Here is a 144179-nt window from a genome sequence, read left to right on the forward strand (position 1 = left end):
TCTTGATTTCTCCATTTCTGTCACCACCACCCCAGTCCAATCCATCAGCAAGTCCCGTCAACTCTCTCCAAAACATATCTTGGATCCATCCACTCCTCTCCGTGTCCACTACGTCCACTCAGTCCAAGCCATCATCATCTTTCACCTGGACTCCTGCAATAATCTCTTACTTGGTGTCCTTGCTTCCACTCCTGCCCTTCTACAATCACTGACAACACCCAACATGATCCTTTTAAAAACAAAAATCAGAATGTCACTTCCTACTTAATGTCCTCTCATGGCTTCTTAGAAAAATAAATCCAGGGAATTCCCTGGTGGTCCAGTGATTAAGACTCTGCACTTCCACTGCAGGAGGTGCATGTTTGATCCCTGGTCAGGGAACTAAGATCCTGCATGCTGCATGGTGTGGCCAAAAAAAAAGGAAAAATAAATCCATACACCCAAACTCAACCCAAACTCATTAAGTTTCCACAGTGATAATTGTTAACAGAGAAATAATAAAAATCAGCTTGGAAAATTGCATGAACCTATTTAAAATGAAAAAAAATATCAGAGAAGAGGAGCAAGCTTGCTAAAGAATAGAAACCCTTGCCAAAGGCAGCTGTCAAGGAAGTACAAGCCCACAAACAGTCTGAGTTCAAGAGGAAGGACTGTGATATGAATACGAGAATTCTGGAGCTATCAGTCTCAGGGACAGCCTTAAGAGAGACAAGGTTCCCATCATTACATCCCCAGATTTAACCACAGCTGCTCAGCTTTGATCAATTTATCTGTTGATGTTCTTAGGAAATGTCAATACCAAAACAAATCCAAATGACAACTACGTTAGATTGCTATTCAAGAGGATGAGTCTCCATTGAATTTGTGCAAAATGGGATGCCCAGTAGAACCGGAAAATCTTAGACCATTGGAGATGTAAAGACCAGAATCAAGGAAATATGGGTAATATTTGTTATTTACTGTGAGGGAGAAACTTCCACTTAAATCCCAGTTGCCTCCAGCTGCATTGTGCTCAGCTGTGTGCTCTGGACTCATTAATTAATACAGAGGTATTTTCTAGCCCTTCCAACATCTTTCTTCCAAATTCTCTTTGCTTTCCTCAAACCCTGTTGGTTGTTATAATTTAGCCTCCAACCCAGATGTTGCAAACTGAAGGCTGAATTGCCCTTTCATACGTGTGCTATTTGTCCTTGACAATGTTTTGGTGTATTGTTCTGTTTGTTTTGTTTTTAAACATATTCGTTGCAACATTTAAAAATGAGATTTAAAATTAAAATCTGCATTTCCAGCTTCTCTTTTAAAGTTGGCCCTTTCAAGAACCTTGAGTCCATATCCTTGAGTGGCAGCATGTGGAGGAAGCCGAGTGACACTCCACCTTTTGGGCGGCTCTACCCTTAGGGCAGGTACTCTCTGGTTTGCTCTCTGCTCCACCACCCCTAAGTGTCTCCCTGACGGAGACACAGCTAAGGGTCAGTTGTCGGTTATAAATATGCTCTCATGGTTGTTTTTTTGCTTATTTTGACCCATTTTACTCACTTACCCGCCTGGTCCTATAATTATTTGAGATTGGGACTCCAATTCTCACCTTTGTCTCTCAGCTTATTAAATGGAATCTAATTTCTTTCCTATCACTCATTACTCTGCTGCTGACTATGTGAAGTCTCTGGGTGAACTGTTGGATAGAATCCAGAATCATCATCTGGCAGAGGATATAGTATAGTGACTTAACTTCCAACAGCCTCCAGAAAACTTGGCTGGGAGCTTCCAGCTAAAACATAGGCTACATGTTTTAGACATCTTAATTCATACTGCACCTAAAGGCATGGAAGTCCTTTTAAAAAATCACATTTGATTTCTCCCTTGCTCCCCATATCCAGTTGTAGCCAACTCTTCTTGGTTCTATAGCATCTTCAGGCTTTGTTACTGCCTATCTGGATTCGCAGTAGCTTCTCAGCTGGTGTAAATTTAGTTACTGCCCCAATCAACACACTCTAACACAGCTTCTTTCTAAATTAGACTTAATTATATCATGCATCACAACTACCCAAATAGAAAATATCAATAGATATGCTTAGAATGAACATGCATGGAATCAAATTCAGATTTAGCCTAACATTCAAAAGCTACCCAAACCCTTCTTCAGCCTACTTCTCATCTTTTTTTCTCACTCCACCATCCATACACCGTAACTCCAGTCGCTGTACCTGGGCTTTCTCCCCTCCAAGCCATTGCTCATGTTTTTAAAAACATGTCCATTGTTTAAGTCTCTTCAAATCCCAGCTCTTTATGATACCTTTCCAGATCTTCCCAGATGAAATTAACCTTTCCTTCCTCTGTTTTCTTGGGATGTTTTCCCCAGCTCTTATCAGAGTCTGCCTTTTTCCCCAGCTCTTATCAGAGTTATAGTTCCTTGTATTTTTCTCATGCCCTACATTTGAGCCTATGGAGGGCAGGGACCATAATTTACACATCTTTTTATTTCCTGCACCCAGCAGAGAGTTTAGCACAAGTTGAACTGAAACAAATAGAAAATCTATTTCTTGAAGCAACTTAATGACTTGTCCTTAAAGATCTGGGGTCCAATATAACTTTCAAAATAGGATTCTAAGCCTCTTTTTTTCCCCAGGATAAAATTAATTTTTTTGTTTAAACAGTTTATATGTGTGAAGTTTTAAAATACTTATTGGGAAGTATACCACATCACCCATACCAATTCTAACAAAAATGAAATAATCTGACAAATGCAGAATGTGGGACATTATATAAGACAGTGCTCCAGGACTGTTAAACAAGTGTCAATGTTATAAAAACCAACCAACCAAAAATGACAAGGATATATATATATGGGGGGGGGGGACACAAAAAGCAAAAGTGAGAAAATATTAGCAATTAGTAAATCTAGATGAAGAGTATAGGGTATTTCATGGTACTATTCTTTGAGTTCTTCTATAAGTTAAAAACTTTCAAAATAAAAAGTTGGGGAAAAAGGAAACAGGAAGGAGCTGAAAGGACTAGTTTGATTTCCTAACTGTATTCCTTTTAGTATATTATTAGATAAGTTAATAGCTAAATAGTGAAAACAAAACATTTATTTGGGTATACCTTTCTATTTAGGAGTAAAACCAGCTAGGAGTGAACCGCATAGTTGGTTGTAAGAATTACTAAATCAGAAACGCAGTTTTATTGCTCCTTAGAGGGACTTCTCATACTTTATGCTTTCTACTTTCAAAGAAAATAAACTGGAGGAAATGGACGAGGTGCGTATCAAGGAATTTTTTTCACTGCGAGTAGATTTGGAAATATTTAACAAATCCTAACTTTTCATTATCACAAGCCTCGGTATCTATGAAAGTGATTATATTGATTTGCCCTCTTTCTCTAGGTGAAAAAAAACCCCCTATATCTTTGCTAGGCTGTAGCTAAATCGATCTGGTTGATGGAGGCAGAGAAATAAATATATTGGTGTAAAAGGACAAATAGGAGATAAGGCTATGTATTTATTGCCCATTTATGTAATTACATGTGTCACTAAGGACAAAGGTCCTTGAAACAAAGACGAAAGGCAGAGTAGAAACAGTTCCCTATAGAAAGAGAGATGGATTTTCTACCACTTCCCTCTTCATGAATTTTTCTTTTGCGTGGTTACATATCCTTCTGGTTTTGTGATCACATTTGAAAACTTAACCATCTTTTTGGGCACAGTTTGATGGCTGAAGATATGCTTCACTCCAGTAAAAAGAAAATGAACATTTTTCAAGAGCATTCGTAGGCTTCGAGCTGAGAGGACAGCACTTAGTTCCTGAGGTCTGATAATCATTCTGTGCGGAAGTAACTACCAGGACCACGGCACCATGGATGTGGTAGGCGAAAACGAGGCCCTACAGCAGTTCTTCGAAGGTAAGAAGCCCGTTTCCAACATCTGAGAAATGGTACTGCTTACTATCACTGTCTTTACCTTTTGGGAATTCACTTGGGCTTTGAAAGAAATACTATTGTACTAACTGTCGTGAAGTCAGAAGTGCATGTTTATTTGCTGTGTTTGTAGCAAAAAATCAATGGTATAGGGCTTCCCTGGTGACGCAGTGGTTGAGAGTCCGCCTGCCGATGCAGGGGACGCGGGTTCGTGCCCCGGTCCGGGAGGTATCCCGCATGCCACGGAGTGGCTAGGCCTGTGAGCCATGGCAGCTGAGCCTGCGCGTCCGGAGCCTGTGCTCCACAACGGGAGAGGCCACAGCAGTGAGAGGCCCACGTATCGCAAAAAAAAAAAAAAAAAAAAAAAAATCAATGGTATAGGCAGTGATTTTTAAAAATTCAGGATTTCCATCTTACAGCTTAGTTGTTAAAAGAATCAAGAGGTCAGCATACCTATGTTATTAGAATTTGTCCCTGTCCTGTGCTAGATTTTTTTTCTAATCCCTATGTTTCATAAGACTAGATTTTTCTTATCTCTCAAATTATTGAATACAACACAGGAGAAATGTAAGAGTTTACTTAAGATGGTTTTTCTGTTAATATAATTAAATACAAAACAGCCTAACAGTAAAGGAACACCTCTTCCCCCATTCCATTCTTTGTTTTTCACAACACTTTAAAAATGTGTAACTATTGAATGATGATTTTTTTTTTGAGGTTAAATATATTTTTCCCCAAGCGAAGGCTTACTATAGGACATGGTTACAAAGATTTTTTTCCTAAAAACCTGAAATAGTGGTACCCCTTCTCATATTCAGTTGGGTTGAGATTCTCATGGTGGGTCTGCTGAAAACGTCAGGAAAGGCTTGCCTTCTTGTGACACCTTTCAGGGAGCCATTGGGAGACTGCGTGTTAGTGCAGCTGCAGTTCCTTACCAGTTAGTCATGCTCAGACTTCCACGGGAAGGGAAATGTTGCCAGAGCTTTTTGCACATTTCCAGGTATTTCCCAGGAGGGAGTATGAGAATAATTGAGCGCAGACCAGCTCACTCACAGAATCCAGAGGGCAGTTAGCAGCATATGGAGAAAGTGCTTTTGGCATTTCTTGTGATTAGCAGAGTGTCTGACAAATACTAGACGTTTAAAGAGTGAATGGAATTGACCCAACACCATATTGTATCGAACACTAAAGAGTGTTTATGTCAAAGAAACAGTGACGTCACTATCAGAAGAAATTAGTACAATACAGTAGGTTCTGTGGCTCGGATTTTGCCACATGGGATAAGAAGGAATATGAGACCTAGAGAATTATGATGTTATTTCAGCCCTATGATCCATCCCATCATGTTCTGTCTCTGACAGTGCTCAAGTCAGTGTGTCCACTTGGGTCACACAGTAGGCACACTAATGTTGCTTAATTGTTGTTGCCTGATTTTATATCCTATGTAACTTTCATTTGAGCAGTAGGTAGCAAGCTCCAAGCTACAGTTATATCTGCTTTATTTTCGGGAAACCACCAATTGATTTTATAAATACACAAAGTCTAGTTGATTTCTTTACAGAGCTAGAGAAGACCTGAAAAGTTCATCTGGTCTACCTTCCGTTTTTTGGAAGTGCTGTTATACCTATAGGGTCACTATACTGTCCTTGTTTATGCTATTTTCAGAAGTCTTTGGGGATATAGTTTCCACAAGTCCTCTGTACAGCTGATTACAAAATCTGATTTATTTTATTATTATCATTATTATTATAGTATCTTTCTTAGCCCAAACTAAACTCTGGCTCTTTTGGAAGCCTTTTTAACTAGGGAGGAGTAATTTCTCCATGGAAAGAGAATAAAATAGTCAGTGTACATTATCTTTGAATGAATAAATGGAAAAGGTGGTAAGTTTTGGAAATAAAAAATGGAAGCACTAACTTAAGTTATTCCCCTTCCCCCGAAAGTCACACAGCTGGTTGTCTATTTTTTATTATCTGTTTAGCAAATATCGATCACTGACGGTGTGCCAAGTCCAACAACCACATCTTTTAAATGATAGCCTGGAGGGCTTTGAGACATTTCCTTTAGATCATGGTTTCCTTTCTGAAATATTCCTTAGAATGAGGACAGCAAGACTGGATCTGATATTCTCATGAGGAGGGCCAGTTGTTCTATGTTGTGCTCCTGTCGATACGTCAGCTTCTAATTAAATGCAAATTCATATAAATAATCAAGGTCTGAAAAGCAAGAAAAGTTTTTGTAATTTATTACCCACCTGAAAACTATTTTTGCTTTGCTTTCTCAGACTCTTCATTCTAAGAATCTGGATCCTAAATAATATATGTTTTTCATATGAACACTTTCGTATTAAAAACTATCTGTACTGACAGTATCATCACAAATTAAATGGCCTTGAACATCAGATCTCATGCTGATCATGCTGAATCTTTATGGTGTGTCTCAGGAAGATGATGAGAACAAAGCGTGGTTCCAGGTAGCTGGCAAACCTCATTCTATTGCCTGCCACTGATGCAATAGGTAGGCCCATTAGCTAAAGCAGAAGAGGTGGATCAAGTTCTCTAGGGATCCCAACATCCACTGGAAACTCAGATACCACGTGAAATGTTTGGCTTTTTCAGCAAAGCTGATACCACTGCAAGAGAAAGGTTGTCAGAGGAGAGGCACATTATTTTATTTCTAATAACTAAAAATGGGTTACAACTTAAAATTCTAATAGTGGTAGATTAGTTAAATAGATTATGGTTCTTTCATATAATGGAATATTTTGTAGCTATTAAAAATGACAATGATGGGCTTCCCTGGTGGTGCAGTGGTTGAGAGTCTGCCTGCCGATGCAGGGGACACGGGTTCGTGCCCCGGTTGGGAAAGATCCCACATGCCACGGAGCGGCTGGGCCTGTGAGCCATGGACGCTGAGCCTGCGCGTCTGGAGCCTGTGCTCCGCAATGGGAGAGGCCACAACAGTGAGAGGCCCAAGTACAGCAAAAAAAAAAAAAAAAAAAAAATGACGATAATAAGGAAAAGTGTTTATGATATAAAGGGGAAAAGCAGATTACAAATTGGTATATATAATAGAATTGAATATATATGTATTTTTCTAGAACAAAGTTCATTAAAACTGATGTGAAAACAGTTGCTATGTATACATACATGCATACCTATATAGGTAGAAACAATTGGATGAATACACTACAAGTATTAACAGTAGTTATTTCTTAGTGGTAGGAATATGGGGATTTTTATTTTCTTCTTTATACTTTATTATCTCAGTGCTTCAAAGTTGGAATGCATGATGTCATAGTCAGTTTTTCTTACATAAAGGAGACGGTTTAATTACACAAAACTCCTCTGTTTAAGAGTTTCTTTTCTGTGTAAAGAAAAATTGTATGAAACAGATGAAAAAGAAGATTATTAGGTGTCTTCCATAGAAAACTGTACCTGGATCATGTCCTTTGGGCTGTCAGATTCTATGGGATTTTCACCCTTTATTGTCTTAGAGCTATTTTGAAACTCTGTAAATTGTAGATAATTGATATCAATGCAATGAATTTTGTCTATAGATATGTAAATGAATTATCTCCTTTTGGGCATCAATAGTTTCAGTAAAACCCAGTTTTCCATTTATTTGTAAATTCATTCCATGGCATAGCCAGATTTAGATTATCTATCTGCTTACCTATCTCTATATACATCTGTCGATCTATCTCTATTTATCTATCTAGATACCTAGATCTAGCTCTGCTGTTTGAATTCTCCTTGAACCACTTGTAACATCTTCCTGCTTCCTTCATGAAGTAAATAAAAATCTTTGACATGTGTTCATCTTACATTTATATGAGTCATGATTTTTTTTAATGTGCTAGGATTTACATTTATTGAGCTAACATTTATTTTATTTTATTTTTTTAAAGGGAACGCTATTTATTTATTTATTTATTTTGGCTGTGTTGGGTCTTCGTTTCTGTGCAAGGGCTTTCTCTAGTTGCAGCGAGCGGGGGGCACTCTTCATCGCCGTGCACGGGCCTTTCACTGTCGCGGCCTCTCCTGTTGCAGAGCACAGGCTCCAGACGTGCAGGCTCAGTAGTTGTGGCTCACGGGCCTAGTTGCTCCGCGGCATGTGGGATCTTCCCAGACCAGGGCTCGAACCCGTGTCCCCTGCATTGGCAGGCAGATTCTCAACCACTGCGCCACCAGGGAAGCCCATGAGTCATGATTTTATCTTTAAAAATATATATCCTTTAACACTAGCCAAGTTTTAAGTTAGTTAACTTCGACTTTGTTTTATCTTAAGTTTGCACCAGATTAATAACGTTTCCTGTGCATTTACCATGCATGAAGCACTGTTCCATTCACTTTACATTCATTACCTCATTTACTTAGACTTTGTTTTATCTTAAGTTTGTGCCAGATTAATAATGTTTGCTGAGCATTTACCATGCATGAAGTACTGTTCCATTCACTTTACATTCATTACCTCATTTACTTCTTACAGCAACCCCTCAGGTAAAAAAGGAATAGAAAATGAAGTATGGAAAATCCCATTCCTCAGTTTACCTCACTTGTTTTCCATAGCTGTGACCTTACATTCTTAATTTGGTTCCTTATGGGTATTTCTTTTGGGCTACTGTGATAGCAAGATTCATCTTTTATTTCCCAGCTTTTTAGAACAGTTTATAAAAACTAATTTGAGAATATTTTATTGTTCATTATATTTAATCTTTAAAAAGGAACTTTCTAAATTGGTGAGAAGCTGTTTAGCTCATCCTCTTCATAAAGTCCTGAAGTAGGTTCTCAAATGCTTTTTGGCTTATCACGAAAGCAAAAGAGGAGATGCCTGCCCTGACTGAGCAGAGTGGGAAAAACTACATACAGTTGTGCCTTGGAAGCCGGGAGGAGATTGGTTCTAGGATCCCCTCTGATACCAAAACCCCCAAATGCTCAAGTCCCTTACGTAAAATGGCAGTAGTATCTGCATATTAACCTGTGTACATCCTCTAGTACATGTTAAATAATCTCTAGATTATTTCTAGTACCCAATACAATGTAAATGCTATGTGAGTAGTTGCTAGCATGTGACAAAATCAAGTCTTGCCTTTTGGAACTTTCTGGGATCTTTTTTCCCAAATATTTTCCATCCTCGGTTGGTTGAAATCTGCAAATGTGGAACCTGCAGACACAGAGGGCTGACTCTCCTGAAGAGATCACATGAAAGCAGAAGAGAGAAACTAGCTGAAGAAACTCCCACTCACCCATTGAAGTTTGGGAGGTGAGGGGTAGCTCCTAAAACCAGAAGCTGTGGATGGGCAGGAACCACTGGACAGCTCCTGAGATCTAAGAGAAAGAACAGTCCCTTTAGGAAGCTGCTGTCAAACAAGCTTCAAGGTATTTTCTGCCCTCCTCTCTCTGCCTGAGATTTAAATTTCTAGTTAGCTATTTTTAAAGTAGGATGGTAGGGATGCAGGGTAGGCAAAAACATCTGCTACCCATGAGCTGTACAGGAATATGATGGAGGTGTCAAGTTTTTGGGAAAATGAAGAAAATGCTGAAGATTCTGGAGCAGAAAAGCAGAGACTCAAGGGACTGACCCAGATGGAATGAATCTAGAGAGGCTTCAAGGGAGGGTTGGTAGAATTGTTGAGCACAAGAGGGATGTAGCTTGGAAAAGTGCCCAAATGGTGCCGGCACATAGTAGACAGTAATCTTTATAGAATAAAAATGAATGAAGAACAGTGCACAGACTATTCTGTTCAACAGTTTGAACTCTAGGTTCGGAGCACCCAGCAAGTTCAAATATGGGAAGAAGAAAAACTTGCCCAGTAAGCAGAGCAGAAAGCAGCAGAAAGGTTCAGTGAATAAAACAAACAGAGGCCACTGAGACAAGTGCTGCCAGTTTGTGGGAAGCCCCAGATTCCATTATTACCAGAGGTAAAGTCGTAAATGTCTTATGTGGTTCCTGTGTATTACTTCTCCAAAAGTGAAACCAACTCTGATTGGTTGATGTTTCTGAATTCCTGTGATTGGAATCAGAAGCTCTGAGCAGCTGAATGCAGTGTAGAGGGCTGGCCCTGGGCAAGACTGTATTGCAGGTAAAGGGTATCTTTGGCCTCCGGCCAGTCTCTCAGTCTTTGTCTTTCTTTCACTTTAAGACCACCAATTTTTCACCCTCTCACATAACCAGCATTTTTATGCCCTCTTCTTCTGTCCCAATAAAACCTGAGTTTGCACAGAAGGTACAAATGGCAAAGGATCTGATGACACCTTACATCTCTAAAGAGTTTTGTATTCAATGTGCTTTCACAGAATACAAAGTCGTTTTGATCATACAAGTCAAAAAGATTACCTTCTCGAAGAGTAGGTTTGGTTGATCTCTAATGGTGGAATTTTAGACATCATGTTGCATCCTAGAAACGCTGAAATTATCCCACAGAGGCAGGTTCTCCTTGTTCATTGATGAGGCCACCTCTGTTTCTGTTTTTGGAGACACTATGGACTTTCTAGGGGACTGGGAATGAGAATACGTCAGGGACAAGAAGAACAACCCAAATCATGCAAGCTGCTTATAATTATTTGAACACGTCTGTCTGATGTTGGCAGGTGATTAGAAATTGTGTTGATTGTCATGAAGCATCCAGAACAAAGAGGCGTGGGCTTGGTGCCATTGAGGAAAAAAATCCCTTTTCTTCTTTCACGCTGGGATCCCCAAGGTGAAGCCGATTTCATTAGAATTTAAAATGTGCTGTAACTAGGTCAGAGCTAACTTCTGTCACCTGCACACACCCTACATTTGAGAACTGCCAACGTCATCAGCAACTGGAGGGAATCCGGGAGCAAAATCACTCAGACAGACGCTTCTAAGAGGAGACTACACCACCTTCTTTGGTGTTATTGATGTTGTCATCTTTTCAGCTTGGGAGTTAGAAGTCAGCTTCTGGAAGACTCCACAATATCTTGGAAGCTAAACATTGAATACATGGACAATTGTGGAAAAAATAGATAACATAAAACAAGAAATAGTTATCACCTGTAATGTCACCACTTAGTGATAACAGCTGTTCACATTTTGGTGTTGATCTTGTGTGTATTTTTTTTTAATGGGATCATACTCTTTATATTCTTTAATAATGGAGTTTTTCATGGAGTATAGAGGGAAACATCTCTTCTTGTCATTACTTATTCATTTATAGCAGGAGTCTGAAAGTAATGGCCCACAGGCTAAATCCGGCCTGCAGCCTGATTTTGTAAATTAAGTTTTATTCACTCATTCATTTAAATATTATCTGTGGGACTTCCCTGGTGGCACAGTGGTTAAGAATCGGCCTGCCAATGCAGGGGACATGGGTTTGACCCTTGGTCTGGGAAGATCCCACATGCCACGGAGCAACTAAGCCCGTGCGCCGCAACTACTGAACCTGCACTCTAGAGCCCGCGAGCCACAACTACTGAAGCCCACACGTCCTAGAGCCCATCCTCCGCAACAAGAGAAGCCACCGCAATGAGAAACCCACGCACTGCAACGAAGAGTAGCCCCTGCTCGCTGCAACTAGAGAAAGCCCGTGTGCAGCAACGAAGACCCAACACAGCCAAAAATAAATAATAAATAAGTAAATTTAAAAAAAAATATTATCTGTGGCTGCTTGGATGCTGTGATGGCAGAGTTGAATGGTGGCAACAGAGACCTTATGGCCCTCAAAATCTAAAATAGTATCTGGCTCTTTATAGAAAATGTTTGCTAACCCTTGATCTAAACCTAATTAATAATAACTATTATTTATTGAGCACCTACTATGTACTGGGTATAGAATCATAATCCTCCATAGGAAGAACATTCCAGGAAAAGGGAATACCAGTGTGAAGTCCCTAAGCTTGGAGTGGTTAGGGGCAGGGCTGGAGTGGGAAGGGGCAGGGGACAGTGTTGAATGACAATGGGGTGGGCGGTCGAAGATGACGTCAGAGTTTGGATTTTTATTCTCAGTGTGATAGGAAACCAGTGGAGGGTTTTAAGCAGGAGAACAGGCAGAACTTGCAGATGGATGGGATGTGGGGGTGAGGAAGGCAGAGGATCAAGGGTGATTCCTAGGTGTTGGTGTCAATAATCGGTGGATTTAGTACAATGTATTCAGCTGTGGAATAATGGGTGCAAGTGCACTTGTGTGTGTGTGTGTGTGTGTGTGTGTGTGTGCATGTGCATATGTGTGAAATCAAGAATTCATTTGGGACACTTTACGTTTTAGCTGCCTTTTAGAGAACCAGGCAGAAGTGATGACGAGGCAGTTGGATGTTTGAATCTGGAACCCAAGGGAGGGGTCTGGGCTATAGATATCAATTTGGGAGTTATCTGCGTATGGTTGGTGTTTAAAGCCCTGAGACTAGATGAGGTCACTAAGAAGGGAGTCGGACAAGAGGACCCCACGATAACATTTAGGGACCCAAGTGAGAGCAACCAGCTAAGGATGTTAAATGAGGTGGGAGGAAAGCCAGGAGAGTGTGGTGTTAAGCTAGGAAAGATTAGTGTTTCAAAGAGGGTGTGGTCAAATGTTTTAAATGTTTCTGAAATGCCAGTTAATTGAGCATAGAATTTGGGAAGGAAGGTTGTGGGTGACCGTGACAAGTGGTTTCCATGCAGTAGGGGAAGAAGAGAGAATGGAAGGTGAGTGGCTAATATGGATAATGCTTTTGAGAAGTCCTGTTGTGCCAGGAGCAGAGAAATGCGGCAATAGCCAGAGGAAGTGCAGAGGCAAGAGGGTTTTTACTTGATAATTTTGTTTTTAAGACGGGAGATACGAAAGCTTGATGTGCAGATGGAATGATTCATTGTGGAGGAATAAGCGTTTGATGCGGAAGAGGGAGGGGGATAATTGTGGGAGGGGAACCTTGAGAAGGTGGGTGAGGATGGGGTGGAGAGAGCTTGCCCTTAGGTACCAGGAACACTTACTGTCTTGCAAGGGAGGAAAAGAGGAGTATCTGGAACACATGCAGGTAGTGTGGTAGGTTTCAGGGTGGGAAGCTGAGACAGGTTACTTCTGCTTTACCTGTGAAGCCAGGTGGTGGGAGTGTGGTGGGGGACTGTTGGGGGCTTTAGGAGGGAGGATAAATTATGAAATGATCTTCTTAGTTAGTGTATTAATTTCCTAGGGCGGACATAAAAAAATTACCACAAACAGGTGGCTTAAAGCAACAGAAATTTATTCTCACAATTCTGGAGATAAGAAGTCTGAAATCAAGGAGTTGGCAAGGCCACAAACGCTGAAGGCTTGAGGGAAGAATCCACTCCATGACTCTCTCTAGCTTCAGGTGGTGCTGATGATATCCTTGGTATTCCTTGACTTGTAGACTAATCACTCTCATCTCTGCCTCCATCTTTACATCACCTTCTCCATAGGTCTCTTGTATCTGTCACTTCTCTTACAAGGACACTCATCATTGCCCTTAGGGCCCACCCTAATCCAGGATGATCTCATCTTGAAACACTTAACTTTATTATACCTGCCAACACCCCTTTTCCAGTTAAGTTCTCACAGGTTCTGAGTGGTCATACATTTTGGGGTCCATTTTTCAACTCACTACACAGAGTAAAAAGCAAATCGGCCAGGAAATAGTAAGAATGCTAGACAGTGCCATGTTCATTTGAGATTTGTGGTTAATTACTTTAAGTGAGGTTAGTCACTACATTTGTATGATTTTCTCAGCAACATTCAGCTACTCGGTGCAGTCTTGGAGTGGGTGAAGAATTGGGTTTAACCAAAGTCAGGATTTTCTCATGTGAGTTCCACAGGTGGAAAGAAGAAAAGGGACTTACAAGTCTTTGCAAGGGAGTAATTAGAGTGATGGACCCTGGAATTTAAGCTGGGTAACAAAGGAGTGGAAGGGGGTGAAGAGGTTTGGAAAAGTGGGGATAAGGTTCATGAGCAGAGGATCTCAATAGGTGAAGGTATTAGAGTAGGGGTATAAATGTCGGGAAGGTCAAGCTGGTCAAAGAACATGACACTTGAAACTGAGATTTCAGAGAATGGTGCGATTATTGGTGATCGCACGATTATTGGTGATGCCGAGGTTTAGGAGAGGGTCATGGGAAGTGGTGGCTGAGGTAGGAGAGAGGTGAGGAGTTTAAGAACCTGAGAGGCTGTGATATTATTGGGTGGATGTTGAAGCAACCAGCAGCGATGGCAGGAGTAGTGTTAGAGAGAGGGAGGGAGGTACCAGATGCTGAATGTTCAATGAGAAAGGAATAGTGACCGAGAGGTTGGTAGATGCTATTATTAGCAGGAGGTGGCCTGGTCATTGGCATATACCAAAGCTCGTGAAGGAGGGAGGAAGAAAATTGATCTGGAAGCAGCAATGCAGAGCAAGGAGAACACCTCTCCCGTTTTCAGGCCCCAGGTACATGTGGGAAAACCTTTATTTGAGATGTTCCATAATTTAACCATTTCTTATCATTGGACATGTAGGCTTGTGCTAGGTTTTTCCCTGTTAAATACATACCATTATAACAATTTCCCCCCAAACCCTTAGTTATTAACTTTGTATGAATCTCCCCAAAATATAATTGTTGGAACATAGTATTTTTTTTTTTAATTTTGGTCTTTGGTATTGCCAAATTATCTGCTAGGAAGTTTTAAAAAAAAAATCCATCTGCAGACTGTCCCTATCACCACTACCTGATATTAATTTACATTTTTTGACATAAAAAAAGTTACTCTCTATTCAGAGTCCTTAATTTGGGATGAGATTCTGGAGGGGACTTGAACCCTCTGAAATTGGGAGGAAATGTGTATATGTGTAGGCACATACTTATAGGGAAAGTCTCTGTAGTTTTCATCAGATGATCAGTGAGGTCTGTGGCCCACAAGAGCTTAGAAACTCTGCTCTAGCCCCAGGGCAGGTGAGGCTGCTTCTCTCACCTGCCCTGCCTGGAGCAGCCCACAGTTGAGGAGGGTGTGCTCTGAACCAGGCGGGAGATTCTGGACTGGAGCATGCTTTAACAATCAAAGAATCTAGGAACAGATTCTACTCAAAATGTTGTTAAGGGATGGGAAAGGGAGATTTGATAACGTGATTAAAAGCAATGATGAGGGACTTCCCTGGTGGAGCAGTGGTTGGGACTCTGCACTCCCAATGCAGGGGGCCCGGGTTTGATCCTTGGTCAGTAACTAGATCCCACATACGTGCCTCAACTAAGAGTTTGTATGCCACAGCTAAGGAGCCCACGACCTGCAACTAAGGAGCCCGCCTGCTGCAACTAAGACCTGGCACAACCAAATAAATAAATATTTTTTTAAAAAAAAAAGCAATGATGAAAAAAATCCCTGTTTCATCATCTTCTGAGCTGTAACAGTAGCAGTAATCATTTACACCATAAAAGTATACTGCAACCAGAAAGGGAGCAAATTCTTAAAAGTCTGTTCTCAGTTTTAATGGTGGATATAGAAAATCAGATGCCGTCTCCCTGAGCAGTTGACCTGGCCAGGAAAAGTGGTTATTTCCTCTACTTTGGGCTTCCTTCTATCCCTGGGGCCACATCAGTGGCATTTGAAGAGATGCTTCCAGGGGTCCAGGTGGTGCCCAGTTTGATAGGAGGAAGCCCCTGGCAGTGGGTCAACATCTGTTGGTTATCTGCTTCTAAAAAGATTCTGGAATTAGGTTAAATTAAAAGATACCTTAAAAAATTGATGTATATAAGGGAAGGGAGAGAGTAACAGAACTTCCTCAGGGGAACAATAGTGAAATTAAGTTATCTGTGGGTCAGCAAGGGATTCAGATCTCTTTCCTTGACTCTACCTCTCCTTCCAAATATTCATCAATCTTTCTCCTCCCTTTCATCACCAAACTCTGAAAAATACCCACTCTCTTCATTCTTCACATCCCATTCACTTTTCAACCCAATCTTCTCTGGCTTCTGCTCCAACTTACCCTTCTGAAATTTCTCCTAATTGCTAGATCGTATTAAAGATCGTCGGCCCTCATCCTCCTGGTGTCCTCTCTTCATCGACGTTTGCTCACAGAAACTTTCCTGTTTGATCCCATGGCATCTTCGCCTCTGATTCTCATCCAGTGTCTCTGTTACCTCTCAGGGGCGCTCGCTAGTACACCCTCCTCCTTCTCTGCCCCAGGGTCCTGTTTTGGAAACAGGATACATTTTTTAAATATTTTTGAGCACCAAAAACTCACCCTGAATGGTTTCATTTACTCCCATGGATCAGCATTTCCCCAGCCCTATTGCCACATTCCAGACCTATAGTTACAGGTGTTTAATGTACACTCGTATGTGCCGAGTGTGCCTTAGTTTCACCAAAGCAGTACGTTCAAAGTGGAACCCATTATCCTTCCCCTCCCTGATTCCAGTCTTCGCTGCTTCCTATACACCCTTCGGTGTTCACCAAACCTCCCAAACTAGAAACCAGGGTGTCACCCTTACGGGCTCCTCCCATGCTCTACAGCTAATTGTTTACCAAACTGTTGCTAAATGTTTTCAACTGCAGCCTCCCCTTTGGATCGTCACCTCTTGCAAGAGCCTCCTAATTTGTTTCCCTGAGCTGACCACCTTCCACTTCACTATTGGCTCACGTGAACGCCATTACTTAAACATTTCTGTTGACTCTCCATTGCCTGAGCTTAGCATATGGTCCCAAGGTAACATTTCAGTGTCCTTATCTCTGAGACTCCCCCATCCTCACAGTTGTGAGAGGCAGTTTGATGTAGTGGATAGGAGCTTGTTCCAAGGCCAGAGTTCTAATCCTGACTCTGCCCCTTGCTAGCTATGTGATCTTAGGCAAGTTACTTAATCTCTCTGTGCCTCAGTTCTGTATCTATAAAATTAGATACTACTACTACCTATCTAATAAGGTTATTGTGAAGGTTCAGTGATTCAATATGCATGAGGTTCAGAACAGTATCTCAGTTACTATGTTTATCACCATCATCATCATCAGTATTGTTATTAATGTTTCTATACCCCAGCTATGCTGAGCTTTTCATGGTTTCTTAAAAACACCTTTTTATAACACTGGGTGTTTGTGCTGTTTGCCCCAAATGCACTTTCCTACTTCTTCATCCTGTGAAGCAAAATTCTCCATGCTTCTCCAGCACTTTTTCCGTACCTTTGGATGTGCACCTTTCGCGCTGAGGTTTAGTTTATAGGTCTACTTGTCTATCTCCCCAGAAGATGGCGAGTACCTCCAGGTGAGGACCTGACTTTGTCTCATTATCTATGCAGGCTTATTGTCTTGAATGTAGCTGTTACAAAAAAAAAAGAAATATTTGTTAAATATGTGTTAAGTCAAAGAGATTCTTGACCAAAACTTCTGATAGAAAGGCAGGCACCTTTATTGCATCATACAAAGGTTGTGCTCCTTTTCTTATGTGTATATATATATATATATTTTTTTTTTGCTGTACACGGGCCTCTCACTGTTGTGGCCTGTCCCGCTGCGGAGCACAGGCTCTGGACGCACAGGCTCAGAGGCCATGGCTCACGGGCCCAGCCGCTCCGCGGCATGCGGGATCCTCCCGGACGGGGGCACGAACCCGTGTCCCCTGCATCGGCAGGCAAACTCTCAACCACTGTGCCACCAGGGAAGCCCCTTATGTATATTTTAATATCAGAATCAACTCTGGTGGGGGGGAAATCGCAGCTCCTCATAAACATTTTTTTATGTAGATTACTCTTAGATCTGTGACCCATGGCAGATATCTTCCCCTAGGTGTGATAACTCTGTTTCCCCTAAAAAGAACTCTTTATTAGCAGGAAGGGAGTGGAGGTGGTGTAGTGTTCAGTAGGAAACATGGCAGAGATGCTATCTGGGGATGGAGAGAATTCAAAAACCCAGTCCCTCCGTGAGAGGTTCAGGCTATAACTCAAAATGGGTTATAGCTGAGATTCATAATCATTACCTGGGAGTCACTGGGAGATACTAGGAGAAAAACAGAAGAGTAGACTCTCTAGTTTTGACAAAAGTAGAGATCTAGGCACCAGGAAACCAGTCAAGGTAATGGACCCTGGGTTGCAGGAATGATCTTGGAGTTTATCTGATCACAGCATCTTTCCCATTTCTGAGGTTGCATTTCACAGGCCACCCATATCAGCTCTGGAAACCGGGCACCAGTGCACATCATGCACACTGTCTCTGAGCTCCCGACACCAGCCTGCATGTGTGGTGATGAGCGACACAGTAGTCAGAGCATAGGCTTTGTATCCAGATTTCCCTGGGCTCAAATCCCTCCTCTACCATGCACTCGAGATGCTGCTTTAGCAAATGACTGGGTCTCTCTGAGACTGTTTCCTCATCTATTAAATGAAGCAGGTATTACTTCATAGGAGAAAAATGAGAATTAAGTAAAATGATATACGTGAAGTACTTTGAATAGTGCCTGACCTACAGTTGTTGCCCAATGAAACAGTATTATCAGTCTTTTGTAATTAAGAAAAATGTTTATTCTTTTAATGGAGCTCCCGGAAGCCGTCTGTGATCAGTAAGGAAACCTCTACCATTTAATGAATGCTTGACTTTATGCTAGACCTTATACAAAGGCCTTTAGCTGTATGTATTCTTAATTTGTACAACAAAATGAACAGGCAAATAATGTTATCATCATTTTAGTGATGAAGAAACAGAGATTCAGAAAAGGTTTGTACCTTGCCCAAGGTGACACAGCTATTATGTATCAGAGCTTAGAGTTGGACAGATGTCTGTCTTTCTCCAAAGGCCTGTGCTCCTTGCCACTCTGCAGTGTCCTCCAAACAGGTTGCAAGGGGGCATCTGCAAAGTTAGCTGGAACTTAATGGCTCCTCTTAAAATAACCAGAGCTCTTGTGTGTGTGTGTGTGACAATGTGCGTGTAATTCCATTGTATAGATGAAATTATTCTGGGATGTGAGCTGTTGGAACTTAAGTGCCATGTGGCATTTTTTGGCAAAGCCCAGCTCTGGCACCATAAGATGAAGTGCTAGCAGTAAAAAGGCAGTGGTTTATGTTCATGGAGCAGGCAGCTACAGAAACTCAAAAGATAAGGCTACTAATAAGCATGCAAAGATATAAGAACACCAACACTGACCTGTAGTACTGCTTGATGCAAAACAAGAATCCACAGAGGGAATTTAGGAAGTTGGGTTTGCTCAGAAGTGTAGTAGAAAATATTAACTCTCAATATTGTCCTTTTTGGTACCCAGGCTCAAGACATAAAGTCCAGTAAGATGGTACCCCAATATTTGACACCTTGGTATTAGCAATATAAGAAACCATTGTCACGTAAAGCAACGGGGAGTAATGTGTTCTAAGGCTAACATCATATGACTTGGTAATTGGAAATAGTATCGCTCTCATGGGATTAAAATGATCAATATCCTCAAGTATTAGAAGCCAAGAAAAATGCTTCCTAGAAATCTCTATGATATGCACTTGATGGCAGAAGCCTTAGTTCAGGCAGACCTGGGTTCAAATCCTGATTCCTCTGCTTCTGAATTTTGCGACCTTGGGCCAATAACATAACATTGTAAGTTTCAGTTTTCTCCACCTGTAAAATGGAGATAATAACACCTTCCTCTTGGCGTTGTGAGCATTAATGATAAAATATTAAAATGATGAAATAAATGATGGTTATTGATTTTTATTATAACATTTGCAAGTGTGGAGAAACAAAATTGCTTGCTCTATTTATTTTGAAACAAGAATGAGTAAAAGCTACATATATATTCATACTTTTTTTTCAAAGAAACACTCCTGTCCCCAGGGAGTTATTACAACTTTTCGTGTTCACATTAATTCCAGAGCCTTTATAATCATAAAACCCATTTATAGCCTTTAGTTGCCAAGCAACAAAGGACAAAGTACTGAGTATTTCTTTTTATTGCAAAAGGTTCAGCTTTTCCATGTTGGTCTTGAAATCAACATTTTTCAGAAAAAAACAGAACAGTGAAACTTAATACCATATCTTTAAGGGTTAGTGGGCATTCCTTGTTTGGAGGTTGAATCAAAGCTGAAAGGAATAAGTTGTTATCATTGTTCTTGACTAGTCTACAGCACTTGTCCTAATTTTATAGTAAATCTGTAAGAGGTTCTGAAGTTGGGACACTGCAAACTCAGTTTAAAGAGAGAACTTGTTTCATTTTACCTCTATTCTGTGATGCTCTACCTGTAAGAAAACTAGTTCTTTGATCTGTCAGTTGTCTTTCGGAAAAGGCTAGGGTGGTGTAAAATACATATGAAAAATGTTATCTGCTGACCTCAAACAGGTTATTCAACCATGCATTGGCAGGGTTTGAGAAGTTGGCTTTGAAGCACATAACTAAATTCCCTAATTCTTTGAAAGGTATCAAAGCTTTTAATTACTTCTATTATTTTTGTCTGTGGATAATCAGTAAGTAAAGGTTGGGAACCCCAAAAGAATCGAAAGACTATATTACTGTTTAACATCCTATAAAATATCCTAGTTGAACTAATATTTTTAAAAGCTTATAAAAGCATGTATGGAAACAGTTTTTAAAATTTGCATAGCTATTTCTCTATTCGTGCATACTAAAACAATACAAAAGCAGATCGGAGTATCTTGATGGGAATTTTACTCTCTTGGCCCATGTGCATTCTGTGTGTGCAGTGGGATTCTGTGGATGGAAAGCGTGGAGACAAGGATCCTCGTTTTTTTCTTCCCATGTGGGTTAGAGAAGCTTGCTGCTTTGAAACAAATCTGTAAAGTCACATAAGATGTTTATATGCAGGAAGAGGCAGAAATGACACCTACAAACTATTTCTTATAAATTCTACAAGGTAACAACTAGTCAAGTTCTTCTGCTGAGAGTAATGTCCTTTGGGACGATTTTTGTGCCCGAATATAAAAGTGTAAGAGCTAGCTATTAGCGTGACTAGGCTAATTCCGATGGACCAGAAGAGGGACACTATTATCCACACATCTCAAGAAGTGCTGTGCCTTAAGAAGCATTTGGAGTACTACTGTTTCTTCTTTTTATTTACATGGGCATAAGACAGACACACACATATCTCTCCCTTCCCCTGGGAGAAGCAGGCTTCTGTGTGAAGATCTGAATGGACCTTTCATGGTGGTGAGGGCGACAGGGCTGTAAACCGTGCTCAGGACCTGGCTCTCCTTTTACTGGCTATTTATGGAAATGTTGGGAAAAAACCCCAAAATCCATACCCAGCCACCAATTTTTACAGTTCCTTATTTTGCCAGTTCTTTCCTAACCCATCTTCGAAGTTTCCTTCTCACTCTTCCATTTGTATTATGCTTGTTTATAGAGTTTGAAATTTTACAAACTCTTTCACTTCCTTCAACTCATTGGTCCCTCATGCAACCCTGAGAGGAAGACTTTTTATGGTGAAAGAAACGGATCCTTAAAGAAGTTGACAGATGTGTCTAAAATCACAGGGCTGGTGGCCAAAGCTTTGTCTTTTCCTTCCAAGCCCAAAGCTCTTCCCATCTGCATACCACTTTGCCTTCCCAAAGGAAAAAGTGGGTGAGGACATGTATTGGCTTATTGGCTTCCATATTCTAGGGCTCGATGTCAGAAAAATACTTAAGTCAACATGGTAGATCTTTGGAGAAAACTCCTCTTTTTTGTCCTCTCCCTCACTTAACTCTAGTTACTACATACTCTACTGGCCACTGGCTACCCGACTCCTTTCCAGAGCAGAGCCAGCAAGTGCCTATATTTTAGGCTTTCCCCTAACCTCCTACTTTGATGAAACTGATCTTCCCTGAGCTTAGCAGTTGTTTTACTCTTCTGACTCCTGTGTTTGGGGTAGGGGTGAGGAACAGAGAAGGAATAGGAAGGAATGAACACTTATTATGTACCAAGCACTAGTAGTATTAAAGGAAAAAATTCAATGACTCTTGTTAAAGCATGATAAGGAGGACTTTATTCAAGGGAGGGACTGTCGTAGTAGGCAGTAACCACTGGGATGGAATTTTGCAGTGGGGGAGAGAGATTGGGCTCAACTCCAAATACAGCAAGTGGGAAATTATAGCCAAGGAGCAGGGTAAGGGGGAGATTCTTCATAAACTGGCCTAACAAGATTCTTCCTGAAAGTAGGCTCGGTGATCTGACACCACCTGGGGGCTGGTGGAGGATGAGGAACTCAATGGATCTCAGGCGTGATCAGATATGAAGGACGAGGGATTCTGGTTAAACTGATTTATCATGATTCTTGCTAAAACTGGAAAATGAAGAGAGAAACATGGAAATAGACCTCACTGAAAAGTTCAAGGGAGCCTGAGTACAGTCCGGTCAGGGAGAGAATCTGTTAGTAGTGGGATTATAGATAGATGTTATCACTTTTAGTCTGCAAGCAATGCTTTAAGGCGATAAAACCCACCTCCTTTTTTTGTTAAGGAAACAGTCCCAGAGAGTTTCAAGACCTGGAATTTAACCCAAGTCTGCCTGACTTGCGATTTCCCAAAGCTCCTGCTTTCCTTGCCTCCAGGTTACACGGGGCTCCCTCCTTCCAGAACACCCTCGCCCCCCGCCTTGTCCACCTGGCTAACTGCCTTTCACTCTCGGGGTCTCTGCTTTGGCACCCTCCCTTCAGGGCTAGCACATATTCCATAGACCTTTGCATTTCACCCTTCGAAGCATGTATTGCCTTTTTCTGTGTCCGTCTCCTGTGGACAGCTAGAAGGAAGGAACTATGTCTGATTCATTCCTGTAGCCTCAGCAGCTAGGGACTGGCACATAGTGGGCACTCAACCATATTTGCCGAGTCAATAAATAAATTCCAAGCCTGGTCTCTTTTCAGGATCCCAAGTCTTCTGGATTTCCCTCCTTTATTTCTTGCATCGGAGAGGACATGAGCCTGTCCTACACTGGCTGAAGACTCAGCCCTCAGCCAGTGCTCTGCTGGGCTGTCCCCTCCCTATGAGCGTTGGTAGGAAGGAGGGCATTGCCGAGGCAGGCAGGAACCCTGAAAGCCACACGGTGAGAAGCTTCCTTGTCATATTTTCCTGAATTTGTGCAGGGTCTGCCCATGAGGCATTGATTTAATATTCAGCACTGCCTGTTGCAGATAAGCCAACTCCTCTGTAAAGCCTGTGTGTGGTGTCTCCTCTTTGGCTTCCCTTCCTTTGGGATGTCTTCCTCTTCATCCTTCTCTTTCTCCTTCTTCCTTCTTCCTCTTCCTCCTCCATTTTGGTCTTTGGCAAAATTAGACTTTCTAATAGAACAAATCACAACAATAATTCTTCAAACCCTGGGCATAAAATAAATGAGAGTCCTTGATGAATTCCTATACCATTTAAAAGAAATGTGCTCGGTTTCAGTTTCCCAAATTTGTCTTCCATGGTTAAAAATTAATATTGGTTAACATGCAGTTGGTTATGTTTTATTTCTCTTCTTTTGTTTTATTATTCCTGTATGTATTAACATTAGTATGTGCTTTTGAAGAGAAAATGGACAAAGCTTAACCTTCATGTTGAAGGGCTGGGAGGAGGCTTAGTTGTAAGGTTCCAAAACTCCTGGAAAAATGAATCCCCAGGCTCCCAGAAAGGCCAGAGGATCTTGCTTAGTTTATATTTCAAATAATTAATTTAAAAGGAGAATAAGTATGAACTTGATAATCAGCTAGTGAAGACACTGAAATCCTTTCATGAAAATTGAGATACCTAATGCAGTAGACAGACCGTTTCCCTCTCCTACCTTAAATCCTACCAATTGTTAGATTATTCACCCAGAAGCTGTGCCACAAGGGCAGATCTTAAAAGGTACCGAGCCAACCAGCCGTCATTTATTATTTACACTGAGCAACCCTGGGTTTGTGAAAAAGCAATACAGGACACAGTCACATGGAACTGTAATAATGTTAATGCTGAAAGATCTTAGATCTATATTTCTAAGTTATAAATGGCAGGCACCATCAGCCGTTCCACCTTCTTTCCTCCTAACAGAAGCTTAATCTGTTCAGACAGAGGAGAGTCCTTGAGCCCAGGAAGGATAGGTTCTAATGTAATTGATCTAAACCAGTTATCCTAATCTCAGTGGCCTCCTCCCTCTTCCCTTGCCCTCATAATTCAGCAACCATAACTCTTCCAACAACCTTTTTATAAAGGGTAAATTCCTATATTTTCTGAAGTACTTAACAATATTAATTATAGTTTGATGTGTCCTTTAAATTTCTATTAGGAATGTTATTGTTTTTATTAGTTTTTGACTGGTTTGCTCCAACCCAACTTTCTTTCATTATTTTGCATGATTTTGCAGAAGGCAGGGTGGTTCAGGAATATGTATGTTATGTTACAGTAGAAAACACTGCAGTAAGAACCCCTGCAATAACAACTGTGTTATTGCGACTTGAGCAAGTTACTTAAGCTTGCTGAGGCTGTTTGCTCCTCTGAAAAATGGGAGTAGTACTAGACCTATCTGACAATAAAATTATTGTTCGGATTAAGTGAGAAAGTAAATGTAAAATTCTTAGCAAGGTATTGGTACGTAAAATGTGCTCAACAAATTTACCAAGTATTATTATTATTATTCTCCATTGACCGTCTCTCGTGTGGCTTGACTTATGATTCTTTCCTGCTTTGTTGGATCTCCGCCAGACACCCTACTATTTGTCCACATTCCTCTTAAGGTATGGGGCCCAGGTCATCAAGATTGGACCTGTGCCTAGAGGAACAGGGACCTTACCCTCCCAGTTCTGTCCTCAGTGCTTTCATTATTATAAGCCTACATTAGTTTCTTTGTCTCCCCAATACTTCTTCATGATGACAAAATTAAACTGATGTCTTTATCACTTATTTACGCAAAGGCAAGTTTCCCCATCTCATATTTACATAATGGAAAAAAATCAATGGAAAGCTGAATGCTTAATCTACTAAATTCCATCGTGTCAGAGTCAGCCATCAATCCAGTTGCCAAGATTTGACCTGACTTTTTTTTTATTGGCGTATAGTTGATTTACAACGTTGTGTTAGTTTCTGCTGTACAGCAAAATGAGTCAGTTATACATATAAATATATCCATTCTTTTTTTTAATTCTATTCCCATATGGGTCATCACAGAGTAGTGAATAGAGTTCCCTGTGCTATAGGTTCTTACTAGTTAACTATTTTATGTATGGTACTATGTCTATGTCAATCCCAATCTCCCAATTTATCTCTCTCCCCTGCTTCCCCCTTGGTAACAAATAAGTTTGTTTTCTACACCTGTGACTCAATTTCTGTTTTGTAAATAGGTTCATTTGTACCGTTTTTTTAGATTCCACACATAAGCGATATCATATGATATTCGTCTTTCTCTGTCTGACTTACTTCATTCAGTGTGACAATCTCTAGTGACCTGAGTCTTTTATACTGTATTTTTACCTTGTTCATCTCCTTCAGGCCATTTGCATACATGGCAGGTTTGCCTTTTCTATACTTGTCCAAATCACAAATAGCATTATTGAGAAGGATGAGAGCAGAGTCATTTTATAGTACATTTTAGGATTTTCTCCGGCTTAGCATGTTAGGGTTCAGTTCTCCCAGATACAAATTCACCTAATTCGAATGTAATTTCTTTTACCTTTCTCTGTCTTAGCTACAAGTATAGCCATCCTTGACTGCCCTCCCCGCAGCTGGATTGGAAGGCCCTCTTATGTGTCTCCTGGGCCTGACATACCACATTGTGTTAGTCCTGCCTTTTTACTGTCTGTGCTCCCGTCCCCTGGCTTGAGGGTAAGATTGCGTGTTGCTCACTGTTGTATCCCAGTGCCTAGTACATGCACTTCATTAAATATTTATTATTGGATGGGTGAGTTAACAATTTTGTTAAGTGTCTAGTTGAAATCAAGGTATACATTTTCATGCACAGGCTCTTAATCTGCTGATCAGGAAAGCAGATGAAATCCATCCACAGCACTTGTTCTTGGTGGGCACTTGCAGGCTCCTGGATGTCTTCTGCTGTTCTCAGAGGCCAGCAGCCAAGTGTTCAGCAATCCTTTCTAGAATTTTGTGTCTGTGACAGTTATTGAAAAGCCATGTGGGTGTTGCCATCCTGTTACACAACGTGCTTGAACCATTTATTTACTCAAGTTGAATAAAGGTTAATTTTCATTTTATCTTGTGAGTATCAGGCATGTAAGTTTCAGGTGATTCATATCATGTTAAAGTCCAGAGACAGTCTTTTAATTTGGTCACTGTTTCCAACAATGGGTCATGTTAACTCTGCTTGAAAGAACTGATTAGCTTCTTCCTGGATCAGTGCAGGACTACGTGTACAAGGAAGACTGGGGAGACTTCTGGGATTCCAGGTCATTAGGTGGAGGTTTTCTTGGGGGCAGTGCCCTGCAGTTCACTTCTCTCTCCAAGAGTGCAAAAACAGGATTGACATGACATGACCTGGAGCAGATGAACCCCTCCAGCTCCTTCCAGTCTCCTCAGCCAGTTCTCTCCTGTTGCCTATCTCAAGGCACCAACACCACCTCCTACCCAGCCACCAAAACAGAGATGGGAGAATCCAGTCAGTAACAAAGTCCAGTAGGATTCTCCTCTCAAATACTGCTCACAGCCAGGGGTATGCTGGTAAATGTTTAACAACCAAATCTTTGGAAAGAAATTCTCAATTTGTAATATTTCCATGGTGTAAATCTTCCCACTATTGCCGATTTCAAGTTACTAACATGAAGACTCTAAATATGGAGTTGGGAAGAGATGTGCCCAAGCTTGTACGAGCTGGCTCCAGCACACCACTGCACACTCTTCCACCTTCCTGACCCCACTTCCACTGCACCAGATCAGAATTTCATGGCATTCAAGGCTCCAGGATCTGCCCCTGAGGACAGTTCAAGCCTCATGGACCCCGTTCCTGGAAGCTTTACCTGGCACCCTTTTGCTCCTGTTGAATCATTTAGGTGACCTGTAATGCTCTGTGTACACTCAGTTGTCACATCGAGCACTATGGTATGCCTTTATGTCAGTCTTTCTCATTGGTTTATGAACCTCTTGAGCACAGCAACTGATGGTTATGACAAAGGGTAGTATTTATTGAGCTGGGAACTGTGCTAAGCACCTTATATGCATTATCTCATTTAATCCTCACAACTCCGTGAAGGAAATGCTCTTATTATCCCTATTCTATAGATAAGGAAACTGAAGCACAGAGAGGGTAGGTAATTTGCCCAAGGTTGCACAGCTGGGAAATGTTTCAGCCAGAATTGACCTAAGGCCTGATTGTAGAACCAGGACCCTTAACTACTAAGGCACCCTTGTCTTTGTGTCTCTAGCACTTGGCACTGTGCCTGCTCCACAGCAGGTGCCCGTTGATTGTGTGTTGGGTGATTTAGTGAGGGAAGGCTAATGCTGGCAGTGTCCTTGACTAGTCTCTTTGCTCTGGTCTCACCCAGCTTCACTCCCAAGAGCAGGCAGAAAGGCCTTTCAGAAATATAAACCTGATCATGTCTGATGAAAAATTGCAATGTCTTCATAACCCGTAAGGCAAATTCGTTACCTTGATACCTATGAACCTTCATGATCAGGTTTCTGAGATACGCCAGTTTCTCCAGATACACCTTCCACCATTCATAATCACATTTATTCATTCAAATGTTATTACTCATCTGAGAAATTCAATATTTATTGAATAACTACCACATTCCAGGCCTTGTTCTGGGTGTGTAGGATCTGTATAGAAAGAGGCAGTTTCTACCCTGGAGGGGCTTAAAGTTGAGTGGAGAAACAGACACGCAACATGTAATTTCTACAGTGGCTGAAATAAAAGTACACAGAGCTTGCAGCGGGGTCCGTGAAGGGTGCTGTTCTGTCTGTGCCGCGTTCTTCGCCTGCCTTCCAGCTCTGGCCAGACCGCACACTCAGTTCCACGGGAGTCCTGCTGCTGACTCCATGAATTCATTGGCACATACTCTTTTCAGTTCCTGGAATGTTTTTTTAAATCACCTTCTGCTTATCCTTAAAAATTCCTCTCAAGTGTCACCTGCAGGAAGCCCTTGCCCCAGCCCGGCCAGCCTAACAAAAAGGCTCCTGCAGTAGGATGCCCACTGCCATCCCGGCACTTATCACCCTCTGCTGCTGCGGCCAATCTTCCTGTCCCTTTTGCTGGACTGTGAACTTGTCCCCAATTTTATTCCTGGACACATGGTGAACACTAAGTCAATGTTGAATAAATGAGTGAAACAATTAGTCTTTTAATGATTGGAAGTGTCTCTGGGAAAATGTTACCTCCACTAGCTAACTGAACGGGCTGTGGCTCTCACCACTGACATTAGATTTTAAATCCAGTTTTATTTTCAGTGGATTTTCAAGACAAAAGTAACCTTAGCAAATGAGGGTCTGGTTTCTCCTCCGACTTCTCCTCTGCTTCCCCCTTCCTCCTTCTTTGGAAAAGCATGAACATTTCAGCTCCAGTTCCTCATGAGCCGTGGCACATCAGAGGGAAACTATATGTTTAACTTTAAAGGGCAATCAAAGGGGGAAGGGGGAGACACTCATTGTGGCTTTTTAGAATCTTTAAAATACCTAGAGCTGCTGTAACAGACAAATTTTGTCATCTTGCCTGTCGTTTGAATACTCTGGGCAGCGCTGTTTTGGGACAAAGGGCAAAAGAGTAGATCAAGAAGGGAGGGGGGTGTCTGGGTTTGGGGATGTGATGTGGGAAGGGAGTCCCTAGGGTGGAAAGAAGAAGTGTCCTTACACAGGACTGGGGGGCGGTGGCGGCTGGGCAGGTGGGTGGGAAGCAGAAAGGGAGGTCCTTGCTGGGCACACCCTATCCATACCTTTGGAGAAGCCCTGTTTCCCCAAAGGCATGTGTATGTCTATCAGCGGGTCTTGCGGATGCAACTTAGATTTGTCTGGGGCGTACCTGGTGGGTTGATCCTCATAACCACGCACTTTTTTCTTGTCTGCCTTGTAAGGCCAAGGGCAACAGCACAGGTGACCATTCTGCAGCTGTTGTGTGCCTGGAAGGGAAGGCAGAAAACTAGGGTGAAGAAGGGGGGCCCTTGTTTTCTAGAGCAGTTCTCCGGCACTCCCCGGAGGCCTGGGTAGCTTCTGCTTTTGTGAGCAAAACTGTGACAGCCCTTCCCGGCCACAGAGAGAAACGTAGAAAAGGTTGGAATCGAGGTCTGAAACTGAGCCTCCACGACAGGGGGCGGGATGCCCGAGGACACACTCTTTGCAGGTTTGGGTGTTATAAACCAGCGTTTAAGACATTTAGAGCAAAGTGATTATTTTTAAAAGCATGCAATTTATTTTAAGAGGCTTTTGAGAGTTGCCCTGTGTGTGCAGGGCCTCCTGAACACCGTTTTATCTGACACTGTGGATTTTTCTTGTTGAGGAATTTCCTTAGGGTCTGGAAAGCACAGCTGTGACTTTGGAGTCCTAGAGAAAGTCAGCTACTCCAGGGCTCATCTATCCTTGTTCATTAAGAGGTTTGCACAAGCCACACGGGCAGGTCCTGTATGCTGTGGACCATCTCTTATTTCTACCTGGGGATGGAGGTTGGAGAGGGTGAGTGATGTAAAGCAAGTGGCACAAAGGTCAGGTCTGAGAATCTATGGGCCACTTCCTACTTCTATGTGGGGAATTGTGTGTATGTGTTTGTTGGGCGGGGGGCGGTGCTGTATAAAGCAGATGGGACACCAGCAGGGGCTTCAGTGGGAAACTAAACAGATCTTTTCCTCCATCTGCTTCTCTTAGCAATTGGCTTGACCAAAGCCCAGTGAAGTAGTAGCGTCAAGTTGCTTGTCTGCAGTTGGCTGGCATTGTTGGGAAAGGAAGAGGAACACGGGGCGAGGTGGGGGAGTAATGGGGCTGGGGGTGAGAACACCCTCAAGAATCAGGGTAGGTCTCGTTGGCTTCCCTGCAGGTCACTTACTAGCTGTGTGACCCTGGGCAAGCTAGTTAACCTGTGTAATCACTTTGCCTTCTCCGTACACTGGGAATAATATTAATGTCCACCCCCTAGGGCTGTCATGAGGATTGACAAGGTCGGGCAAAGTGTTTCTTCTTTTGCTTGGTCCAGAGTAAGAACTCCAGACTCCCTCTGAAAGTCCCTGAACAACCGCGATAGCGTGCAAGTTGACCTCCCTTCTTCTGTTCTTGTTCCCTTATAGTCCTTTCCCTCAAAGCAACCAGAGTGACCTTTTATAAAAGCATATTATTTCACTTTCCAAAGGCGTCTCGTTGCTCTGGCCACCTCCTCTCCCCGCCCTACCCCGCCCCGTGCTCCTGTGCTCTGGCCACACTGGAATGATTTGTTTCTCAAACACGCAAGCACAGTCGAGCCCTGGGCTCTCGCGGTGCTGTTCCCTCTACCTGGCATGCTCTGCCCTTGATCTTTGCATGGCTGGCTCCTTCCTGAGAAAGCCCTACACACTGAAAGGAGCTCCTTCCCCCACCATCTATCATGCCACTCTGTTCTGTTTTCATCACCACCCGAAAAGATCCTGTTTATTTATTGTTTCTCATATGTCATGTAAGTCCTTCCCCACTGTTGCTACCTTTCCCTCCATTAGACTCCAAGCCTCCTGAGGGGATCGTGTTAATTTTTTTCATGGCTGTGTCCTCAGAACCTTGTACAGTGCTTGGCACATAGTAGGTGCTTAATAAAGAATGAATGAGCCTTGTCTTGCTCTTTCTTCCTTCAAAGTCTAGCTTAAGACAGAACTCCACTATGAGGTCATCTCTGACCATCTCAACTTTTAAAAATATCTTCCATCCATTTCCCTCTGAGTTCTTGTCACTGAATGGAGTTGGCAATCTCTCTTCTCTTCCCTTTCCCTTCTCTTTTTTTCTCCCTCCCTTCTACCTGTCTCTGGCACCCATCAATTTTTACCATTTGGGAGGTGCTCAAGATTTTTAAAATTTTGTTTTAATGCCCTTGGATGAATTAGCAAGCCCAAAGATAAAGATGAAATGGCCCTCCTATACCTCCTATAACCAGTGCAGGGATCTAGTGCAAAGGTACCTTACCCATGGGAAGAATTCAAGGCTCTGGATTACATGAGGGTTATGGGTGTGCAGGATAGACAGCTGAAGTATTGCATATTTAAATTATACCTGGAAAAAAAGTCCACAAAGTTTAACAAAGTTCTCATTAAATTATCGATAATCTATTTCAGATTTCATTACAATGAAAGAAAAAACTTTTGGCTTACCACTGTTGGCAAAAGCAAAAAGAATACCAGTTGTTTCAGATCCTATTCTATTTTATTTTCCTGGGCATTTTTACATTATTACACTTTAGAATCATTTTGTTATTTTAAGATATTTTTTATTGTGGATGTTTTAAATGTATAGATTAGTTTAGGGGTGTTGACACATTGTGTAATAGCGAGGTAATGAAAATACATATTTCTAATATTAACGAAAATAGTTCTAATTTTCTAACCATTGAACGTGATGCTGTTATTTAATGTAGGTTTTCTATCACATATATGTATACGAGAGATATAGATACGTGTATATGTATGTGTATAAATATATATAATCTTAAGCATGTATTCATTGGAATCAATATTGAATGTTTAATGCCTTCTTGGCATCAGTTGAGAAGGTCAAATACTGTTTTACCTTTGATATATGAATTCCAATATTGAATTATCTTTTTGCTTCTTGATGAATTTTTCTCTTAATGGAAATGTTAAATTCTATTTGATGGCATCTTATTTAGGATTTTGGTATATTATTCACAAATGATATTAGTCTGTAGTTTTCTTTATGCATCTCATCTCTGTCAGCTTTTGGCATCAGTTTTATGCTGGCTTCATAAAAAATTTTGGGTACTTCTCTTTTTTTCTATGTTCCAGAATTGTGAAAATGGCAGAGGAATTATCATCTTGTTAAAGTTTTAGAAGCATGACCCATGATGCCATTGGGACTTTTATCTTTTATGCAAGGGTGGGGGGATGGTCACGAGTGGAAATTTTCTCTATTTACTCCAGGGTTTGTCAGTTTAGACTTTTTCTATATTTTTTCGTTTATTTTAGCAATTTGATTGCCTACTTTTTTAGAAAATCATTTTATTCAAAATTGTGCAAAATAATTTTCCAAAGTGTATAATAGGGATTTAAAAAAAAAGATAACTCATTCTACATTCTACCATCTAACTAGTGTCAACTATGGTGGAATATTATTTCATCATTTTTCTATGAATAGCTGCAGATAGAAGGATGGATAATTAGATAGTAGAAATAACTTAGTAAGAAATGGATCTTAGCTCACATGCACTATTTAAAGAAAATATTAAATATAATATAAAATATTAATTTTAGTTGAATTTAATGGGATAAAAAGAAGGGAAACTGAAGGAATTACAGAATTTAAATAATTATTTCTATACTGTTAGAGATATCAGTTCTAAAGGGGTCTTCCAAGATTAAGAAAGGGGATTTAAAAGTTACTACAAAGTTGGAATAGTTATTTTTTTATTAAATGGTTCAGGTTTAGGGTAATGAAGATGAACTCTGAGATATGAATAATAAGGTGATTAATACCACATCTCTTCCCATTTTCCCTCGCCCTACCTTCTAATCTTTGTTGCTGATATTTTTTCCTTTTTAAGGGTTTATTACTTTTACATTTTGATCTGTAACCATAATTCCCTCAGATATTCCCTATATTTATATGATATATTATATATTTATATATAATATATAAATGATATATTTATATATTTATGATATATGATATATCATATATCATGTGATATAATATATGATATATGATATAATATATAATATATATTATATATAATATATGATATATATTTATGATATATATATTTCCTATATTTATATGATATATTTATATATATCCCTATATTTATATAGATATATTCCTTATATTTATATGAATTCACTGTTCATCATAGTTTTTCCTCTTTGATTTCTAAATTTCTGAGTTCTTTATTTTGATTCATGTTTTGCTTGGCTGAATTTCACTGTCAAGGAATTATTTTCAAGAGGAAGTCATGGGGGCTTTATACCCTGAACTTTTAAATTTTGGAATTGTCTGTTGCCTTTACGTTTGAAAACAAATTGGGTGGGTATAAGATTTTGCAAGCCACCTTCTCTTGAAACGCTGTAGAATTTATTAAATGGCTGCAGAGTATTGATATTTCATTGAATGAATGTCAATTAATGGTCATTTATTCTCAAAGATGCAGATGTAGAGGATGGACTTGAGGACACAGGGAGGGGGAAGGGTAAGCTGGGACGAAGTGGGAGAGTGGCATTGACATATATACACTACCAAATGTAAAATAGATAGCTAGTGGGAAGCGGCTGCATAGCACAGGGAGGTCATTTCGGTGCTTTGTGTCCCACTAGAAGGGTGGGATAGGGAGGGTGGGAGGGAGATGCAAGAGGAAGGGGATATGGGGATATATGTATACATATAGCTGATTCACTTTGTTATACAGCAGAAACTAACACACCATTGTAAAGCAGTTATACTCCAATAAAGATGTTAAAAAAAAAAGGGTCATTTATTCTCAATTTTCTGTTATTAAGTGTATTATCGTAAGTGTATTAAGTGGAATTTCTGGATCAAAGTATACATGCACATTCTTTCTTTTTGGAAACGTATGCTAAACACTTTGCAGACAGATTATTTAATATATACTCCTATCAGCAGTGCATAAGAGGGTTATCTTATTTCCATCAGCATTAACAGTGGATTTTATTAATTCCTTGAATATATGCCAATTTGGTAGGCAAAAAGAAAATTTTCTCATATTTTAAATTCTGTTTCTTACTAATGTTTAACATGTTTTGTGCATTTATTAACCAATTTGATTTTTTATTTTATGAACTGCCTTTTAAAGTCCTTTACTATTTTCTGTTGGGGTGTAGCTGTTCCCTTATTGATTTGAAAGAACATTTTGGATATTATGGATATTTACTCTTTTTCACGTATATTGAAAATATTCCTCACTTGGTCTTTAACTTTTTTCACGGATTAAAATGCTTATGATCACGAATGGATACTAAAACTATTAGATAAAAATTTAATGCGGAACAAAATATTTGCACAATCTCAAAGTATCTTGCCACAAATTACAAAAAAAATAGTAGTAACTTTATAGTGGAGAAAGTTGGCAGATAGTACCTTAACCAAGGGATGAAAATTAACATCAATAATGAGACACTGTGATCCTCCTGATATAAGGCACTAAGAGAGACATAATATCATTTGTGTAATATTCTTGCCAAACATACAAAACTTGAATTTAACCTTGAGAAGATATGAGGCAAACAAGAATTGAGAGGCGTTCTGTAAAACAGTTAGCCTACACACTTCAAAAAATATCTAAAGAGGCATGACAGCTACATGTACTATGTTATACTGGATTGAATTCTGGACCAGAAAAAAATGCTATAAATGACGTTATTGAGACAGTTGGCAAAATTTGAATATGGAATGTAGATTGTACAATAAAACTGTGTCAATGTTAAGTTTTCGGATTTTGATAATTTAATTGTGGTTGTGAAGATAATGTTTTTGTACCTAGGAATATATACTGAAGTATTCACGGGTAAAGGCACTTGTTCTCAAATGGTATGTATAGGTGGGTGTGTATCATTGTGTTTTGTGTGTGTGTGTGTGTGTGTGTGTGTGTGTGTGAGAGAGAGAGAGAGAGAGAAAGAGACAAGACAGAGAGAATAATGCAAATGTAGCACAATGTTAATAATGATGAATATGAGTGAAGGGTATATGTGACTTCCTTTGTATTCTTGTAGCTTCTCTTTTTTTTTTTTTTTTTTTTGCGGTACGCGGGCCTCTCACTGTTGTGGCCTCTCCCGTTGCGGAGCACAGGCTCCAGACGCGCAGGCTCAGCGGCCATGGCTCACGGGCCCAGTCGCTCCGCGGCATATGGGATCTTCCCAGACCGGGGCACAAACCAGTGTCCCCTGCATTGGCAGGCGGACTCTCAACCACTGCGCCACCAGGGAAACCCTGTAGCTTCTCTTTAGGATAGAAATTATTTCAAAGTAAAATGTGAAACATTCTTCTCCCCTCAAAAAAAGGATAAAGTAAAATTTTATCAATCTTTTTTTAAAAATAGTTTTTGGCTTTCATGCCATGCTTGGGAAAACCTTCTTTATGTCAAAATCATAAGAATAGTCACTGATGTTTTCTTTCTATCGTTTCATTTATTTATGTTGAAATCTTTGATCTATCCGCAGATTTGGTGCGGAAGCAGGAAAATGATCCAGGTTTTTTTCTCCCAAATGTATAATCAGTATTCCCCACAACATTTATTGAGTAATGAATCTTTCCTCACTAGTGTCAAAGGATATGCTTATCATGCATCTATCGTGTGTGTGTGTATATATATATAATATTTATATAAGTATAAAATATATGTTCCATATATAAGTATAAAATATATGTTCCATATATATGTAATATTTCTTGATATATCCTGGACTTGTTTGTGTTCCTTTGATGTGTTCACTTGTGTGTTTCTCAGTACTTATTTACCCCCTTCCTCCCTAATTTTTCTGGTCATTTTTATGTATTTATTTTTCCAGATGAACTTCAGAACATTTTCCTTGAGGATTATTTGATTTCAGATAACATACAAACCAATTCAAAAGGGTTTATTGGATGTATACAGGACTTTGTCATGTAATTAGAGTAGAAGGGGAACAACCAGCCTTATTAAGGGTAAAAAATCATGAAGGACCTGGGTAAAGGACCTGGCAGAAATATTTAGACTATCACTCCTGTCCTCTGCCTTAGCTATTAGGTGACTTAATCTCAACCACCAGCTTTAAAGTCTATTAGTTTGAATTTTGGGAGAAATAACTGAAGTGGTCACTGGCCAACCAATGGATTTTTTCTTTCTGATTCAAGTGCCTGTAAAGGTTGCAGGAGACTGTTTTTATAAGGCGAAAGTTCTCAGAAAATGACTGTGTATTTGGCAGACATCATAAATAATGTCTAGTAAAAGCTTTGCAATATTGAATCTTTCAGTCTAAGAACAATGAAGTTCTTTCCATTTATTGAAATCTCTTCTTATGACCCTTCATAGAGTTTATTAGCTTTTTAAAAAAATATGTTGTCCCTAAATATATGTTTAGATATTTTAGGCTTTTTGTTATTTTGAATGGAATCTTCTTTTTTTTTCATTATATTTATCTGAATTTTTGACTGGTTATTTTTTTGTACATACGAAAGTAATTAGTTTTTATATTTAACTTTAACCATTTATTTTATTGACTTTTCTGATCATTTCTAATCGTCAGTTGTTTCTCTTGAATTTTCTAGGTATAGAGTCATGTTATCTGCAAAGAAAGATTGTTTTGTCTTCTTTATAACATATTTTTATATTTTATATTCTTTTTTTGTTATGTATATATTTATTTATTTATTTGGCTGCGCCAGGTCTTAGTTGCAGCATGCAGGATCTTTAGTTGCAGCATGTGAACTCTTAGTTGCGGCATGTGGGATCTAGTTCCCTGACCAGGGATCAAACCTGGGCCCCCTGCATTGGGAGCGCAGAGTCTTAGCCACTGGACCACCAGGGAAATCCCTATATTTTATATTCTTTAAAAATTCTAGTGTCTTTGTTATGGTCAGAAAGAAACCAATAAGCTTATTTTCATTTTGTAAATCAAGAAAAAGGACAGAACTATTGTGTTGCATTTTGGGAAGTCTAACAAAAATGTGAAGCAAGATATTGAACTTCTTGTTGAACTTAACTGGAAGTAATCTATCAGACCAACATGCCAATCATCAGTCTATCCATTCATCCAGCCAGCCAGCCAGCTAGCCAATAAATGTTAATTGCTGCCTTTTTCATAACATAGATACAATAAGAAAGACATAGTCCTCGCCCTTAAAGACATTAGATAGAGGAATAAACACAAAAGCAAGCAATTATAATAGTGTGTAAGGCAAAGTACATGGTGTTAATGAATGCACATAAAAAAGCACCTAAACCTGCCTTGGACAGTCAGGGAAGGCTGCTCGAGGAGGGTAACATCTAAAAAGATTTCTGGAGGAGATATTTGAATGGAAGAAAGGCCACACTGTCAATAAATGCATTATGCCATTTAGTTGCTTTGAAATTTTAGCGATTAGCCATTCTGAAAAATTCATGAATCTCAAGATTTTCAATTTGCCTTTGCAGCTCAAGGGGCCAGTGGCACTCTGGGGAACCCGACGCTGGATACAAGTCTGCTGGAGGAATTCTTGGGCAATGATTTTGATTTGGCGGCCTTGTAAGTAATGAGGGCACTGCTCTCCATTTGGTCGTTTTTTTTTTTTATGTTTGACTTTTTTTTTTAATATACATTTATTTATTATTTATGTTTGGCTGCATTGGGTCTTCGCTGCTGCACACGGGCTTTCTCTAGTTGTAGCGAGTGGGGACTATGCTTCGTTGCGGTGTGGTGGCTTCTCTTGCTGTGGAGCACGGGCTCTAGGCACACGGGCTTCAGTAGTTGTGGTTCATGGGCTCTAGAGCGCAGGCTCAGTAGTTGTGGCTCATGGACTTAGTTGCTCCGTGGCATGTGGGATCTTCCCAGACCAGGGATTGAACGCATGTTCCCTGCATTGGCAGGCGGATTCTTAACCACTGCACCACCAGGGAAGTCCCTCCATTTGGTGTTTTTAAAATTATGAAATAATTAAATGAACTGGGAAGTGCTTCCTTCTTTTCTGTTTTCCAGAAGAGCTTGAGTAGAGTTGGTCTTATTTCTTTTACAAATCTTCGGCAGATTTCACCAGTGAAGCCAGCTAGGCCTGGAGTTTTTTGTTTGTATGTTTTTGTTTTTGTTTTATTTAGTTTTAATCTGAAAGCCCTCACCTTCCAATTCAATATCATTAATAGATATGGGGCTATTCAGGTTATCAATTAGTAGTTATCAACTTAGGCAGTTTATATCTTTCAATGAATTTGTATATTTCTGAATTTACTGGCATAAAGTTGTTCATCATATTTCCTTTTTATACTTTTAATGTCTGTAGAATCTATAGTGAACAACAAGTGTTGTTCTTGATGTCAGTAATTCATGTCTTTTTTTTTTTGATCAATCTAGCAAGAGGTTTATCAGTTTTCCTAACCTTTTAAAGAACTGGCTTTTGGTTACATTTATATTCTTAATTGTTTTTCTGTTTTCCATGTCATTGATTTCTGCTCTTATTTTCTAATATTAATATAGCCATGCCAGCTTTCTTTTAAAAAACTTACATGCAATAAAATTCCATTTTTGTCTTGTGTGTGGTTTTGTGAGTTTTGACAAATTCATAGAGTTGTACAACTACTGCCATGATTACCACACACAACAGTTCCCTCACCTGAAACGTTGCCCCTACATTTCCACTTTGTGGTCAAACCCAACACACACCCCTAACCTCTGGTGACCACTGATCTTTTCTCTGTCCTTATAGTTTTGCTTTTTCCGGAATGTCATATAAATGAAGCCATATGGTATATATAAGTCCAGTTTCTCTCACTAAGCATAATGTCTTTGCTCATTCTTTTTTATTGCTGAGAAAAACTCTGTTGGATTTTTGTAACAGAGTTTGTTTATCCAGTCACTCAGTCAAGGACGTTTTGATTATTTCCAGTTTTTGGCAATTATGAATAATTTCTATAAATATTCATGCACAGGTGTTTGTGTGATCAAGAGTTTTAATTTCTCTAGGGTAATACCTTGGATAGTCTGCTGGGTCGTGTTGTAAGTGGAAACTTAACTTTATAAAAATTGCCAAATTTTCTAGAGTGGCCATACCATTTTACATTACCACTAGCTCTATATTCTAATAGGCGTATAGTGGTATCTCATTTTGTTTTAATTTGCATTTTCCTATCAACGAATGATGTTGAGTCTTATTTCATGTGGTTGTTTGCCATTCGTACGTTTTCTTTGGTGAAGTCTTTTTTCAAATTTTTTGCCCATTTTAAAAAATTAAAGTTTTCTTATTTTTGAGTTTAGAAAATTCTTTAAGTATTCTGGATATAAGAACTTTATTGGGTATGTGATTTATGAATACTTTCTCCAAGTCTATAACTTATGTTTTCATTCTCTTAACAATGTCTTTCCCAGAGAAGAAGTTTTAAATTTTGATGATATCCAATAGATCAAATTTTTCTTATGTGGTTTGTTGTTTATATCTAAGAAATATAGATATTGCCTAATTTAAGTTCCCAAGGATTTTCTCCTGTTTCTTTCTAAAAGTATAGTTTTACATTTAGGTCTATGATCCATTTTGAATTAATTTCCATATAAGTTTTGAGATATAAGTTGAGATTAATTTCTTTGTGTATAGATGTCCAGTTACTTTCAGAATCCCTTGCTGGATAACCTTTCTCTATTGAACTGTCTTTACACTGTTGTGAAAAATCAGATGACCATATTTGTGTGGATCTATATCTAAACTCTTTATTCTGTTCCACTGATCTATATATCTGTTATTTTGTCAGTACCACATTATCTTGACTACTGTACTTTTATCATAAGTCTTAAAACCATATAGTGTAAGTTCTCCAAATTTGTCTTCTTTTGTAAAATTGTTTTGGTTATTCTAATTCCTTTGACTTCTCACATAAATATTAAAATCAGCTTGTTTATATCTATACAGTGCTGCTGAGGTATAGATTAGGATTGTATTAAGTATAGAGATCCATTTGGGGAAAATCGACATCTTTACAAAATTGAGTCTTCCAATCCTGAACGTAGTATACCTCTCCATTTATTTAGGCCTTCTTTGCTTTTTTTCATCAGCATTTTACAATTTTAGCATACAAATCTTGTATATATTTTGTTTAGATCTACACCTAAATGTTTCATGTTTTTCTTTGAGTTATTGTAAGTAACAATAAATTTTTAAAATTTTTTTTCAAATTTAAAATTTCAATTTTTTAAAATTTTTTTCAAATTTAATTCCCAATCATTCATTGCCAGTATACAGAACTATTACTGGTTTTTATATTTTGGGCTTAGGTCCTATAATCTTTTTTTTTTAATTTTTTAAATTAAAAAAAAAATTTTTTTATTTGGTCTGGCCACATGGCTTGAGGGATTTTAGTTCCCTGACCAGGGATCAAACCTGGGCCCCGGCAGTGAAAGGGCCGAGTCCTAACCACTGGGCTGCCAGGGAATTCCCGGGCCCTGAAATCTTAATGAAGCCATTTACTAGTTTAAGAGCTTTTTGTAGATTTCTTGGCTTTTTATATCTTGACAATCATGTCTTCTGCACATTGGAACAGTTGTATGTCTTTCTTTCAAAACTGTATGCCTTTGAATATTTTTTCTTGCCTTATTGAACTGGGTAGAACTTTGGCTATGTTGCTGAATAGGGAAATAGAGAGATCAGACATCCTTGTCTTGTCCCTGATCTTAGAGGGCAGTCACTCAATTTTTTATTATTATGTATGATTCAGCTATAAGATTTTTTTGTAATGCCCTTTATTAGGTCAAGGAGATTCTCTTCTACTCCTAGTTTGTTGAGAATTATTTTAACATGCATGGCTCTTGAATTTTGTCAAATGTTATTTCTGTATTTATTAATATGGTCATATGTTTGTTTCCCCTGTCTGTTATTATGGTGGATTACTTTGCTAATTTTTGAATATTGAACCAACCTTGTATTCCTGGGATAAACCTCAGTTAGTTTTAAAGTATTCTCTTTTTATGTATAGCCGGATTCAATTTGCTAAAATTACTTTGAGGATTTTGCATCTATTGGTCTCCAGTTTTCTTATACTGTATTTTTATGGTTTTGATATCAGGATATTGATAGACTTCTAAAATTAGTTGGAAAGTGTTTTTATATCCTTTTAAATTCTCTGGGTGAATTGTGTGGAATTGGATTTATTTTTTCCTTAAATGTTTGATAGAATTCACCATGAAATCTTCTGTGCCTGTAGCTTTCTTTGTTGGAAGACCTTACTATGAATTGTTTATCCAATAAATTCAGGACTATTTATGTTATCTCTTTCTGCTTAAATAAGTTTTGGTAGCTTGTTTTCTTTTTTCCCCAGGGAATTGATCCATTTCATTGTCAAACTTATAGGCAAAGAGTTGTTCATAGTATTTATTATGCTTTTATAGGCTTTTACTGGCTCTAAGGAGTCTACTGATATTCTCTTCTGTTTCTTATATTGGTAATCACTTTCCTCTCTCTCTCTCTCTTTTAATTAGTCTCTTTAGAAATGTATAAGTTTTGTTGACCTTTTCAAATAAGTGTCTATTGGTTTCATTGATCTCTATTGTGTTTGTTTTCAATTTCACTGATTTCTACTCATTATTTCCTTCTGATTGCTTTGGGTTTAGTTCGCTCCTCTTTGTTTCGTTTCTTAAGGTGGAAGCTTAGTTCTTGATTTAAAGTCATCCTTTGCTTTCTAATTTAATCACTCAATGCTATACATTTCCCTCTCCATATGGCTTTAGCTGCCTTCCTCAATTTTTGATATGCTATATTTTGATTTTCTTTCAGCTCAAAATATTTCCTAATTTTCCTTGAGACATCCTCTTTAACTCTGGGTGGCTGGAATTGGGTTAATTTCCAAATATTCGGGAACTTTCCATGTATTTTTCTGTCACTGACTTGTAGTTTAATTCCATTATGGACAGAGAACATACTCTATATAATTCTAATTCTTTTAAATTTGTTAAGGTTTGCTTTATGACCCAGGAAATTGTCTATCTTGGTGAATGTTCCATGTGCACTTGAAAAGAATGTGTGTTCTGCTGTTTTTGGGTCAAGTGTTCTATAAATGCTAATTAGGTCAAGTTGGTTGACATTGTTTTTCCGGTCTTCTATAGCCTTGCTGATTTTTGTCTACTTCTTTTATTTATTACTGTGAAAGGAATGCCAGAGTCCTCAGGAATGACTGTGGATTCAGAGTCCTCAGTTAAGTTCTTTTTTTCTCAGCACTGTCTTCTGTCTTCCAACCTCTATGGTTTCTGATGAGAAATAGGCAGTTATTTGAATCATTGTTCCCTTGTATGTAATATATCATTTTTTTCCACTTACAAGATATTGTTTTATCTTTGGTTTTAAGCAATTTTATTATAACATGGCTGGATATGGGCATGATTTTCTTTGAGATTATACTGTTTGGGATTTGCTCAGTTTTTTAAACTGTAAATTTTTGGTCTTTTACTACCTCTAGGAAGTTTTTAGCCATTATTTCTTCACATTTATGTTTCTGTACCAACGTCTTTCTTTCCTCTGTCTAGGACTCCAGTGATACAAATGTTAGATCTTTGATATGGTAGACAGGTCCTAGAGGCTGTTAATTTTTTCAATCTTTTTTTTTCCTCTCTGTTGTTTATACTGGATAATTTCTTTTGATTTGTCTTTAAGTTCACTGACCCTCTTCTGTCATCTCCATTCTGTCATTGAGCCTACCTTGACATTTCTGTAAATGCCCTTCCTTCTCTCCCTCATGAAAGACAGAGAGTGGAACAAGATGTGAATCTCAGTAGTAACGGGGAAACCTATTTGCAGGTACTTTGGTACCTGGCTCTTGCTGCTCTTTGCCAACAAAAACATCCTTGCCAAAATGACTGTGGGGAAGAAGGGAGGCTCAGCATTTTGCAAGCTAGTTAAACACACACACACACACACACAACTGGTGGGTTGCCACATGTCTGAGCCCACACTCTGAGCTGGCTCTTCTGCTCCAGGCACTGCATGGGCTGAACCCAGGCACTAATCACCCTTGTGCCTGCCTTCATATTCCTCTCAATCCATCCACGCAGCTGCCATGAATTCCTGTGAGAAGGGTGGGCAATGGGTATATCCTTACCATCTCTGCCTACAAAAAACCTGCCAGAAGTTGTCAGTTTCCGTCCCCTACAAGACTTTTCCTCAAAAGAAGGTAGACCTGATTCCATCAGGGTTCTGTTTAATCATCTGGATCACTTTTATAACTGGCATAAAGTACTTTAGCTGTTTGCAGGGAAAAGTGAACAACCGTTAAGTCTTATTCGGAGAGCTGTCCTTCTACCTGGGAGTTCAGAAATCTATCATATGATCTTAGTCTCCATGATAATAATGGTTCTTCCAGCAAGACCAGAGATATCTCCCTATAGGCGATCGCTACTGAGATTCCGACATGGTTTGCCCAATCAGATTCACTCTCTACCCTTGGGAGTGGGTGTCTGGCATTTGTAAGTGAGGTAGAGGAAGGAGTTAATACTGTTGAGTATTTACCAAGTATTAGGCATTGTTCTTTGCACTTTACATATTTACTCATTTAATTGCATATTTGATTTTACACATTTCATTCTCTTATCAACTCTTCCAAATAGGCACAGTATTATCCATATTTTACACATGAAGAGGCTGAAGTGCAGAGAGGTTGAGTAACTCTTCGTATGTCGATAAGTGGCAAAGCTGGGATTAAAATGTGCCTGGCTCTAGAACACCTGCCCTTTCTTCTACATTTGTCTTTTGGATTAATTGATGTTTTAGGGGATGTTTTAGACTCCGTGACTCTCAGGGAAATACATTAAGTGGGTCTACATTTATCTGCCAAAAGGTGTGACTCAGAATGGATCCTGAGCCATAGTTTGCAAAGATGGTCAGAGTTCAGGCCCGTTAAAGAAAAGTCCTATGATCAGATAAGCTGCTATTGCCTTATAAAAATGGCTCAGGTGCATGCAGTTAAGTGGAGCTGCAATAGAAATCCAAGAGAGAACAAGTGGAAACAGTCCCAGTCCGTGACCATGGATTTGTTGGGCGCGTCCAGTGATCATTGCATCTGTACAATGTATTCAAATACCCCAAGTGTTGAGTATTTCTAAATACCAGGCTCTCTCTTTGCAGGTTAGTTGCATTCCTCACAACAGCGCTGGGGTGCAGGTTTTCTTGCCGGGGCTCCCAGCTAATAAATAGCAGAGTTGGGATTCAAACATGAATTTACTACAAAGCCTGAGTTACTTCCTCTCTACTATATTGCCCATGAATTGTGCCTTTTAAAAGTATCAGTGACAACCCTTTAAGCAATTTAAGAGAACATTAGGCTGTAAAATTTCTAGGAGCAAATTTGAATCTCATAGGCAGATTTTCAAATCTCAAAGATATTAAAAAATGGAATTATTGGCTCTGTGAAACAGATGTCCCTAAATGCTCTATGGAAAACTGGTCCCCCGAGATGCTGTGGGAAAAAAAGTTCCATGATCAGTAATAAATAAGTATGTGACTCACTGGCTTAAACAAAATTAAATGTATTTCTTTACCGCAGGACTTCTCAGGGCCTTTGATGTGCTAATATGCAACTGGGAAAGGGAAACGTTAGGCAGTGTTCTCAAACTTATGTGGCCATGGGCCCCTTTTGGGAGCATGTACCCACGTATGAGCATTGGGATGTGCTGCTCAGGACATTCTCATCCTTCCGTGTGAATCTAGTTGGTATGTTGAACCGGGGGCAGTTCTGTCAGGACGGGAAGATTTCTGACAGTTGCTCTTAACCCTGTATTTCCGTGTGTGGTGGAGTCCAGGGCAGCTGTCTGCCCAGGGGGAGTAGGAGCGGGCAGAAGTCCTCTCTGATCCCCTAGGTTAGCCAGCCTGTTACCTACTAGGCACACAGGTGAGCTAGGTGAGCTGTGGGGGCTGGACACACCGGGAAATGTCCAGGTATGGAGTGCCGCCTGGAGGGCGGGAGGCTAGAGATTTAGGGGAAAGCATAAATTCCTGGAGGTTGCAGTGAAAAAGGACAAGAAGTGTGTGTGTGTGTGTTTGTGTGTGTCCGTGTGTGTGTGTAGAAGAAGGAAGGCTCTGGAAAAGTCACCAGTGAATCTTCAAGACAGGTTTGTTTCATTCAGAAATGCCCAGAGTTTCACCTGTTTCCGTCCTTTGCTCAAACTGCAGGCCAGGTTGTAGCAGCAGCAGCAGCATCGCCTGGGAGCTACGACTGTAGCACCTCAGGCCCCGCCCCCAAAATGCTGAATCAGAATCTGCATTTTTAACAGGATCCCCATGGGATTCACAGGCATATCACAGTTTGAGAAGCCCTACTTTAGGTCACGTGCATATGCCTCCTTCCCAACCACTTCCCGAGACCCAGACCAAGTCATACAGTTTGGTTTGAGTGTGTTCAGTGCGAGTAGACAGTATACCGAGCTTCAGGCTGGCCTTGAGGTGCTGCAGATGGGGTAAGAGGGAGCTAGCTGAAGACATTGAGGTGACAGCTCATCACAAGTTCGAATGGGTGACTTCATAGGAGGGGAACCTAGAGACATATTAGGTCCGTGAGGAATCAACTCCGGGTTTCATTTCATTTCATTCTAATGGTTGAGCTTAAGCATCTAATATTCTGGGTTTCACTTAGGACATATCTTATTGAGATTGGAAGGAAAAATGAGTTAGGCATCAATGACCAGCTGCATGTTTTACTTCTGCCACCAGTAGAGTGGGGCTGATAAACTGTTTACCGTGATGTTGCGGAAGGGAGTGAGGTGATCCACATAATTCTATGAGATGAGCTTGTTAAAGGCTGAGTTCATTGACCGGTTTGATTTCTGGGTTCAAACGGATGCAGCAGGAGAAAAGGTAAACAGAATCCTGGGCAAAAACATTACCAGTGACTTCTAGATTCTAAAGATTTTGTAGAAAATGAAATCACTTATAGTAATTAATTTGATTAGGATATTTAAATATCTGTATTGAAAACATTGTGTTCTTTAGAGCATAAACTCTGGTGATCGATCACTTTACTCCAGTTTGACTAGATGCCAGGTGAATAATCTCAGGTATGTTACTTAACCTCATCAAGCCTCGGTTTCATTGCCTGTGGTATAGGGGCAGTAATAGAACCTTTTCACATGGTTGGTAGCAGAGATTAGATGAAGCAACACCTGCAAGGGTTAGCTCAGTGCCTGGACCAGAGTAGGTCCTCCATAAAGGTTGTCTGTTTCTAAAGCAGCAGGGGAGAATGGTAAGAGGGAGGGTCAGGGTTCTTGCAGTTTGCCAAGATAGAGCCGAAGGGGAGGGGTGGCAACTTGCTTTTCTTGCTTCCATTGCCCTGTCATGAAATGATTTTCTTGGGCTACTTTATTCACTGATGACATTTCTGCCAAGGCCCTTTCCCATCCCAACTTCCGGGTAGTGGGTACAAACCCTATGCAAGCTTGGTCAAGTATTTATCAAGTGCCTACTGCGTGCTCACCAGTGGGCACTATGCAGGAGATACACACACACACACACACACACACACAGTATTAAGACATGCTCTTAAGTGAATGTCTGCGTGGGAGGACATGAATCATACACATGAAAAACTGGAGAAAATACTTTCAGTAACAACTGTTTTTGTGCTGTAATTGGGTGATGGGGTACAACAGTGAACAAAACAGATGAAGTTCCTGCTAACAGTTTACCAAGGGCAATGTGGTGGAAAACGGTCTGCCCTGTAGGGCACCCAGGCATTTTTCTTTGAGTTGGTGGTGTGTGGTAATAATGATAAATAGCAGATTGACTTTCTGTGGATTTAAGTATTGTTTTTAAGTTCTCAGCAGGCAATGCATTTCCTTATCACCTGCTCCTGGGGAGAGCCATTCCCATCCCTTCACTCTTGGTGCTCCATTGTTGTGATGCGACTCCAGTGGGAAGAGAAAGACAATGGTGTATAGTATAAAGTCATTCAGTAAAAAGATGAAGAAAAATAAGTGTAAGGCAGGGGAGTAGAAAGTGAGGGGTGGGAGAAGGCTACCATGTTAGATTGGTGGTCAGGAATGCCCTCTCTTGATATATGAATTTATATAAACAACATATTTATGGCCACATGTCAGGTAAAAAGCAGTAATTCATACTTATTAAGTAATAACTCTGTACCAGGCAGTGTGCTGAGTTGATATCAATGTGCAATAGAGCTTTAGAGAAGGTGTAATTTGTATGTGAAGACCCCGGGGGAGTCATTGGAGAAAACTGAGGATTGGACTGTTGAATTGTGAATAGTCCCAGATGGGTGTTCACGGGAAGCCCTGTGTCTTAATACTGTGAGTCCTGCAGTCCTGCCTAGTGTTTAGTAGAGTTATGAGCACGTACTAGGCACTCAGTAAATGCTTGATCGAGCCTGGCTGCGATCTGAAAGAAATCCTGGCTGCTTTGGTTGCAGCATGCAGATGTCATGGATGTGCTAACCTCAGCCAGCTGGAGAGAAAAGTCTGTTTTGCACTCCTTTTGGTTTACATGGCATTCAACCCCCAGGAGACCACACTTTGCCATTCACCCTCCAAAAAACAAAAGCGAGTTATGTGTCTGAGAGGAAGGGATTTAGAAAGCAAATTATTCATTTTATAAAATCATTTTATAAGAATTTCTTGATTTTTATAACCATTTCCTGTAGAAGGTAGAGATAGAGACAGCCCCTCAAGGAGTGACCAATGGTTCTGTCAATTTCTAGGTCCCTTCATGGAAATCCCTTCATCATAATAGGAAAATTCAGAGCACTGAAGGCCCAAAACAGTCTAATGTGCATTGCTGACATCATGATTGTGAGTAGGGAGGAGTTAACTGCTTAGAAACAGTCTCAGACAACAGTGTTTTTCTTAAAGTTAATCATTGCCCTTGTTTTAAACTATTTGCTTAGTTTTGAAGGTAGCTATCCTTAAATCTTAGGGGCTTCCCTGGTGGCGCAGTGGTTGAGAGTCCGCCTGCTGATGCAGGAGACGCGGGTTCGTGCCCCGGTCCGGGAAGATCCCACATGCCGCGGAGCGGCTGGGCCCATGAGCCATGGCCGCTGAGCCTGTGCGTCCGGAGCCTGTGCTCCGCAACGGGAGAGGCCACAGCAGTGAGAGGCCCGCGTACCGCAAAAAAAAAAAAAAAAAAAAAAAGCTTAAATCTTACGTGAAATTTTCTGAAAAGGAATGCAAAATTTCTCCCAATACAGTAAAATGCATTGAACACGAAATGCAATGAAATAAAGGAGTAGCCAGAGTGAGTTTGGGAAGGGAGAGTAAACTGTAAGGAAAGTATTAAAACTTTTAAATTCGCCTTTTAAAACCACCAACACATGTTCCTGCTTCTCAACACAGGGACCTTTGGTTCTCCACAAGGACCTGCTTGTGGGCATGCATGCCAGTCTGTGATGTGCCGTGCCATATTTCTCGAGTGTATTGATAATTTGCTTGTGATTTTCAGTTTTCATGAACGTTATTGAATTCAGTGGTGCCGCAAATGTAAAGGAAAGTAAACAACTGCCTTGAACCTTGAATGTGGAATTGTGAGATCACAGAGTCAATCACAAAATTTAATTTGTAAATTTTAAAACAATTAATTAATTTATTTTTGGCTGCGTTGGGTCTTCGTTGCTGCGTGCGGGCTTTCTCTAGTTGCGGCGAGCAGGGGCTACTCTTCGTTGCGGTGTGCGGGCTTCTCATTGCGGTGGCTTCTCTTGTTCCGGAGCACGGGCTCTAGGCGTGCGGGCTTCAGTAGTTGTGGTGCGCAGGCTCAGTAGTTGTGGCACACGGGCTTAGTTGCTCCACGGCATGTGGAATCTTCCCGGACCAGGGATCAAACCCGTGTCCCCTGCATTGGCAGGAGGATTCTTAACCACTGCGCCACCAGGGAAGTCCTCGTTTGTAGATTTATACATGTAGAGTGATACGAAGTTGAATGGTGCCATATATACGGCTTATAATGAAAACCAGTAATCCTTTGCCCCACTCCTCCCCATGTCCCCAAGTTTGGCTCTCCCAGAGGCAGATACTTTCCAACTCTTTTAGATGTTTCAACCACCTTTTATCTGAATAATGGTTTATATTACTGTTCTTGCTTTATACATCTTAAGAACTTACTATCATCTTCCAGGAGGATTTAACTTTCTTATATCCTATCCGACACCCACTTCTATCCCCAGCCTCCCAGTATCATAAAATTGTATAAGAATTTTTGGTTAGGTTTATATTCAGGGATTACATTACTATCACTGTGTGTTCACATATAATTTACTACGATTATATTTTCTTTCTTGAGTTTTTTTTTTTCTCTGCTTTTATTTGCGTTTATTTTTTTCAGCATTTATTCCCAGGCCCTAAGTTTTTGTTTCTTCAGTCTCTTCTAGGATGTCTTTTCTTCTGTGCAACCTCTTCTTCTGGTTTAGGAACAGTGTGTTCTTTTTCAGTAAGGATCATCTCAAGGTGGAAGGGAGAGCTCATGTATGGATTGATCCAACCATGAGCTGTGTAAATCCTGCGCCGAATCTTGGGAGTTTTGTTCACCTGGATGTGCTCAATGAGTCCTTCCATTTTTCGCCCAATAGCTCTACAATCTCCCGGGATCCGTTTCTCCAGAGAATAAAACTTTCCAATTTCTGTTGGGATGATAGAGGTAGTTGCCTGACTCTACAGGTGGGAGAAGTTGATTTAAGGGTCCAGCTGTTCTTTAATTAAACTGTCAATCAATTCTTTCACTTTTAGCTCTACCTTACCCCTGAATTCAGAAACTGCTGGTGATGCCAATGTCTTAGGCTTTTCTGGAGTTGTTTTCAAATTGGACAATGTCTTGTTGGTTCCTACATCCCCTCTGCCATCCCCAGGCAGCTTTTCCCTTCTGGTAATTCAGTTACCATCCGTCCTATTTCTGTCTGCCATACTGTTACTGAAATGTGGTCTGTTGTAGTCTCTATTCGCGTCCTCTGTGTCTTTTTCTGTTTATGCCTCTTTATTCCTTTACTTTTATTTCAGTGGAGTTTTTGGAGTTTCATTTCGGCGGAGTTTTTTCGGTGGAGTTTTTGGAGGAAGGGAAATGTATGTTTTCTATTCCCTTATTAATAAAAAGTGAATAAACGATAAAGGACCAATTTGAGGAGAAAACATAAGTTTTCTAGTAAATAATAAAAACAGATTTCTCTCTTCATTGCATGATGTTGAAATCTTAATGAACCAAGAAAAATATGATAGCTTACTCTCTAGCAAGAGAATCAAGTGGAGGATGGTGGTGATTATATATAACTTAGAACCACAGAGTTTCTGAGCCATAAGAAACTTTTTGAACAGAAAAGATAGCGTTTTTTTGAACAGACATTTTCACACTTAGTGATGGTACTCATTTTTTAAAATGAAATTTTACTTGCACCTCAATATATAAAACAGAAAAAAAGTTATAAAATATTTCCCCCAGGCATTTAAAATTTTTCCTTTGTAAAACACCTGAGCTCCTTCCAAGAGCTTGGCGATTCCCCAGAGCACAGGTGGAAAACCACTGCTTTAGTGGTGACATTTTATACTGCTTTAGCCCAACCATCTCTCTGGCGTAAGTGCTTTGAGAATGTTAAGAAGACACAATAATGTTAATTAAGCTTTGTTGAGCACTCACTGTGTTTGGGGCTGTATGTTGTGGGCTTTACACACAGTATCTCATGTAATTTTCACTATGATGCTATGAGGAAGGCATAATGATTATTCCCATTTTATAGGTGAGGAAGTGGAGGCCTGAAGAGGTTAAGTACTTGTTCATGGATACACAGCTAGGAAGTGGAAGAGCTGGGACTCAAACCCGGGTCTGTTTGACTCAGAGCTCACTCAACACGACACTGGGCGTGTTCTGGTGGGCTTTGGCCCCCAGGAGCACCTGGAACCCTCCCTAGGGGTGCTGTACACAGAGGGCTCTACCAGTTTGTGAAAAAAAAATATAATGATGAAATAAGTTACAAACAAAAGGAATGCATGTCTCTAATCCTCAGGCAACGCCAGCTCCCAGATACCCCACCCTATTCTGCGTCAGACTCCTGCTCTCCTCCACAGGTCAAAGGTGAGTGGCACCCACCTCCCTCCCGCACATCTGGCCCTTGATTCTCTTCTTTTGGACTCTGCATGGTGAGAAAGAGGGGCCTTTCTCACTTGTGTGTTTCCCCAGGTGCTTGCTGCCCGACTCTGACACCTGCCGCCGGGGGGATGCCAGCTGCTTTCCTCCTCTCAGCAGCTGCTCCTGGGATGCTGCCTGCACACCTGCCGCAGGGCTCGTCTGAGATGAGCGACTCTGCTCATTCCCACAGTGCCTTTCACAACTGCTACCCAGACGCCCGTCATCTCAGGACCCCTCTGGACAAGTCTGTGTCCTCCCATCTGGGAACTGGTTGTTCTTACCATCCGCAGCCTCTGTGCCACAGTCCTGGGTAAAGGGCAAGATATTTAGTTATGAAAGACCAGCCAGCCCCTCTACCCCGCAGTGCTGGTAAAGAGTGAACTGTGGAGTCCTCTCCAGGAGATGGCAGTGTTGAGACATATATCAGACCCCCAGTGCCCTTGGCTTCAAACCAACTTTTAATCAACAATCCACTGAACCCAAGGCCCTCATTCAGTGGAAAGCTAAAATGTCAGAAATGTATAGAGAGATTCTGGGTGCTGGAGAAAGCACTGTTTGCATTTGCAGCCTCAACTAGACCACTCAAGTGATTTGTGAATGAGCTCTCTGAAAAATATCTTTCAACTGTCTTAATTAATATTCTTTTCTTCTCTTTCCCTTCCTCTCCGCCTTCCCTCTCTTTCGTTCCTCCTTCTGGATCTAGAGGATGGCAAAAAGAGTAAAGGCCATCAAAAACTGTGATAAAATTCTATGTGAAAAACATTTTCAGGTATAAAATATACCCTTAGATTTTAAGTATCTTCTGTCTTTGTCTCAATGAGTCCTCTGCCTTTGGAAATGTTGTCAGTTTATTTTTCAAATAGGTGAATCCCAGATCCACTGGAGAGTGAAAAACTAAGCTTCAGACTAGTAGGGCTCATAGAATAGGAGCTTGCCCGTCCACTCCATGTATCCACCTGGTGTTGCAGACTAGTAGGACTCAAGGAACCTTAACTAACTAGAATTAGTCTTAGGAAGAGGCCCAGAGCAGAGTCCTGGGCAATTAAATTTGATTAACTTGGAGAGAAAAGAAGAATCCTAACCTTATTTTGGGTTCTTAATTTTAGACCCTCATTGCCACCGACCAAGAAGAGAAAGTGCACACAGGCGCTGGAAGACTCCGGGGACTGTCACGTGTGGGCCCACCACTCCAGACCAAGTGAGCCAATCCGGGGCCTGTCACTGCCATTAAATCATGGATTTTTCCCAGCCTTGCAGTAGCCCTACAAAATTAGTTTCTCTCTCATAGAAGGGCAATGATAGGCTCTGGGAATTTATTTCTTCCCTCTTGACATAATGTTTCATGCAGTGTTAGGTAGGGTCATACAGGCGCTCCTGGGAAGAGATGCCATTGTCTCTCTGGTGGAGATGAGATGCTGGTCCCTTCAGTTTTAGGGGCAATTGTGTCTCAGGGGACCAAGGCTCCAGGCCTGGGGAAGCCGTGCCGTGTGGCAGCACCTACAGGAGCCCGCTGGTGTGCTCGTTGCTTCGTTCAACTCAATCCTTCTCAACTCAGACGTGCACACATGTAATATGGGGATCTTGGTAAAGTGCAGATTCTGGTTCAGTACGCCTGAGGTAGGGGCTGAGATTCTGCATTCCTAACAAGCTCCCAGGCGATGCCCATGCTGCTGCCTCATGGGAGGGACTCGGAGAAGCAGGACTTTAGAGCAGCGGTCCCCAACCCTTCTGGCACCAGGGACCGGTTTCGTGGAAGACAGTTTTTCCATGCATGGCGGGTGGCGATGATGGTTCAGGTGCTCATGCGAGCGATGGGGAGCAATGGGGAGCCGCAGATGAAGCTTTGATCGCACGCCCGCCGCTCACCTCCTCCTGTGCGGCCTGGTCCCTAACAGGCCGTGGACCTTACCGGGCCGCAGCCCAGGGGTTGGGGACCCCTGCTTTAGAGGATTTCTCCAGGGCAGCAGGAAGGTAGAAAGTTGAGCTTCCCTAGCGCTTGCTTCCAATTAGCAAGTTCCCAGTAGATCTTTGAAATTCTGGAAAATCATTTTAAAAGTCTTTCAGCAGCATTATACGATGCCCAAGTGGTCAGCCCCCCTCATTCTTTGTCTTATATATCATGGGACATACCATGTTTTGAGCTTAGAGACCTGATCAAGTTGGGAACAAACTGAGGCTTCTGAGCCTGAAGGCTTGAACTTCTGAATCTCCAGAGTAAACGCTGTGACACTTATTAGGGGAAAGGAGAATCCTCCGTGCCAGTGCTATTAGCCACTATAAATACTTAATGTAGGCAGTGAGAATAGTGCCCCAAATACAGGGTACCAGGTCATATCTCTTTTACTCCCAGGCCTCAGCTTGGCAAGGATCCAAGATTTCCCTCTCGAGGCTCCCCTCCCTCTGTGGTCCCTACACTCCAGGGGTTTATGCTGCCTGGACAGGAGGTGCCCGTGGCTTTCTCCCCTGCTCTGGTTGCTGCCTTTGCCCTTCACAGCCACGTGATGAGAGCTGGTCCTCTGTGTCCTGTGGAGCCTGCTGGTCCTTTCAGGGACGTCTGGCCTCAGCTCCATCATGGGCTGTGAGGGTCCTTCAGTGGACGATGACGTCACTTGGCCTTGTCCCACAGATCGTAACCCCCTGGGCATGCTGTGGTAGCACTGCACGGGGCATGCAGCCATTGTATAAACCAAACCTCTGCTGCCTTCTTATCTTTTGCATGGATCCACCATGGCCAGCAGCTGCTTGATTTTTCTTATTCAACCTCAGAAACGCAAAATGCTAATTCAAGCCTTGTTTCTGGATAATGTAGAGCTCTCCATCCACCTTCCTGTGCATGGTTACTCTAATTTCTTCAGGTATCCCTGCATCCTGCCTGCAGCTTCTTTATGCTTCTCAAATACAGAAAGCTGGGTAAATTTCTAGCCAGATGAGGGACCCATCTGTTCACTCTCCCACAGATGCAACAGCTCCCTGAGAGTACTGGGCAAGTCACCCAAACCTTCCAAGAGTTTTCTCATCAAACCAGTTTGCTCCTCAAATTCTCCTGGCTGTTTCAGAGTTAAGCTCCATCCTGTGATGATGTTCTGTGGCCTGTCCCTAGAGAGGGCATTGAGAACAGCCATAGAAAAATAACTGAAATGTTCCAACAGATAGGAAATCTTGCATCCCTTGTTTAAATCCTATTCAAAGGTCACTGAAAAGCCACCTAAAGATAACTGGCTCCAGACAACAGTTCCAGAATGAAAAATGAGCAGGTTCCCAGGGGAATTCAAAAAAAAAAAAAAATCCAAATGCCATGTTTTCAGCAGAAGTTTTCCAGTGGAGAACTCGTATTTGATGTTGCAGAGGCCAAGGGTTTTATAAAGGTCCTGGGGAAATGGCATACGGGTAGTGGAAGGAGGGGCTAGTCTTATGGGCAGGATTTTGATGGGGGAAGATGTTCTAAATCAATGAGTACGACTTTTCCAGTGACCTTTTCCCCAGCAGTTCACTTTGGCCAAGGATGCCAAGAACCCCCTTTATAAGGATCACAATGTAGAATTACTGGGTTGCTGGGGGCAAATGTAAAATCTTGCCTAGAGAGAATGTAGCTGCTGGGCAGGCTCCTGCCAGCTAGCTGGTTCCTGTCCCCCCATGGTCTGGACCCCAAATACAAGAGGGTTCCTGGTCCCACCTGATCCTAACTCTAAATAAAAGAGGGCTCACAGCCTCATATGGTTTGAACTTCAATGCATGAGGGTTTTTCAGCCCCAGAGTCGTAGCTTTTGGTCCACAGTGAGAGGTGCCTGGGCTGAAGTCACACTGTAGAGTCAGGAAAAGCCTCATGTCTCCAGTAATCGGGGACTTTTCAAGCCTGACTTTCCTTGATTATCAAATGAGAATCACAATTTCTATTTCACCCATTTCCAAGACTTTTAAAAAAAGTAATGTATAAGAAAATATTTTGAAAGACATTCAAATGCAAACTGTGAATTTTCTCCAAAAAGTTGGGACTTGGGCAGTTTGCTACCTTCATACTTCTGTTTCTCTCTTCTGTTACATTTTCTCAAGAAATCCTCACTGTAGCATGAAGAGAAGAGAAGGTTTGAATCCCATCTCTTCCACATAACAGCTGTGACACTGGACTAGTTATTTCAGGTCTTTGAACCCCAGTTTCCACATTTGTTAAATGGGATTAAGAATCCTTACCTTGTAACCACTTTATAAATCTGTTTGGCTGCATCTACTAAAACATATCCAATGACCCAGTGATTCCCCACCTAGGAATATACCTAACAGAAGTGTATACACATGTCCACTAAAAGACATCCCCCCAAATATTCATAGCAGCACTAGTTGTAATAACCATAAACTTAAAGTAACCTGAATGGCCATCAGGGATAAACTGTGGTATATTCATGCAGTGGAGTACTATACAGCAGTGTATATTCATGCAGTGGAGTACTATACAGCAATGAAAACGAACAGACTACTGCCATTTGCAACAACAATGAGTGAATCTCATAAACATGATGTTGGGCAAAAGAAGCCAACACATAAGAGTACATATCATACTATACCATTTCTATAAACTCCTCTATGGTTTGGATTTCAGAATAGTGATTATTCCTGGGCAGGAGAAAGTAGTAACCAGAAAAGGGCATGAGCGCTTCTTCTAGAGCGCTGGAAGTGTCCTATTTCTTGATCTAGTGGTAGTCACCTAGTATAATTCATTTTATAAGAAAGTATCAAATTGTGTACTAATGATCTGTGTACTCTCCTTCATATATATTATACTTTAATAATGAACGTTTATTGAAAAAAAAGGGATCCTTACCTTGAAGATGAGTTAACGAGTTGATGAGAAACTATGCCAAGTGTCTGGGACAGTGCCTGCAGCACAGAAAGCACACAGGACCAGTAGATATCATTTTTATTATCATTAATCTTGAGGTCCCAGATTGCCATCCCTGGGGCTCACCAGCTGATAGCTAGCTCCCAGGGAAGCCAGGACTATGTCAGTCCTATGGAATGGCTGCCCCGAAAATCTTGCTGCTGTGATGGGAAAGGTCTGGAAATAGCTTTATCCTTGAGGACAATGTCCCCTACCCACTGCCCACCCTCCCTACCAGCACTTGGAGGAGTGGCACTGACCTTTGGTTGATTCCCCTGGCGCCTTACTGCCATACTTGAGTAGGAAAGGGTCCCAGTTAGCTGGTGTTCACTCAGGCCCATGACATTAATTATTTCACATTAGATAGAGTTACTATGGAGGCCAAGAACAGAAGTACTTGCCAAGGCTTGTTAGGAATAACTGAGTCACCTGAGTTGAAACAGATACGTGTGATAATGACAGTGCCGCTAATACTAACCAAAGGCACCATTGTTTAAACTTTTACTGGTGGCAGACACTGTGCTAAGCACTTACTGACATGACTCGCTGAATTCCTTCAACAGTCCTGGGAGGCATCATATTGTTACTCACATTTTGCAGGTGAAGAAACTGAAGCCTAGAGACGTTAGACCATTTTCCTAATTGTGTAGCCAGTATATGTAGAGTTGTGATTCAAACCCAGTTCTGTCTGATTGCAAACTCCAAGCTCCTGAACTTCCTTTATCCTCTCTCCGCTGGAGGAGGGAGGAAGGAAAGATGGAAGAACTAGTTTCTCCCTTTCTCTGAACTTGGTGTAAGCAGGCAAACCATGGAAGGTTTTTTGTTTGTTTTTAAAAGCTTTTGAGCCAGGTAACTTTTGGAGGAGTGAGGGCATGAAGAGCTACTTGCATTGCTGACCTCCTGTATCCTTTTTATTTTATTTTGGCTGCGCCGGGTCTTAGTAGCCGCACGCAGGATCTTTTTTTAGTTGCGGCACGCGGGCTTCTTAGTTGTGGCATGCATGTGGGATCTAGTTCCCTGACCAGGGATTGAACCCGGGCCCCCTGCATTGGGAGCGCAGAATCTTACCCACTGGACCACCAGGGAAGTCCCTGACCTCCTGTATTCTTAGCTGGGAGAAAGTTTTTCAGGATTTTGAGAAAATCCTTTTCCAAAACGGTTGTTTACAAAACCCCCCAAACAGATGTTCTGCTTAGGTGACAGGAAATAGTGATACCCCAAGAAAAACACAATTTCTGTGACATTTGGGATCCAAAGTAACCTGAGGCAGCTCTGCTATTTACTTAAGTCCTCAATAAAAGTATAAAGAAAGCAAGCTAGGTGAGTGAAGGAAAAACCAGCCACATGCCCCTGCATTTTCCAAGCTATGGGCTAAGTGCACATGCTGTATAGAAGCTGGTGTCATATCCCGTGTTGTTGCTTACAGCCGACACCTGATCTTATGTACACACACTATTTCCCTTTCACTCCTGATATCAGGCATGAGTAAAGGTAGGGGAGCTCACAGAAAAGGGTAACAGCAAACATCCTAATGGAATTTACATAAACATCTGCGGTTGAATTGTACCATTTGGTACAATTAGACAAACTCAAATTAGACAAACAACTTGCAAGGATTATGCAAAAATAGTGGCTTGCACTTGTGAAATTGCTGTTATTGGACCATTTTTGAATACAAAAGTAGCAATTTCATATAGTTAATACTACCTTCTAACAAGATATTCTGTGTTACTTTATCTTGGTATGAGCTTTGAAAGTCCTTTCACTTGTATTATGATATTCTCTCTGCTTGTGTGATGTTGCAAGATGGGCAGGACACCTGTTTGAATTTCCATTTTGCCGTTGAGGGAATTAAGACACTAAGTGAATAAATAACTCATCTAAGTTCGAAAAGTAGAGAATCTTGGTGCCACAAGGGACCTATAATAGATTAGAGTGTATTGGTTGCAATTAACAAAAACAAAGAAAAAAAGGACAAAACCAAAAACAAAAAAACAAAACCCCTCAAACTGCCTTAAGCAAAAACAAAACAAACAAAAAATCAAAATGAGGGGCTTTACTGGCTCCTGTAACCCAAGATTTAGGAGTGGATCCGAGAACTCAAATCATGCCATCAGGACTGGGTGCCCTTCACTCTCAACTCTGCCTTCCGCTGTGCTGGCTTCATTCCCAGACAGGCTTTTCCCTCATGTCCCAAAATGGTGCCAGCAGCTCTTGGGGATGTGACTTATAGGTTCAAACCTCATGGAAAAGAATCAGCATCTTTGAACTCGTCTCCCCTAACATGCTGAGATCCACTTTGCTTGGATTGAATTAGGCCATGTGTCTACCTGGTGCAATTACTGATGCAAATAATGAATGCTGTAGTTTGACTGATCAATCCTGCGTCCCCTCCCCTTCTCAGGCTGGGAGTGGACTGCACCTGAATCACACAAACTGGGAGTGAGGAGACGCCAGGACAGAAATGGGGTAGACGGATACTGAGGGGAAAGTTTCTGACAAGTGCTTGCCATGGTACCTTAGAATCACTGACCCCAAGCTGCTCATTTTACAGATGAGGAAACAAGGCCAGCCACATGCCCCCTGCCCCCCAACACTTGTCCCTCCCCACACGGTCCCTCTGCCTCATACATGGCCTATGCATTAGCTCCATGCAGCTGTCGGTGAGTCTAGGAAAAACAGCCTCTGAGGAAAGATTTAATGCACTGATTTCTTTGCAGTGACAAGTAGGAGTCACAGCAGCGAAGTGCAAGACCACGACAGTGAGAGACAGAACATGATGCCTGTGGACCAGTGCTCTCCTGCTTTGAAGTGGCAGCCATACCGAAGCATTCCTTGGCATAGTTTATTCAACAGTCAATATGAAAAACTGTAAGTGGCCTTAGGAACCCTGTGCTTGGCCGGAGAATGAGGGGAGAAAGGCAGTGCTGACTCTCAAAACCAAAGCCAAGTATTTGAGCTTTGATGCCACCCCTGATCAAATGGGATGCATCAGCCAGAAAGTGTGTCTTACTCCTTATATTTTGCATTTTAACAATAAATAGTTGGTTTTCTGGCCTTCAGGAATCCAGACCTGTAATTCTAACTCATAATTTACCCACTAAATGATGGAGGAAGAGGGAATCTTTCTGAGATCACATGCCCAGTTTAAACTAAAAGCTGGAAAATGGAGATTTCCCAAATCATTAACATTTAATCCTGCAGTTAGTTAAAAATCCCATAGAATAGTTTTGGGGGGCCACATTAAATTGTTAGCTGCCCCAACATCTATGCTGCAAATCAGTATTGTCAATTTATTGTCAATGCGGCCTGCAGCGATCATAGTTGATGGTGGCTTTATATTAAGAGACTGAAATCAAACCATACAAAATATCCTTAAAGTGGAAAATTTTCATCCTATTCTTATGCCATTATAGTTTCGAGAAATAAATGTGGACTTATGCATTATTGCTCTTAAACATCCTTCAAGCCTTCTCTTTATTCCTTAGGGTATAATTTACCTACCCAACTCTTCTAGAATTTTCATTGATTACAAATGCCTTCTTGAAACACTGAAGCGTGTTAATGGTTAAAGAACAGGATTTTCAATTAATAAACATAATATGAAATGAGAAACGCTGGGCTACAAACTTGAGGGTCTTCAGGGTATTTTCCAAACTCAAATATAGCTTCATTAAGAGCAAAACGTATCACTAGGACTTTTATGTTGGATGAACTAGACAGAAGAAATCTTTTCCCTAAAATCTAAGGAGTTAAACAGACTTTGGGAGTTGGTATGTTTAATAGGAGACAAAAAGAAGCAAGTTGCTACTTGTTTCATTGAAATGTCACAACTTGTATCTTTGCCACTGTGTGCAATAGAAAAAGAAAGGAAGGATCCATAGATCTTGGTTTTGAGTCAGCCTTCATTTGATGATTTTTTGGCAGTTCTTCCATATTCTATCCTAAGTACGAGTACCAAGGTATGAAACTGTCACACATATGCACAGTATTTTAATTGAAGCCTATAATGCTTCCTAGTCTGTATGTATTTGAGTTGATCAAGTTTTCAAGGTAACATTTATCTCTCTTCTTACTTGAGTAGGTTTTTTAAGTTTATTTGGACAGCCAATCTATGCTCCACTGATCTGGAAAAAAAGGAGAACACAAGTAGTATCAACTCAAAGGTGTAGAGGCAGATTTATTTTGAAGGCTTAGCCGTAATTCACTTTTCTTAAGCAAAAAAGGAAGGCAATATTCTTCTGGATTAGAACTCAGGCCATCTTGAATTCACTACTCACATCATTGAGACAGAAAATCACTTGTCTCTTCTTAGATTATTATGTCTAACTTGTTACAAAAATATCATTTTCCTAAATAACCTAAAAGCAATAAAGTTAGGGGATTAAAATTTTATTACATCTTTTTTTGGGGGGAGTGATATTTACAACATGTGTTAAAAAGAGCTTTAAAAAGGCCAGTTTAGTTGACTTTATAATTAACTTTTGATATCAAAAACAGAATTGCTACTCTTAGGTAGGTAGAATAGTTTCTATAACCAGAGATTTGTGTTTAAGATTCAGAATACTCTTCAACTGTATGTGTTGATTCAGTTTCTGCTTACAGCTGTCCCTCAATTTCGGGCTAATGCTCATATATGAGCTGCAAATCTTACCTTGTTTCCTTAGAGTTTTTGACAGTGAAACATGGAAGATCACAGAAAGATATTTCCTTTTATTTTTCTCAACCAAGACAGTTCTTACTACCCTCTGTAGTAAAATGTATACAATTCAATCCATCCAGCCTTTCCACAAGCAAATTACAGATTAGTTCTAGAAACCTGAGTCAGTATGAAGTTCCCAGATGGCATAAGACATGTGGTCTTTATCAAATTCTTCATTCAGTGGTTTTTGCCTTTGCTGCTGGCGGGCACTGTGGTTGTCGGGCCTTTGATCAGCATCTTGAGGGTAATCAATGACCTAGTGAGTTGATCCATTGGTGAGGTGCTTAACTTGCAAAGAACACAAACACTCTTTTCCCAGGAGACCCATTCATATTTTCTGTCTCTGAAATTAGAGGAAAATTTAGAAACTATATGTTGTTCATTAAATGGCAGCCATCCAAATTGAGATCCCAGGAAGCAAAGATCCACAGAGTGACCGAGAGCTAGCAAAGCAGTTGAGTACTGCCCTCCTCTGTGTGTTATCTGAGGAAGGAGCTCCCTTCCTGAGGAACGTTTAGGAAACTTGATGCATTAAAAATCATCAAGAGGGCTTCCCTGGTGGCGCAGTGGTTGAGAATCTGCCTGCCAATGCAGGGGACACGGGTTCGAGCCCTGGTCTGGGAAGATCCCACATGCCACGGAGCAACTGGGCCCGTGAGCCACAATTGCTGAGTCTGCGCGTCTGGAGCCTGTGCTCCGCAACAAGAGAGACCGCGATAGTGAGAGGCCCATGCACCGCGATGAAGAGTGGCCCCCACTTGCCACAACTAGAGAAAGCCCTCGCACAGAAACGAAGACCCAACACAGCCATAAATAAATAAATAAATAAAATTAAAAAAAAAAAATCATCAAGATATGTTCCATATCTACAACATATATGGAAAAAATTACCAAAGGAGTTTTCAACTTCTGTATTTTCTTTTCTACTTGATAATGTTACCTGTTTAATAGGTTTTATTTTTACTAACATTTAAAAGTATTTAAATAAACATATAATACACAAAGCATTGCTATTGAAAATGATTTGATAAAACAAATAAAGCAAGAGTCTGATCAGCCACCCCACCATCATCCCATTTTTTTTTCTTGCAGAAGTAAACAGCATAGTAGGTATTCAGTGCTATTACCAGATCAGGAAGATAAAAAGGAAATGACCGTACTTTAGTGAAAACATGTAGTCTGTAGTCAGTAGTCTGACTGGCTCTGGTTACTCTGGTTTAAAGCTATTGCTGGTAGTTCTGACCAGTCTGCTTTTTTCATATGACTGCCAGGAGGCTGAACATTCATTCATCTGAGTGATATGCATTCATTCATTCGTTTGAGTGTGGTGTTGCTGATGAAATTAGAGATTTTTTTTTTAAGGAGGAAAGAGATGAATTCTATCCCAGATATTTCATATGTCTGATTAATGTACTAACTTCTCAACTTCTAGCCTCCTTCTTTCTATTGTACAGTGGAGTCAAATTAGAAGTCTAGGGAGCACAAAGGGAAAAGGCAGACTGAGGAAACAATGCTTCCATTTGGCAGGAATTGTGCTTCTTCCTCGTGAACATAAAAAGCTGGGAGAGCGCCAGCTGTACTCGGAAATACTATTTTCATTTCCTTGGTGAAAATTAACGAAATTGATTAAATATAGCAACAGGTACTTTCCACAATATATTTTCCTGAAATGGTTGTATAATTAATATTGTTCATGAAAGAAAATGTGTAGAAAATATTTGTAAAACCGGTTTCTTCCTTCCACTTTTCATAGACCTGATATAGGCTATCGAGTTGTTACAGACAAAGGATTTAATTTTTCACCAGCAGATGAAGCTTTTGTTTGCCAAAAGAAGAACCACTTTCAGATCACCATCCACATCCAAGTTTGGGGAAGCCCAAAATTTGTCAAAACCCAAATGGGTCCAAAGCCAATAGAAATGTTCTACTTGAAAGCTTTTGGGATTAAGGTAAGTCTTTTATTTAGTTCAGTTTAACTCAGCCAGCATTTACTAAGTGTTCCAGTTGTCTGTTGCTGCATAACAATCTATCCCCAAACTTGGCAACTGAAAATAATCAGTCATTGATTTGGGTCACATATCTGTAACTTGGTCAGGGCTTGGCTCTGACAGCTCATCTCTGCTCAGGAGTCATCAGCTGGGGCAGCTCATCTGGGCCTGGATCCAGTTTCCAAGATGGCTCACTCACATGTCTGTCAAGTCTGTGCTGGCCATCAGCCAGGAGCTCACAGGGGGCTGTAGCTGGGAGGCCTTGGCTCTCCTCCATGTAGATTTCTCTGTGGGACAGCTTGTGCTTCCTCACAGCATGGTGAATGGCTTCTAAGAATAAAGGCTTCAAGGCACAGGAAATGAAAGCTGCCAATTTCTTAAGCCTGGGCTCAGAATCTGGCAGAACCTCACTTCAAACTACAGTTTTAAAGTCTTTTAGTGTATAAATCTTGCACTTCTTTTGCTGAGTGTAATTGTTTTATTATTTTTGATGCTGGTGCATTTTCACATGCAGTAAGTTCATAGTTTTCACCGAAATCTCACAGAGGTCTCTAACTTAAAAAAGCCAAGCTAATCTAGTCAATGCCCCCCCTTTTCCAGTTTAACAGAGGGGAAAACCAGGCCCAGTAAAGTCACACAGTTCATCCAAAATATTAAATGATAGAGCTGGGATTAGAATGCAGGTAGGATGACTTCTGAGTGATCAACGAGTATTTATTACATTATTACCTGAGATCCAGCTCCTTAGGGTGAGGAACATCCATTACCTGCATATTTTTTTTCTGACCTGGGCTCAGGCACTGAGTCTCCCAAAGTGGGGCTTGACTGCTGAACACTCCAGCTGATCTTGCTCCAAACCAAACCAAAAGAAAACAACAGACAACAATGAAGTATATTTTTCTGAGTATGGAATTAATATGAGTCCATTGTGAACATTATGGAACATAATAGAAAAGTATGAAGAAGAGTAAAATTCATTCATATTTGAGATCCACCACTTGGTAGCCTAATTTTTCCTCATTGTTTTCTATTATTAAAATTACTCTCATATTAATAATATTATACTGTGAAAATGGCATTATATAATATCATTGAAGTCTATAAAATATTATTTACAAAGATGATATGGTTTTCCATTATATCGAGATACTACCATATTCCTGTATTATTGTAAATTTTGTTTATTTCCAATTTTTTATTGTCATTGATAAAACTGCAGTGAACATCCAGGTACATCCATCCTTGTATGAGGATAAATTCCAAAAGAGGGGTTGCACATCGGACATAGGATCGGTATTAAAAACACTTGATGTTGGTGGCCCAGTTGCTTTCCAGAAAGACTGTTACTATGCAAATACCTACAAACCATATATGATAGGGCAGATCTCACCAGGCCCTTGCCACTGTCTTCACTAATAACAAGAGTTTGTAGCAACTACTGAATAAATGTCATTCCTATATTTTATTTATTTTATTGTTTTTTGTTGTTTCTTCTTATTCGAATGCAAGCTCTGCAAGGGCTGGGATTTCTGTTAGTCTCGTCTTCTCATCTGTAATGCCTAGAGCAATGCCTGCTGCACAGCAGGTGCTCAACAAGTATTTATAAAATGAATGACTGACTGAATGAATGAGTACATGTATCCTTTGAGCTGCCTTGCTCCTGTGTTTTACTAGTCCACTCTATATTCCCTGTTTACCTGAAATCCTCTGTTGTCTTGTGTTTTCTTTGTTTAGTTCTACAGGTATTTGTTTCTTTTCTCACCAATAACGCACTGCTTTAAGGTGCCCTACATCCCTTCAGCGACTTGCCCCTCCTGCAAAGTGCCTAAATTGATGTCTTGGGAAACTTTAAGTATTTGAAAATTATTTACTAATGAACTTTTTAATTAATAAAGAAATTAATTATTAATTACTTTTTGTTGTTCTACGCAGGTAGAGGCCACCAATCAGATAATTGCTATTGAACAGTCCCAAGCAGATAGAAGCAAAAAGATTTTCAATCCTGTTAAGTAAGAATTTCTTTTCTGAATTCCCTTGTGAATGTTTTGGGAAGAAGGCCTATTGCCAAATTTATTTTGTTTATTTAAAATGAATTCTGCTGTAGGAACTAAATTAGTAATATGTTAATATTATGAACACATGCTTATCAACAAAAGTAGGTAAAACCATTGAAATAATCGCAAAAAAAGTCTTATAAAAAGCTCCACTTTAAGGTCATCATTATTTATATGATCATTTATTACTGACAACCTTGCTAACAACTTTGGTTCCTGGAGATAGATTATGATTAGATCTTTCTTTTAATTTTTCATTTAAATCAGCGTGAGGCTGATTGAATTGATTTCAAGGCTCTGGATCCATGCTGTGCTTACAATTCATTTTTTCTTGTTTTTTTTTTTTTAAGCAGTGTTGATAGATTGCCTAATGGGTTCCAAAATAGAAAGCATACAGGACTGGGATTATTCAAAACAATGTGGTGGTCCAAAGCAATATGGCAGTAAAGCAAGAGGTTGCCCTACAGAATGAATGGGATTTGCTTTTCGACTGATTTGGCTGGGATGATTTGACCCTGAGTCAATCCTATTTGGGGGAAGAAGATGGTCTTACAGCCTGGACAGGCCAGCGGGAGCTCAGCCTGAAGCTCAAGCAGGAGCCGCAGTACAGACAGCTCTGCTCTTGCCTGGTACATCTGGGTCTCCCTCGCTGTGAGGCTGTGTGCGCCCTTCCTTGGGAGCACGCTGCCTTCCACAGCCAGGTCAGGAGAGGGCAAATACGTGAAGGAGATGCGAAGGAGTTCATGAGGAGCCTAGAGGAACCGCTTCAGTCAGGAGGCGCGTGTTCTAGCAACTGTGGCACAGGTGAAACAGCTTTTTTCCTGTTGTCGCGGTCAAAGAACCCGTCTGTGGGAGCGTGCGACCCTTACGAGTCCGAAACTCCGGGCTTGAGCTGCTGCTGGATGAACGTTTCTAACTGTTCAAGAATTACTCCCTGGCAGCCATTCCTGACCAGGCTGTGGGTACTTTACTAAAAATCAGTGTCCTGCACAGTGTGATGAGAGCAGGGGACTGAACATACCTGAGAAGCTAAGAATGAGTCCGATATGGTCAAAGACTTTGTGTTCTCTTACAGTCTCTCGATATTTTTGTTGTTTGTTTTAGAATCGACCTGTTGGCCAACCAGGTAACCAAAGTAACGCTGGGCCGGTTACACTTCAGCGAAACCACGGCAAATAACATGAGAAAGAAGGGAAAGCCAAACCCTGACCAGAGGTACTGGCGTGGTGTGTATGCCTCAGGCTGGCTGGTTACGTTACCTGATGGCCCAGGGCCCTCCAGCAGCCCCTCTGATCCTGTTGGTCCTACCAGCCGGCAGGCCGGGCCTCCCTCAGTTGCTTCCCTCCCTTCTCTGACTCTTTCCGTTTGTTGACCCATCTCATTTACCCTTAGGCATCTTTCTTCTTCCATCCTCACTCCCCACAGTGCCTCCTCTCCTCCCAGCGCCTGGTCACCTTGTCTTGATTCTCTCCATGGTCCTCTAGAGGGACCATATGTTCATGTCTCAAGGCTGGCCGAGGGTTGAGGATTGACTGCATTTCTTGAGAATTCTGTGTACTGGCCACTAGTTTAATGACCCGAGCCCTGCAGCTCTGCTGTAGCATTTTTTTGAAAAGAAAATAAATTTGCATTAATGATTTATACCTGTGGTTCTCATAATGTGGTCCCAGGACTAGGAGAGATGGCATCACCTGGACACTTACTAGAAATTCAAGTTGTCAGGCCTCACTGAGAACCTACGGGATCAACAACTAGGGGTGGGGTCCAGCAATCTATATTTTAACAAGCTCCCAGTTGATTTGATGCATGCAAGTTTAAGAACCACTGGTTTTAGAACATAGGTTTTGGAGTTGGAGGGAATTGAGTTTGAATATTTCATACTGCCATTTACTAGCTGGGTGACCCTGAGCATGGAACTTAACCTCTCTGAGGTTTCCTATTCTGTAAAATGGGGACAATATCCATATTTTACTCCAATAAGGTTGTTTCGGGGTTCTAAATGAAATAATATAGATAAATTGCTTAGCCCAGTGCATGGCACATTTTGAGCACCCAGTAGATGATGGCTATCATCATCATCATCATAACAATTACTACTATTACTGACTTACTTTAGATAAAGGGGAGAACTCTTGCCCTCCAGGGATTAGAGACTTTAGAGTGTTACAGAAGTTGGTGAAGTGTTTTTTGGTTTTTTTTAATGCAGTTCTTAAAGCAAAAGCTTTTCTGATAGGGATAGTTTTTATTTTGACTTTCAAGAAATGGTCTAATAAGGACCTAACTGTATATAGCACAGGTAACTCTACTCAGTACGCTGTAATGACCTATATGGGAAAAGAATCTAAAAAAGAGTGGACATATGTGTATGTAGAACTGATTCACTTTGCTATACACCTGAAACTAACACAACATTGTAAATTAACTATACTCTGATAAAGTTTTTTTAAAAAATGCATCATGCTTTATAAAAAAACAAAAAGAAATAGTCTTATCTTAAAAATGTCTCATCAATGGTACACATGAAGAAGCAATTAAAATCACAGTGAGGGGCTTCCCTGGTGGTGCAATGGTTGAGAGTCCGCCTGCCGATGCAGGGGACACGGGTTTGTGCCCTGGTCTGGGAAGATCCCACATGCTGCGGAGCGGATGGGCCCGTGAGCCATGGCCGCTGAGCCTGCGCGTCCGGAGCCTGTGCTCTGCAATGGGAGAGGCCACAACAGTGAGAGGCCCGCGTAACGCAAAAAAAAAAAAAAAAAATCACAGTGAGGAAGGTTGCCTTGATAACAATCGGAAGGGAGGGTTCTGGTCTTTGACTAAAGTCATGGCCAGAGGATGTGAAAGGTGCAGTTTCCATGGCCAAGAGCAGATCAGGGCGGAAGGAGACTGTGTGGCTGGGCAAGCCCTGCTGGGTCACCATCCATTATGGCTAGGATGTGTGGCTTGGATGGCTCTGGACAAGGGGACCTGGAAGGTGGCTTTTTGTTGTGCAAGTGCGCGGCAGCAGTGCTGTGTTGAGGGCCCAGGAATGCAGTAGAGTAAGGTCTGCACCAGGCCAGCGCAGATGGGCTGAACCCAGGCCCCCAGCAGGATGTCCGCTCAGTGAAGGCTGCTTTGGGCCTGCAAAACAGCTCACACATCCCTCAAGCCGGGCAAAGGGCAGACCCAGAACAACAGCGAGTGAATCAACTCCTCTCTGGTTTCGCAGGAGGGGCAACTTAGAGCAGCTTTTTAAATACGCGAACCCATCTGGGTAAATTCACTCTCGATTAACTGTTGGGTGACATTCGATTGCACAAATTATGTCTCTGTTTCCTGATGTGTTGGCATTGGTCTGCTATTTCTGAACTAGATACTTCATGTTGGTGGTCGGACTGTATGCTGCTAACCAAGACCAGTTCTACCTGTTGTCTGCTCACGTCTCTGAACGGATCATTGTAAGGGTAAGCTCAGTTCTTTGACTTTTCTGGATCCCACCTGCTTTTTCACCTGTAAGTAGACTTTGCATATTCAGTGGAATGCATGAAGTATGCAGTTTCTCAATTGCCAATGATGACAAAGATAATGACAGCAGTAGCAGATACTGTTATTTGTAGTTTTTACGCAGTGGTTCTCGACCAGAACTTTTGTCTCCCAAGGGTCATTTGGCAACGTCTGCAAACATTTTCGGTTGTCACAGCTGGGGGTGCTACTGGCATCTAGTGGATAAAGGCCAGGGATGCTGCTCAACACCTTGTGATGCACAGGACAGTCTCCACAACAAGGAGTTATCCCTCCCCACACGTCAGTAGTGCTGCAGTTGAGAAAGTTTTTACAGTATGTTCTAGGCACTGGGCTAAATAATTTCTATATGACATCATTTTACATTGTTTCATTTTTACATCACATTCTTTATACCCAGAGAAGCCAAGGCTTAGGAGGAAGAGACAGTCATCCATGAGCACAAAGCTGATAAATGATGGAGCCCAGGTTATAACCCAGTTCCTCTGACCCCAAAGCCCACAGGGTAGGGAAAGAGGTAGGAAGGCATTCCATGCCCCAAAGTGATTGGTGACCCCAGGGACATCTGGGCCACTGCGCAGCACAGAGTAATGGCTCAGCACGTTTTGCTGAATGAATGATTGGTCACAGCTGTGGACGGGAGCTGTTGGCAGCTGTAGCAGCATCTGTGAGGGGCCAGGCCAGCCAGCACAGAGAATGCCGGGGCCATGAGGTAACAGGTGAGCACAGGCCTGGCAGCCCTGGGAGGGACTGCTTTGTTATGGATCTTTGAAGTGGCACCGGGGGGCATGCACGCTCCAGTAGGGAAAATGGTTTACGATGGGCACGTCCACTTACATGGCTGTTAAACTTTGGCCTGGGGACAAGATCTGCCCATCTGGGGAAGTGAGTCTTCCCTTGCTTGCCTTGAGCTATTCTGAAACAAAGGACCCTCTGTGTAATTCTTCTAGTCAATAAAAAATAAGGCATCTGTTAGTGGAACTCTTGACACTGCTTCTCAGAGTTTCAGTGGAAGTAAAGTAATGATGGAAATGAGGTAAAGCACTGATGCTGAGGGCCGGTGATGTGCCTGCCCACATGCACGCCCTGGGCTGTGTTTTTATGGGGCCTGATCTAAGCTGTGGCAGAACAGCCTGCCTCGCGGCAAAGGCAGGTGGGGTCCCCTCCTTTGGTCATGAACCGAGGGCAGAGGTTCCTGCCCTTCCCTCAGAAGGGGTCAGAGGGGTCTTTGACGCCTTACCTGATGTAATCTGGGATTGCTTTGCTGCGCTAACAAATCCGGTTTAAGTCAAGTCTGGAAACCTAGGTTGCTTACTTTTTCTGATTCCTCACAGGAAGGAATAAAGACAGACAACGCCTTTCTTTTCAGAGTTAGGGTAGATTGGATATCATGAAAGTGCCTCTCTGAGCTGTGGAATGCATGCTTGAGTCAGGCAGTCTGCTAGTCACCTGCATACTTAAATAATTTACCTGGTGTTGAGGTTTCTCCATTTCCTGCTGACAGCCCCTGCAAAGCTATACTTTGGCTGCCGTGCGAGTCTACACAGCAGCATCGTGAGAGGGGCCGCACCCCTGGACATTCTGTTACCAGGCTCTCTGTTAACGGGCACCTTCTCGTATCCAAAGCACAATAATTTCACTCATAATGATGACTTTGAGAAGTTGAAAGTGTCTGTTATTTATGTTAAGTATGAATACTAAAAAAATAAATAAATTAGTATAGATTTGGTGTCATATTATTCACTACGTTTTTATTTTTTTAAAATGATTGTATTCCAGATTCAATGGCTTTCTTCCAGCCATAATTTTTGGTTAAAGGGAATACCCTATTCTATATGTGTGCTGGATAACACAAGGGTTACCTTAACAACAATGAGGAAAAAATGATAGTAATAATATCTTCCCCTCAAACTGGAAGTATCTTATTGATATTATTTCATTCTAACCCCAAAACGCTGAGTGAAAATGAATGCAGACTTTTGAATTTGTTTAATCATATAATGTTTAAACCAACCAAGAGAAAAACTGAATTTAAGAAATGGCATTATTGGTTGAATCAGTGAGTTTTAGAAATGTCCCCAGAGCACACGTCTTGCCCCTGAGATTCTAGAGGGCACTAAACAGGTATATGTATCATGGGTTGAGCAGAGGGCAGACCAGTCTACATTCTATAAAAAAGCTAGATGTGCCCTCTTGGGTCACGGTCTGGGTCTGTTAGTTTGAGTTCTAGAACGAAGGAAGAAAAATGTGACAATTAAGACATTACAAGACCTGACCACATTACATGGAGACCTGCAAATTGCATTCAGCAGATCCAGATTCATTTTGAGACCTAAGAGTCATTTCTCGCCATAGCAGAAATTAACATAAGGGCAATTGTATGAAGGCTGGAGTAGATGAATTCTAGGGCTACAGGAGGGGTTCAGGAGACCAGGCTCGTCAGAATTCTCCTTGGAGAGAGAATGGTGGGCAGGACCCAGCAATTATTCATCCGGGTTGTCAATCAAAACAGCTTTGGAAATATATTTTGGTCCCATACTGTAAACTGACCAATTTAATGGAAATTAAAATTTACTCCAAAGAACAGATTTATTTCCCAGGTCTTTGTTTTGGGGAGCATTCCCCAGCAGGATTCCTTCAGATTCTCCTTGTTAATGACTAGGCTTCCCTTCAGCTCTACTTTTCTTCTAAAACACATAATTAAACCTGGTTTGAAGTGTGGCAAGCAGGAGGGATGATTATTTTTGTCTGCCTTTCAAAGACACGCCAGGGTTTCCTAGTTTTGAACACTAATAAATTATTCCAGTTATCTTCCAGAATAATAGAAATGGGAACGTCCCCCAAAAGTCCTCCTTTATTGCTCTGCAACCGCAGGGTCGTGAAGGTGGGAAACCAACACCAAGGGCCAGGAGAGACAAGGGAAGCGATGCAATTTCAAGGATGGCAAGGTATGGAGGGAGAGCAGAGCCATTTCAGGTGCCATCTCAGTTTTCACTGGCTCTTGCCCATTTCTGACCACAAATCTCCCTTCCCTTTCCCAACACACTAGAGCTACACACATACACGCACGCACACACACGCACACCTCCTCTGGAGTTCAGTTGAATTTTTATTTACCCAAAGGAATCAGTGTGTGGAGCAATGTCTGTTTCACTCTGCAGTTGGGATTCAACAGAACCGTCTACTAACTATGAAAGGGGTAACTCATGACCCCTTTCACAGTAGTAGCATGAAAGTAGTGTATGACATAAAGAAGTCCTTCTTAAACTTTATGGAGAATAAGAATACCCTGGAGAGCTTGTGAAAACACAGATACCTGGGTCCCACCTCCACAATTTTTGATTCAGTAGGTTGGAGATGTCTGAGAATATGCATTTCTAACAAGCTTCCTGGAGACGCCGATACTGCTGGCCTGTGGACCACACTTAGAGTAGCATCGGTAGATAGCATTTCTAGGCCCATTTTCGATAGTCTTTGCACAAGGTACAAGAATGAATTTCTTATGAACTGCCTTCCTCAGCTCAAGCTTTCCTATTATGCTCTTTGACTGCTCTTCAGAAGCCCAAACAATGGTAAAGCAAAGAAATTCCAGCTTTCCATTCCAAACTTGAATGGCCTCAAATTACTACTAGTGTTTCCTATTCCAAGCATCTGCAGGGGGCACCATTTACATTGTATTCTTTGTGAACAGAGTTCCCTTGGAATTGTGCAGCTCTGCAGATGCGTTACTGAGAGCAGATTCATTGAGTGTAGGTTGAATGGTTGTTACTCTGCACAGCAGAGTGTGTGGAGGATGAACTTGAGACTATGCATCCTCATTTTTACAAAGTGTGCATGCATACGTGATTTCATTTAATTCCCACAGCCCTGTGAGAGATAGGTAAAGAAGACACTATTATCTTTATTCTTCAGGGGAGAAAACTGGTACAGAAAGGTCAAGTAACTGTCCCAAAGTCACACAGCTAGGTTGTGTCACAATATAGACTAGAATGTTCGGGTCTTCCCTAAATATATGAGGCTGTGTGATGAATAATAAAAGTATTTTAGAAACTGTAATTCATTCTGATGTTTGATAGCAATCAACCACTATTGGGCCACATCTGAACACAACTTCATGACTCCAGAATGTTTTTCTGTGATTCCATTTCAGTTTGCTTTGACCCATTAACATTCTGGATACCAGAGAAGGGAAATAAGTTCACACATTTTATAATAACATTTCGCATTACTGACGAGGACTCCTCCTTAGGGCTCTATATTTAAACCATTGTAGATATGTGACCCTTTCCAAAATGATTTGAACATGTTTTAGAGATTTGAGTTTTCATTTGATGAAATCCAAGTGAGATGGTTGTAATTGTTCCCCAAAATCGAATCTACTTATATCTGCTGTTCCAGTACTGTCAGGTTACAAACAGGATAATAATTATCCCAAAGCTCATTAAGAAAAAGAAAATCCATCACTGTCCTGTTCTCTTCCTTGAAGTGGCTCATTATGTTCAGAGCAGAGGAAAATGCATCAACATTTTATCTGGCATACCTTTGGATTTAGTTGATTGCTCGCTATAAAAGGATTTGAGTCAAAGCCAATTTGCCATTCACCACCAAGGAGGCTCTAGGGATCTTGCGGAAAAGCTCTTTGTTCAAGTGAATTCACACAAAATAATGTTCAAAGTTGTTACTTTATATTCTTTCCCTGCTTTTGTCTATCCAGTGTCAATAGTTGAGTCTTCCAAGCAGCTCAGTGTTCAGACAGGTAGGAATGAAACAGGAGGTTGCACACACCTAAGTTTTTTAACTGAACCCAAACTTAGATCTGAACTTTGAGATTTCTTTTAATTATTATTTGTAAATTGGTAACGCATGCCTATGGTAAAAACATTCAAATAATACCAAGAGAGTAAGAGGAGGATAGGTCATAATTTAAAAAACAAATTAATTTCGTTGTGAGGATTTTGGTGGATTCATAGATCCTTACTTAAAGATATGTGGAAATATATTCAGTGGCAACAGGGAAATGGGGAGGAGGGAAGGCAGTACAGTGGAAAATTCTTTGGCAAAAAAAATGTATTTAACAGTAAAATCTCCAGAACTTTCTCTAGTCTGATAGATTCACTTGGATTTTCTTTGAAGACTGCATTTGGCCAGGGCTTTTTTAGGCAATACCACAAAACTCAAAGTTAGAATCATTATTTAATCATCAAAGGAAGCATAATCGCAGCTCTAGAACTCATTAGCTTTGTGGCCTGGGGCAATCTGTTTATTCTTTCAGAGTCTCAGCGTCAGTAAAAGGAAGATGATGGTCCTATCGCATGGAATTGGGGTGTGGATTAGCACACAGCAAATGCAGCTGTTACAGTTCTTCTGTCAGAATCATCTGTGTTTAGGGAATAGCTGAGGTGTACTAAATATGTTTGTATTGTCATTTGCTTGTCAATTGTGTATGAAATCATAAACATGAAGGTGTTTTGAAACTATGGAAGGGCTAGCTAAATGCAAGGGTTTTTTTGAAATTATCTGAGCTTTAATAAACTTGTGAGATTTTCTGATGTAATATTCTAGTTTTAAATCATTATTATTATTCTCCCTGAAAAAATACTCATTTTGAGTGTTCTTCTTCTCCTTATCATCCACCTACTATAACTGACACATTCTCAATTCCATATAGACTGGACATTGCAAACCATGACACGCTGAGCTTCTGCTGGTGGGGGCAGAACAGTTAGGAGAGCCTCCCTGGCTCTCCTGGGGTCACAGTTATTCGGATATGTCAGAGTGTCCCATCCAACTTGTGATTCTCAAGTGAAAGACTTGGCTAACATTCTGTTTTCCTTTGAGGAATAAAGCGATCATCTATTCCTGCATCTGTAACTTTAATTGTAATATATTTATGTATTTTCTCCAGGCCTCCAACCCTGGGCAATTTGAAAATGACATTGATGCATTATGGCAGCGAGGACAAGTTCCAGAATCTGTTGTTTGTCATGGTCGAGTGGGCATAAACACAGATGCACCGGACGAAGCCCTGGTTGTCTGTGGCAACATGAAAGTGATGGGGACGATTATGCATCCCTCTGACAGCCGGGCGAAGCAGAACATCCAGGAGGTGAGCGCGGGGCGGGCCTCGGACACCTCCTCTGACACCCGAGTCAGGAGTTCTGGGCCCTCCTGGCCCCCGACACGCCTGGCACAAGGCATCTCTCCGTGTCACCTGTTGGTGTGAGACGAACATGCTGCTTAACAGTTACAAGTGTTGGAGTTGTTAGGCATCTCTGCTGAAATTGTAAAGCAGTTCCTACCCAAGAGAATGCACTTACCTGCCGGGAGCAGTGGCCATGACAGCACAGCACTGGCTTCACAAGCAGGAAATCTCTGAGTTATTTCCCACAGGCCGTTGCCTTTCCATTGTCAACTGCTGGAGCTTGCCTTTTCCTTTCCATCTCCAAACTTCCATCTCCTTGTTCATCTTTCAAATGCTGTCTCAGTCCAGTTCCTGCCCGTGTTTCTCCTGGACCTCTCCAGCCCCTTCCTCCCGGAGTCCCTGGCACCAGGCCTGCCAGCCACTGTCTTCCCCACTCAGCATCCTTCTCTGAGGAGCAGTTAGAGAAACTCCACCCCCTCACGCCTCACTCGGGCAATCCCATTTCCCCAGGTTACGGGTCAAGACTTTCTTCTCCTGCGGAGAGGCAGGCGCCTAGTGGCAATCAGAAGTCAGGCCCCGAAACCAGGAGGCGGCTCATCCACTTCGGACTTGCCTGGATAAAACGCCTGACCTCGCCGAAACTCAGTGTCCTTATCTATAAGATGGAAATGGTGCCTCTCTGCCTGGACCCACAGAGTCTTTAATAATTTTGAACCCACTGAGATAATAAGAACTGAATCATCTCCGAAAGTCACAACTGCTGTGAAGACCTAAGGGATCCCGATGACGATGCCAGGTCACTCCTGGTTCCACCATTCAGTTCTGTGTCCCATTCAGTGCGTCTGCCACCTCCCCACCTTGTCACTCACACTGCTTCTCCTGTAAACATTTCGAGGCGGGGTGGCAGAATAGTTTTCAAACCTCCTTTCCTTATTCTTTCTTAGTTAATAGGAGACTTAATCTGTAAATCATTGGCCATTCTTCCAGACTGCATTCCTTTCCCAGTGCAAATCTGCACTGGTTTTTCTAAACCAGCCAAGGAATGTCCTCCTTGACTGAGAGGATTCCAAAGAATGGTTGTAATTGTAGACTTTTATACTGATCGCGAAGCTGCGGTTCGTGTTCGAAGAGCTGTGACCTCCTAACCTGATGGGAACTCTCAGGGCTAGAAGGTTCTCACATACATTTCAAGATACAAGTCTTAGATACCGTGCCTCTGCCTTTTAGAAAGAAATGAACTGGCTGTGTTTCAGATCACACCAACTTAAACTTATCCTTGCAACTGGCTATACAATTCTCCACCAGGCCTTATCTAAATGTAAATGGAAGATGACAAGTGGGGAAAGTCCTCCACCACCACTTCTGCCACCACTGGGCTTTCCCCAGAACTTCTTTTACTAAACGTCCTCAAATGGTGTTCCTTGGTTTGAAGAAAACATATTGTCTCAAAATAACAAGGTTCCCTAGAACTTCTCAAATCCCTCTAGGAAGACTTCTCCATGAAGTGAAATGTCACTTAATCCAGGCTCTCGACATGAAGTTCCTGTATCGCCTTCCTGCTCACAGAAGCAGGAGGAAATAAAGAGGAGGTGGTCTCTGGTTAGAAGGCAGAGTTTTAGTCCTGATTCTGGCACCCACTCGCCCAGGAACTTTGGCCCAGACACGCTCTATGACTCTACTGTTCTCTGAACAGGGAATGCCCATATTTACTCACGTTAAGAACTTTTTCTAAGCTTATATATGGGAAACATTTTTTAGCTGTATAAGGCTAAGCAAATAGATATTACTATTATTTACTTGCAAAAAATGCAAATTACATGTAATTCATCTGTTAAGTTATTTCACATTAATATATTTGTCCTTAATAATCTGTCCACATTTATGAAATACATGTTTCTAGAAATGTTGTCTATCCTATTCACCATTTATTACAGACAAGAGACATGATGGTAATGTTGATGATGGTGCTGACAGATGTGTGAACTTCATCTTCACCTCTCTCTGACTCAGTTTTTCCAACTTTTAAAAGAAGGCCATTCTTCCAAATGTGCTGGGAAGTGAACCTTTGGTTGACCTGATTGCAAGCGTAGGACTGGAGGCATTTCCCATCAAGGACACACGGCAGCCAGAGCTGGCTTCTGAATTAGCTGCTGTGAGACAACTGTAGTGGCCAAACATGTTGCCTGATACCGTGTTGGGAGGATGAACATCCGTTGCTGCCGTGCCTGACCCTGCGTCTCCTCGCTCAAGGCAGCGAACATGGCTTTGCAGATATTAAGCACACAAGCACTCTGCGTGGAGAGGCCTGGAGGAGATCTCTGGGGCTCATCTGGACACACATCTAAGACACAGAGACAATAAAGCAGATATGACTGAAACCTGTGAAACGGAGGCACTGGGAAATGAGGTCAGCTTCGGGGAAGAGCAGTTTCACTTACCCAGACTTGGTGTTTACAGAGGTGATGATAGACTGGAGAGGAAATGCAGCTTTTACAAGCAAAAATTAGGGTGAAAAGGGTATGCTGCAAACCAAAGGGGCGTGAAGAACAGCAATGTCAATGCAAAAAAAAGGAAGTTGAACGTTGAATGCACCAAATTCTGTGGTGAAGGCTGAAAATAAGGCAGCAAACGGCTAAAAAGAAAAGGCAGGGGAAAAAAGATCAGTTAAGGTGAAATGCTCAAAGGTAATTTCTCCCAAGTGCACCAGCAGTAAACTAGTTAAAGACAAATGTGTGAAGAGCTCAAGAAAGTCAAACATGCAAAGTCTCCCCTCAGGGCCACGAGCCAAATGCAGAAGTTCAGGGTGAGCCAATGCCATTCAAGCTGCTCCTGATGGGAGACTGATAGTCCGGGCTGCGGGCCATGGGTAATGAGATATCCCTCCCTGAACGGACTGGAGTTCACGGTCTACAATGTCTTCTCTGCGGTGAAAGGCTTGAGTTAAGATACAGAAACCTTGGGTGTGAGGCAGCATGACAGCGATGGCCCTTTGCATTCATGGTCAAAACTTTCCAAAATTGCTGTGGGCAAGATCAGATTAGACACCCAAGTTCACTTCCTACCCTCTTACTCAGCACACATGGATGAGCAAGGCATGGTGTTGAGTCGTGGCCTTTGTACAGTTCTCAGTAGAGGATTCCAAGGGGGCACAGTCCTTGCCTCAAGTGTTTTTCCTGGGCCAAGAGTACAGGCCATAGGGAGCATGCAATACAAGCAGTTTATATTTAGCTTTGGAAAGTCTACAACACGGCATTAGAAATCACAAGAGCATTTCCTTAGAAAAAGATTGTTACAGAAGGTGTTTAGGTCCCCAAGCCAACCCTCAGAATTTTGTGTGGCCAAAAATCTGTCTGAAATACAGTGGTGGTAGTACTAGCAAACCTAACTGCTATGTCTAGGAATATGTCTTTGGGGAAAATGCAGTCAAGGATCCAACTTAGACAGCAGGGGTCATTTTCCCTCTGTGTAGCCTGGACAGTTGGAGTGAAGGGCACATCCTCCTCTGCTTTCCCCTTGCAGCAAATGAACTGACACTGCCTCTGCTTTGGTCTCTGATGGGGCCTCATGCAGGAACCAAGGGGATAATGAGAAGCAGGCAGGTGGGCACGGGACCCCCAGAGTGCAGGGAGTGGGGAACAGGGCAGGGCCTGGCTAGTGCAAGGCCAGACTAGCCGGCTCCTGACTGACCCCCTGCCTTTGATTCTGTTAGCATCAGGGATTGTTCTGCCATTTCACTACCTCCATTCTTTCATTCCTTCTTTCCTTCATTCAAAGTTTGGGTGCCTGTTACCTGTCAGACACTGTGCTAGGCACTGTGCAGGTCCTAAGACAAACAAAACACAGGCCTCACCCTCAGGAAAGGAACTTTCATTAAAATTTAAGCTCCAAATAAGAAAAACTCATTGAATCTCCAGGGCCTGGCATAGTATCTGGCACATAGTAGCTACTCATTAAATATTTGTTGAATGAATGTAGGAGCTCAGAGTGACAGGTGTATGCATAGGGCAATATGAGATTGTGACTGTTCCTTCCTAGCATGGCCTGCAAGGCCCTCCCTGCTCTGACCTTGATCTTTACAGTCTAGTCACACCAAACCCTGCCTTGGTTGTGCAGGCATAATTCAGGGGATTTGCTGCCTCAGGACTTGGCTTATGGTGTTCCTTCTGCCCAGCATCCTTATCTTAGTCTTACCCTTTCCACCCTCTTCCCCACCCTTCATCTTTCCCTGACTAACTCCTATCTTAAAGTTATTAATTTATTTTATAAATATTAGTTAAGCACCTACTACATGCAAGGAATGGTACTAGAAACCGGTGATGTGGTGACGAACAGAAAATCATGGCCTCAAATATGTCCTTGCCCTCATGGGGTGTTTATTCTGTAGGAGAAGACAGATAGTAAAAGTGACTCACTAGTTGTCTGGTGGTAACTTTGATTAATGCTATGAAGGAAAAGGACGGGTGCCATTAGCACATAAGGCAGAGGGAAACTTCCTAGTCTTGGAGGTCAAGCAATCCTTCTCTGGTGAAGAGGTGTTTTAAATGGGGAGAGGCGGAGGTAGAGGAGTGGAAGGGAAGATCTTCTGAGGCAGGGAAATGCCCTGAGCAGGGGCCTTGTAGTGAAAGGGGCAGAGCGTGTTTGAGAACTGAAACAAGCCGAGATCTCGGTTGGGCTTCACCATCTCTGGGAAGCCTTCTTTTACAGTCCCCTGATAATCTTTTAGGTGCTTCCTTGGAGTTGCCATGATTCTCTGTTCATAACTCCATCATCACCCTGCATTTCTCACATTGTAATATAATCTTATGGGATGAGTCTGTTTTCCTGTCTAGACCATGAACTTTAAAAAGGCAATCATTTTGAAGTTCCAACACTCAGGGTAGTGCCTGGTATGTTGAAGGTGATTGGTAAATATTAGTCAAATGAAGCAATGAATGAAAGAACTGAACCAAGCTTTTGATAACAGCAATGATCAAAACAGCAGTGAGCTCAAAATTAGACTCCCCAGCAAGTACCTGAACTAAAGTTAGTCCATTTATCCAGTTAAGCACAAAGTCACAACATTTGATAACCCACCAAACTGGTGAAGGAAAGAGAACCTTTATGATATTGGAGGAACTTTCCTGCTCACTTGACAGAGTGGGTCCAGGGAGGGGTTCAGGGCCAAAGCAGGGGTTTCTTAAAACAATAGAAAAGCATTTCTGGTTGCTCCAACATATGGATGAATGTCCAGGCGGTATATTTTTAATTGCCAAGAGACAACTGGTTTCATAATCCAGTTATGTTCTCTAAAAGAAAATTTAAGGACCCACATAGGACTGCCAACTTTTTACTTGTGGAATAAGGTCATTAAAAAAAAATCAATCATGCTATTACCATGAATTCATTAAAAAAAAAAAACCTCAAAAGGGAAGCCTTTGAATCAGCACATTTAGCTTTAGGAAAAATCCACTATATTGTCTTTATTGTTATCATTTTGCTGGGACCCAGTGAAATTTTTTTTGAGGAACTTGCAGTGACAGTTCTGAGTGCTTTTAACTACCTGTGAGAGTGGTTGGCTCCAAGGAGGACACCATCGCTGACCAGGGGGGTCTGGGGGAGAAGCCATCTGTAGGAATGTAGCCTGGATTTTGAGGGACCAGCAGATGGGTAATCCGGGCTAGCAAACTGCCACTTGAAACAATTTTCTCCAGCCAAGATGTCCATAAGCAATTCAATGATGTACGATATACCCATTCTTAATAGGTTGTTACTTAAACTAAGCACTGCATTTTTAATTTATAAATACAAGGTCAGCCTGTATTTCTTAGCTGCTTATATTGCATGCTCAATTGGAAATGATACCTTGCTATCCTGGACAGAAATTGTTTCTCTCCAAGGTGATCAACCCCCATTCTCAGAAGGACGGTTCAACTCTCAGTGGACAGAAGTGAGGCCAGAGTAATGAATGAGGGAGGTTTTGCCCTGTAATTTAGCCACATAAACTCTGGCTCAGTTTATAAGTCAGTGGATGGAAGTCGCCGACATGAACCTTGAAACTTTTGCTTCTTGGAGGAGAAAAACATAAATTTCTCTTAAAATAGTTTGGGCAAGAGGAAAGGACATTCCCAGCATTCTTCATCTCTCTGGGCCACTCTGGGCCTTGATTCGAATAGCAACTATCTAAGCGGGTGAAATCTGATCTTCTTTAATTAAATTAGGTTGACACAAATGAACAGCTGAGAAGAATAGCCCAAATGAGGATTGTCGAATACGACTACAAGCCTGAATTCGCATCTGCGATGGGAATAAACACTGCCCATCAAACAGGTACACACACAGCTCCCTTCTTAATTTTATACTGTCAGCTATTAAAGTTCTAGTTCCCTCTTCACCTGGAGGCTGCATGCTACGGCACTTGACGACATCCTGTCGGTCTAACTTGTCCTCTGTGAAAGCCATAATCACCAGAGCAGGAAAAGTTAAAGAAATTTCTGTCATCTTTCCTCAACACCCCCATCCCCACTCCTGCCCCCTAAGGTACCGGTGGAGGATTTTGAACACATTGTCTCCTTTCACTGGAGGCCTCTTGCTCATGGGATGAGGGCCGAGGGGCGGATGGCAGCGCAAACTGTATGACAGGCAGCACTGGGCAGCATCGGGATAGAGAGGGAAGGTGGCGGGACAGGCAGGTCCAGGTCAGAGAAGTGCAGAGTGATGTTCGTACTCCAGTCCAGGAATTCTAAAGAAAAAAGGACCATTTAGAGGGCAGGGCCCTCCTGCAGAAGAAGAAAGAAAATCAAGCCGATGCCCTAGCCTCACGTCTGTGTACAGGGATCTGAAGGTACTTAACCCCTTCCAACATTCGGCTCAGAGTCTCAAGAAAGAGTGGAGAAAACAACACTCCCTCTTTTAATCCTCTAGTGGTCCTTGGCTCCAAATTCCTCCTTTGCTTTTTAAATGCCTCGTAGATCAAAGCAAATGCTGAGGGGGGATAAGCATCTATTCGCAGAGGCATCCTGTGTAGTTGTCAGGGTTCCCATTCTGAGGTAGGCCTGGGAGGATTTTCTCCAGAAAGGTCTTTTCCTGACAAAACCTGTTGGAGTGTTTGTGTCTAGGGATGATCGCCCAGGAGGTGCGAGAGATCCTGCCCAGAGCCGTGAGGGAGGTTGGCCATGTCACCTGTGAAAACGGAGAGATGCTGGAGAACTTCCTCATGGTGGATAAGGTAACCCTGAACAGATACCTACCCTAGAGCTCTAACCGCACGGGCAAACCCCCTTCCGTGGCATCACAATGCACGGAACATCCACTGAGTTGTGGAGTAAGTAGGTATCAGTTATCCCACCCTGGTCATAGGTACCCAAAAGAAGTCTCATAAGCGAAAAAGGAAAAAGGACTACGCAACAGTAAGCACTGGAATCCAGTGAGTCTTGTGGGAGGAACACCGGCCCTGGGACAGTCCACTGAGCAGAAGTGCCCTTCAAACAGGGACCAAACATCAGGAGAAATAGTGACAGCAAGTTCTGATTAGACTTTGTCTTGAAAAATGGAACTAAAACTTACGAAAGTGTCATTTCTCTCACATAAGATCATTTAAGTTATTAAAACAATGTGCTCCTCCTTAGAATGATTGAAGCCTGAGTGAAGTGTTGAAATATTATGTTTTTTTTGGGGCATAGTTTTTCAACAAAACTATATGTTTAACGTCCGCAGCACAATCATAAAGTGGGTCATTTTTACAAAGATATTCATGAGCCTCATCGTTTTTCCTCAAGGGCCTGTCAGAATTCTTTGGTATTCAAATCATTCTCTTTGGAAGGAATGTCACCATCCTTGTAGATTATTTCCTCTTCGCTTGTTAAGGAGTCTACGCCTGCCATTTCCTCGCTTGCCGACGCTTTGGTTGTCATCTGAGTGGTTCTCCGAGATCACGTCTGTGAATTCTGTGAAACCTGCATCTTTTGCGAGGTTTGCAGATTCACTCTGCGGCTGATTTGCTTTATGTCACGTTATTATATTTGCTTCTGGAGGGAAGGCTGATAGGCACGGGGATTTCAGGGCAGTAGGTAGAGATGTGTGAGTGGAGACTAATTCGTAATTTGTCAGTTCCTCGGGGCAGTACTTCCCAAACTTCAAAGTGTACACGAATCAGTAAGGGAGTTATTAAAATGCAGATTCCGGTTCAGCAAGAATGGAGTGAGGCCTGAGATCCTGAGTTTCTGACCAGTCTCCAGGTGAAGCCAGTTTTGCCAGTCCTGCTGGTCAGCAAGGCGCACTTGGAGTAGCAAGGTAGCGGGTATGTCTGCATGTTGGGCCCTTCCACAGTCTCCTACCTACAAGCTCTTGGACAACAAATACTTCGATAACAGCGCCGGATGGCCTGCTCACTGGGCCGCAAGGGCCAAGTGGCGGAAGTCAAGTTACTTCCTCCTGTCTCCCAGGACCACATCCTCCACAGAAGAAATTCTTTGGTCTCTCACAGCAAGGCTATCACTTCGCTTGAGAGGTGTTACCATCAGAAATTTATCTTTTTTTAACTAAAATAATTGTTTTGGCCATGCCATGCAGCGGGTGGGATCTTAGTTCCCTGACCAGGGATCGAACCTGGGCCCCGGCACTGAGCACGCTGAGTCCTAACCACCGGACCACCAGGGAATTCCCCAGAAATTTATTTTTGATAATAAAACACAAGTTTTTTATGTAATTTGCTTAAAATATAAACTATTTTGTATATACTAAAATATAAGATATATTCAGAGGTATCTGTAAAATAAAATCACCCTCACTCTCTTGCATTTTCATAAGCTTCCTAGGTTGAGAGAAAAGAGCAGAGGCACAGCTGTCAGCCTCAGGGTACGGCCTTGGGAGTGTGTCACCAGGCGGCCAAGGTGGGGCTCTTGGGGTTTCATCTGGTAGCAGCTGTATCACTTCTGGGTGTGGCCCTTCCCTAGAACACGCAGGAAAGAGATTTCTATGTTTCCTGTGTAGGTAACGCCTGCCCGGGGCCTTAGGACCGTCACTGTTCAGCAAAATAATTAGTTCTCCCTGGCCCAGTGTTTTCCCGTTCCCAGGTGAGTTGAAGGGAGACAGTCAAGATGATTAGCAACAGGAGTTCCGAGGGCCAACCCCTCACTTTCCCAGGGGAGGTTACACCCGAAGTTCATTCCTAGGAAGTCAAGTGCAGAGACCTGGGAAAGCGGGGCGTGGCATTCCCGTTCCAGGCAGCCAGGTTCATTCATCACCTGAGGAGCAATCCATGCCAAGGGGGCACTGAGTTTATAAATAAGTAAAACTGACAGGAGTCCAGAATGGAAAAGGGGCGATTCTCTTAGTAACAGGATCTTGTAGTGATACAATCTGTGGTGACGTCACTAAGGCCACACCTCCATACTCCGAAGGCTGGCTTTCTTCTTTGGCTCACTTCTGTGGATAGACTTCAATTGCTGGTTTAATCCTCAACACTGTGGAATATCCCTCTTCTACATTATAAGTACTTCCCAGAATACCCTTTATTCTCTCATTAAGAACGCAGGGTATGTGGCTCCTGTTGTCCCGTGGTGCTCTTTGTTAACTGATAAGAAAGATGTACAGATAACCTCTTGCTTTCCTGGACTCTTCCTTATTCACGTGGGCGCCATGGCAACCTTGATTGCCACGCCCAGGGCTGTTGGTTTTCAAGACCTTTTCTAGGATTTCCGGGGCTTTGTGTGCTATAGTAACAGGTGGAGATCCAATTAAGATACAGTCTCTCCCTCTGCACTCCAGTTCTCTTCCCCCAAATGTCTCTTTTTTATAAGGAAATTCTCATTGAAGCTAAAATGCAAACTAGAACATGGAAATGTTAAAATGTTGTGCTCCGTGACTGCTGTATCATTTCCACATGTACTTTGCAACGTGGTGCCGAAATAGGAAAGAGAATGGCTGGATCTTTACAGCCTGTCCGTACAACCAGCGAACGCTGGAGATCAGAGATGTCAGCCAGAGTTGGTACAAGCCACTTTTTTCTCTTCTTAACAGGAGAAATGACCTTGCAAGATAAACTTCTCTTATACAGGGTGATTTACTGCTTCTCATAAATTTCTCATGGTTCGCGTGGCCCAGTGAAAGCTCAGCCAGGGGAGGTAGAGTGAAAGGACTCGGGGCTGATACTGAGAGCAAGGGGGCCTTAGAGTGGACACCATCGTCTCCTCCTGCATTCGACCACTGGGGCTCTGCTTTTTGGCGTGTTCATCTATCTCTTTACTTGGCAACTTTTAAATTTTGTTTCTGTGATTATTTGAGAACAGGTGGTTACATTTCCTGAGCATTATTATTAGGTGTACTTGGTGTAAGAAAAATGCACACAGTAAATGTAAGAACTGCCTTAAACAAATTCACAACCGAGTCTATGTAAAGATGAGGTTCATCTTATCATTCACTAGCCTTGAATAATCTGTATGTGCGTGTTTCTAAGACTGCATGTCACAAGCCGCCCTGCCATAACTTAGTATGTGGCTACTTTTTACTCATTGATTCTATTTTTCCTGCAACCATAATGTGGCAGGGATTGTCTATTTGAGTCATGAAAGGGTAAATAACACTTGGTTCCTATCTTCAAGTAGCTGACAGTCTAAGCAGGATGATGTGACAGGTACATAAGAAATAATGCTCTGAGTTACAACGTGAGACGTCATAAATCTGTGGGATGCATAAAGTGCCGCATCAGTTCAGAGGAAGGAGAGAGGCTCTCTGGAGACTAGGCAAGTGTTCTCAGATGGAAAGGAAGGGGGGAGATGGAGAGACAAGGGAAGGAAGACATTGGTGGACCGTGGGGACTGAGGGTGTAGCTGGCGGCAGTGGGGAGAGCATCACAAGAGGCCTCCCAAGCCTTCCTTTTTCTCATCCACGGGGTCCAGTTAGACAAGTCCTGCTGTTCTTACTGAGGTACTATCTCTTGTATATCACATTCTTTCTTTATTCTCTTTATTTTCTCCGTTTTTATCCCTAGCTATTATAACAACCTCCTAACTGACCAGCTAGCTGCCAGTAGAATCATTTTCCTTCAAACCAAAACAAAACGAATCTCTGATCCTATAATCTCCCTTTCCCAGTTTTGGCTCTTCACTGGCTTATTATCATAACCCTCCACAATCTGGATGGAATCTTCTCTTTCTGACTCATTTCCTAACACTCATACCCCCCAACCCCCAAACACCTTCAGAATATGATGTGTCTGCGCACACACGCACAGTCTTGTTCCTAGCTGCTCCTCCGCCAGCCTTTTTTCTGTTCCTCACACTCCAAGTTTGTTTCTGCCTCGAGCTGTTCTGTTGATTGTTCTCTGCCACGAAGACTCTCCCTTCAGATGATCTCATCATTTGGATTGCAAAGCAAGACCTTCCCTGACCACCTTGTCTAAGAGTCTCCATGGCACTCGATTTCATTTTGTAAGATCCAGGGCCACCGCGAGGGTGTAGAGTGCCTTTGCAGTAATTAGAAAAAGGAGCTCCCTCTGGCTGGCGCAGACCTCGTCCTCCCCCTCAGCTGGGTCTCTGTGCAGGGGATACACTGCAGACTTGCTCACAGCAGCCTGGAGACTTCTGTCCCTAACGGAAATGATCTTGTTTACTTGCCTACTTGTTTTTTGCCAGTCTCCCTGGGTAGTTGTATGAGAACAAAAAAATCTTCTATATTTTTCAAAACTGTACCTCCAATACTTTATATGAGGTGTTAACCCCAGGGCTTAGAGTACTGGAGGAGTTCAACATATCTTGGTGGATCGAGTGAATGAATTCCGTGATGCCTGGATTGCTCCTGTCCTCACACTGCCTTAGGCCTCTGGATAGACAGCTTCTAGAGTATGCATCACATTGTGTTGTCATTCTCTATTTGGTATCTCCTCCACTGGACTGTGAGCTTCTTGAGGTCAGAGAATGTGTCTTGTCAATCCTGTGTTGTTTAGAACAGTATCTGATACCTCGTGGGTTCTCAATAAGACTTTATGTTAATGCATGAGTTTTTGAATCTCAGTGAAAGGAAGAGACGTGGTTCTATCGACGTAAGGGAGTTTGAAGGAGAAGTGGTTTTCTAGGGGAAAAGATGGGTTCAGTTTCGAGTTTGAGATGTCAGCTGAACATTCAGATGAAAACATCCAGAGGTGACTGGGAGTGTGGAACATGAGAGAGAAGTTGGGGGTCAAGGGGGAGCTACAGACAGGGGTGAAGATATTAATTCATAAGGAAAAGGTCATGGACGCAGGTCACAGATGGGAAGCCTGTGGCCCAGTCTGGCCTGCAGACGTTTTTCCCTCACGGTGTTTTAAAAATTTTCAAATGTGTTGCTTACCTTTAAAAATTAGGAGATCTTCACACACATTTTGGATTTCCAGTTCCCTTGAAACCTCAGATCTGGTGACGTGGTGCTGAGAAGCGACTCCCCCAGAGGGGCTTCGGCAGCCTCACATCTCTGCTTCCTGGTTTTTTAAAAAATTTATTTATTTTATTTATTTATTTTTGGCACGTTGGGTCTTCATTGCTGCGCGTGGACTTTCTCTAGTTGCGGCGAGCGAGGGCTACTCTTCCTTGCGGTGCGTGGGCTTCTCATTGTCATGGCTTCTCTTGTTGCAGAGCACGGGCTCTACACACGTGGGCTTCAGTAGTTGTGGTGCATGGGCTCAGTAGTTGTGGCTCACGGGCTCTAGAGCACAGGCTCAGTAGTTGTGGTGCTCGGGCTTAGCTGCTCCGTGGCATGTGGGATCTTCCCGGACCAGGGCTTGAACCCATGTCCCCTGCATTGGCAGGCGGATTCTTAACCACTGCACCACCAGGGAAACCCTCTGCTTCCTGTTACCTGCCTGGCCCAGCAGGCGCTTGAGTTCATATAGGATAAGAAACAAAGAGGGCTAAAGACAGCAGAACACTTCCAGGAGGGTCTATAGGAGAAAGAGAGGCCCTGGGAAGGCCGAAGGATTGGGTGAAGGTAGGAGGAGAACATGGGGCAAACACAGTGTCAAAAAGCCAAGAGGGCAGAGAGGATCGATAAGGAAATGGGGAGGAGATGGAGGAGATGGGAGGAAAATGAACCTCACCGAAATCTCTTTGATGATTAAAAATTCCCTGATCGTACATGGCACGCCAGTTTAAGAGCATGAATTTCAGCATCAGATAAAAGTTTGTCCAGAACTTGGCTCAGCCAGTGTGGGGGATCATAAGGTCATCTTTAAAGCTATTCAAAACAAATTATTTTATTCTTTACAGTTCTACAGTAAACTAACTTTAGTATGGTGAGTTGGAATTCTACCTAAATCACTTTTTCCCCCAATGAAGCAGTTGCTTTCATAAATGAATTTTTTTTAATGCAGATCTTCTTAGGACCACAACTTTTAGGTCCACAACACAGTATAACTGATAAATGGTTAATCGTTAATAAATTTTTTTCAGGTGCCGCTCAAAGATACCACCACTTTGGGTGTCTCTGAAATGACTTATTTTTTTTTATAGAGTGACAAATACTATTTTTCATTTTTAAATATAGAAAAACTGAGTTATAAAAAATTATATTAGTTTAAGTTCATATAGCCAGCCCAGAATCTAAATGGTTTTTTTTTTAAAGGTCCTACTCAGCAGTTAGTTTAAAAGTCCCTTCTTTTCTCATCAAGAGAGGAAATAAATTTCATTCATGAGTTGCAGTGATGTTCCCCACAGGAGGTTAGTATTCCCTGTTGCGCTCACTGATTGATTTGACTCCAAGCCAAAGGATTAGAGTTAATATGCTATTAAAACCAACCCTGGATATTTTAACAACTGATCACCTGTTTGTAGATCATCTTCTTTCCCAGGAACTTCTTACACTGGCAGCAGGGAGAAAATTCTCGTTTCTAAATTTTAGAGAGAAATATGCCATTTATTGTTTTCTTGGAAAATTTCTTTCTGTAGTTATGTCTTCTTAAAAAGTAATTGCTATTTATTTTTTCCCATGCATTTAAACAAGATGGGTTGATGGATGGACAGACAGATGGAGAGACGTGTGATAAAGGAAATAGAGCACTATGCTAATTGTGGAATTTACGTCGGGGGGGTATATGGGCATTTACTCTACAATTTTTTAAAAACTTTTCTGTATGCTTGGAAATTTTAGTTATAAAATGTTGGGAAAAGGATAATTGTTCCAGACATCTAAAACTGCAATTTAAATATTGTGTCAGAAGGTGATGGCAATGCTTTGAACATCAGATAGCCCCGTTTATTCAGGCCTTCAATGATTGAGTACCTGGAATTTCACATTTTATTTACCAAAGTGGAATTTAGTTAAAATGGCTGAACTTATGCCAAAGTTTTCAAAGAGACTATTTTTTAGTAATTTCTTATAAAGTGTTTAAGGATACTTCAGTCCCTTTCTGATGATGCTGACTTTTCTTCACCTGTGAAATCTGGCCACTAGGTCAGAACTTCTTCCTCCCTGTAGGTATAGTTTAGTTCCCTTGGGCTTCATCCATGAAGTTCCCAGTCTACTGAGCTCGGTCTCAGATATTCAGAGTCTGTCACTGCCTTCAAGCTACTCAAACTGAGTAAGAGCACTGAGAGTAAGTAAATAAACTTTGGACTAGAGTGGTAGCTCTCAAGTTGTGAAATCTCTTTCATTTTTTTTTTTTTTTCTCCAGTAGATTTTCCTCTTTCCTCTTTATTATTGGAACTTTAGAGTGGAGGTACTACCCTCTTCTTTGTACTGATCTTTTTCTTCATTACATTTTTTCTTCTCTGCATTCTCATTTCCTCTTCCATCCAACTCCCCACAACGATGGCAGCCACGCTAATGTGTTTCATATATATCCTTGGATAGTCAGGCTTTCTGGAACATTATTAGTGTTGTTTTTGAATCTGTTTTAAATTTCTTTGAATTATATACATCTGCTCAGAGTCTGATACGTGGAATTCCTTGGCATATGTCCTTACGTTCTCCTCCTCGAGTGATGGCCTCTTCCAACTCTGCTGACCACAACTGTGCAGTGATGAACGTTCTCACACAGGCCTCCTTGTGAACCTGTGGGAGGTTTTCTCTGGCACGCATACTGGAGGTGGGGTATAGGATACACACAGCCTTAATTCTATGAAATGCTGTCAGATTGTTGGTCAGCTCCAACTCATAACAGCAGCACATGAGGTTGACTGCTTCTCTGTATCCTCATCAACACCTGACATTATCAGACTTTCTAAATTTTTCAATCCTAATTGGGGTAAAGTGGTATCTTACTGTTTTAATTTGTCTTTCTCTGATGAGTAACAAAGTTGTGCATCTCTTTCTTATGTTAGCTATTCAGATTTCTCCTTCTATGAATTGTTTGCCCAGTTTTCCATTGGGTTACCTGTCTTTTTCAGGATGAGAATATACTTTTCCACTTGATGCTGTTATTTTATTTTTTCCCAGTGCTCTCAAAGATAAAATAGACCAAACTATAGCAATGGCTTAAGATAGTAACAATTATTTTCTCTTTCAATGGTTTCCTTCCTGGTGCTAATTACAACTTAAAACTATATCATATACTTCTGGTTTACTTGCTCTTGGCCAATCTCCCCACTAAGGAAACATGCTCTATGAGGGCAGAGATCCTGTCTACCTTATCTAATTGTTTTCTCCCTGTACTTAAGACAGTGGTTAGCACATCATAGGTGCTTGATAAAGAACTATTGATTCTGTTCATTAGCTGAATATTGAGCTACGTGTGCCAGGTACTGAGTTGGCCCTAAGACACTGCCCTCAAAAGGAGCTCATTGGTCACCCAGAAAGAGAAGAAATCAAAGAATTACAATAAACGGTGCCATGTGTTAGTTCAACTGGAAACTTGCCTCAGTCAAAGGACTCAAGCCCTTCCACAGAAAATTACAGTTAAACTGGGATAACAAAAATTAAGCAAGAGTTCTAAAGCAAACAAAGGGCAACAATTAAAACACATAATTTGAAACAGTTTTATGAACTTGTGCTCTCCCCATTTAAGGCAGAGGTCAAAATACAACATCCAGGGAAATGAGCCCAGGAGTTGTCCTCTTTGCAAGAGAACTCTGCATGGGAGGGAAAGCTCACCTCCAGGGATCTGTGGGAAGTTCAGCTGAAGTCTGAGCTCCTACACCATCTCAGCAGCCTGCTTTTCTGGTTTGAGGATTCTAGTTTTTTTTTTAAATCCATGTCAAGGCCTGGTGAGCTTTGTACACTCTTGGACAAAGATCTAAAGCTGAGTTTATCCAAAGCCTAAACAATTGCCAGGCACACCCATTGGCTAAAAGACCGTTTTTCTCCCTTTGACAATCACTTTCATAATACTCAATTACAGGCTGTTTTAGTCCCATGATTTTATCATAAAAACATCAGTCCATGCAACATCAGATGCCACAAGGAGAGATTTTCAAGTCTGTGACTCTCACTGGAAAAGAAAGAAGAGCCTATTTCAACTTCTCAAAGCATTCTTTGCTCGCAGGCTTTGTTACCCTTACTCGGTTTTTGGACAGAGGACAAGCTGTAGTTCCCAAAGAGAGGAGAAATCAAGTCCACTGCCTGGCTGCTCCCCAGCATTGGGGCTCATTTATCGTCAGTCCTGCAAGGGACCCAGGAGCTTGCAAACTGCCTTCTACAGAGTCTAAGTGTTTCCTAGGGGATGAAGGGGAACTGAAGGGACGGTCATCTGTTTCCATCAGTGGAGGCCACGTGGCTGGTTACAAGAGAGTCACTAGCCCATCGCACTGAGGATGTTGAACACTAGTGTTTCTTTCCTTAATTCACCTGCATTTCCTAACGTGGAAAGGGAATTTGGAATATAGACTTTGCTTTTCTGAGAAAAACCTCAGGTAAAAAAATAAACTGGACGTTTGGCCACTTTCTTCAATTTCACCGGAGAGCAAGGTTATGAGTGCCTCAGGGCATGCATCACCACTGTAAGAATATTCACTCATTTAATCTTCAAGTCTGTCCTGTGTTACTGCCCTGTGCTGGAGAATCTGCTGTGGACAAGAGGCCGGCCCTGTCTCCAGGGGTTTGTAACACTGGTAAACATGACACCAAGTGAAAGGAAGGTGGGTGGAGAGGGAGGACAGCTGGTTTAGGCAGAGGGAGCAGGCAGAGACGAGGGGATACATGATCCATGTTCTGTGACCGGCACAAGGTTCAATATGATTAGAGCACAGCGTGTGAAGGGGGCTATGTGAAAGGAGAGGCTTCAACAGAGACACACGTTAAGCTAAATAATGTCTCTGATTTCACAAACACCTCCCTGTTTTCCTGTGCACTTATACTTGCCAAACTGCCCTACGTGTCCTTTCAAAAAATATGCTCACGCTGTCCATAAGTCCCCTCACCCCAAAGCAAGTCTTTTAAACAGTGGGTGAAGATTCTCATGTGATTTGAAGCAGTTGCCACTGCCCCCAAACCCAATCTCATGAGCAATTTTTGGTGGCAAGCTGGTTTAATCATTTTTACATCACAATTATAAAGCTACATTTTAGTTGAGGTAGTGGATTCCATCTGAAATGGTTAATAATAACTGGACAGAGTTGATTAATTAAATTAGATTCAATTATAAAATAGTTCTTAACCAACAGTGGGTGTCAGATGGGGAAGCTTTTCAAAATGCCCCAGCCTTATGCCCTTCTCTGTCCTAACGAATACGAACCTCTATCTGCGAGTTGGACACTTAGAAAAAGCTCCTGAGGCATCTAGGTGCACATTCGTGGTTAAAATGAACCCATGGAGACCTCACCACTTGCATTGAAAAGGTTATTTTCAGAAAACTCTAGATTATGTTTTTGAACATATTTGTACTGACTTTACTGTGATGATAGAGGACAAGAAATCAGAAGTCTTTTAATAAGAAGCAATCCCAATAACATGTCCTAGAAATTAATTTTTTTGGTAACCTCCGATTGGATCCATAAAGTCAGGGCCATCATTACTATCAGGAAGGTAGTAGTAAATTCCCTCTCCACCTCTATTTCCTCTTAGATAGGAAAACACATGAATTATCTTCATTCCCGTTGAATCTACTGGGAAGATGTATGGTGTTGTCAAATTTGAGTTGCAGAAATCAGAGCTGGCTTATCATCATTATTGACACATAACTGGACAATTGCAGCGATCGCTTCTATGCCATTAGCAGCATTAAAAGTCCTGTGGGGAGACATGGCAGAAAGAACTGACTGTGTTTTAGAGGGGACATTAATATCATTCTCCACTGTCTGCTTTGGTTTGAGCTAAATCACAAATTACTGTATCAAGCAAACATTTTTTTAAAAGAGAGAGGAAAAAAGGGAGCCAGTTGCCAAGAGAAATTAAAAATATTATTAGGTATGGTAGTGCCAGTGAGGATGGAGAGAAGTAGGTAGGTTCAGGAGATTTAGGATGCTGAACTGACAGCACTGTGTGATGGATTTCCTGTGGGGGAAGGAGTCAGAGATGATGGCTGGGAACCTGTGCTGGACTGCTGGGTGGACATCGACTGACCATGTGACCGACTCTAAATATTACAGTTATAATTCTACTATAAGGCTTTCTACTAAACACAGTAAATAGTCATATGACATTTACTATGATTTACAACCACAGAAAGTCATTCTTATCTTCATGATTTCTGCCTTATTTTTATAAAACAAATTTAGAAGGAAAATCTATACCAGAATTAGAAAATTTAGAACAGCTTGTGTCAAGAGATTTTTTTTTTTTTGCTTTGTTTTTGTTTTGTGATTTATTTATTTTTTAACTTTTTTTTTTTTTTTTTTTTTTTTTTTTTGCTGTACGCGGACCTCTCACTGCTGTGGCCTCTCCCGTTGCGGAGCACAGGCTCCGGACGCGCAGGCTCAGCGGCCATGGCTCACAGGCCCAGCCACTCCGCGGCATGTGGGATCTTCCCCGACCGGGGCACAAACCTGCGTCCTCTGCATCGGCAGGTGGACTCTCAACCACTGCGCCACCAGGGAAGCCCTTATTTTTTAACATTTTTAATGAAAAATTTCAAACATATACAAAATAAGAGAGAATAGTATTGAAACACATTTATACATTTCACTCAGATTCCAGTTATTAATTCACGTCCAATCTTGTTTTATTTAAAAAAACTCTCCTCCCATACAGCTACATTTTTTTAGCTTTGTTGAGATAAAATTGACATACAGCACAGGGTAAGTTTAAGGTGTACAACGTGATGATTTGATAAACTTATATATTGCAAAATGAGTACCACAATAAGGTTAGTTGACATACACATCACTTCATATAATTACATTTTGTGTGTGTGTGTGGTGAGAACATTTAAGATTTACTTCTTACCAACTTTCAAGTATATAATATAGTATTGTTAATTATAGTCACAATGCTGCACATTAGATCCCCAGAATTTATTCATCCTAAACTGAGTTTGTACATTTTGACCAACATTTCCTCATTTCCCCCACTGTCTCAACCTTTGGCAACCACCAATCTATTCTGTTTCCACATATAAGTGATATTATACAGTACTTATATTTCTGTGTCTCACTTATTTCACTTAGTATGACACCTTCCAGGTCCATCCATGTTGTCACAAATGGCAAAATGTCCTTCATTATCATAGCTGAATAATACATATGTATATACACACACACACACACACACACACACACTTTCTTCATCCATCCATTGATGGACACTTAGGTTGTTTCCATATCTTGGTTATTGTGAATAATGCTGTAACGAACATGGGGGTGCAGATATTTCTTTGAGATAGTGATATCATTTCCTTTGGACATATACCCAGATATGGGATTGCTGGATCATATTCATAGGGTAGTTCTATTTTTAACTTTTGTATAACTTCCAAGCTGTTTGCCATGGTGCCTATGCCAATTTACATTCCCACCAACAGAAGGATTCCCTTTTTTCCAGATCCTTGTTCTCTCTTGTCTTTTTGATAATAGCCATCCTAACAGGTGTGAGGTGATATCTCATTGTGGTTTTTATTTGCATTTCCCTGATTAGTAATGTTGAGTGTCTTTTCTTGTACATGTTGCCCATTTGTATGTCTTCTTTGGAAAAATATTTATTCAGGTTTTCTGCCCATTTTTAAACTGGAATATTTGTTTATTGCTATTGAGTTGTATGCATTCCTTATATATTTTGAATATTAAACCCTTATCAGGTATATGGCTTGCAAGTATTTTCTCCCATTCAGTAGATTGCCTTTTAATTTTGTTGGTTATTTTGTTTGCTACACAGAAGTTTTGGTTTGATGTAGTCCCACTTTTGTTTGTTTTGTTTGTTTGCTTTTGTGGATTGTACTTTTGGTCTTGTCCAAAATATGGTTGCCAAGACAAGGAGACTTTTCCGTTTTCTTCTAGGAGTTTTACAATTTTACGTTTTACATTTAAGTCTTTAACACATTTTGAGTTAATTTTTGTAAGTGGTGTAAGATAGAGGTCCTATTTCTTTTGCATGTAAATATCAGATTTTCCCAACACCATTTATTGAGGAAAATATCTTTTCCCCATTGAGTATTCTTGACTTCCTTGTCCTTCCTGGTCTATGTATCTATTTTTATGCCAGTACCATACTGTTTTGATTATGATAGCTGCTTTGTATTATAGTTTGAAATCAGGAAGTGTGATGCCTCCAGCCTTGTTATTTCTCAGAATTGCTTTGAATATTTGGGATCTTTTGTTGTTCTGTACCAATTTTATGATTAGTTTTTCTAGTTCTGTGAAAAATGCCATTGGAATTTTGACAGGGATTGCATTGGATCTATAGATGGCTTTGAGTACGATGGACGTGCTAACAATGTTAATTCTTCCAATCCAAGAGCACAGGATATTTTTCCATTTATTTGTGTCTTCATCATTTCTTTCACCAATGTCTAATAATTTTCAGTGTACAGATATTTCACCTCATTGGTTAAATTTATCCCTAAGTATTTTTCATTGTTTTTAATGCTATTGTAAATGGGATTCTTTCTTTTTCAAATTGTTCATTATTAGTGTATGGAAACTAGCTTATTTCTGTAAGTTGATTTTTCATCCTACAACTTTACTGAATTCACTTATTAGTTCTACTTTTTGATGGAGTCTTTAGGATTTTCTGTATCCAAGATATCATCTTCAACAGAAAGTCTTACTTTTTCATTCCCAAATTGGATGCCTTTTATTTCTTTTTATTGTCTAGTTGCTCTGTCTAGGACTTCCAGTACTGTGCTGAATAGAAACAGGGAGAGTGGGCATGTCTTGTCTTGTTCTTGACCTTAGAGGAAAAGCTTTCAGCTTTTCATCATTAAGTGTACATGTTAGCTGTGGTCTTGTCATATATGGCTTCTATTATGTTGAGGTATATTTTAACCAGACTTAATTTGTTGAGAGTTTTCATCATGAAAGGATGTTGAATTTTGTCAAAATCTTTTTCTCCATCTATTGAAATGACCATATAAGTTTTATCCTTCATTTTGTTAGTGGAGTGTATCACATTGATTGATTTGCATATATTGAACCATTCTTGTATCCCAGGAATAAATCCTTCTTGATCATGACATATGATTCTTTTAATGTATTGTTGAATTCAGTTTGCTAATATTTTGTTGAAGACTTTTGCATGTATGTTCATCAGGGATATTGACCCGTAATTGTCTCTTCTTGTAGTGTTCTTATCTTGCCTTGGTATCAGGGTAATGATGGCCTTTTAAAATGAGTTTGTAGTGGATGGAGTTTCCATTTTTTGGAGGAGTTTGAGAAAGATTTTTATTAATTCTTCTTTAAATGATCATCTTATTGTTTTCTAGCTGTTTTGTAGTTCATTTGTTCTTTTCTTCCTTTGCTGTCTTCGTTTGTGAATCAGTGATTTTTGTAGTGTTATGCTTTGATTCTCTTCTCTTTACCTTTTGTGTATCTACTGTAGGTTTTGCTTTGTGATTACCATGAGGCTTACATAAAATATTTTATAGATTTAACAGTCTATTTTAGGCCAATAATAATTTAACTTTGATCACATACAAAACTCTTCCCTTTTACTCCCCCCTCACCCCATGTTTTATGCTTTTGGTGTCATAATTTACCTCTTTTTATGTGTGTACCATTAACAGATTATTGAAGCTATAGTTATTTTTAATACTTTTGTCCTTTAACCTTTATGCTAGAGTTAAGTGATTTATATACCATTATATAATGGTATTAGAGTATTCTTAAACTGACTATATACTTACCTTTACCAGTGTGTTTTATACCAGTGTGTATGCCTTTAAACTCTATGAACTAAGCCTTAAATCTATAACATTCAGCTTCTGAATCCTTTCCAAGTGGTTGCTTTACAGTGTTTGAAACCCAGAAAACTTCGGTTTGCATGATGAGAATCTCAGAGACACACAGCCCTGAGTTTGATCCCCAGCCACGAAACAGTCTTTCTATTTTGGCCTTGAGCTCATCACTTTACAACAGTGGACCAGCCTCTATGAGCCCCAAAGAACGCCATGACATTCTAAACTTGTAAACACAGAGGGGTGGGGAAGAGGAGTGGTTATGGGATTGGGGTGTGAGTTGATGAGAGCTTTCCAGGATTTTTGTATGGCTAAGAAACAGACACACATGTTCCCCAAACAACTGACGTGTGTGGGTGGGGGAAGGGGTGTCTGGATCCCTGTGGTTTTGGTTGATCTCTCCTTTCTTGCTCTTTCTGACATGTCAGTAACTTTCTTTGAATAGGAAGAATTAAGTGCTGTTGTTTTAAATTTTGTTTAAGCTAAAATGTAAATTGCATGTAATAGCTTATGGGATATTAAGACAGAAATCAACATCTCAAGAATCATCCTCTCATTTATAAATGAAGAAACTGAAGCTCAGAGAAGTTGTTACATTTTACCCAGGATCTCACATCTAGCAGGTGGCAGAACTCAGAGAAAAGCCCAGGTCTTCTTTCCTCCCTCCTTCACCTGAGCAATTTGATGCACATTTTACCAGGGAGAACTGAAGTCATTCCTTCTGATTTAGTGATGCAAACACAAATCAACATTCAGAAGCCTGTTCTGACTTTCTTTACATGAGTTTTAAATAGAGCATAATGGCCACTGAAAGTAAATCTTTGGATTGGAAACTTGACAGTGTCCTTCAGCTCTGTTCTCTCTCTTGGAATACAAGGACATATTTCCATTTTATTGCAAATTGAACATAAGCAGTTTTACTACATAGCCAGAAGTTTGGCAAGACCACTTTAAATTTCAAGCCTCCAGATTTATCTTGAATGAACGTGAGGCTGGGGGGGTGTGTGTGTGTGTGTGTGTATGTAGCCGTTTTCAATGGAGTTTTCCAGCTGTCTTTGGATGGGCCATGGACAGTTGTCTAGTGGTCTCAAACTGTATGTGCTCTGAATTTTTCATTTTTAGGACCAGATCTTTATGGAAAATGTGGGTGCAGTGAAGCAGCTTTGCAAACTAACCAACAACCTTGAAGAAAGAATAGAAGAGTTAGAAATATGGAACAGAAGACTGGCCAGGCTGAAGCGGCTCAGTAGTTGGAAGTCCTCTGCCAGTGAAGTGAGCTCGATCAGGTACTTCCAGGATTGCCATAGAAATCTGGAGAAAGGAGAGAATGGGGTCTTTCCATAACTAGATCACTCTGAATGGTCTGTTCTACCAAGCAGCAACCATTACTTTCTTTTAATTAAGTCCCTATTCTTCTTTCAGAATGTTTTGGAACACAGTTGTTTTATGTGATAATTTTCTTACTTTTCCTGTTGCTGCTTTTAAAATAAAACAAAATATAATGCATTTGTTTAAGAGCAGTGATTATAGGAAGTGCTACATTTTAACAAAAGGGTGGCCTTTCCTTTGAGGAGGAAAGGTGGCCATTTCTAAATTTAGAGAACCATGTTTGGTCCTCAGGGAAAAAACTTTTATTCTATTTTTTTTATTACTTAAGGAGGCACGTGCACATTTTCTGATATATTTTGAGAAAAAGGGAAATGTAACTTTTAATGCATTTATTTATACTTACTAAGTTTCTTGTACACAAAAAGAACTCTCAGTTGCCTCGACTCTTCCTTTTTTAAATTACCACTGAATAATAATAATAAAAAAAAGCATACTGCTGTGTTAGTGACAGTCTGGGCCTATGTCATATAACTCTTGGAGAGGCAGCTGAATCAAAACTAATTTTCTCTTTCTCTTTTTAAAGCAAATGTAGCAGAGCTCTTAGTGCATCTTCTCCAAAAAGGACCATTCCCAAAAAACCCAGCAAGGTAAATAGACTTAAATTTATAATGAACAGAGGTGATATTTTCTATTCAAATAGTCTTTAGAAAAATTGATCAGGAATTTTTTTCTTCATTTATTTGTTGATGGGTTCCCTAGGCATCCTTATGCACTTAAGGCATTTAAATATTATCCTTTTAATAGATATTAACTGGTTTTTCAAAGAGGAGTTTAGAGATATGAGTACAGAACCTGTTCATTTCAGAAATATTGTTCTGCCGCTTTTTGTGTGTATAGTCCCCATCAGGTGAAATTCATCAGCAGATGACTCTGGGCTGCAAGATCTGTGTGGATGCCTTGACTTGACTCAGGCCCTTATCTTTGTCTCCAGAAGATCTCAAAGGGATGTCAGTTAATCCACAAATCCCTTTTCCCTTTGATATTTAGTACTATATATGCAAATGGAGACTAGGTATTCACTTGCTTGCAAAGGATAAAATGTGAAAGCTATATTAATGAATAGAGCATTTCATCAAACAGGATAACATTTACATTAAAGGTGAAGGTTAATCATTTATTAACTTAAAGGACACCCTCTCCATTGCAGAGAAGTGTCAGTGAGGGAGAAGCTGCAATAGTCTCTTCCTAGCTGCCATTCATAGATAGCTGTGAACCTCAGCTCGCTCCCTCAGATCCACTAGTTTTCCAAAGGTGGCCTTTCCCGGAGGAAGGTATTTATGACCTTAACCTATATCCTGTTACGGGCTGACCTGATGTTTGGGCCATTGTCGCAATTTACTCTCTACTCCTCATGTTGTACGTCACTGAACTATTCTAAGAGGGTTTAGAAAGTTGAATATTCTACTAAAAACTACTAAAATGTTATGCTGTGGACAAGCTTCTTGCTATACCAATAGGCATAAATACATGGATAAATGTATATGTAGAAGTGTTTTGGGGCAAGTTTACTTAATTGCATTGGGAAACAGATAATAATAATGTCTACCTTACAAAGAGTATTGATAGGATTAAATGAGCGAAAGCCCTTAGCACAATGCCCAGCACATAGCAGGTTGCTCAATAAACACAAAATACTAAAAATATTGTGTAGGGAAGGTGCTCTTTGTACTAAGGGGATAGAGGGAATTGTATCTACATCCATGGAGGCCCTGATTGGTACAGTTTGGCTCCTGTGCAACCTCTGTAGCACCCATCTTGCACACAAAGAATCTTTATTTTGCAGTTTTCTCAGAATATTAACTAGAACATACGGTCCATGAGAACAGGCTCTGTGTCAGCCTTCCTCATTCTGTGTCCCCAGGGACAGACACAGAGCAGGTACTCAATAAATATTTGTCAAATGTATGAATGAATGGAGAGCCCAGTCTGAAAATATTCCCTGAAGGCTCACAATCTAAATTTAAAGCATTAAGAGATTCAGTGTCTTGGGTGTATGCGTGGTGGGGGAGTTGGGGTGTGGACACAGGCTCAGGGACTTATATGGACATCCAGACATTAAAGAGCACCCATTCAATTCAGAGACTTCATGCAGTCACTGTCCTACGCCCCTGTGCATGCAAAAGTTAGTAAGATGTGGCCCCTTCTAAAGAATTTTAAGGTAGCCAGGGAAGATCAGAAGAGAAAACAAAGAACAGTTGTACCCAGATGTGATAAATATTGCAGAGGCTCAGAGCACCGTGGGAGTATCATGGGACCCGGGCCTTCAAGGGGGCGTAAGCTTTGGCTAGAAAGTAGCAGGTGCTGCTAGAGAGGTTTCAGATGGAATGGCACAAGCCAAGGTCTGGGAGCTGGCACCAGCTTCCTTGAAGGACTAGGTGGGAGTTTGTTAGGGAGGAGAGTCGAAGTTAAGGCTGAAAATATGTTAGGCTGTTTCTGGATCACCAGTTAAGGAGTTCATTTGGCAGCCATGAAGACTTTTTGAATAATAACAATAATATCTAAGTTGTATAGTGCATCCTTTCTTTACAGACAGAAAAGGGAGGCAGCATGGCATTGGGGTTAAGAGCACAGATTCCGGAACCAAGTGTTTTTTGGTTCAAATCCTGGCTCTGTGACTTACTAGCAGTGTGATCTTGAGTAAGGAACTTAGCCTTCCTGGGACTCATGTTTCCACATCTCTAAAATAGGGATGATAACAGTACTTGCCTTATAGAGTAGTTGAGGATTACTGTGAGGTTAAATAAATTAGCATACATAAAGCACTCAAGAGTGTGTGGCACATAAGTGCTATGTAAGTGTCCACCGCTATTTAGTATTTTCAAACCCACTGTTTCAGTGGTTCTCATAATTTGGCATGTATCAGTCTTCCAGGGAGCTTGATAAAATACAGGAATGGTGGTGTTTTGCTCTCCCTGTACTGTCTTTCTAGGAGGTTTTGGCTATTTCTCCGAGGTTAACTTGCCCTTCCATACACCAACCCCCTAGGTAACCTTTATTCCTCAAAGCCTCCAAGATCCTTGGAGCATTGAAACACAAGTGTATGGGTGGAGAGTGGTCCTCCTGGGTTGAGTGGGGGCATTAATGAGCAAAGTGCTGGCTATGAGCAGTTGGTGGGCTTTACCTGATGGTGAGAAGCCTGGCTGGGCCAATGCTGGCCAAGATGATGCTCATTCTGGAGGAAGATTCAGGTCTCATCCAGTCCAAACGGTTCCTCTCCTTTCCTTCTCTTTCTTTACTTCCAAGAGGTAGGTGGGTGATTCCTGCTGTGTGTTGATGATTGGGGCGAGGTGAGAAAGACCTCAGGGTTCGAGTAAAAATTCAGAGTATGTGGAGAAGGGAGAGAGGGAAGGAACAAACACAGGCTTCTTCTGAGAGCCCGCCTCCCCCCACAATTCAGGGTATTATGAAAATTAGTAACATAGAGGTCAAATGGATCATACTGAATAAATGATGTATCATCTCAATGAGTATGTTTATTTTTATATTTATTTATTTATTTATTGTTTTAATCGGGGTATAGTTGTCTTACAATGTTGTGTTAGTTTCTACTGTACAGTGAAGTGCAGTTCCCTGTGCTATACAGCAGGTTATTAGTTATCTATTCTAAACATATTAGCAAACACAGATACTTTTCATTATCTCACTTCTTACAGATTCACAGCCCCCCAACTCACACTACATGGTAACCTATTGAATCAGAATTTTTCAGGGCATTTAGATTTTTTAACAAACTCCATAGTAATTCTCATGCAGACTTGAACTTGAGAAACATTTCTCTGTTAATCAGGTCCACCCAGTAACTCTGAAAGGTAGGCAGGTATGATTTTATCTTTCCTATTTTATTGATGAGGAAAATGAGGATCAATGACACTTAGATGACTTGTTCAGGGCTTGAGTCCAGGTCTGACCCCAGGTCTTAGGCCATTTTCCTATACAAGGTCAAAGGCTTTTGAGCAAAAGCATGGAGACTTAAAATAATCTGGCAGCTTTGGGGAGTAGGTTGGAAGGGGACGCTCTTATTCTGAGATTAATACTACTTAATTCTAATCAATTCAGCAAATTTCATTGCATTGAGTTCTTTCTTTGCACAGCACACTATTAGGATGTCCTCAAAACCGTTCCAGTGGGATGTAGGAATGGTATAAACCATCCACTTCTTGGTATTCAAAGTGGCTTCCTACTGCACTTATGGATGACTCAGTTATGATAACCCTAAAATTTGGGTACTTGTTAAAAAGCGTGTGGTTAATTCCGCCCCCCCGACCCCCGATATTACGTTGAAGAACATTTTCTTTATGCAGATAACCTGCCCAAGAAATTCAAAGACCAATTTTAAACTATTTCTTAACTACCACCATCCTCCAATTCCCTTCCAATCCTGTACCCGCAGAAGGAAGCAAACATAATACTCTGTATTGCATTAGTAGGAAACTCATATTTAAGGAGCACCGTATTTAACTGGGCAGAAAGCCTCTCGTATCTCCAGCGAGATTCCTCACCAGTTGCACAGCTGTCTCTCCTATGGTTCTTGGCTCATTCCTTATGTGCAAGTTTTTAATGCCAATATGTACCAGTCCTAAAGGTTTGTCTCACTCACTTCCTAGAGAGTGTAATTTACTTATTTTCATATCCCCCTATAACGTTGCTCATAGTAGTGCTTAATGAATATTTGTTGAATGGATATAAGAATAAATAAGACATAGGCCCAGAACAGTCCTCAAAAATAGGTGGCAGCATTGGAAAAAACTGTATATGATTTAAGGAGTAATTAATAGTATTTCATGCCACAAAAATCTTTTCTACAATTTGTCATGCTGCCTGAAGTTCTTCCATTGGGATTTATTCTATTATGTCTTGAAGACTTTTTGATTTTCAAAAGTATCCTATTAAAAGAAATGGACCTCTGGGTTCTGACAGTATATTGTCTGGTAGGTCTTCTCTCATAAAACTTCAAGAAAAAGCACTAATGAATGGCACAGACAGTTGTCCTGCAGGGAAGAGAGAGTGTAGCCTGGAGTGCCAAGAAAAGGGAAGAACTTGGCTTTGAAAGGACTTTGTTTTCAGAGGCAGAGAGGAGGAGGGAGATGTAGGCTGAAGGGAGCAGCGAAGATCCCCTGGGGAGTGAGTCTTCAGGCATCCTTCTCAAAGTTGGCATCACTGATTTTTCATTTCTCATTGCTGAATTTTTTATAGGTTTCTTTTTCAGGGAAAAAACAGTCGTGTCCCAATTGGGTTTTCCAGACCTTGGTTATAACTCTCATTGCTGTGATGGCATTTTGGTAAGAAAAACATCAGTGTTGTGCTATGTCAAGCTCTTTTTCTCTTCCCATCTCCCTTTTCTCACACATGAACTGGGGACTGACTTTCTATTTACTTTGAAGACAAGGAGCCCTTTAAACCAGACATTGGCCTTTGATTTAGCTTAGAGATACAGGAGCCCTTTATAAACTCATACTTTGAAGAAAAGAAGCACAGGCTTTCTGCTCTTAAATATGAGATAAAGGATGATCTTTTTTTTAATCAACTGATATTTCTTACCAGCTCCCTGTGCCTTTCGTGTGTGTGTGTGTATCTTTTTTAGCCTTGCAAATAACTTTCTCAAAATCTTTGCTCTCCTTCCTACCTACTTAGGCGAAAAGAGTGAGTAGGTAATCAGGTACAATCCACTCTCCCATGGATGTTCATATTATTAGAATTCTTCTGGATTTTATACCAAGAGACTGAGATTACCCCAAGATATGCAATATGATGAAATGGTAGCCAAATGTACTAAGCAGCTAAAGCAAATACATTTGCTATGCAAGCATCACGTGCCTTTTGACTGCCATCCCTCCTTCGCAGGGAGGAGGGGTCATCCTTTACTGGGATGAGGGGTCTTTATCAGGTCTCTGGTCTTCAGGCTCGTGCTGCTGCTATGATGGCTCCTCAGCCTTTGAGCCCTGGTCATCTTTCCTATGTCCTCCTCGCCTTCTTGTTTTCGGTCTTTTTACATGGTGGAAGGGGTATTTATCTATCCCTCCAAAAATGCTTTGTTAGCGTGGAAAAGGACTAGCTTCTGGGCCTTGTCTCAGAGGAGACAATTATCCTCAGAGGCTAAGTAAGGGATGGTCCCAAGGATGCTTCCAGTTTCTTGATCCAAAGCAGCTTCTCAGTTATAGGAGACATTGTGGTCTCTCTGTACCCTTCTCTCCCCTCAGCATTTTAACTTTTCACTTGCTACTGCCCACTGCAGGAAGCATCCCCAAGTATTTGACACCACTACATAGAATTCCCAGTAGAAGCTGGTGTACTTTTCTCACTCTCCTAAGTGAACTTGTCTTCTTCTGGGATTCCCAACTCAGGAGAATGTGAGCATCTACTTTTCACAGACATGCTTAACATTCTCTAGAGACACAGATTCCCATGAAAATCCAATGCAAAGCTTATAGGAAGTCTAATTTTGATATGAAGAGACTGCTTTTTAAATGTGCTTATCAGATCGTACAAATTCCAATGTTGTTGACCTCTAAGACCAGAAATGGGAGGTATTGGGCTTATTGTCTTGTTTCCAGCCTGTGGTGTACCTGAGAAGGGTCAAAACCCTAAAGAAAGAAGCAGATGTCTATTTCATTCTATGATCCTAGAAGTTGCCCAGGCCATGCAATGATGCAGATGGTAAACAAATCAGAAAGAGTATTTAAGGATTAGTAATAGGGAGATAGAAAATGGGGAACGTGGGAGAACAAAGTCAGGGAGACTGGACCACAGCAAGTAGTTGCCAGGGCGACGCCACAAATTCTGTCTAACGGCATCTTTGGAGCTCAGCACCACTTTTCCCAGGCAGGGCTGTGCCCACTGGGCAGTAACCAGCTGCTGCTGAGAACACTCTGGGGCTCCTTTCTTCATGAGCAGAATTCAAATGTGTGGCACATTTCTTTGTGTATATTTAATGATGGTAAATCCACGACCTTCGGTGGGGAAAGATATCAATACTAATGAGGAGTTGAGTCTAGAGAACCAGATGTGACATCAAGCCGGCAAGAGGTCACGTAAGGTCCCCTGTGTCAGGCCCAGCGCACGGTGGGATTGTAGAGAGAGTTCTAGAGACACCCTCGAAAGAGGAGAATGCTGAGTGTTTGGATGGATGTGTGAGCAATATTGGGAAGAGCTTCCCAAAGCTCAGGACCTTTAAGGTAAGCTTCCTTTTGGCTATATAAGTGCTGATAATTGGGGGGAAAGATACACTCATTATTTTGAACTCATGTAGTGTGGAAATAGATGCTTTATTGTACTTTTTTCCTTCCTTTGCCCAATTTGGTGTATTGTGCTCTGAAAAGACAGGCAGCAGGAAGATGTCAGAAGCGGCCAAAGGGTTTGGCACCTACTGCTGACTAAACCTGTGTGGCCTTTCATTTCCCAACACCACAGTGTGGATGCCCTCCACCAGGGGGATGTGAACTTTGCTCTGAGTTTTTCCTGCAAGGAGCAGAGGGCTGCCTCCAGTGATTTACATGCTTCCTCTTGTAATCTTCCACTAGTGACAGACGTTTCTGAGACAGCTTGCCAGGGCCAGGGGGCTGCTTTGTGGAAAAATCCGTCAGCCCGGAGTAGCCAGGGAGCCTCTGAGCTCTGGGAAGATTGGGGGCTTTTTCTCACCAGGGCTGAGAGGCAGAACTGTGCTGGCTTCCATGGCGCTTCTGTCAGCCCTGGCCGCCTGCCCCCTCCTCTCCCATCTGTGTGGCCTGGGAGAGGACATCTCTGGCCAGCTGGTTGTGTGAGATATATCTGGAATCAAATCTGCCACATAACTCTTTCTTTCTTTCTTTTTTTTTTTTAACAGTGGCTTGACAATAGTCTCCCTTTACATACTTAGCTTAAAAGATCAAGACCGATGTACCCCAAGTCTCCCTTTGAGGTGAGAGTTCCAGTCTTGTTTTCCTTTGGGGAGAAGGATTCTTGAAGGCCTCTTTCATTAATTATTTTGTTCTCCTCCTCCAGCAACCTCACCAGCTCCCAGGATCCGGCTCTGCCACCCACAGCTTCCCCCTTGGGTAAGATCGTCACATTCCTCACCCTCAAACCTAGCCTGGGTTTCATGTGAATTGTCAAGAGAAGAACCAGCCTTTCAGGTTAACCTTGTCACTCTCCTCCCCTCTGTCCAATGCCTTGCAGCACCTAATACATCTCTGGCAACCACACAACCCCCCTTCCAAGTACCAGAGATCACTTTCTGTGAGATCCTGCCATGTCAGGAGACTTACTGCTGTCCCAACTGGGGAACAAGAAGAGTCCTCTCAAGCCCTGTGCAAAGACAGCCCAAGGAGAAGGAGCCCCATCAGAGGCCATGGGCAGGTAAAGAATGTTCAAAGAGTAACAACTAGTGCTTTGAACCTGAGGTTTTTCCCTCCTCACTGTTTACTTGGATAGTCTGTTAATGGTTCCACTCTTCTATTTGGGGTGGCAAGATCTTTGAAAACACAAATACACAAACTTGTAATCACTTGTAATATTGAGTTCCCCACCCAGGGATGAAATTTTGGTTGATTCAAGTGAAAGGGTCTCATTTATTCACTGCCAACCAAGATAGTAATAGTAGCACAAGAGAAGTAATTATGTGAAGATGGGTAGATCTTTTGGCTCACTTAGAACTTATAAGATGATGTGGCATCTGGGCTCTCTGCCTAAACCAAGCAGGGCAAAATGTAAAAGGCTATGAAGATTCTGATGAGTTCAGGGTAAGCTTTAAGTCCCTGAAAAAGGCTTCCACTTTCAGATTATCTTCTTCCTCCTCCTCGGGGGACGGACGGACACACACACACACGCACACGCACACGCACACGCTCTCTCGCTCTCTCGCTCTCACACACACACACACACACTAAGTAACAGAATTTTCATGTTAAAAAAATTGGGACTTCCCTGGTGGTCCAGTGGTTAGGACTCTGTGCTTCCACTGAAGGGGGCACGGGTTTGATCCCTGGTCTGGGAACTAAGATCCCACATGCCGCGTGGCCAAAAAAATAAATAAATAAATATAATAAATTATGGAAACTTGATCAAGGACTAAAAGTGTAATTATCTCTGTAAGATCAAATACTGTACATCCCAGTGTATACTAAGTTATTGTTTCTAGAAATCTCCTCTGTATACACACATTTTAACAAGTGTCTAAAATAATGATGATGATGATGCTAATAATAACAGTACATACATATCAGTGTGACTTATCAGTTAAGATGCTGTGGTAACAACAACTCCCAAATCACTGTGGCTTAATGTGACAAACATTTATTTGACTCTCTCTATATGTCAAATGTCGATCAAAAGAGGGATCTTGTTCATCACGCCATTCAAGACTCAGCTGATAGAGACTCCTTCTCAGTACGTATTTCCACAGCCTCTATAGAGGTGGTAAGAGAATGGGGCAAATTGTGCACTGGCTCTTACAGCTTCCATGTGGGTGTAACACAAGTCACTTCTGCTTACATGTTACTGGCCAAAGCAAGTGACATTGGTCATGTCTAATTTAAAAACAGTTGGTGAAGTGCAGACCTAACACATGCCTGGAAGAAGATGAGCCAGAATATTTTTGAGTAGACCTAATGACTAATGACATGTAGACTATGGTCAGTGGCTGAAGTTTGGGGGCAGAAGTGTAATTTCCTTTGATATTATTTCATATTCGAGGCTTGAATAAATAACTTCTACAAATCATCACCATCATCAGTAACACCACATAATGACGTATTACTATTGTATGCAAGGCACTGTCATAAGTAGGCTACACGAGTAAGTCCTTTAGTCCTCACAAGCTTGAAAGATAGATAGGCACTGTTATTATCCCCTTTTTTTTCCAGTGAGGAAGCTCAGGCACAGAGAGTTTTCCCCTGCACCTATAGGAGGCAATGCTTGTAGTGTTTTTCTCATGAAAGCAATTTTTCATTGAACTTGGGAACAGATGCATCACTATAGAGTGAGGATAAAAGTTCAATGTGAAGGAAGAAATTTTCAGTTTCGGAGATCATATCCTCAATAGTTTTAAATATGGAAAAATCCATTACTGTCTCAGAAATGCCCCAGAACCTCCCTTCCCTTTTTAAAGCACGTGGAACCTTGTGGCTGGTAACCCTTTTCCTCACCTTGGGAGTCCACCTTGAGGATACTGGGTGTCATTTTCTGAGAGCAGTGCTCAAATGAGACCATCTGACCCATGTGAGGTGGATAACAATGAATCCTGAACAGGAAGAGGTTGGGAAACTGGCCCAATCTTCATTTTCAGAAAGTTTTTTGACCCTTGAGCAAATTCACTCCTATAGCAACCAGCTCTTCACATCAAGGGGATATTGGGAAGAGTAGCCCTTATCAAACCACATGAAGGTTTATTGCCATCTTCTCTGGGACAATGAGTGTCTGCTCATCTTATGTTTCCATAACGATGAGAGACACTGAAGAGACTCCTAAGAAATAAGATTTGCTCCAAGGTGTCTGGCTGTGTCCTCCTAGACACAACTATCATCAGCTTCTCTGGCTAAAAACGGAGTTTAAATTCTGCTTTATCAGGCTCTCTGACACACTGGGAAAGTTGTTTCCCTCTTCCCTCTTTCAACTTGAGAAAAAAAACGGAAAGGATTTAAATGTTCTATTTACTATAACCTTCAGGAAACTTGAAAACTCTGGGGGATTTAGAGTCATAGAAGGTCAGAGAGCAGCTACACCAGTGGCTCCCTGACTTTTTGACCCCGAGATTATGCAAATTATTTTTGTTAATTCAACAGCAACATTTGAAAAATGGTACAAATCTATGGGAGAGATTGTTACTTTTCAAGTCCATAGCCAACACCACAGACCCCTTTATGTAATCATCTGGGATTCCAGAGTCCCCAGGTCAGAAGAATCTCTGATTTATACCAATTTACCCATTTTATGACTGATGAAATAGAGGCTGAGGACTTTGCTTAAGATTCTGCAGTGAATTATGAGCAAAGTAGAAATCGAAATCTGGGTCCCCTGTCCCCAGCATTCTGCCTCCACTTATTTGGGCTTGGTGTGTGCATGTACCTGGGATCAACTCTAGAAGATGCAGAAAGTATCTACTCGATGCCTCTAGAAAGCCCTTTCAGCACCCTCTGCCCCCTCCCCTTTGCCTACAGCCATTAAAAAAAATGTTATGGAAATATAGTTGATTTACAATGTTGTTAGTTTCAGGTGTACAGCAAAGTGAGATAAAAATATATATAAGATTCTTTTCCATTATTTGTTATTACAAGATATTGAGTATCTTGTAATAGTATAGTACCTATGCTATAATAGGTACTATACAAGTACTATACTTGTAATAGTATAGTACCTATGCTATACAGTAGGTCCTTGTTGGTTATCTATTTTATATATAGTAATGTGTATATTTTAATCCCAACCTCCTAATTTATCCCTCCTCCCCTTTCCCCTTTGGTGCTATAAGTTTGCTTTCTATGTCTGTATCATCTTTTTAGATTCCACATATAAGTGATATCATATGATATTTGTCTTTGACTTACTTCACTTAGTGTGATAATCTCTAGGTCCATCCATGTTGCTGCAAATGGCATTATTTCACTCTTTTTATGGCTGAGTAATATTCCGTTGTGTGCCTATAGCCACTGAGATGTTGTCCCCAGTGTGGGATATTTCTGGGGGCCCGAAGAAAAGCATTTCTCCTCTGCTGCTGCTCCATCTTTTGCCTCTGTCCAGGGCAACATATGACATCAGGGTTCCTAAATCCAAAAGAAGAGAAAACCAGGCAAATATTCTTTTCAACAAGATGTTTCTGAGGCATTTAAGACCAATTACAAATTTAAAAATAAAAATTTTTTAATTAAAAAAAACCTTAGAGTAACTCTCAGTGAGATGTGGAGTAATATTTAATAGTTTACCAAGCCCCAGAACACATTTATGAGCCTCCTTCCTGAGGAGTAAGACGACTAGTAAAATAAGTACAGGGAAATCAGCATGTTCATGACATGCTGAGCTCAAGCCATTATTCTTCCTTTGGGCCTAAGTTGGTTGCTTAAAATGTCTTTCAGAAAGGTTATCCCCTCTTCTCACACTTTAATAAAAGGTTTGCATAAGACTAATAGGAAGTGGAAAGTGGGTATTTCAAAATATTCAGCTTCTACTCTGAGGAACTGAGTGTGATGCATCAGATTTTAATCTATGGAACTAATAAAGATTTAAATAGGCAGCAGAGTTAGATATTAAAAACTTAAGAGCCTGTGGGAAAAAGCATCAGTGGAGTTCTACAGATTTTAAGAGATTTCGTAAAGACTTTTAAAATCTCACAAAGCAAAAGGCATCTGTAATTCATGCTTATTTTGATTTGGAGACCAGACCTCTGAGAAGAGTCAATGATTGAAAGAAAATGTTTCCCCGTGTTAAAGGACTCAGTCGTCGATTGGTTGGGCTCATTGACTTTTTCTTGGCCTGAGCCTGTTTCAGTCATGAAAGAAAAAGGTATCCAAGATGTACTGGGAATCAGCCATCAGTGCAGTTTTACAAGTAGCGCAATACACACATTCTACCACGACAGGATATACTTTGGTTGGACACCATCTTAAGTCTCTCCTCTCCAGAAGTTTCTGATTTAGTTTATGGGGAGATCTCATCTGCTGATTGTGAAATATATCTCCAACTTTACAATGGAAACCATTGGGAATGTATATTAACTTTATAGGGAATATTGCTGGAAGGCACTTGTAAAATGAGAGCCACCCCTGTATGACTACAGGAGAATTTATGGTTTTCCAATAACCAGCCTTTCGGAATTGAATAGTCTTGCCTCAGAGAAGTGACAAAGTCGAGGTGTTTTACAGGAGACTCAAAATTTATTTCCAATCCTGCTTTTGAAAAGCCATTTTCATAATTCTAAGCTGTAAGATTATCTCTCCTCAACTTCACCTTTTTATTACTGTTAAAAAACACTTTATCCCATTAGATGCTGAATCTTAATCACAGGGTTCTACGTCTCCAGGAACCCAGAAATACACTTCTGTGGAAGTAAGACAACTCTGTAGTTCTATTGCCAGACTTTACAATGACGTTTTTCCTGAAAATTCGGCAGGAAAATAGAACAAAAGGTAGGGAAAGAAAACAGACAGGATAGAGAAGTCGGGTTTCCCCTTCTCTTTATGCCTCATTTGCCTTGTAAATAAGCCTTCTATGGAAGCAGTCATAAGCAAAACTCATAGCAGGAGACATGTGCTCGAAAATTACTATTTGAATAGCTGGAATCCAAGAAATCTGGAGGCCTTTTAGACAGTACATACATTTTTAGGTAAAGGGAAATATTCAGTTTTCTAGAAAATCACCATATATCAAGGTCCATTTCTTCTTAAAGGGAAGCATCACGCTGGGGAGGAATTTCAGGAAACTTGCCTCACCTTCAAGTTGTCTCACTCCCATTTGCTAACAGGATGAAGAAGCCCAGCTCCCCCGAGTCCACTCCTAGCACCCCTCTGCACCCATCCCCTAGGGGTGTCTCCTTTGAGTGTGGAAGAGGAAACATTTTTCTAGAAGCTACATGATTGGCTTTCCCTCCTCCCTTCCTCTTTCCCTGACTCTCCTCCTTCCATCCTTCCACAGATATGTAGTCAGCCCCACAGTTGAGCCTGGCATTGCCTTATGTGGGGATACAATAGTGAACAAGATGCAGTCTTCCAAAAGCTCACAGTTAGGTTTCTAGACAAGAAAACCAGCCCTTCCACTTAGTGTGAGAAGTACTAACCTGGACAGATACTTAGGAGCGACTAACCCCCAGAAGTCTGCACCGTTACTTTGCTTTCTACTCTGAAATTCCATACAGAAACTTGTTTTAGCTCTTGTCTCTTTTTCTTTCCCATGAAAGCAGCACATATTGTTTTAACTTACGTCTCTTGTTAAATAAGGTTAACGTCTTTGTGTTTTGCCCCAAATTATATTGAAAAACATAGATACTGTTTAATGAAAATGAAGGACTGCAATAAAGAGTACATATACTTGAGAAAACATCTGCAAATTTAAAAACTGACTGCAAAAACTTTAAAATTCTTTTGTTAGGTTTGCTGAACTCACTAAATGGTTGCTTTTACCATCCACTTTAAAAAGATACATTTTTTTCCCCATAGCCTTAACAACAGTCATCTGAGTGGTTACCTTTTCAATATTGCTTTTAAAATGCCTTTTCAGCTCTGACGGGTCATAACCACTCCCCTGGCTTCCTTCCCCACAAGCGAGCTCTGGCCCCATACCAGTGATTTGAGTCCTCTCCTCAGCTGGCTGCAGCTCAGTTTTTAACTTAAGCTCGCTTTTTTCCTGAGTGGATCACATTATGCTTGGAGTTATAGATGATTCAAAGAATGTTAGTAGAGCTTCCCTAGTCTGGAGTTTTTGAGAAAGGGCAAAGATACAAGAAAAGTAACAATCCAGAGATAATGTGCCCTTTGGTACAGTGATAGAGAAGGTATCACTGATTGATCACCACTTAGAGGATTCGGTAATAATACATGCCATGGCAGTGGAAGTGGGGGAGCTGTGAGCTGCAGTGATCTAATCCGGGACGGTGTCTTAGTCGGCTGGGGTTGCCATAACGAAATGCCGCAGACTAGGTGACTTAAGCAACAGAAATTTATTTTCTCACAGTTCTGGAGGCTAGAAGTCCAAATTAAGGTGCTACCAGGTCTGGTTTCTTGAGGCCTCACTCCTTGGCTCGAAGATGGCTGCTTTCTCTCTGTGTCCTTACAAGGTCTCTCCTCCATGCAAGCAGGCCTCTTCATGTCCTAATCTCCTCTTCTTATAAGAATGCCATTCGGATTGGATTAGGGCCCACACTAACAGCCTCATTTTAATTTAATTATCACTTTAAAGGCCCATCTCCAAACACAGTCACATTCTGAGTGAGTTACCAGGGGTTAGGGCTTCATGCATAAGAACTTGGAGGACATAATTCAGTCCGAAACAGGTGGCTTTTTGGAGAAGGGTGACAGTAAACTAGCTCTGTATGAAATGGCATAGGGATGTGATGGGTTGAAAGGTGGGGGAAACATTCAACTGACAGAGACAAACTAGGGCACACATTGGGTTTCTTCCCATCCTGAACAAGCTTCAAGACTGACAGACTTTCTTCCTCTTCAGGAGACAGGAGCACATCATTCTTGGCAGGACAGGCGCTAACCAACCTTGACTGGGGGAGCGACTGTAAGTTTATATTTAAGTGACTCTCTTCTTTGTTTTTGTGGAGCCAGGCAGAATACTAACAAGCTGTGAAAGCATTACTGGAGTAAGGCACAGGGACGGAGGCTGCACTCTGCCACAAACACCCGTGGGAGTACATTTTGATAATCGAGGCCTCCCTAACCATTAAGGAGGCATTAGAAATGGTTGCATACCGCTAGGCCTTTTGGTTGATCTTCATGGATTTTAATAATTTATTTGAACTTCCTGCTCTCTTCTATTTTTCTGCTAAATTTTTAGTTGGTTTTCTGTTTTCTGATTTTTGTTGAATCTTTCTTTATTGGCCAGATTGCATATCACATTGCGCTCTCCATTTTCAATAAATCTCAATTTAGTAGGACTTCCACGATCCAGGCATTGTTTTGGATATTATGAGGCTGTCTATTGGAGCTTGGTTTTTTTTTTTGTTTTTTTTTTTAGTTTTCTTAAAACTTACTGTAACAACAACAAAAGCCTTCTCCCCTTTCTTCTCCTTTTTTTCCCCCATTTGAATGCAAATGGAATCCATTTATCTAAGAAACTCTTATTTCACAATCTGCAATTTGGAGCCTGCGCTGGAGCACAATGCTCTTTTTCTCTGCAGAAAAGTTTACTTTATTTCTTCTCAATTCAGGGATTGATACCACCATCAGTTCTATTCAGATTATGGAAATCCAGCAAATAATAGATCGTCGGTATTGCAGTAGAAGCCTCCAGTGCGGGTGGGTAAGCCTCCCCATTATCCCCTGATTGTTTCTGGAATTTACTCAGGGCTCTGGGTTTTTGAGACTGGAATGAAAGCTAATGCTACCCGGTAAAACCGATGTGTGCTTACATTGCTCCTTAAGTGAAAACACATTTGTTGCATGGTGGAAGAGGGAATCATAAAATGGTTGGTATTAGCAAATGTCAATAAACCACGGCTCCAAAGATTGCAGTCTCCTGGTTTAATGGGTAAGTCCAAAGCTAAAAGCTTAGGGGGCAGCTCTGTGGCTGACTCTCTGAGGCCACATACCATAGGCACAGAGCTGTTAGTTAATTTTATAGAAAAGAAAGACATTATTACTGATGGCTCCAAGTTATGAGTGAGCTGACATTTGTATATTTTAATAACAAGGGATATCATTATTTTAATTGCTGAAAAATATAGCTTATCCTAACCTTTTCAGTTAAGAGAAAAAAATCTGGGTACTGCAAAAGTTATCAGCAATGTTCATCTCTAGTGTATCGCCTGCATCAAGGTAACAATGCATCTAGACGCATAGAGGGCAAGCATAGAAGCTTCAGCAAACACAATATGCAAGTTGTAGGCATTAAGAATAAGGAGTTATTTTTCTTTATTTGATCAGTATTTACTGGTTTAGTTAAGCCTGCTAATATTTAAGCCTGCTAGGTTAAAGGCAAGGCTGTATATTTTGAATTGGTGTCACAAATCCTACGGATTCTCAGCCTTATTTCTTTTTCAGCCTAATGTACCTTAGGCTTCAGGCTGATGGTCCTGACTTTTGAAAATAACCTGTGTGGTGCTTTATGATTTGTTTATGACCTTTACATTCATTATGTCATTGAATTCTCACAAAATCACATGAGGTTGGTATTATCCCCATTTTGCTGTTACAAAAACTTGAGGCTCAGTGAGCTTGAAAAAGTCAGAGACAGACATAATTGGTTTGGTAGAATGACGTAATGAAGAGTGAGATGATTTGGGTTCAAATTCCAGCACTTTGACAAGATGTTTATTCTTCCTGCGTACCTGTTTCTCATCTGTAAGATGAGGATACTTACTAGCTAAGGAGTTGGGTGCCTGGAAAGCACACAGATGTTGGGAGGCACATAGTAGGAAAAGAATTCTATTTACCCAAGCTTCCTCCAGTAGGACAAAGCCCTCCCGATCCCAGTTCAGATCTATTGCTTTTATTTTTGCTTTCTTATTTTTAACAGCCCAGTTTAATATTCATTAACGGAAATTTTAAATGATTGGCTCTTTCCCCCATTTATCTGGTTTTAAGTTATTTCTCCATATAATTCAAGGGATGGCCAGTCATAAGAACTTGTAAGCCTTTTTGCTAGGGTTTTCATTACAGTAGGGATCAGTGGAACTCCCCCCTTTCCCTAAGCATCCCTCGTCAAGGGCAGGAGGAATGTCTGTATAAGCATTTCTGTCTTGCAGTTTTCTCCATTACTAAATGGTAATTAGGACTATAATAATTTTAGTTGATTCCAGTTCTGAAAGTACATGATATTTCCTGCTAATGTTGCCTAAAAGGGAGTGGTTTACTGTAAAAAAGCTGGTATTTATTATTTCCAATTTTCTTTCCAGAGGGATTGTTAGTTTGAGGACTTTGCCTCATTTGTCTTCTGAAATCTGTATCTCCTTAAGGGGAACTGAAGTCATTTCCTATTTGTTTAGTTTTGTGCATATGGTCTGGGATTTGACTTTCTGTCATTTCTTCTGTGTATTTTAACAAACCATAAATCTTTGTGGTATATTTCATATATAGTAAGATCCGAAAGAGATCACTTTGAAATTTAAACTTGATTTTCTGTATCAGTTACGTATTATAGAATATTTCACAGTTTACATAGTATACAAAAAGTAGAAAAAACCCTTTTGAACCCTTTCCTGAGTATTTTGATTTGTGGTTTTTTTTCCATAATTAGGTCTGGAAATTACAATTACCATATTCCTGTTAATAAGTACACACCTACCAATGTCAAATTCTCTCTGGAAATCAAGTAAGTGCATAGCTGTAAAAGACAATTCTGTTTTTATCATTATTTGAATAACAATACTGAATTTCCTTCACAATTTGATCAATAAGTTAGGAGGTGGAAAGTTATCAGTTAAAGAATAATGGTTGGGTTGAGAGTTAGGCCAGCTTGAGGGAGGGGTTTTCAAAATGAAGGTTGGGGCCTTCCAGGCTCCCTCCAGTGGAATGGAAAGGCTCTGTGCTGTATACTCATACCTACAAAGTGACAATGACCCTGGGTTTGATGCTCTCAGACTGCCCCTGGCTGTGTCCCTTTGAATTGGGGTGGGAACTAGAGTAATAGTGTGGCCCTGGCCCCCTGGATGTGGGGGGCTGCACATTTTTGTGAGCTTCTGGGAGCAATGCTAATGCAGACACCACCCCCTTCCCCCAAGGGAGTTGAAAAAAAGAAGTCAGAGTTTGGAGGTGGGCAGACCAGTGTTCAGATTTTGTCTCTGTCACTTACTAATTCTGTAATCTTGGGGAAACCAGTCATCCTCTCTGAGCTACTGTTTATTCATTTGTAAGATGTGTTTGACATTATACCATAACAAGGAGAGCTGCTGTGAGAATCACAGATAATAGTGAAATTAATAACTACCATTTGCTGAGCACAGACTATATGCCAGACACTCTACACTTTACTACTGGGTCATATAATCCTCTCAACAATCCGCTGAGGTTGGCATTTTTTTTTCTGGTTTATATTTTTCAGATGGGAACAGTTAGTTTAGAGAGGTCAAAAAGCCTGTCCCAAAACTCATAGCGAATAAGTGGTGGAGCTGGGCTTCAAATCAGCCCTTCCTTTTAGCCATCACTTTCCTGCCTCCCCAGTGACATGAGATATTTAAGAACATTGCCCCTTCCTGGCACATAGCAGGCACTTCATATTATGACTGCCTTTCCTCCAAAAATCACAAAACTCTAATCTATTTTATCAGCTATTTAAAATAATTATGGTACTTTAAGACTTTTGCAGAAATTATGCAGTGAGATACCATGCAGATAGATGGTGTTTATTTTGTGTCTCTTGATGTCAGTTTCTCCTTTGTCCCTTCCACATTTCCTTTCTCCCTTTCCTTTCTCCCTTTCCTCTGTCCTCCCCACTTTCCCTCTGTTTCCCCAGCCCTGTTACTCTTCCTCCATCAGTCCCTCCCCCCTCCCCACCCCATCTCTTCCTCTGTTTCACTCAGACTTCATACTCCTTCTCTCATCCACTTTGCTTCTACAGTGAGCTAATGACACACGCCAACTGCTTGCCTTGGAAAGGTTTGTTTCAAGCAGCTAAAATTCCATGACTTAGAACCCACCATATTTACAGGCAGAGCAAAAGCTAAATGTACTATTCTCTAGCACTCTCTAAGCAACCTGGAATATCGTTTCCTCATTCGTTCCTAGCTTCGATGGAGGGAAATAAGTGAAGTGGTATATCCCCTGAAGTGGCGGATGGTCATCTTGAACCACTAAATCAGGCTATTTTTTTTTTTAATATACATTTACTTATTTATTTTTTGGCTGTGTTGGGTCTTTGTTGCTGCTTGTGGGCTTTCTCTAGTTGCGGTGAGTGGGGGCTACTCTTCGTTTTGGTGTGTGGGCTTCTCATTGCAGTGGCTTCTCTTGTTGCAGAGCACGAGCTCTAGGCATGTGGGCTTCAGCAGTTGTGGCGCACAGGCTTAGTTGCTCTGCGGCATGTGGGATCTTCCCGGACCAGGGCTCGAACCCGTGTCCCCTGCATTGGCAGGCGGATTCTTAACCACTGCGCCACCAGGGAAGCCCCTAAATCAGGCTTTTTAGATTAAGAACCATTTTTTTCTAACATGGGTGATCTTAAAATAACACATATACTCAACCGAGATTGTAGGTTGTCCCACTTGTGCAAAAATATTGTTTCCAAAGACAGATGGATCTCATCTTGATGATGATTCTTGGGCCAGCCTCCAGAGAAGAACCATTCTTTCTGACAGGTCTTCCACCCTGATACTTGAAGGGCTTATAATTCCTAACGGGGCTCACCTGCACATCCCTACCTGTGTTGTTTGCCTCTCTGATTCAAACAATACCTACTCAGAGCAGGAGTCTGCAGAATCTGAAATCCTGGAAACTTCAGATGGAAGCAAATTCAGCTGCCAGTGAAAAGAGAAGGAATACATCCAAAAATTATTTAAAAATCTAGGAAGATAAGAAGTTCTGATGTTGAGGTGATTTAAGTCATGAGATTAGGTTTTAGAGACTGTCATATGTTATCTCAGTTTTAGTTTTAGTCAGTTCCAGGCTACTATAACAAGAACCCCATAGACTGGGTGGCTTAAACCACATTCATTCCTCACAGTTCTGGAGATTGGGAAGTCCAAGATCAAGGCACAGATTCGGTGTCTGGTGAGAGTCCACTTCCTGGTTGATAGGTAGCCGTCTTCTCTCTCTGTCCTCACACGGCAGAAGGGATGAGAGACCTGGGCTCCTTTTTATGAGGTCACTATTTCCACTCATGAGGGCTCCACCGTCATGACCTAGTCAACTTTCTAAAGGCTCTACCTCCTAACACCATCACATTAGAGGTTAAGATTTAAACATACGAATTTTGGAGAGGACACAAACATTCAGTCCATAACAGTAGTCATCTGAGATTGAGTTTCTGTTATAATGAGATGTGAACTAGTATATTGGCATCCGTGAGCTTTGTGTAATAACATGCCTATTTGGAACTTTGAATGGATTTCCAAGGTATGTTCCCATTAGTCCCTCTTCTTATCAAGATGTAGCCTAGTGGGAGCTGGTAACTTCTTTTCCATTTGCCCTTTCTTTTCTTTGTCTCTTGAAGCACAACAGAGCCATTGATAGTCTTCCAGTGCAAGTTCACCCTTGGAAGTATGTGTTTCCATAGTAAAAGGGAAGCCAAAGGCATGCAAAGCCACCAAGAAGTCTCCCAGGAGATGACACAGGTAACGTTTTCCAGCTCCTCGGCATTCCGTCCCCATTCTAGAAGAAGTGTGTCTACAGTTTTGGCACAGCCTCTGTTCTTCACTGAGAGAGATGCCATGAGCCACAGGCCAATGTTTCCCTTTGCTGACTCTGATCACAGAGCTTTGTTCAGCATCTTCTGTGCATCCTTCAGAAGCTGCAGACTTTTCCAGCAACACCATCAAAAGCTGTTGTCACAAATACCTCTCCTACAGCAGTCAAGGGAATGCTTTTTCAGCCTATGTTCTTTCCAACTGAGTGTAAAATACAGTTATGAAATGGATCTCTCTTTCATTCATTATTTAGGGATATCAGCACATTTGGAGCCTCCCTGCAGCCCCGTTCTTTGACAGCGCATACCATTTCCGGGTAGCTGCGCCGGTAAGCTCTCTTTTTTTCTTTTCAGTGAGAAAGAAATGGGCCATTAGATAAATAAATAGATAAATAAACTTTAGCTACAATTAATTCTTACATTAATCATTCTCTCTTTTCTTTTCCCCCTTGTTCTGACAGGATTTAGCTGACTGTTCAACGGATCCTTATTTTGCTGGGATATTCTTTACAGACTACTTCTTTTACTTCTATCGACACTGTGTCTAATTTATTCAAGTTTGTTTGGGGACTTTACCAAAGAAAAATACTCAAATACAGTTAACGGAAACTTACAACCTCTTGCAACTTCTTTCTTCTCTTTGTAAAACATTCACATTTATTGCCAAAGGGCTTTTTCCAGGCTTTGGCTTCCAACAGTTTTGAGACATTAATGAGGAGAATAAAGCGTTTGCTGGAACTTGAGATAATGTGGTGTTTGATTTTGCCGTGACTATGAGGAAAACGTTTCCTGGAGTAAACAGCACTGTTGGATTTGAAAATACTGCTTCTGTTACTAAGGAAGCTGTGAAGTCAAAATGGGTAGGTTTAACTTTACTTTGTCTTAATGTATCTCAATGCTTTTGAGAAAAACAAAAAGGCCTATTTCAGCCATGTCAACTTGGACCCACTAAACACAGACTCTTGAGAATTTGTGATAACCAAATGTGTGTTGGGGGAGGGGTGGGTGGTGTCTGATGCTGAGCTCACATTTAGGCAAACTATTGCTATGTGTAGGTATGTGTGTGTGCACACGCATGCACACTACATACACTAGCGTAGAGAATGTAGCTTGCTAATAAATTGGGCTTAAGAAAAATAATTGCAGTTCTACTTTGTAAGGTTTGATGGATGCTAACTTTCTGTATCCTCTTGGGAAGCACTAGCTTGTGACAAGTCCTTTAAGGTAACCCAGACAGTCTAGGCTCAGATAGTTGCATTTGATCTTCCAGTTGTCATTGATTTGTTTTGTTGTTCTTCCTCTACTTATAAGGGGTTCTCTTACAGACCATTAAGACCCATTTCCATTGTTTGTAGCTGAATTAGCTTTGGATATTTCTACCTGGTTTATGGGTAGATTTGTATGCCCTTCCCAACTTAGAAGAGCCGGAAATCCTCTAGCTGGAGTGTTATCAACTATATCTTTTATTTTCTGTATTCTGATGTTTTGACGTCTTGGGGTCTTGCTGACCCTCATGGAACACCACCTCCCAGGGTTAGCCAGTTCCTAGAGATAGTAAACAACTTGCCCACCTGCGATTTTTCAAATACAAACCAGCAAATCTGGAGCTCACACTCCAACCACCTCCTTTATCAAGTTCTCATACTGGGGGCCACTATCCACCTGCCCTAATCACTCCAGGGCCATGTACCAGACAACTAGGGACAGCCCCTATAGCCCAGCGCCTGCTACGATTACTCTAGCCCAGCGCCTGCTACGATTACTCAACTAGCCAGTCCCAAGCCTGTTTCCCCTGCCTTACCTGTTCCTTCCGTGGGAACCACAAAAAAGGCTTTTACCCAAGGTTGATCCCTCTCCCCCTGCCTCCTGACTGACCCTGCTGCTTCCCAGTGTGGTCCCCCAAGGCATGGCATGTCTCCTCCTCTTGGGAACTGTAACAAACTACCTTTTCAATGGTGATCATCTTCTGATCTGTTGACCTTCCTACCTTAAAATTTTCATTAATACACTATATTTTAGGACATGGCGATTCAAGCCACTCTAGCTCTAGCTTCAGGTAGCAGGGCTGCTGAATGGCTTATCTTACTGTTGGCATGTGTGATACTGTAATTTACAATAAGCAATGTATATTTGATTTTGTCCCCAGTTCCTGGCACAGAGCTCCTAAAACCTTTGGAATTCCCTAAGTGCTGAGAGAGATAAAGGTGTCTTTTGTTTTGTCAGTGAGGTGACATTTGGATGGCACAAAAGGATGGGGCTGGTTGCCAGGACAACCAATCATATGATTAGAGGGTTTGAACTTCCAGTCCCACCCGTGATTTCTGGGGAGGGACAAGGAGCTGGAGGTTGATTTCAATCAATTAATCAATCATAATTAATCAATCATAATTTAATCATGCCTATATAATGAATCCAGAGTTCGGAGAGCTTATGGATTGGTGAACACGTGGAGATTTGGGAAGACTGGCAGCCTTGGAGAGGGCATGGATGTTCTTTACCCTTTCTCTGCCCCTAACCCTGTGTACCTCTTCCATCTGGCTGTTCCTGAGTTATATTCTTTTATAATAAACACAGAATCTAGTAAGTAAAATGTTTCTCTGAGTGCTGTGAGCCACTTTAGCAAATTAATCAAACCCAAAGCAGGAGATAGGGTCAACTCTAATCTATAGCTGGTAGGTCAGAAGCAAACATGATAACCTGGGCTTGCAACTGGCATCTGAAGTGGGCAGGAGGGGGGTGGGGGTGGGGCGTCCTGTAGGACTGAGCCCTCGGCCGGTGGAATCTGCAGCTGTGCCCCGAGAGACAGTACGAGAACCGAGCTGGGTTGCTGGACACCTCACTAGTGGCTGAGAATGGTCTGGCGCTGTGCGGGTGAGACTCCTCCATACAGTGGAATTGGGTCCCAGAACCGTGTTTAGCCTATGAGTCAAGTAGGATGAGGCGGATGGATATTTTTTCGCCCATGACAGTGGTAATCAGTAGGAATAAGTCCCCATTTGCTTATTTTCAAATGGGATTAAACACGTGCCACATGGATGGAAATTACAAGAGCTATTAAGAAAAGACAAGTTCCTTACTGACACAAAAGGCATTTCGAAATAACTTAGGGACACAAAGGTAGTTTAACCCAGTAGGACCTGAGATTTTGGAGCCAAACAGTCCTTGCCTTGGTCCTGAATCCAGACTTTGTGTATCCTTGAGCGAGTTACTTAACTTCTCTAAGCCTCAATTTCCTCATTTATAGAAGAGGATAGTGAGTATCTGCAATAGATAGGATTAAATGAGATAAAATACAGATAGGCTCTAAATAAATATTAGCTGTTATTGTTATACAGAACAGAATAGTTATAAAGATTACAGTGGGATAATAAAGGGACTGAGTAACTGAACACTCACACACAGAGGCATTCCATCAACTGTGAAAACCAAACTGCAGATAGAGCATATGCATGTGTATTACATAATTAATTACATTAACTTGACTCTTCTACTGTTAAATACTGGTCAGTAGCCAAGTTACAGGAGTTCCTTTCGGCACATAAATCCCATGTTCTTATTCACTCACATATGTTCAGGATAATATGGGGGTTTCAGATATCTAGTTGAGTAATGTTGCCTATAAGGAGATTTCTGTAAAATGAATAGTTTCCCCACTAATCCATAAAAAACTGAAAGTCTTTTCCCCACAGAAAACTTATTACAGGAGATGTGTTGAAAGACTTCAGAACGAAAGGATTTAAGATAGTGAACAGACCTGTGGCAATCTGTGGCTTCTTGGAATCAGTTAGGACTAGAATAGACTTTGCTGCAAGTTTCTTTGTATTTACAGCACTTCTCCAGTTGTTAGACATCCACTGTGGACCGGGCTGCTTCAGGCCAAAATATTTTTCCTTGTGCCAGAGAATTTTCTGAATTTCTACTGGAGTATTCCCAAATTCACAGGATTAAAATGTCTATAAGAGTATTCCTCTCAAAAGCCCATAACCCCAGTCTAATCATGAGCAGAACATCAGACCAATCCCAGACAAGAGGCATTCTACAAAATACCTGACCAGCACTACTCAAAATTCTGGAGGTTACCAAAAACAAAGGAAGTCTAGGAAATGGTCACAGCCAAGAGGAGCTTTTTTATGTTTTTTAAAAATTTTGGCCGTGCCGCATGGCTTGCGGGATCTTAGTTCCTGGACCAGGGATCGAACCTGGGCCCACAGCAGTGAAAGTGCAGAGTCCTAACCACTGGACCGCCAAGGAATTCCCAAGAGGAGCTTAAAAAGACATGGTAACTAAATGTGGTGTTCTAGAGGGCACCCTGGAACCAAAAAAGGAGATTAGATACAAACTAAGCAATTTGAATAAAGTGTGGACTTAATAATAATGTACAGTATCAATATTGGTTCATTTTCTGTGACAGATATACCATACTAACGTTAAGATGTTAATAATGGGGGAAACAAGCTGTGGGGTTTATGGGAACTCTGTGTACCAGCTTCATAATTTTTCAAAATAAATCTAAATTTGTTCTAAAATAAAAAAATTATTTAAAAAAAGTAAGAAATGAAATCCATAACAGCTGGGCTGAAATATCACATGCTGCCACAATGTGTCATTTGTGATAACATGACTTCAATTCTGCGCATTAATTTAATTAGCTTCCAAATACCATAAAGAATACTATATGATATAAAATATAAATACTATAAAATATACAATAACACATAACAAGATTACAACGATTTTTCTTGAGTTCTAATATAGGAATTCAAGCTCTGTCAGATTTTTTTTTTAAACTACCACACCATAAAAATTCACTTAAAACAATTAGCATGTATGGGTTCAGACCTCCAGCATTTAAAACTAGAAACATTTTGTAGAGCTCTTAACCTACCTCTTCTTCCATTTTTATTTTTATTTATTTTTCCTACACAATTTTTCAATTTCAACTTTAGTGGCAGATTCCCAACAACACGTTATTTGAGTCGTGAAACTAAAGATCCTCAAGAGGAGAGCAACAAAGGAATTCTGTTGGCAGTTTACAAACCTCCTCTTACTGGATTCTCACAAGAACCTTGTGATGTTGGGAATGAGGGGAGTTACTCACAGTTCCCCACTCTACAGATAAGGAGACTGAGGCAGAAATAGGTTAAGCAAGGATAAGAGGTGAGCCAGATTTTCTGGTGTTAAATTAATCCACTTCCACTATATACATATCTTATTCAGCGTGGGCTGTCATACAAAATTGAAGCTTGGGTGGCTTAAACAACAGGAATTTATTTCTCACTGTTCTGGAGACTGGAAAGTCTAAGATCAAGCTGCCAGCAGGCTCAGTGTCTGGAAAGGGCTGTATTCTTGAGCTGAGACAGCCACCTTCTCACTGTGTCCTCACATGATCTGTCCTTAATGCATGCATATATAGGGAGGGAGAGAGAGAGAGAGAAATCAAGTTCTTTGGTCTCTCTTTTTACAAGGGCATTAATCCCATCATGAGGGCCCTATCTTCATGACCTTGTCTAAACCTAATTACCTTCCCCAAATCAGATCTCCAGATACCATCACACTGGGGACTAGACTTCAACATAAAACTGAGCAGAAGGGCTTCCCTGGTGGCGCAGGGGACATGGGTTCGTGCCCCAGTCCGGGAAGATCCCGTACCACAAAAAACAAAAAACAAACTGAGCAGAACGCCGAAGGGGCCTTTCCAGGAACAGACCACCCCCTTATCCCTCACCTCTTGTTTATAGAAAAGCTTTAGCCTCCTAGGCCTTCTCCGAGTTCCAAAGAGCAAATTTAATCAGAGAAGTGAGAAAATGAAGAAACAAAGGAAAACAGTCAAGCAGACAAAAATAATAGTTTAGCCATAAAACAAAGTCGAGGACCTTTAGTTTCTCCTCAAGGGCTATTATTGATAATATCCTGAGCCATATTCTCGAATTGCTTTGCAGATACTAAAACCCCCATCAGGGGGAAGAAGTTAATTGCACACTGACCACCAGCACGTAAACCCCAGACTGGTTGGAACCAGAAGGTTGATGGTTGAGATTCCCGAAATATCACTCTGTTACCTCATCATCAACCAATCAGAGAACTGCGCACAAGCCGATCAAGCACCCTGCAACCCTCTCCCTCACACTGTCTTTAAACACCCTTCTCTAAAAATTCATTGGGGAGTTTGGATCTTTGAGCATAAGTTGCCCAATTCTCCTTGATTGGAGATAAACCCTGCAATAAATGCTGTACTTTCCTTCACCACAACTGTTGTCAGTAGATTGGCTTTGCTTCAACGTCAGGTGAATGGACCCAAGTTTGGTTCAGTAACAAGCATATGAATTCAACAGTGAGACAATTCAGTCAATATCATTACATCACTTTACCCTTTGGAAATTTTTTCCTTTCTTCACAACTCTTTGAAGTTTGCAAAAGACCACCAACACAGATAATGACCCACCAGAAAGGCACTAACATGTTAATGGCTCTGGTAAGTGATACACTTACCAGGCCCTGTGAGCTGATAGGATTTATTAGAGTCCATTTAGTCATAATACAGAATAGAGGGCAGAGGGACAGACATGAGGGGAATCTCCTGTCACCAGCCACTAAGTTACATCTATTTATATTGCACCAGGGCTTAACAGCTCACTTAAGACTGCTAAATATCAACCTCACTCTGAGGAACACTTTAGGAAAAACTTCACTTGGCAAAGCTAAAAGTGTTTTGGTTTTCATTTCTTCAAGGACATATGTGATTGATTTTTGTGTCTTATACTAAAGAGCCAGTTGAGCTCTTAAGAAGCATCCAAGGATTTAAAATCTAGTGCATTTTTGATGAGTGGTTTTTTAAAGCTTGCAGAAGCACAGCTTCAGAAACCTCCAGTTTACCAACAGTGTTCCATATACAGCTCCCTCTTTTCTTGGCTGGATTCTGTGAATGGAGAAAGTCTTTGTCAATTCTTAGGATGTATTATTGGAGGAAGGGATGGATGCCAAAGATCACAATCTCAATCCTTCAATTTCTTCATGGCCCCACACAAATATAAACAAGATCACATTTTAGAAAGACTCTTGATAACATGTCTTTGCCAGAGTTGAATTCTCAAGCCATTTTTAGCTGCATCAGTCTGACCTCCTGTTGAAATGCAGAATAACTGAGAAAAGAACTAGACTCAGAGCCAGGAAACTTGGTCCTGGTCCTGGCTCAGTAACTCGCCATTGGTGTCATCTTGGATACTTTACTTCACTTCCCCAGTTGCAAAATTGGATCCATAATAGTCCTGCCTACACTAAGGATTACTGTGGACCCTACGTGAGATATTTATGTAAAACCTCTTTGTAAAGTGGAAAGTGTACAAGTACAAGAATCATTAACGATGGTCCCTGGGAAGACATTATTTTGAAAGAGTAAGTTAGAAGTTAGAAATTCTCACTTCCTTTAATGAGCTTCAGTCCATCATACTTAGAGTAAGTTACTTACATTTCCATCCACCATCTTCTTCAACTGGAAAACATGTAGCGCACAACGGATGCTCAATCAACATTTGTTAAATGAAAGGTGAGTAAATAGAAACATTGCCTCTCATTCACCAGGGAGTATGGCAAGATGACATACTGAAACAGATTTGAATTCCTCTCACTCTTTCATCGTGATATTTTTTGCTATTATTTGGAATAATAGAGTGTTATTATTTTCTTCTCCCAGCACATCTAAAACATCCGTAAATGACTTGCAATAGAAACTAGAAAGTCAAATGGTCTATTGTCTGTTAGAGGATTCCAGACCCTAATAGTCCATTATGGCTTATTATTCATCATTTATATTTATACTTCTGCATTTTATTCTGTACAGCACAACTATGTAAGTTTCTAAATTAATTGCATATTAATTGTAAAGTCTTTAATGAGTGTTTCATACTGTATCCAAACATTGAATGAATTATGACAGTAATTAAACTGCTGTAGTCTTCCCCTGAAGTGAGTTGTAAGATCTCAAGCGTCTCATCCTATACAATTATGGAAAAACGTTTCCTTTTAGTGTAGGTATTCTTGGCTCTTAGGAGCAGTCTCTGGAATTATCTACCGTAGAGAAGCTACTCAAGATTATGTTAAGAAGAAAAAGGTTCTTAGTCACTTCATGGAGGGCCATTTACCTCTAAGAAAACACTCCACTATAGATGATCTTCTACATATTCAACCCCCGAGCTCTGTAACAGTTTGCTCATTTTCACTCTCACTCTCTCACTCACTTTAACATCTGTGGAGGACTTTCTATTGCCAGACTCTGAGTACAGTGCTGAGGCACAAGAGAAGCCTGGCATCCTTCCTGACCTTTCTGAGGCATCCACTGTCTGGTGGACTAGCCAGACAGCCATCATACAATATGAAAAGCGCTGTAACTGTGACATTGACATTGTGCTGTGAGAGTACAGGGAAGGGGTGATACATCCTGCCTCTCAGGTAAATGAGAAAGTGGATTTAAGGGAGGAAGAGGAGAGGCTTCAAGCAGGAAGAGATATCTGACCTATTTGGATTTAAAAGGATGATAAGTATTCTGTGTGTGTGTGTGTATGTTTAAACAGAGCAATGGAAAAAGGTAGCAGTTACATAGGAATCAATTTTTTCTACGAAAGAAGCTGCTTTTAAATGCACCAGGAACTGCGAAGTGAATAATTAACGCCTCCACCCACCTGAGCCAGCTCTTCTGCCAGCTTTGCTTACGGGAGAGGCACTCCTCTTTCTGAAAGACACCCCTTCTCTTCTTCGGCTCCAAGAGCTGGTCATCTGTCCCAGAAGATTCAAGGAAACTGTGGGAAAGGCAAAACAAGTTGGGTGGGGCACGGGATGACTCAGGGAACTGGCGATGAGACTCTGGATGAGGAGGAAGGAGGCTGAGCCTCAGGACAGGGACTGACTCATCCACAGGTACCGCTTGCACTCTCTCTGTGGTAGAGGCATGATAAACATTTGTGCAGTGGGCAAGGGCCAGCCGTATGTAACAAATGCCCATAAGTCTTTTGGTCACTCTGCCCATTTTAAAATAAAGAGGTTTTCCTTCCTAAAGAAAGCTTACTTCTCATTTTTAAGTCTCAGGTGCTCATGCTCATGGTATCTCCTGGAATGCCTTCCTCCTTATTTTGGTTGTAGCACCCACCGATTTTCTTTTTGCAATTACCTTGCCCAACTTTCAGTCCCTGTGAATCAGGTGAGGTTGACACCATTCCCTCACTCGAGAGAAGAACCCAAGCCTGAGCAAAGAAAATAGTGCATTCCCTTGGCAACCGTGACTGGTTTAGTGGTAAGCATGTGACCCAAATCAGGCCCATCGGAACCATCCCTGGGAGTCTGACTGGAACTCTAAGCAAAGAGGTATTCTCCATGGGAGTTGTTAAGCTGGTAGGAGTAAGCCCGGAGCCGCTGGGGCCTCCCAGCATCATGGTGGATTGCTCGCCTGAGAATGAAGCTAACACAAAGGAAAGTGGAGCTGAGATAGGAGGACAGATTTCCAAGCCTGATATCTGCTCCCCTTCCCTCTGCCCCCTTCCATGGATGTAGCACTTAGGTGGTCTAACACACTTCCACTTTGCTTTAGTAGATTAAATTTGGATTCTGCCACATAGCCAAAGAATTGTGATGAATCTCAGCCCTAATCAAGATGACTCCAGATCCTGATACCTTATTTATGAGTGTGTTGGTCACTTTCAGGGTTTGGAAGGTGGTACCTGGAGCTGCTCTTGCCTGGAAGGCCAGGCTGCCTATCCATTCCTCCTTTCCCTAATGGCTGCTATGTCCTAGGTGACAATCAAAGACAAAATTAATCTCATATTTGTATGGTGCTTTCCATGTTACGATCTTACAATTATTTCTCTCCTTTTTTTTGCAAGCAACAAAAACTTAAAGGAGCTAAACTAAAACTATACCAGTGGGTTTATTGTATTAGAATATAGAAGAATTACACACCAAATGTAGGGAGTAAATTTGAGCTGAGCTTTATGGGGACTAGAGAGTTACTAGAAGTTTTTCCCACCATCTCTCCTCTTTTGGGAAACACACAGCATCTTGCCTGTTTCTCTCTGAAAGGCCGCTTCATTCTTTTTTCTACAGGCCAGCTTCTCTGTCCACTCATTTGCTTGCACCCATTAGAGCTACTCCTAAATGTAATCTCAGGCCCCAAGTCTCCATCAACTTCCAACTTGGCTCTCCAGGGCTAAATGACTCAGTCTCTCAAATTTCAAATTCCTGTGAAAGAGACTCTGACTGGTCCAGCCTGGCTCAGCTGTCCACTGGCATCTAATCAGCTGAGGCCAGGTAAGAGGGTCGTGTGGCATGTAGGGCTGCCCCTTTTAGGCTGGAGGTAGTGGTGGATAGATTCTCTAAGTAGGGAATGTGGAAGGGAAGGAAATTATATCTTCAGTTAAACCTCTTTGTCTCATTTGATCCCCATATTTGTGACAGATAGAAATGATTCTCATCCCCCATTTAACGTAACTATGGATCCTGAAGAATGCACTGTTATCCATTAATGAAGAAGTGAGCACGAATGAGAATTCTATTAGGAAAAGTTCAACAGAAAACACAGTTGGAGAATGGTGGACCCTGTGCTCCTGGCATCCATGTAGCTTATCAGCCGCTGCGGTGGTTTTGGCAGTAGTTGAGGTGGCTGAAAATCTGATTTTTTTCTTCAAGTGACAGTATTATAGTACTATCATTTTTCATACGATGCATTTTATTTATTATTTTATTATCATTTTTTAATTGTGCTAAAATTGGCATATAATATTTTACTGCAGATAAGCAATGCCAATCTGTCCGGAGGAGAAGAGAGAATCAAAAATAAAATTGAATCTGACAAAAAACTTTATAAGTTTGAGTAGTAAATGCTGCCAACGGAATAGTTGTATTTTGTATTATTTTAACAAAATAATAGTATTTTGTTAAAAGTTCCCCATTTGGGCCTTCTGTGAGCACGGATGGCTGAATCTCGGATTTATAGCTCATTCTTCCACAAACTTGGACTATTCTGTCCTTTGTTTCCCATATCCCACCAGTCTTGGGCTGGGGAGAGGGAAGCAAAAAGTTCATTGTATTTCTTTGTCTCTGATGTGACCTGCTGTGCAGGACTCACCCCACACCCCCAATCTCACCCCTCTTAAATTCAATCTTAAATAGTTCTCAGAGTCCCTGAGGGTATGCCATTCATGCAAAGTGGTCATCCTTAGTTGTGATGTGACAGCTGCCATTCTCCTTTTCTCTTTTGTGGTACCTTGGTGAGTTATCTTGGTCACTACCACTGCCAAATTTAATGGCTCGCCCACTGATACCACAGACGGCCACTGAAGGTTCTGCTGTTACTGGCCATCAGTGTCTGCACCTCAACAGCCTCTGCCAAGCCTGTGTTGAGAGCTCTGTCTGCCACCACTGCCACCGGACTGCGTGTCTTCCATAGAACCTGTGCTGAGGTAGCTTTTTTTGGGCAGTCTTCTCTTCTGAGAACTCAGCCTTGATTGAATCACATGGCTCAGGGGATGATCTGAAAGATGGACTTTATTAAAAACACTTCCTAGGAGACTACTTTTTGTCCTAGAACCAAACTTGTGGATCTCTACTTGCTTTCCCTGGGATGAGCCCCTTTGTGTCTCATTTAAAAGACCCTGGGCACTCACTCCATGGCCAGAGATGCTTGAATCGTAGGTGAATGTAGATTTCAGAACAGAATGTAAATAAATATATGCGAATGTATGGGCACCTTCTGACAGGCTTTCAGAAGTCTGTTATTGAATAGTGCTATATATATATAATCCTACCTCTGAGGTAGAGTAAAATCAACTCATGTAGAAGCTTTTTGGAAGTGCAAATGTGTCCCGGAAGACACACAGCTCTCCCATGTTCTGGGCCCGGGAGGATCTCGATAGCCAAGTCCTCCCAAGCAACTCTCCATGCCTTACACCAGATAATCGCTGCTCAAGGAGAGGGTGCCACTGGCCCTGCCAATGTGCTAGCTTCCATTTTCTTTTGTGGTAAGAGCTAAAACAAACAATTTGGAATTGTATAACTCCTGAGGAGCACATAATCCCAACTGGGATATTCTCCAGTTGAGACTTTCTCCAATTGGAAGATTTTTCCCTCTCCTGATCCACTTCTATTCAGCAGAGATCTCCAGCCTTTGAAGTTTTAGAACAATGCACAATTATTTAAGTCTGTGCACTAATACTTCATTAATGCATTTTAGTTTGTCATTCATGTCTTAGTCATAGACTTTCTGGAAAAGACTGTTTCTTAAACCAAATTTAGGACATCTAAATTTTGCACTTTTGAAATGCAAAAAAAAAAAATTTGTCAGTAGTGATTTACAAGTGGAATCATTCCACTTCCATTATGACATTTTTGACAGATTATATATATTAAAATTTGTGTGCTCACTTGGTTAATCTTTGACCAGGGAAATGCAAGATGGAGAAGAATGATAACAGTGATGATTAAAGAAGTAACAGTGATGCCTGTGTGCATCTATACATATAAAATGGAGTTAAGCTAGTGCAAGGGAGGAAAAAAAGTTTTTCTTGACGCTTTTAGGGTCCCTGGCCGAGTCTGAAAATTAAACCGACAAAGACAGGTAAAGAGGAGAAAAGCATACAAATGTATTTAGTATACATTTTACATGATATGGGAGCCTTCATAAGGAAATGTCCTGAAGAAATAGTTAAACCTGAGTATTTTTATGCTGGGTTTGATGAAGAGTGAACAGTTGAAGAGAAACATTTTAGGTCAAAGAACATGAGGTAATTGTAGTAAACTGGGGGAAACTTAGTGAGACCTGTTTGTTCAGATTCTTCTGGTGGTGTCACTTTGTTTTCTGAGATAAGGACGCTCCTTTCCTTAGGGTGTAGGGAGAGCGCCTCTCACATGGCGTTCTTGTGCCAGTGTTTCAGAGGAGAAAGAAGGACAGTGGCGGAGTGGGGAGAAGTCCTCTTTTCTCAGACTCCTTCAGCTTAAAATATTCAATATCCCGAAGTGCTATGTTTTGGGGTAGCATATCCTGAACCCCCTAACTAGTCAAACATCAGAGAGTCCTTACATTCTATCTATCCAACCCCTGGTGTCGTAGCAGTTTCACAATTAAAGATCTCTTAACAGGTAGGGGGCTGATAGAGTTTTCAACCCAGTTTAACATGTTCAACCCTGTTACATGTCTCCCATACACAACAGGGATCTAATAAAAGACAAATTTATGACAAGAAGCCCTCCCACTCTGAGCTGCTTCCTTTAGCTGCTGCTCTCAGGGCCTCTGAGCAGGAAAGATTAGCACCCACTTCTACTACTCCCCTTCAGTCTCATATTTAACAACCTTTCCCAGGGCTGAGACAGTTATGAATATGTGGGTTTGCATTTTATTGGTTCTCCTAACTCAAAAATGGCCAAGGATTTTACAAGGCAATGCCTCTCTCAGGTGGTCCTTTCCTGAGCAGATGGAACTGCTCTCTAGGAATAACCTGCTTGGTCATATGGGTGGCAACTGTAGCCCCACACTGGGCACACTCATCAGGGCCCAGGAAAGGAGGATGTAGAAGCCTTTGAGAAGACCCAGTCCTTGAAATGTGGCCGTATTATATCTCATTGGTGGTATATGTAAGGAAAACAGAGCCCCAAATTGCAACAGGCTACATTTATTTGGTGCCTTAGAGCAGAGCTTCTCAAATTTAATGTGCTTATGACTAACCTGGGGAGCCTGTTGAAGTACAGATTCTGACTCAGTAGATCTGGGGTCAGGGCCTGAGATCTGCCTTTCTAACGAACTCCTGAGTGATGCTGAAGCTGCCGGTCTGTGGCACCACTTTGAGTAGCAAGTCTTTAAAGTTTGCCACGTATTCTCCTTGTCATCCCATTCAATCCTCATGACAAGCCTGTGAGGTATTTGACACATCCCCATTTTACAGAAGTGGAGGCAGGTTCAATGAGGTAAACAGACTTGCCCAGGGTTGTACAGCCATTCAATCATCGAAAGCCAAGTCCTGTGCTTTTCTTCCCACATGACTGGGGCTCCTCTGCATACCTCAGCTCTTGGCCCGTAAGGTTGCTTAGGGAAATTACAGATCAAGTCTCCCCATTTCAGAGAGCTGGTTGAGCAGTACACACACAGCTATGTATAATCCCAGTCCTTGTATCCTGTTAGATCTGCTCCTTTATGTTGCCTGTTAGCATGTTTTGGTTGGCAATTCTGTCATCCAACATACTTGCTATCCCTGTTCACTTTATACTGCATCCACAGGTAGGTACAAAATTCCTGATTTCTCATATTTGGATTATAAATAGGCTTTTCAGCGATGTTTGGAGGATCAAGTATTGATGGGTACATGGAGGAGAAGTAATAACAGGCATATACATAGAATTGCAAGAAGAGATTAAACATCTTCCCATTGATGATAACAATTGACAAAATGAGAATAATAATAATATAAGCTAGAAGCTGACAAAAGCAAAGTGGGTAAGCACATGGGCTTTTTTTTTTTTTTTTTAAAGCACATGGGCTTTGAAGTTTTGAATCTTGCTTCTGCCTCTTACCAAATGAATAAATGTGGACCAGTTACTTAGCCTCTCTGTGCTTTGATTTCCTTGTATGTTAAAAGGAGATATGGTTTTTTTGACAACTAAAGGATTTAATTAATTCACAACAGTGCCCAGCACACAGTAATTGCTCCGTAAATAACAGTAGGCATCATTATTACCAATATACCAACCTCCTTATTTTTACGATAGAGCAGAAGAGGCCCAAAAAGCTTAAGTGACTTCAACATTTATTAACAAACAATTATGGAGCTTTTGCTTTGTAGCGGACATTTACTAGTTGGTAACTAGACTAATGTTATAAGTTGGGAAGTAGTGGAGCTGATAACTGAACACAGACCCTTTGATTTCTAGTCCATTATGATGAGTGTATGTTCAACACACTCGCTGCCACTCTGGGTTTGTAATGGTTCCTTGATATTTCAAACAGTTCCACAGGCAGCAGTGACAGCAGTAGCCACCAAACTGTATCTTCTGTCCCCATTTATCTTCTTGAGACAGAGGAGCCTGGGAGCGTGGACTGAAAGGCAGGGGGCCTGGAGCTGAGCCATAGGCGCTACAGAGCTGGCAGATGGGGTGCCTGGCATGCAGGTTGGGAGTGCTCAAGCCCAGTGCCTGGTATTGTTCGCTCCAGGAATAACTTTCCAACCCCACCCAGAGATTGTTGGGTTTAGAATTGGCATCGTTTACCTGGCTGAAGGTAGTGCTCCTGGTGTCTCTCCCCAAGTACTGCAGGGAATCTGGTTACCCTGTGCTGAGAGGCAGGGCACCCCTTGCAGCTGACCCTTCTGCTGCTTTATGCAGTTCTCCGTTTCGACTGGATTTAAAAGCCTTTGTCACCAGGGCATCTCTGGCTCTGAGCTTTGGTAGTTTTGTTTGGAACAGCCTCTCCCCAGTGTTCAAGTTTCAGGTAAGGCCTCTGGTGTGTAACTAAAAGATAAGAACAAAGAGAAATAAAAATCTTTTATTACTTCTGTGAAACCAGGTATGTGCAAATAAACAACGAAGAAGTGCAACTGAATTCAAGAGAATTGTGTGAACTCCCAAGGGGCTATTACCCTTCTCTTCAAACCAAGAGTTGCTATTTCACTACTTTGTTTTCCTCTTCCTTTAGAATGTTAATTTATGGTCACCAGTGGTAATTGGAAGGGTACGTTCCTTTAAAAACAGCCTCTTACTGCCAATATTTGTCTCACTGCAAATTATTTCAATGTTAGCAAATAATTCCTTCAACAAAACTACCAAACCAATAATATCTCCTGTATATGAAGGCTGTGTGTGCAGAAAACCCAAGAATGTTGAAAACAGACCTTCATAGAGACTCTAGCCCAGGGGAATTCACTGTCCCAGTTACAGTGTTTTTGGATTGCAAGGCATAGAGGGCTCCAAATTGTGGAGTGTGCAAGCTGGGAGATGCTGTGGTCCTTTGCCTTTACACAGGGAATGAGAAGTTAGTAATGCTGACTTCCCAATGCATTTGTGATTTATGGAATTGGACAAAGTTCAATTATTTTAAATGTTGTTTTATCACAGTAATACATGAACGTGATTTCAGAAGTTGAATGGGACTAGTAAGCTTCCTGCTGGAGCTACATTTCTCTCACGCATACACATTTCACACTCCAAAGGCAACTATTTTCTATTCTTTAAGCTCTTTATTCTTGAACTGGGTCCATTTTTCTAAATAATACACACACGCTGCTATCGTTTATCAATTTAGACATTAAAGTGTATGAGGATTCTAGCTCTCTTACCTTCTATCCCATCCTGCAATATATCAAAGTTTTATAGCAATTCAGATTCTGGGTTTTCATTATTTTGCATGGAAATATCATTCATTGCCAAGCCTAGAAGTATGATTATATTTTCCATAAATGTTGTTACTGTTGTTGTTTTCTGGGCTCAGTTTTCTGCAGCTGTTGGGACATTTTTCATCAAACACTCTCTCCCCCTTCAATGACCAGAATTTGCTGGGTTTTGTGGTCGATAGACCTCTCCACTGCCAGCATCTCTTCTGTCAGCACATTCATCTAGATTGATTCCCTCTGGCTTCCGCCCAACCTCCCTGAACAGCAAGATGTGAGGCCCCACAATGGCCTAAGATTCGTAAGTAGGCAAGAAGAGAGGACAATGTAAATAAAGGGAGGAGGCAATCTTGAGCATGCAACTGTCTAGAAAGAGTTTTCTGAGCTCTTTAGATGCTGCGAGCTATAAAATCTTACCATAGTGTAAATGTGGACACTGAGTCAGGGGACAGCTTTAGAATCAAGTGGGGGTTGTCTGTTCTCTTCATAAATATGCCATGTACATTTGGACAGCCTGAAAATCGATTCCATTCAGAAACACATCATCTGGCTCACAAAACTTGGACTCACTCATCCCATGTTTAACCATCAGGTCCCCTTTGACTGTGTCTTCCTACTGCTCCTTTTCTCATCACTAGTTGAGGAAAGTCAAGCATCTGCCAGCACTTATATTCCAGCCTCTATCACAGATCCCTAGAAGTACCAAGCACAAAGGGAATCAGTGCCTGAGCAACCACACACAGGCATGCACATACGTACACACATCCCCAGATATAACAAAGGGATCAAAACGTGTGCATGTATGCATGCACACACGTGCACACACACGTATACACACACATATTGATCTGCTCTGGGTTTTTAATTCTCTGTGATTCTTATAAGACCTTGAACACAGACATCAGAACACCTTATAAACTCTGAGATGGAGACAACATGTGACATATTTGCCAGACTTTATGTGTATTCCTGTCTATGAGGATGAGAACCACTCCGGAATGTCTGTTTCTTTCTGGCTAGAGAAATAGAAAACGTAATAATGGATAGAGGCATTGGCAGGGAAGGGATATTGGAAAGCCTGAAGACCAATTCTGTTGCATTTTTGCTTTCAAACCCAGGATACAGGAAAACATGATTTACAATAACCAATGCAAGTTATTCCAGATTATAAGCCAAGGACATGACAAGAAAAATTCTGGTAAGTAGTTTTAATAAAAACTGAAAATTTCCCATGTCCTTGCTAGGGATGGAAATAACTCTCAAAAGATTTATATAGTTGTCAGTCTTCTCATGGCCAAGGGAGACTCCTACACTTTCTTCCAGGCTTGTTACTGGTATTCAGTCCACTACAGCATCAACTGAGATTTTCTTTATGAAAATTTCACGTTAAAAGGCATAAATTCCAAGTGGGAAAAACAAAGCCTAAAAGTGCATTCAAATCTTGTCTAAAAGGAAAAGAAATGTTTGATTAATTGTTGGAATTAATATATGCGAAGGTAGGATTTGTGGTCCATAAACCAAACGGGGTGGTCTGCAGATGATCTAAAGACAGAAAAATTGTGAGTCTTTAGCATTGTTCTTAGGAGAAGCTGCTAAGAAGCTGGCATTATAAGAATTGGGGCCACGTAGCAGGTGTATCCCCAAACCCGGAGATGGATCTCAGAGGATATTAACCTGAAGCCCGGGCCTTGCTCTTGACTCCTGTTCCTCTGACTCCACATTTGATAAGAACACGTTTGATTATAATCTGGCTTTCCGTATAGAGTTTCCTATAGGGAATGAATACTTGATCAAATGGCATGAACATCCCAGGTGGCCTGTCAACTTTGGTTCTCATTGCAAAAAAACTGGCCATCGGTTTGTGCACCACTTGCTTTAGAGGTGGGTTTTGTTTTGTTTTTTTTAATATATCTTCATTGGAGTATAATTGCTTTACAATGGTGTGTTAGTTTCTGTTGTACAACAAAGTGAATCAGCTGTAAGTACACATATATCCCCTCATCACCTCCCTCTTGAGCCTCCCTCCCATCCTCCCTATCTCAACCCTCTAGGTCGTCACGAGTGGTGGGTTTTGCATAAGCCTGACTTCTAGAGAGCTAGCATGTTATGGTATAAAATCAGATTCATTAACCTGCAAATTTGAGGTGATCCAACTAATTCACTCCTCTCTCCCCCTACGGTCCTGTTCCTGCCATTTGCAGAGCCCAGGGCAAAAGTACAAATGGAGGACTCAAGCCTGTCTTACCCCACTTTTCTTCCCACCAACAGCTCTAACCATCACAACAGGGGGGTGGGGGGTAGTTGGGGGGGCCAGGTGAGCATCCATAGGGACACCCCAGTCATCAAGTCCAAGATCTGTCCCTGTCCCTGCCTACCCAGTAGCCACTGCTTGGCCATTTCTGGAGCCCAGGGGTGTGGATATGGCAATGGCTATCTTTGGGAGAACAGACTCAAGGAAGAGTCTGGCATTTGCTACAGGCCATTTGGCGAGGATGTTCTGGGGCTGAGGGCTGACCTCAGGGCAGACACACCTCCTTGGCTTCATGGACGCCCTCACTATGTGGAGAGGGGTTTGCCCAGAGGAAGACCAGAGTGGGGCCCAGGCCATTGGACAGAGTTGCCCAGTTCTAAGGGTGACACTGCCCACATGACCAACCTTTCTCTACTTTTAGGACATTCAGGAGTGACCGTATTACCTCTTGGGAGGACCTCTCTATCTCAGCTCTCTAAAACTGCAAGACTTCCGAATAGAATGTTATTTGCCAACTTGTGATCCAAGGGGTATCTGATGCAAGTCTGTGGGCCATAAACAAAGCCATATACTGTTTGAAATTGCTCTTCAGAGAACTGGAAGTAACTTTGGGGTTCTCTATTAACATTTATAGAGGTTCCTCAGGCAATTAGACTGAATTCTGACCTATGTAGAAATGAAGGCCAGGGTCACAGCCTCATCTCTCCTAATTACAGGGTCAAGGACATGAGACTTGACTTAACTGCTAATGGAAATCCTTAATCTGAATGAACCCGAAACGCTTGGCCCAGGGAAATTAGCACATAGTGTTAGCAAATGACATTCAAATTGTTTTAAAATAATCTAATCTTCCAGAGCTCTGTGCTTGGCTGATGGAAACAAAAATTTGAAAGGAACAACCTGGAACTTACTGGCTTATAAATGTGCTTTGGGGCAGAATGATTGCAAAAGCGATCACATTTTGTTCCAAGAGATTTCACTGCTTTTTCACAAACACTCTATCCAATCTTGCTTATAGAACAAAACCACAGAGCTGCATTAAGAGTGGAGCAGAAAAGGATTTTAACCTACTCAGCCAGCTGGTCTATCACCTAGATTATACAGGGTGAGGAGGAAGAGAAAGATGTAAACATAATGTGACACACAGAGCAATTTCATGTGATTACCTGATAGAAGATGCCTTAAAGGTAAATGGATGGGAAATCAATATTTACAAAGTTCAGGGTGGGATGACCAGTTGGTCGTTTCTGATAATATTGATATAGCTAAAGAGCTGTGGCCAGGAGAAGACTGGCCTCATTGGCTGTTCATATAATTTTATTTTTATTTTATTTTTTTATTTCATGTCAATCATTCATCCAGCAAATATTTAAGTACCGGCCAAATGCAAGGCATTGTTCAACATGAGAGCATTTCTATAGATTCTTTTCCTTTGCTTCCTTTCTTATGTTTTCTTCTACTTTCCATCTTTATTCCATCACTAGGGAGGTAGTATAACAAAATAATTAGTCATGCAGGCCATGTAACCTACAGGAAGTTATTTCACATCTCTGAATCTTGTCTTCCTCATCTGGGATAAATAAATAGGGATAGTGAAAGTGCTTAGCTTACACTGGTGGCTCAGCACACTCTAAGCTCCCAATAAAAGTTAAATATGAAAAAAGGTTAGGAAAGAGATCATGATAATTTGCTTTATAGGCTGCTGAAGCTAACTTAGAGGCCACTTTTAGGAAAGAGTAGCATTAGCCAGAAATGAATCAAGGATGATATTTGTGACTTCCAATGTTTTATATTTCTTGAGCATAAAGAAACCACCAACATTAGCTGAGCATATACCTTTTCAGGATATAAACAAAACTTTTTGAATATGTGATATTGGTTGGGGAGAAAACCAAAAACTTTTCCTCTACCCTCTTAGGTTTGGTGGCTGAGGCCCTGAAAAAGAAACTGACATAAGACAGATTATCAGGAGAAGAAGGTTTATTTCATATCAATAGGGAAGGTCTCACAGAAATGAAGCGAAAACTCCAAAGAGGCAGATAGACCTGGAGGCTTATGTACCATTTTAACAAAGAGTGATAAATGTGGAGACATGACAAAAGAAAAAGGATCTGAGCTTCCAGGAGTAGTAAATTATGGGAAGGTAAATACATGAGAAAGCTAATGGAAGATAAGGGTTGTTCATTTTTGTAAGGTTTGTAAGGCAGATTCCTCTCAGTGCCATCTCTGGGCTAAGGGTCTAGAGTTGTCTCCAGTGACTAAGAATCAGTCTACCCTTCCTGGTACTAGAGTGTTGGGCAGGGAGGACATCTTCATGAAGGGAAATTTATGTCCTGCTTTTAGGCAAATAGGATGGAAGCTAGAGAGCTTTGTTCTGTGTCTGTTTCTCAGTTGCCTTCAGCTCAAAATAATCCTTATGCCAAAGTGGCATATTTGGGGTGGCGTAGTCTTATCCCTTTATATTATAAGGGGACAAGCCACTGTACTTACTCTCAGCTGTGATTCCATAGTGACCAATCATTCCTTCCTCCTTGGTTTGCCCACTGGAGATCAGAAACTGTGTTTGGCACTTGGCAGAGTCCTTGTGCATTTAAGTGGCTCCCTGTTTGTGGAATGAGAAAATTTTGGTAGATTGGTGCTCCTCTCTGTAGATGAAACAAAAAATACCACACAACTGGATAAAAACAATTCGGGCCATTAAAAAATCTTTAGGGTGGGCTAATCTGGCTTTATTAGATAATCAGTGTGTATGAAATGAGCAAAGAGAAACTAGTTACAGAATCCTGCCATGCACAGGGTTTCTTTGGTGGTTGTTGTTGTTTTTAACTCAACAAATGTAAATTCTCAAAGCCTAACTTCAACTCATCAAATTCAATTCTCAAGCAATTGGTTCTATTGTTTTGCCTGCAAATTTATCATGAGTCTTGATTACTTGGTCTGCCTTGCTACTAGAGAACCTCCAGAATTCATTGACAGGTCCTTTGGTTTTCCCACTGAATGGCTCTGAATGTGTTTCTTCTTGCAGGGGGTGGTGGAATTCTGGAACCATTTTGAGTTGGGAAACCATTTGTCGGTTGATGCCTGGTCAAATAGGTTCAGTCCCCACCCAACCCCATACCCATGTAAGGCCAAAGTAGCTTGAGGCTAGAGCAAGTATGAAGGTAAATTCAGACTATTGAATACATATACTCTAATACTGGGGTACACAAACATATTGATTATTTATTTATTTTATATATAATTTATTATAATATATATGTTATTATTTACTTATTTATTTATTATTTCCACACCAAACTCTCTCTCCTGTGGATAAAGTCTAGGCTCCTTTACACAAGAGGAAGTCTGGTGTAGTGGTTAAGAATGCAGTCCTGGAGACGGTCTGCCCGTCCAGGAGACGGTCTGCTACAGCCATCTTGCTACTAGGAGAAGGGGGTCTGCTGAGGGTGAGGCCAACATGGCCAAAAGCAAAGCTAAGACAGAGTGAGAAACCAGGTCCTGGAAATGCTGTGGGGGAAAAACTATGCCACCCCCAAGTATGCCATTTTGCCATAAGGATTATTTTGAGCTGGAGGAAAATGAGAATCAACAGATGCCAAAAGAAGCCTTCCCGGAGCTTCTCTTATCTGACTAAAAGCAGAAACTTCTGAGAAATGAAGACTGCTGTAAATCTCCTCTTCTGGGGAAGTTTTATGGCCATGAAGAGATGGAAAGTTGGCTCCGAGATGGACCTACACAAACAAACCTTCCTCCATTAGTTTTCCTATATTTACCTTCCCAGAGTTTGCTGCCCTTGGAAGCCTAAAACCTTTCCATTGTCTTGTCACTTCTCTACAAATGTACTGTTCTTTGTTAAGATGCTATGTAAGCCCCAAGTTCTAATCACCCCTTTGAGTTACTCATCACTGAGTCTTTTTCACGAAGTATATGCACACTGCACATATTAATAAACTTTGTTTTTCTCTTGTTAATCTTTCATCAGTGAAATCTGCAGGGCTCCAGCTGGAGAACATAGGAGGGTAGAAAAAAAAGTTTTCTTTTCCTCCCCTACAATGCTATTAAAGAGCCCTGATCAAGCTGAGCTCAAAGCCAGAACCATCCCTAGATTTTTCAAACATGTAAGCCAAAACCATTTTTGTTTTGCCTAAACTATTTTAGGTGGGGTTTTTCCATCATTCACATTCTCTTCTCCATCTATCAAAATTTTCCCCGGTATCCAAGCCCAGTTCAAACGCACGCTCTATGAAGCCTTCCTTGTTCCCTCCAGGCAGAATGGCGTCTGCCTGCCTCTCTCCCTCTTTTCTGTTCCTGTGTAATACTCAATTAACACTTCTCTTAATGCCCTTACCAATTATGCCATGGGCCGTTAAGTGCCTGAGAACTCTAAAGCTAGATTGCTTATGTTGCAGTCCTGGCTATAACACCTGCTAGCTGTGTCATATCTTCCCTAATAGAATATAAGGGGCTCAAGACAGAGATCTTGGCTTAAGCCATTTTCCTGTTGTGCCACCCATCTTGTTGTCCTATTCCCTTGAACAAGGCCTGTTTATAGACCTACCTATGAATCCTTGCATTGCCCTCCACCCACTCTCTCAATTAGAAGACTGATGTTCCCTTGGTCTTCCTACTATGCTCAGTCTCCAGGTCTTTGCCAGGCCCTGAAAACATGTTAGAATCCGGGACTTCCTAAACCTTCTCCATTCTGTTGATGCCTGATCAAGGTTATGACATAAACGTACAATCTCAGTGACTGACTCTTCCTTTCTGGATTCTGGAAATGGCTGGTACTTAAAGACAGATGAATGTTGCTTCAGTGGTCTATCTTGACTGCAGTTGACTCATTCCCAGAAATACAAAGTAATTTCTATTCCCTGGCTACTAATAAATGTCAGTTCCAGATCCATACTGTCTTGCCTTTGCTTTCCTGAAAGGCAGTCTGAAGGGTTAACTGTTGACATAAACCCTTTATTCAAATGAACAGACTCCAAAGAGTTTGTGGAAAGAATATTAAATCCAGATGTTCTACTAAGATGTTGCCCTTGAGCTAATGGGAAAATAAAAACAACGTAATTTAATAGAGTCAAATGCATATAAACACAGAACAGAAAAGATTGAAGGCTTTTAGACAATGACCTATGTTATGGTCCCATTTCTGTCACTTAATAAATAGATGACAGTGGGCAAATCACATAATTTCTGTGTTCCCTTCAGCAAAATGGGATTAATAATAAGCTATTTTACCTCTATTACTGAGATCATCACTGAGTTGTGATGATGACCAAATTGGCTGGTGTATAGTGGCTTTGCTACACATATAAGGTATTGTTGTTATTATTACTATTACCAAGTGATCCAGGGTGTGAAATCTAATTTCTTAGTGAGACTTTTACACAACAACATTTGGTAATGGTTGAAATCCAACATCCTTGTGAAAAGCAAGTTTGACTCTTTATGAATTGGTCCCATTTATTTTGTGGGTAAATAAAGTAATGTATGAGTTTCTGAAGTCTGTTCCTGCTACTTTCATGTTTAGAGCTGACAACCATAATTAGATTAGGAAACAATAATGTAATATAACTACATAATTATAATTCTTATGACAGATCAATGAAATGGAGCAGAAAAGCAAGTGGGAGTATTGAACTGGAGGAATCCAAGTTTGGGTGTTGGGTAAAAGGTTCTTTAGGCTCCTTGTTCATGCTGCTTGAGCTTACCCCATCCCAATCGGCATTGGTTTTCCTGCTTTAACATCATACAGGTTACACTCAGACTTCTTCTCACCATGGTGTGAACTTAGATTCTTAGGAGCTATGAAATTTGTCTCCCTAAAGTACTCCTTGGCAAGTTAATTTAGCTGATGTCTGCCTGTAGAGTTACCATGTTGACATTGCAAAAGTAATCTGGGTAAAACTGATGGTGCCCTAGCACTAATCAAAGCAGTGACACCTAACCTTACTAATAGTCACTGATGGTACTCCTTAACACCAGCAACTCCCAACCTCGACTCCCTGAACACCTCTACACAGACAAGGTCTTCTCATAGGTTGGCCACGCAGCGTCTTTGGGAGGCTGGACTACTGAGGCATTGAGCACAGGCAAAGATGCCCTATGTATGCCAGGGAAGCTGACAGCATCTGGACTTTGGTTTGAGCAACGAGGAACTCAGGAGGAACTGGGATATACTAGAGATTAGAAGACCTTCTCTCAGTTCTGGGTCCTAAGAATTCTCCTGCTTTCTTGTCTTATCTAGGAAGCAGTTTCAGGCTTCAATAATGTCTAATGAAACTTTGCACCAGACAGGTAGGATGAGCACTCAGAGGAAAAAATGAAATTGATTTAAAGGAAATGAGAAAACGCAAAGGGAATAATTCTGGCACACACTTTGTAGATCAAGATAAATATCTGCTACTACGATAAAGGGTACTGCATTTGTATTCTCCCTGTTTAGGGGACTGCTTATTTTATGAAAGATGTGTCATTGAAGTGTATATCTGTTTGACATTTGTCCTACAGCCAAGCTGAAGTTTATTACGCTCTGCTGAGCCATTAATGTCTTGCAGAGTGGAAGTGTTTTTAAGGCAATTGATGATACCACAGAAAGGGCAAGATCAGAATTTGGAAAACCTTTGGTATATCCTTTGGAAAATGGACAAACATAAGCAGAAAGGAATCTAATAGGGAGAAAAGCAATTCACTAAAAGAGGAAAAATAAATGGGGTAGAGAAGATTGACTTTGCACACACATCTTCCACTTAGTCATTGGATCAGAGGACAAACACAAATCAACAGTTCCAGTCAACTCCTTGAATTCTCATTTTCTCTAAATAACACCACCTCTCATTTTATTTTTTCTTATTGCAGTATAGCTGATGTACAATATTATATGAGTTACAGGCGTACAATATAGTGGTTCACAATTTTTAAAGGTTATACTGCATTTGTAGTTATTATAAAACATCAGCTATATTCCCCATTTGTACAATATATCCTTGTAGCTTATTTTACACATAATACACCCTCTCATTTTAAATCTACCGAGATCAGAACTTTCCTTTTGCTGCAGGAATGCAATTAACCCCTCCTCATTTATTTTCTTCATTTGGGAAATATTTACTGAATACTTCCTAGGTGCCAGTCATCACATATACAAA

At 41.2% G+C, this 144179-nt stretch overlaps 1 protein-coding gene across 1 annotated transcript; it reads left to right on the forward strand.

Moving 5' to 3' along the window:
• The first annotated feature begins 2859 nt into the window (after positions 1-2859).
• On the forward strand, positions 2860-119163 carry MYRFL (myelin regulatory factor like). The gene is made up of 25 exons (XM_067697334.1): positions 2860-3897; positions 36984-37074; positions 50493-50560; positions 50666-50924; positions 51721-51812; positions 58208-58358; positions 61943-62138; positions 64110-64186; positions 65336-65446; positions 67581-67671; positions 73635-73835; positions 80069-80177; positions 80966-81075; positions 97198-97361; positions 97988-98051; positions 102658-102743; positions 105284-105358; positions 105442-105494; positions 105616-105795; positions 112588-112650; positions 113300-113387; positions 115327-115401; positions 118234-118354; positions 118680-118754; positions 118887-119163. Exons 1-25 carry the CDS (start codon positions 3852-3854, stop codon positions 118971-118973), a joined length of 2733 nt encoding a protein of 910 aa, XP_067553435.1. The 5' UTR covers positions 2860-3851; the 3' UTR covers positions 118974-119163.
• Positions 119164-144179: the final 25016 nt, after the last annotated feature.

The sequence above is a fragment of the Pseudorca crassidens genome, chromosome 11 (genome assembly GCF_039906515.1).
Source record: "Pseudorca crassidens isolate mPseCra1 chromosome 11, mPseCra1.hap1, whole genome shotgun sequence".
Taxonomy (NCBI): domain Eukaryota; kingdom Metazoa; phylum Chordata; class Mammalia; order Artiodactyla; family Delphinidae; genus Pseudorca; species Pseudorca crassidens.

What these genes read in the sequence shown, in the direction of transcription:
- MYRFL (XM_067697334.1), top strand. Translation starts at nt 3,852, where the DNA reads ATGGATGTGGTAGGCGAAAACGAGGCCCTACAGCAGTTCTTCGAAG. An exon ending in TTCCCAAAAAACCCAGCAAG is followed by an intron (nt 98,052 to 102,657) that starts GTAAATAGACTT and finishes AATTTTTTATAG; the next exon opens with GTTTCTTTTTCAGGGAAAAA. An exon ending in ACCCACAGCTTCCCCCTTGG is followed by an intron (nt 105,495 to 105,615) that starts GTAAGATCGTCA and finishes AATGCCTTGCAG; the next exon opens with CACCTAATACATCTCTGGCA.